At 51.7% G+C, this 128,608-nt stretch overlaps 2 protein-coding genes and 2 long non-coding RNA genes across 7 annotated transcripts; 3 read left to right on the top strand and 1 right to left on the bottom strand.

The window, feature by feature from the left end:
- Positions 1-8,398: 8,398 nt before the first annotated feature.
- LOC129196114 (uncharacterized) lies at positions 8,399-11,891 on the bottom strand. 2 transcript variants are annotated; one of them, XR_008574070.1, is made up of 3 exons: positions 11,546-11,891; positions 11,213-11,386; positions 8,399-8,535 (listed from the first exon to the last, which is right to left on the bottom strand). It is a non-coding gene; the product is annotated as an uncharacterized LOC129196114 (long non-coding RNA). The 2 variants fall into 2 exon arrangements; XR_008574069.1 differs by having other exon boundaries at positions 11,684-11,886.
- TBCEL (tubulin folding cofactor E like) lies at positions 11,870-35,802 on the top strand. Of its 3 annotated transcripts, XM_054803052.1 has the most exons (9): positions 11,870-11,934; positions 15,608-15,757; positions 17,994-18,133; positions 21,304-21,485; positions 22,539-22,795; positions 25,572-25,698; positions 26,138-26,254; positions 31,358-31,689; positions 34,119-35,802. In XM_054803052.1, the coding sequence occupies exons 2-8, from the start codon at positions 15,625-15,627 to the stop codon at positions 31,674-31,676; spliced, it is 1,275 nt and encodes a 424-aa protein (XP_054659027.1). In that variant the 5' UTR covers positions 11,870-11,934; positions 15,608-15,624; the 3' UTR covers positions 31,677-31,689; positions 34,119-35,802. The 3 variants fall into 3 exon arrangements, with proteins under 3 accessions (XP_054659027.1, XP_054659025.1, XP_054659026.1); XM_054803050.1 differs by lacking the exon at positions 34,119-35,802 and having other exon boundaries at positions 11,871-11,934; positions 31,358-34,039; XM_054803051.1 differs by lacking the exons at positions 11,870-11,934; positions 34,119-35,802 and adding an exon at positions 14,138-14,874 and having other exon boundaries at positions 31,358-34,039.
- Positions 35,803-38,797: 2,995 nt separating this feature from the next.
- TECTA (tectorin alpha) lies at positions 38,798-68,958 on the top strand. The gene is made up of 24 exons (XM_054803049.1): positions 38,798-38,876; positions 40,417-40,481; positions 43,424-43,557; positions 44,834-45,121; positions 49,534-49,671; positions 50,240-50,405; positions 52,647-53,059; positions 53,338-53,908; positions 54,474-55,066; positions 55,547-56,120; positions 57,277-57,887; positions 58,170-58,731; positions 60,112-60,311; positions 61,828-62,211; positions 62,852-63,138; positions 63,230-63,510; positions 63,677-63,787; positions 64,146-64,348; positions 64,971-65,134; positions 65,282-65,530; positions 66,056-66,218; positions 66,523-66,610; positions 67,244-67,360; positions 67,865-68,958. Exons 2-24 carry the CDS (start codon positions 40,418-40,420, stop codon positions 67,963-67,965), a joined length of 6,462 nt encoding a protein of 2,153 aa, XP_054659024.1. The 5' UTR covers positions 38,798-38,876; position 40,417; the 3' UTR covers positions 67,966-68,958.
- Positions 68,959-79,576: 10,618 nt separating this feature from the next.
- Positions 79,577-80,173, top strand: LOC129196138 (uncharacterized). The gene is made up of 5 exons (XR_008574078.1): positions 79,577-79,596; positions 79,703-79,758; positions 79,834-79,873; positions 79,960-80,006; positions 80,134-80,173. It is a non-coding gene; the product is annotated as an uncharacterized LOC129196138 (long non-coding RNA).
- Positions 80,174-128,608: the final 48,435 nt, after the last annotated feature.

The raw sequence follows: 128,608 nt of genomic DNA, 5'->3' as shown, positions 1-128,608 counted from the left end.
TGGTGGGTAATGGGTGTAGCAGATACTGCCCGCCCCGGGGGCAAGAGCGGTTCTTGGAACTTCTCCACCACAGGCTAGGAGAAAGGATGCAGGCACCGTCTCCTCATCACATAGACTTACCGGGGGATGTTCTCAAAGGGCGGGAGGGGGGGAGGGTCTTTTTATTTGACGCGGATAAGGGATGGGAAGGGAGGAGTCATTATTTTGTTTTGGGTTATTTTGGGTACGTCAGGACCTAGTCTCCAAGGCACCGGGTTTTCAGGTGCTGAACTTTTCTTCCGTGTGGCAGGTGGACTGAGGGAGGAAGGGATGGGACACGCTCCCCATGAGAAGCAGCGTTTGCTCGAAGTCCGTTTGAGGAGTTGTTAAAATGCATATATATATATAAATATATATATATACATACATATATATATATTACAATGCCAAAAACCAACCAACGAACACAGTGAACTCAAAGAGGCCTTGAAACGCCTGGAATTTCAGGGGTTCTGTGTCTTTTGTTTAGTTCTGGGGTTATCTTTTGCCTTTTTTTTTTTTTTTCTTTTCCCCTTTCTGTTTTTGGGTTGCGGGTGGGGGGAGCCTTTTGAGGAAGGTGAGGTGGGAGCAGGGGCTGCTGGGGAAGGCTGCCCTTCCCCGCCAGCGGAGGGAGGTGTATCTGCTGCCGACTGTGGCTCCCCAAAGCGTCCATGGCCCGTGCTCTGCAAGCTCCCGAACAAGTGACTCTGAGCTCTGCCCCAGGCTCGCGAGCTCCCCTTGTCTGTGACCCACGGAGCACCCTCAGCTTCGAGGGTGACTTACAGCCCACGTCTAGCAGTGACGATGCTGCACAGCATTTGAGAAAACCATTAGCCCAGGATCTGATGTAAGGAAAATATTTACTTCCCTAGCAACAGCAGCAGCTCACCCTCTGCTTGGTACAGACGTGGGTTTTACATTGACGAGTTTAATTTTCTGATTGAAAAACAAATTCTATGCAATTTCTGATTGTAAAAGGAAAGAGACGACAATGGAGAGGGGCAGGGGAGATAAAGCCTTGAGTGAAGGTACATCCTGTTCTTGAATTGTTTTCTTTTCTTTTTGTCTTGAATGTACTGAAATAAAAGATGTCCTTGTATAATCATGCTTTTTTCCCCCTCTTTCCTTCCCTGTCCGCACTCACAAAAGTCATGAGACAGTTCGAGGCCCATCTGCTCGGGGAGAAACCCAGCAGCTCCCCAGCTGAAAGGGAAGAGGTACTTTGGCCGTTGCAGGTCTCCGCTGCCTGAGCGTGTCCGCACCCGTGGTGTTGCCGTTATCTGTAGCTGAATGGAAACGGGAGAGAAAAAAAAAAAAAGAAACCCAAGAGACGTGGTGGTAAGGGGGCAAAGAACCCATAACCAACTGCAGTGCGGTCTGTCCAGGGGGCTCAGGTTTCCGTGTGATGAAGACCCACGGCAGCTACAGCCTTCCCAGACCTGCTGGGCTGAGGGTTAGGTACGGCGGGTCGAATCCGTCGCATTGGCACAGGCAGGAGCCTATCTCTAGCAGGTGTTTGTGAGGAGAACGTGCAGGGAATGGGATCCAGTGCTGCAGTGATGGGCACGTTAGGGTTGTTCTGTCGTTTCAGGCAGCGTGTGAAAAGAAGTGTCTGCTGCACAGCCGCGGTAAAACGTGCGTACTCGGAGAGTGCTCGTGCAACAAGGAGAGGATTTAGAGCTTGTTATGTAGGATGTCATAGGAGGTGTTCGTTAAGGTACTTTTTAGTCTTCATATCGGTAAATCTGGCGTTGATACCCTCTCACTGACTAAGCAGAATGGTGAAGTCGCAAGCATGAGATGAGGTAAGGCTTCACCGGAGCCTGGGAATCCGGTGCTGTGGGACCAGAGGGGCAGATCCTCAGCTGAGGTAAGTCAGGAAAACCTCCATCCCTGCACTCTGCAAGGAGCCAGGCTTGGGCTTTCAAAGTACTGACAGCAATGCCAGAGACATCTGAGCATGCCCGTGTTGTGTTTAAAGGCCGACATGTTTTTACGAGCAGCAGAATATATTCATCAAAAAGAAGCTGCTTTTTAAAATTTATTTACAGATTAGCAGAAGAAAAGGCTCCATGAATCATTTATCAGACCCGATGTTTTTTCACCCCTTCACTGCAGTGAATAAAGAGGGATCTTGACAGAGCCAGACATTATTCCTCTGCTGCTCCAAAGATCTTGCAGTCATCTGCTCAGACAGGGGATGTCAGGAAAAAAATGATGAGAAACCACCTGGTTTTCTCTCTGTCTTTGCTTTTTATCTCTCCTCCTAGCTTGCTCCACCTGTATGGTTATTTTATATCTGGGTCTGTATTTTAAGGGGATTTTTTTTTTCATGTCCCTCTTGCCCTCTTCTCTCTTTTTAATTACTTTTTTTTTTTCCTTAATGTTCCGAGTGTTTGCACTCAGAGCAGAAATGGACCTCAGAAGAGGAGTGGTTGGATAAAAGCTGCTGTCGTTTGGATGCCTTTTCTAGCGTCGCTGTAGGTTCTGTATTTTCTGCTCACCGGTAAATACCTACAGGTTTTACACCGGTGGGACCCCACAGCAGGCAGCGTTACGCGTATGCCTGGGCGTGTACTCGTATGCGTTTGTGTGCCCTGGTAGGTTTACACCCCACGCGTTCTCTCTCTCTGCCCAGTTTTTGCTCTCATCTTTGAAACTATTGTGGGGGCTCTTTTGCACAGCCGGTCCCCATGCTAATGCAGTTCAAGATACGGAGCGGTTTGCTGTCCAAGAGGCCCTTTCCCAGTATTGCTGTCTCCTGATAAAACTTGAGTAATTCTAGTAAGATATCTCTGCGAATTCCACTGGGAGCCAAAGATTAGATCAATTAAAATGTAATACTTTGCTTTATCCCCTCTAACTGTTTCGTTTGATCCTCCTGCTGCCCCCTCTGTGCGGGGAGCCCAGCAGCGGGGCCGAGGGCTCGCATCTGTCCCTGCGATGACAGCCAATTCTCCAACCCCGGCTGGGTCAACAGCAGTCTGGCAGGTTCCTAACTAAAACGCCTGGGATCTCTCCTCATGTGCTGAAACCCATGTTTGTGTTGTTATTCCAGGCAGTTCCATTTTCACCTAATGATAAAAAGCTATTTTCTCTCCAGAGGCTGTATGGGTGAAGGTATTAACAAGGCTCGGACTAGCCTGGGGGCGTTTACTGAACTGAGTGGCATAAGTAAAATAGAAAAGGGTTGTTCTGCGAACCATGAGAGCCCGCAGGACTTCGGGAAGAAAGACGGTGAGCTATAAATTATAAAATAGAGACTGAACCCTTTGGACCTCAGTGGTTCTGAGGCAGGAATCATTTTAACCATTTCAGATCCACAGAAATCTTCCTTGCTTCTGCCCTGCCAAGTCTGTTTCTCTCCTTGAACCCTAAGTGCTTCACCAGGTAAGTGACCCCAAAGGTGGAGGAAGAGGCAAAGGGAGTAGCTGTTGTTTTGCTTTGCCTTTTTTTGCAGAGATCCTGAGTTACAGAAAGGGTCTGGAAGAGGCGTGGGTCCCAGCAGTCATACGTAAGCTGGTGGAGATACCTACAGCGCAGGTAACTGCAGCTGTGGGCACAGGGTAGCTGGGCTAGACACAGGAATGTGGGTAACCTAGTTCTGATGGTTCTTGGGTGATGACTGAATGGTAAAGACATGCCTTGGGAAAAGAAAAGGGACCTGTGGGCAAGATCCCCTGGGTGGAGGCTGTTTGGTGACTGGTTTCTAAGCTTATGAAAGAGCAAAGAAGCAAAGATGGGCTGCTTTGGGGCACCCCAAAACCTCTTGGGATGAAGCTGTCAAGATTTGACTATGAAAAGGCTGGCATGAGTGATCAAAGTCCTCTCCATTGGCTTTTGTTTCGTTTAGCTCTGAGGTTAGTTACCTGCAAGATATGTGTTTCTCTCTTCTACTTCACTCGCATATCCAACGAAGGTGATGAAATTTCTCGTGGTGGCTTTGACTATATAGCTTTGACTGGCGGGGGAAAAAGTAGCGCTGCCCATCAGGTGGAGAGCCAGCCGGTGAGGCAAAGCAAGGGACATAGCCCCGATGACCTAGAGGTCCAAGCGGAGGCAGAACCAGGCCAGTGATCTGCAAAAGGAATTGCAAACCGCTATCAGAAGCGGTAAAAAGTCTGGGCTCGCACTTGACACTTGCAAACCTGCCGAGTTTTGTCCCTCCTCGCTGAACCATGAGGGCGCAGCACGTTTGCCTGAAGCGAGGAGCTGCAACTTGAACAGAGCTAGCAGAGCAACGGCTCAGCCTGCCGAAATGCCTGCTGAACAGAGGATAAAGCATCCACAGTTCCAGAAACCCCATTAGAGTTTGATGGCCGCTAACTGATTGAAAATAGAGAGCTGAACTCTTCTGGGTACAAAGTAGCACTGATGAATTCAGTATAAACAGGCTCCTCTGGAACTTGATACCACACTGGGAAAGTCAGCTCTGTATCAGCGGGATCGGACAACGGGCAGGTTTATGCATCCTTCAGGGAGATTTTTTTTCCTTCCAAGGGGGAATCTGCTGTGCTCCAGTTGAGTTAATAGTCTGTTTTGTGGCAGGACTACAACATTTCATCCCAGAAAGCATTCCAGCTGGCAGATGAGGATCGCCTGCCTCACCACCAATATGCAGCTGTCTGGGGTGGGGGGGGCGTGCAGCAGTCCATCACCAGCACAAAGGGCCATGCAACAGCGGCTCTCCGAAAGCTCTGCTGGGGCCAGAGCAGTAAGAAAATGAAGAAAGCTGGCTTAATTAACAAAGGCTTTCTCCTCTGCGTGTTTAGGTCTGCAGTTGTCAGTGTAGCTGGCAGTTCTCAAAGACTGAAATGACAGTAGTTGGCTGTAGAAGAGATAACTGTCAGATTAGCCGGTACATATCTTCTGCCTCGGTTTTCTATATCATACCTATCTTGAAGCATCTCCATGTATCAAAGGGACTAGCTGGCCATTTGCCTTTAAAAAGTACCCTTTCCAGTGTGATAAATAAGGGTCTATTACAATGGAAAGACCTAACATTTCTTGTTTCTTGACTTTGGCTGTTTTGGAATAGTATTTTTTTTGCACTTTGATCAATTTGTACAGTCGAATCCTTTCTGTTGTTTTTATTGTGGTGTTTGTGTTTTCGGTGTCTCGTGTATTGAGCTTAGGGTGCAAGGGAGAGAAAATGCCTGTTGGAGCGCAAAGGCAGTGAGTAGGGCCGTTCCTGGACAGAGCCTCTTCTCACAGCGGAGTCGCATCCTCAGCTCCTCTAAGTCAACTGGGAGCTGTGCTATGCCTGCTGGGGAGCTGGTCCAAAGTGGCTGCTAAAAATCCAAATCGGTGTGCAGCATGGAGAGCAGAGAGGACTTGCTGCTTTGTTTGGGACAAAATGTTAACTGAGGTAAGGGGGAATTTCACTGACATTGGTGAGGAGAAGGCAATTTAGACCAGTATGGGTGAGACCCGTGCTTTTTCAAACCTGTTATCTTCTGTCTTTTCTCTTCCTCTATCTCTGCCTTCCAAGCACCTTTCTCTTTCCTATTCATCCCCCAAATACTCCTCATGTTGCTCAGTCTCAGAAAAAAGGTCTCAGATTGGCTTTTGCCTGAACTCCCAGGAAATGTTCATGAATGTAGTCTTCTGGCTTTTCAGGCTTAGCTCTTGCTGAGCTGAGATTTAAAGCAATTTATTTCGAAGCCAAAAGCGAATGCAAATGAGGGGAAAGAACTAGGGGAGGAAAAGAAAAAAGACCTCTTATTCCCAGGTGAGCACTAAGATGTCTGATCTGCCTGCCTAAAACGGATTGCTCTTCCAGAGTCTACAGTAAATACCCTTGCACATTAGTGAGCACAGCTGTAGAGGATGCTCTGATTATTGCTTGCTGAACTAAACTGGGACAAGGAGGTGAACACACACAGCCTCTGGTTTTATTCCTGAGCCACTGATCAGCCACAACGTCTTTAACCCTCAGACAGCTGAAATGGAGGTCATGACGTGGTAGGGAGCCAGACATTCGCAGGAGACTACCAAGTGTCGGCGCTCCGAGGTCCTGTGAGCCAGATTGCTCTCTTTCGCAAGGAAGGTTTGTTCGTTGACCGTTTCAAATAGCCCCAGCACGCTGCTGGCCATCTGACTGGGTCAGATGGATGAGTTTGAAGCTAGACTTTGAATGTAAAAGTGGAGTTTTGTAAGGGAGCGTCTTTGTGGGGGAAGTCTGCTGATTTAGCAGACGCAATAGTCACTCCAACCAAGCTGTTTCATTATAATTCCCCCACGTGGACACTGTATTTCAAGAGGGCATCATTATTCTGGAATGAAGCCCTCTTTTTTTGGTTTATTTTTGAACAAAATCGTGTTCAGAAGGAGCTGTTAGAAAGAAGCAGGAAGGATGGCAAAAATGCCACCAAGCAGGCACAACGGGACATGTTCTCATAGAGGACGCTGTGCTCTGTCTGGCCCACGCTTTGCTCACGGTTATTTCTGTCCGTGGTGTCCCAGCAGCGAAAACAGCCTCAGAGCTATCGCTCTACCAGCCTGCTGATCTGTGTCGGACTTTGGGCTAAGCCTGCATCCCTTTCCTGCTTGGGCTTTCTTGACAGTGAGATAGTGACCAAGGAGCTGCCAAGTAGAGGAAGGCTGGTGCAGGGTTGGAGACCACAACCACACTCGCTGGGGCTTTGGGAATGTCACTTTGCCACCCTGGGCCTCCACTCTGCATTGTAAAATGGGGATGACCCATGTGCTTTCCAACCTCGCTGTGTTTACTAAATACCCTGTCAGAGAATGGAAGTGGAGGAAATTCTTTGGATTGATGTGTAGGACTGGAGGGGGTCTGGCAAGGTTTAATCTGTTCATGTTTGCAAAGGACTCTGAGAGCTCCGGATGAAAGCGGGTGGAGATTTGCCAAGTGTTTGCTAACATTAATGGTTAATTATTATGAATGCTGGCAGCCTACATAGTCAGCCAGCATCGTTCTCCGAGTGAGATCCAGACCTGTAATGGAGTTGTTACACACACAAGACGGGAAGAGACGGCTCCTCACTCTGTTTTGTCCTGTTCTCCCAGCCAAAGTCCAATTCCAAAATCAGACAGCAGCGGCACTTCTCTCGCATCGTAACAACTAGTTACGACTCCAGAGCATTTGGCAGAGGAAGACCTAGCCATTTTCATGCCTGGACTCATTTCTGTCTGCTGGTGCCCTTTTTGTCTGACTGAACAGAATGGCAATCGTGGTCCAAAATGAGATGTCATGAACGGGGCAGCGTGTGGGTGCCGTGCTGTGTGGCAGGGACAGATCCCGAGTTGACTGGAGAAGGGCTCTGGGCATAACTCATGCCCACGTTTGCCCATTGCTGCTCGGGCTGGGTCACCAAGCACCTCCCAATGTGCGAGATGCCACGCTGGGGGATCAGGGGAGAAGACAGGGGCTGGCACAGCAGATCACACCTGGGTTTGGGGGGGTCTCCGGCCTGCAGCAGGTCAGCTGAAGAAGAGCGAGCTTGGTCAGCTGCATCCTGTGCCCCGTGCCCGAGTTTGGGAGAGAAGCTGTGTCGTGATGGAGAGGGTGAGACAGCAGCCAGCTGAGTGAGCGTAGCCCCGAGCGTGTGAGATTTGATTTGCCAGACGTAATTTGATGGTCAGTACCATTGCAGCAGTACCTGAGAAAGCTGCCTTTATCTAATAGTAGCCATCTAGAAAATGAAATCGAATGAATAAAAGGCTCAAGATCCATTTGTCCCTGTGAACATGACTAGCGATTGCCAAATTATGAAAATCCAATAGATCTTCAGACTGCACCAGTACTGATTTATTTTTTATTTCTACGTTTGAATGTGCAGTCTGAATTTCTGAAGTTGAAAGCTGCATCGTTCCTATCTTTTGGCTACTGATAATATTTTAGAATTATGACTGTGGAGTAATGTTTGCCCTAAAAGGTAACTTCAAGGTGCATTAGTCTCAGATAATTGACAGAGACTGAAGAAGTGATTTGGAAAGCGCTTATGCGGAACCAAAGATCTTAGCAAATTGTTACCTTAAATTAATGGTGTAGTGAGAAGCTGCTTGGAGTTGATCAGCTGGCGGTAGTGCTAAATGAAGTTGGTCTTTAAAGTTATTAGCAAAATATCTATGAGACAGCGCTGCTATGGATTTATACACTAGCATTGTGTCTTAAGGGGCCCAAATCTGCAATGTGCTCTGTGTCTACAGGGCTTCCCCGGCTTCGATGGGAGCCGAGAGTGCTCAGTATCTCTCAGGATTGGGCTCTTTAGCACGCTGGAGCTCCGGTTAGGCCAGTGTGGCTAACAGGATTCACACCTTTCACTGCCTCCTTAATCCCTAGATGAAATGAAAGGTCTTCTCTCAACACTTAGTAAATCTCCAATTTTATTTCTCATTATTAAATCATTAAATTGGCCAAAAAATGTTTAAATTAAGTGAAAGGAAGAGAGATTTGTGAGAAAATTGAAGTCTCTTTGAGGAATTGAAGAATAATCTTCAAGGATGAAGAAAGTTGCGGTTGCCAAACCCATAAGCGAAAGGATCAAAAAGCTACAGAAAAGAAGTAGAAAACTGCGTGTGTTTCAAATCCTCTCCCCAACCTCCCCCAAAACCTCTGGTGATTTAAATATAGAGAAAATTATTCTGGTAAGTAGCAGAGTCTACTAGATGGTCCTTCCCCTCCTGCTGCCATTATCTCTGTGTGCAACCCAGGGAAATTCCATGATCTCGGTGGGTCCGTGTCCCCATGTGTGACAGTGATGCTGCTTCCCTGGGCACAGCAAGATCTGTTGAATGTTATTAGTGTGGGTTGGGAATTAAATGGCTTTAGGTACCCCACTCCAACTAGAATGAGGTCTGCTTTATTATCATTATTATTATTATCATCATCATTATTATTATTATTAACATAGTGAGTAATTAACTGATTTTTCACAGACTGTGTTTGATTCTCCATCTCAGGTAATTTCTCAAGAGGGTAGATTTAGAAAGAAGGGAGATTTAGATTAGATATGAGGAAGAAATTCTTCCCTGTGAGGGTGGAGAGGCCCTAGCACAGGTTGCCCAGAGAAGCTGTGGCTGCCCCTGGCTCCCTGGCAGTGTTCAAGGCCAGGTTGGATGGGGCTTTGGGCAACCTGGGCTAGTGGAGGGTGTCCCTGCCCATGGCAGGGAGTTGGGACTAGATGGGCTTTGAGGTCCCTTCCAGCCCAAAACAGTCTATGATTCTATGATATATGCATTTTTTTTTTTCTGTTTTGCCTGAAAGATCTGCTCCAGATCAGATGGGAGTGAAATTAGGGGAGTCTGTGGCTTGCATTCTGGACATTCAGTGGTTTCCTTCTGGCCTCTGTATGTTCAAACCCATGAACCTGCTCCGACCCTGGTAAGTGCCCCCCCTTGACAGTGGGTGACATTTATTTGTGGTGCATTAGAAGTGTGAGTAATGAGTTAAGGATTATGACTTGAATTTTTTCAGATATTGAGGATGTTTTTCTCGCGGAGGTTGATCAGATCCAGCTCTAAAAGTAAGTCAATAATGAACTTGGATTTGGGTTGCTCTGCCACCTAAGATGGACGTGCCTCTTACACAGCACTTGTTCTGTGTGCGTGAACTAACTCCAGAATGGATGACTACTGCCGGTGTCCCCTGCGCAACCAGACAGGGAGGCAGCAAATCAAGAGGTGACTCAGGTTCCCATGGCCTGTTTAATCCTGGGGGAGGTGGCGGTGGGAAAGAGGGGAGCCTGCCAGGGAGGGGTCACCCAGGAGGGCCAAGGCTAGTAAAAGCTTTGGCAAGTGGGTACTTGTCTGCCAGGGAGGAGTAGATCGAGACCCATCAAACTTATTTCACTTGAACAATGACAGGCACAGATGATAAGCGCATTCAATCAGTGCTAGCTTGGGCTGAATTCAAACCAGCCCCTAGAGGTGAAAGACTATAGTGTGTTAACAATTCCCTGACTTGTCCCGTCTCCGTTGAAATGGTCTTTTAATGTAGGCCAGGGGATACACCGGTCACTTTCTCACACTTGCAGCACTGACCCAGTGGAGGTTGTTAACACGGATATCTGGTATATCCAGTTAATCTGTAACTATAGAAAGCAGCAACTGAAATGTATTTCAACTCAAAATGTGGCCTGCTGGTGCCGGTTACCAGCTAAAGTATGCTCTGTCTGCCTTCTAGCAACTAAATAGCACAGGTAAGCTCTGCAAAAAACATGAGGATTGTTAGTAAAAGAGTGTAGCCTCTGAATGCAATGGAGTTCTTTATCTCGCTGAAACAGATACGAGAAGTAGAGGGGGAAGGAAAACCAAATGGAGACAAAGCTCTCTCTGGAATGTATTAAAAGAATGAAATAAGCCATTCAGAGCATGCGGGTAGATGTTGGTTTTTTTTTTTTTACGGAGCATTAGCAAGGCAATGTTCATCTGTGTTGGCCCACACAGGAACAAAATAAAACCAATACTGTGTCAATAGGGTAATAAGAAAATACACCAAAGTGTTTTTCTCCCTGTTAAAGGGAAATCGGGCCCATGAAAGCCATGCATACATTTCAGTGCTGACAGCTTGGGCTGCCGGTGCTCTGCTGTGAGGAGTTCAGGGATGACAGGGTGACACACAGCAGAATTACAAGGAGACAGCGTGTGTAATTTGGACCATGCCACCTGAAAACCCTGAACCCTCTCGCATAGCGGCAATGGTAGAATTTGCCCCAGGATGAACAGCAGTGATGTGAGTCTTTCATAATCCTGCATCAGACAAGGTTGAGAAGTCAGTCAGTCTTTCTCTACCAGTGTCTTGAAGATACGTACCCAGTGTTTTATTTAAAAAGCTGCTGTGTCAACCAAGTCCCAACACCGAGCGACAGAGTAGCTGAGTTTTAGGAGCTGTAGCAACAACAGTAGTTGTCCGTCTCCTGACTGTAAATCTGTGGGTGCAAACCTATGCCCTCAGTCCAAAGTGGGGTAGGAAATAGATGGCAGAGCAGGACTTAAACCAGTCTCTCACCCCCCCATGCTGATGCTGAACACTTTTTCTTGTCCTCTACCTGGGTAGCACCCACAATGGTACCATTGTATTTTGCTGCCTCAGTGGAGCGTGCATAAATAGGGGTGTGTAAGTAACAGGATAAAGTTGTCCCGATGATGTTACAGGCTGGGGAGAGCGTTTAGATGCGCTGTGGCTATTCAGCCATGACTAATGCAGCTCTCCTCCAAATTTCCCTACCTGTGGCAGAAAGGGGAGGCTGTGTTTCACGCAGTTTCTGATTCTTATCGTGTAATCCCGGCAAGGACAGAGATGGGGAACCAGGCAGACACGTTGCTAGGCAGATTTGTCCACCACGGCCTTATGCCCTGCATCATTGATCATCCTTTCTTCTGAGGTCGTGACCAGCCACCACTGAGCGAATAAACAAGAGAGAAACAGGCAAACTGGTAAAGAACAGCGGGCACTGCCAGCAAAGGGGCGCAGCTGCCGCACACGTTGAGGCAGGGCGTGCGCCACTGGCAGTACACGTCGAGAACACGCAACATTTGCCGATTTACAATTTTGATGTACCGTTGTGCAGCCAGGGCTTCCCCTTGCGTGGGTACCGGGGAGGGGACGGCAGGTTCCTGGGGTGCTGGGCCGGCCCGGGAGTGACACCTGCCCCATCGGAGCCCCCAGGGCGTGACCCCGGGGCTGGGGGGATCTTACCGTCATCTGTCTCTCTCCTTGTCTGACGTCACTGATGAGGTCAGGTGACATCAGAGGACGTTACCCCGCGGAGTGAGGAGGGCGCGGCACATGCCGGCTCGCGGGAAGACCAGGCCGCCGGGGGCGGCGTCGTCTCCATGGGAACCGAGACACCGGCCAGGGCCCCGTCACGTGATCGGAGCAGATCACGTGATAGTCGGCTGCCGCGGAGCTGCTTCCGGGTCAATGCGGGACGCGGCCGCCGGGCCTGGGTGAGCGGGGCCGGGGGCGGGCGGGGCCGCGGCTGTCACCGGCTGTCACCAGCTGTCACCAGCCTGCTGCGCGGCGGGATTGGTGGTCGCGGCGTGGTGCCGGAGCGGGGGAGGCCGCTGTCACTCGGGGGCGACCCGGGGTCCGTCCGTCCGGGCCGTGTGGGGGGGAGCCAGGGACAGTTTAACGTTTGTGCTCGGGGCGGCCGGGCCGGCGGAGGCTGCACCGTTCCGGGAAGGCCTCTGGGGGCTGGGGGACCCCGACCTGTCGTACAGGCAGCGACCGGCAGACGGGCTCCCCGCCGACTTCTGCGGCGGCGTTGTCTTTCCCAGCAGCCCCTGAGGGCACCGCCGGTTCGGCAGCAGCATGGTGTGGGAGCCCCGGCCCGAAGCGCGTTAAAGTGACACGCCTGGCGCGTCTCCTGCGGGTTCCCATCTCCCTGCCACAGCCCTAGCCATCAGTATTGACCGCTCCCGGGAGCGTGGTGCTGCGATGGGTGACCGCATGGTTACGTTAGCTTTGATGAAGTCCCTGACGGCATTCCGCATGCTCTGGTAGCTTGCCCTGGTGGCTCAGGGGGCCACTCTGTCTACCCTGATAATATTCATTCATCTGTCTCTCCAGATCACTTCAAAAATAATTTCCCTGAGTTGCGTCTTAGAAGGATGTTCCGACTTCTTTTAGATGTTTGTTCTGTTGCATCCATTCTTTACGCTTTCTCATGTATACAAACGCGTCAAAATGTGTTTGGTGTGTGACTGGTTAGGACCTGCTCAGAGGCCGTTTGAGTGGCACTGGAATTCATTAGAATGTCATTAATGTTTTAATTCTCTGGAATGGTCCCTTATTCTCCTTGTAGGCTTATAGCACTGAGATAGAAATATTTTTCATGTCATTTCTAGTGTTCTCCTTTCACTTCACTCATGAGCTGCAGCAGCCTGCTGGGTTTCCCTTGGATCTCAAGTCAGGGTTATGCTCTTCTCTGCAGACGCTTGGCATGTTGTATGTCACTGGGGCCATGGCCTTCCAGCAGGGTGTTTAAATATAGACAGCAAAGACTGCTCGTTGACGTTTGAAATAAATTCTTCCCTGTGAGGATGGTGAGGCACTGGAACAGGTTGCCCAGAGAAGTTGGAGATGTCCCATCCCTGGAAGTGTTCAAGGCCAGGTTGGATGGGGCTTTGGGCAACCTGGGCTAGTGGAGGGTGTCCCTGCCCATGGCAGGGGGATTGGAATTAGATGGGCTTTAAGGTCCCTTCCAACCCAAACCATTCTATGATGTTTCTATGATTCTATGACATCTTTCAAAGACTGAATACATCTTTTGCAATCTATGCTGTCATTTAGAAAACTCAAAGTTATTTTAGGTTATGAATTGTTCCTCATGCCATCAGTAGGAAAACACTCAGAAATGTGCACCTTGCAAATCATCCTGTCCTGCCCTTGTACAGACAACATTCACTTGAAATGTGTCACGCTTTCTTTGCATATTCTGTTAGTCCTGGCTCTCAAGCAATTGTAGTGATTCAGAGAAGCCACGTGCATGACAGATGATTATAGCGAATGTGAAATGTGACGAGAAGGGAAGTGGGAAAGGTGACTGCCCACCCCCTGACGTTTTTGTCATCTGGTAATGGTACTGGCTTGCAAAAGTAAAGCTTGAGAAAGAAAACGTTTGTGCTTTAAAGCTGATGAATGTGAACGTCATTAGGGTTTTGTCTTGGTTCTGGATTGCTGTCGTACTGCAGCTGAAAATTTTGTCTCTAGTGTGATGTTAAGATGATTTTCTCATGTAGAATTTCCAGCTGATGTTTGCTCAGTGGATGAAGAGGAACGGAGTTGATAGAAAAGCAACGTGAAGGACGGAAAGCTTTATTCACGGGGGAGTTCCAAAATTTCCTTTCTGATAGAGATGTTTTAGCTAGTCTGTTTGCAAAGAAGTAAAGTAGAGCTTGTTACAGGTGATTCGTAGAAAAGGCAACCTGAACCTTAGTTAAATCACTTTTGTTCAGGATTTTATATCTATCCTTGCTTATAATAAATCTAAAGGAAAGTTTATGGCAGCAGGCAGAAACTTTAATTTGGCATTGGTTAGCAACATCACTTTCAATACACGTGTGGCGCCAGCATGAACTCAAAAGTATGAATTTCCACCAGGAGTCCTGGAGGTGCAGGTTTATATGCAGAATGTACGTATCTACATTTTGGTGGTATACTAGATTTGCTAGTATACTAGAAAGGTACGTGTGCAGTACTTGGTGAAAATGCTGCTCTGTGACTTATTGTATGCTGTAGGAAATCGACAGTTGATTACTGCAAGTTTGTGCTTTGTGTTGTTAGAACAGGCAGATGTGGATCTCTCCTCTATGTCTGTGACAGGTAGCAGGCCCTGTTTTGGAGTAGAAGACCTCTGTGAAATGTGGGAAGCATAGTTCCCGTTCTTTGTGAGTGCATCAAGCTCAATGCCTTTATTATCCAGGAAACCATGAAATACCAAGTTCAGAGTACGTGCTGAAAAGCAGGACGGATAAGCTTAGTTTCACCTAGGGTACAGCAGAATGCCGACTATCGTGGTTTCATTGTGCCAAGTATACTTACAGCTGACGCTCAATATCTTTCTAGGCAGGTCAGCAGCCCATGATGTGGCGAGTCCTTTTTCCTGTGCTGTTCTGTGACATGCGTAGATATGAAGGGCATGTTTATTTTCCAGACGCATTAAACAGCTGCAAAATTGAATTGGCAAAACTTGCTTTTTGGACTGGCCAAATGATGTGCTCATATATGTTCAAGAGTGTTTCGTGACACAGCAGTTGTGTTCTAATTAGAAGCCCAGGTTTGCAAGCAGAACGTAAGAACTGTAGTTCTTTGCAGATGTCAGACGAGAAATGATGCTGCTCTTGAGGCCAAAGCTTGCTTTGAATGAGCCACTGCTGTCAGTGAAGGTGAGAGCCCTGAGAATATCCTGAGTGAGCTTACTATCAAACTTGAGTATTTCCATGACACCCTGTGGGCCGACTGTATGAAGTTTTGCTAGCAGAGGATGATGAGCTCTGGGCTGTTTACAGCATTGGCCAGATTTAAAAAAACAAACAAACAAACAAACCGTAACTCGTGTTGTATAGTGTTTCTTAGTGTTTCTTTATAAGCAGTTAGGGAGATGTAGGTCCTTTTTCTTTCCCCCCCCCTTTTTTTTTTCCCCCATCTAAAAAGCTAATATTGACTGAAAATCCTGAGCTAGAGAAAAGGGAAGTTCCCGAATGAAAGCATCTGTTTGAGCAATCTCTTAATCTCTCGCTCTTAAACAACTCTTTGTTCTTTCTCCTCCTTGCTGCCCTGGAAATGTGTTTGAATCTATGTATTTGAATCTGAATATATCACAGTCACCTTCTGCAGCCTGGGCTGTATTGGGAAGTGTCCTGGAAGAGCAAGGGGGTTTTGGACTTGGCCTGTAATGATTGAAAGCGTGTTTGTGTAGCTTGGGCCCTCCTTTTGGCTTAGGTTTCTTTTCAGGTAATGTTTTACTGTAATCTTGAATTTGAAATATGACCGGTTAGACTGATCGGCAGTTCAGAAGTACAACCCATGACCTGGCCAGTCACTTTTTGTCCTGTGTTCCCAAGAACTGCTACTGGAGGTGATTGTTCATATGCTCTGGTTTTTTTCTGTGTTAACTAGAAGTCCAAGAAGGGAGCATGGACCAGCCCAGCGGAAGGAGTTTCATGCAAGTTCTTTGTGAAAAATACAGCCCCGAGAACTTCCCATATCGTCGTGGACCTGGTATGGGGGTGCATGTCCCAGCCACTCCGCAGGGTTCACCTATGAAAGGTAGGGTTCTGGTCTTTCTGAGCATCTGTGGGGTTTCTGGGTGAGGTCAATTTCTTGGCTGTTCTTGCTTATGTTGAAAGAAGAATTGCCCTGAATTGACTAGAAAAAGAAACATTACGATGTATTGTAATGTATTTTTTACTGAAGAGCTGAGAGATCGGAATCTTTTGTTAGATTAGTTAGAGCTAGTGACTGAACCAGTTGCAAAAAAAAAACCAAGTAAGTTTCCCTATCCCTATTATTGCCAGCAAAACAGAATCAGAATCCTGTCAATGAAAGATGGAAATAAGGCCTTGTGCAGTGCTGAGTTTTGAGGGTTCAGCAGTCCCTGGAGCTTATTTTCTTCAGACTAGTCATACTAACTATTTTATGAGTGGCTGCAACAACCTGTATGTTGGCAGAGATGGCTTAACAAATACACAACACTTGATTTATATTTGAGGTTGGTCTGCATGCTAGTGGTGTCACACGGTGCCATCAGCTTGCATCGATGCCTGCAGATACAGAATGAGTCCAGTGTACACAGGAGGTGACCATATTTCAAGCCAAGGAATGAGTCGTTGGATCTCCAGCTAGGCTTCTTTTGTGACAAGTGACTCGAATTTGTAGTTTACTTTGGCTCTCTTCTCAAGGCATCAAATGCTCTCTGACCGTGCTTATGCTGACCTAGTCAGAAATCCCCTCTCTCCTTTGCTTCTGACGTTACTGCCTTGAGGGAGTTTCAGACAGATGTGTGTCTGAAGCGCTGTGCTGCTTGTGTATGTCCTTGAGCCTCCTAGGCTGTGAAATCTGTGTCGCTATTTCCTGCTCTTTGAACTGGATCCGTTTGACACGCTTTAGTCTTCTCTCATGCTCTGATGTTAGCCTTTGGTTCTTGGTTTGTACAGATGAGTGTGAGATTCACATTTATCTCACCAGAACTGCCCCTTCTTTGTGTAACCTCTTGCCCATCTTGATCTGTAAGAGCAGTTTAAATTTCCGCCAGCTCCAGAGGGGAAAATAAGCATGGAAGTCAGCTGGATGAAGTTTGCAGTAACTGAGTTTGACAGAGGAGAAAAAAGGACCCAAGTTCAGCTGAGGATAAAACAGATGGCGTGTCACTCAAAATTAACATGAACAGAAAATTTGCTTGATGGAATATTCAGTCAATGCCCTCTCTCCTGTGTGCGAGCACCCACTTACCTGAGCTGTTTGGATGCTGAAAAGAGGTCGGCGAGACTTCAAATGTGACTGAGATATGACTTACAAGTACATCATGACTAATTCCCAAAGTATGATGTTGTCCTTTAAAGAAGCTGAACGCTAATGAGCCAGGAAACTTGAAAACTCAGATCACTCCAGATAATTTTCTGCTGCTAGAATCCCTTTCTAGTCATGTAGCTGTCAAGTAAAAAGGAGAGAGAAAAAGGGCCACCTTTTTAGGAAAAACTTGTTGTTAAGTTTTAACAGATTTTGATACTCTACAGAGGTGGGAGAGCTGTATTGTACGTGAAAGCGTAAGACTGATGGCTTGCCTTGCCTAAATGTGGATTTCTTGTGTTGAAATGGTTTCCTGTTACAAATCCACAGCTTTTAACTTTGTCATGTTTTGGCCTTAGTAAATCAGGCTGTGATTGAGATCCAAGTCCTTGTCTGTAAACTAGCTGCGAGAACATTTACCTGCATGAGAAGGAACTAGAGCAAAACTGAAGCAGAAACATAAAAGGCAGAGTAGAGACCCAAGTTTTTCCAGGATGGGAGACTGTTAAACTTTCTGCATTGTTGAAACGTTTAAGTACATCCTTGGTGTTAGTAACCCCGAGTGGGTTAAGTACAGTAGGATAAGGCAGTGAGACTCTGTGCAACTAACAGTCCACCTAGTCCCGTATCCTATCTGCGGTAGCAGATGCTTGGGGAAGAGCGTAAGTTCTGGCAAGAACTGATATGAGACCTACTATAAACTACAAAGGACTGGCCCGTCCCCACTGCGGTGTGGACAGAAATGCGTGTAGTAACTGAAGATCACCAATACTGAGTGGTACTTCATGTTTAGACACGAGAAGAATTCTTGATTGATGTCAGTCACTTGTCATAAAATCCATGCTATCCTGAGATCCTTAAATACGTGTAAATTGTAGAATTACTGGTAGATCTTTTCTTTTGCTGAATGTCATGTTTGTTTGTGCTTGTTTTTACCTTCTGTAACTAAGCAAGGCAATGCTGACCAGAGGGCACCTTTTCTTTTTCCCTGCTTCAGATCGCCTCAACCTTCCGAGCGTGCTAGTACTGAACAGCTGTGGCATAACCTGTGCAGGGGATGAGAATGAAATCGCCGCCTTCTGTGCTCATGTGTCTGAGCTAGATCTTTCTGACAATAAACTGGAAGACTGGCATGAGGTAAAATGGTTACATGTGCATCTTTCTGAATAACTTTGATGGCTATTACTATGACTGCAAATGCATCGCAGGTTCTAAGAGTACTTCGCTCATTTAAAGGAGAGAGATTTCCATTTTTTGTGGCTTCTTTCTCATCTTTGAAGCTGATGCTTATTTTCTTTGACAACAACTGAGCAATAAACGTGATGAATTTAATCCATTTGGGCACTTCACACCATTTACCTCATGACTTACGATCTTGGCCTGTGGGTGACAAATACATACTTTCTTTTTCTGGTGCAAAGCACCGAAACTGGCATTTCTAATGTCAAGAGGTTAACGAGCAATGCAGGTTTTAATAAAGTAAGAATCGAGGAGGTCCAAGTAATGGGAGTTGATTCCCAGCATTGCCACCGATTCTGTGGTGCTGGGCAAGGTATTCATTCTCTCTCCGCTTTTGTTTCCCTATCTGCAAAACAGGCTTAATAATATTTACCTCAAAGGATATTTCTGAGGCCTCATTAATTAATGCAAAATGCTATTATAAAATCCTCTAAAGTGCTTGGATGAAATATGCTAGGTAAATGCAATGTAATACGAGTAAAACAATTGCAATCTGTTCGAGTGTTGTTAACAGTTTCTCACTGGCTTACGTTCTGCTTTTATGTTAGTGTTTATTGTTGGAAATACATGGACAACAACAGGATGTGCAACATAAAAATTATCGTGTGTTTCTGTTGCATTGAACTCCTATGTCTTTAAACAGGTAGTAAACGCAGTGTTTGCAGAAATATCCCAGCTCTGGCACAGAGGTCGCAAAGGCAGAAGTGGGATAGGTTTCTCTGTTCTTGTTGTTTCCTTGTTAGCCTAGAAGGTATTAGCTCAGCAGGTGGGAGAGAGGTCTTAGGCTTGTCTGTTGAGATTAGAGCTAGGGAAGATGTTTTTGTATTAAGGGCGTATCTGCTAAGAACTGGGATGGTGTCTCCTGACTTGTTTTATTCTGGCCCCAAAAGGCCCCCTCCCACAGTAATGAGGTGCTGCCTCTCCGTTCCCTAATATCACACTGCCTGTTCTGCTCTCAGTGGAGCTGACCTCGGGTCTGGTAAGCAGCTAGGCGAGCCGCACGCACGCTTGTCACTCGCAAGCTGCGTGCCTTGCACCCTGCTATTTGTTCAGTCTGTTTAGGTTACCCTGGACGGCACAATTTGCCGGCTTCTGCACGAGCTGCAGTAAAGCAGGAAATGGAAGGTTTTTTTGTGCACTTTGGCCTCTTCCTCCAAGACAGGATTAAGTTTTCATAGCCCATCCACAACAGATACGTGTTTACCCGATGTTTGAAAACTGCCCATGATGGGGATTCCAGATCCCTGGGTAGGCTGTTCCCGTGCTTAGCTAATAGCCTCATAGGCCAAACTATGTAACTTACGTCTCCCGTACTACAATTTGAGCCAGTTGCTCCCTGCCCTGTTCTCAGCAGGCATGAAGGAACATTCATTGCTGTGCCTTATAGGGCAGCCTTTTATACCTATGAAGAAGCTTTTGTGTCTCCTTTTCCTATTTTAGTATAATACTGAAAAAATCCAGTTCTTCCAGTTGTTCATTGTAGGCCATTTTTTCTAAATCCTGTGTTGTTTTTGTTGCTCTGATGTCATTCCGGTTTGTCTACTTCATCCCTAAGGCATAGTGCCCAAAACGTGACATCACCTAAGACAAGGTGCGAAGCGAGGCAGACTAATTACCTCCAGCGTCACGTATGCAACACTTGAATTCAACCTCCACATGAGACAATTGCCCTTTGCTGGGAACTGGGTCCTGTTATTGACCTGTGTGTGTCATGGTCTGCCCCATCTCCTCCCATCCAATCAGTTTGTGGAGTGGAGCTCTCTAGCCATGTGTTCTCTGACTTGTAATTATTTTCCAGATTTTTCCCTGAACATTAGTACATAGAATATCCTTGAACTGAACTTCTATTTTATGGGTTTCAGATGGCTGTGCTTTAGCCTCTAGTCTTGTACCGCAATGTGATGGCAGCCTTTCCCACCTTAGTATCACCCGCAGTTTAAGAAAATGCACATCGTTCAATTACTCTGGTCATTGAAAACATAACGAGTAGTATTCTGCTAGAACACTCCTTCGGTATGTCTGCTAGCTTTGTATTGAACTCTTAACTTTCAGTGCTGTCCCGGGCACTGTAAATCCCCGGTTTGCCTATGTGACTGGTGTGCAGATGGCGTCAGAAGCTGTTGGTCCCTTATACTACTTCCCACTGCATCAGTTAATCAGCTGAAGAGGAAAATTAGATTGATGTGATGTGTTCTTTACGAATTGATGCTGCATGGCTGTTCTGTTCACTTAATCATTAATAGATGACTACAAATTTGATCAACTAAATAAGCTGTTCCCGTATCTTTCTGTGTATTAGCAGTATCTAGGTCAGCACCTACCCCCATCACACGATCTGTTATGTATCCTGCTCTCCAGAGCTGTACAGTCACTGTCTCTGGCTTTTCTTTCTCTTTCTTGATCTTTCTCCCTTACCTCTCTGCTACTTTTCCCTCAGGTGCACATCTATATGCACAAAAAGAGAAAGTTATCCCAATCAGTGTTACCTGAACATTTGGATTGATTGTAAGAGAGCTGGTGTTTTCAGAGTAATGGCATTGAATAAGAAATTCATTGTTTATGTACAATGAGCTTCTATCTGTCTTTTACGTTGGGCAAAATGGTGAGGTCTGTGGCTAGTGGGGAGCAGTGGAAAGCTGAGCAAGTGGTCAGAGCGTTGGCCATAAACTCGAGAGATGCGCCCATTGCCTCCCTGCTAAAAGAAGAGTATGGCGTCCTAGCTCCTGTAACGTGCTGCTGCTTAAGTTTGGTGTTGAGGTGGATTTTAGGACCTCTCCTAAGAGACTGACTTTGTCTTATCAAGCTGCTCAGAGAATGTAATTAAATGAACTGTTGAGGTGAATGAGCAATTAACTAATCAATCTAGATCAGTGAATAGCTGGAGTATGAATTACAGATAGTTATCCAGAAGCCTTATTTTTTTCCCCCCATGTCATTTCTTTGGCTTGTGGTGATTCCGAAGGGTCCCCTTTTAGGAGATGGGATATTATTGCATGAGGTCCAATTACTGCCTGATATGCATTTCTTTCTTTCTCTTTTTTTTTTTTTTTTTTTCCCTTCCCACTTAGGTCAGTAAAATTGTGTCCAACGTTCCTCACTTGGAGTTTCTAAACTTGAGTTCCAACCCTCTCAGTTTGTCCGTTTTAGAGAGAAGGTGTGCTGGGTCTTTCGCTGGTGTTCGCAAACTTGTGCTCAACAACAGCAAAGCTTCCTGGGAAACAGTCCACACAATCCTGCAGGAATTACCAGAGTAAGCATGGGGAGTTGGGTCTAGAAAGGGGTGCTTGCTGCACACAGACTGAGGCTGGCTTATCAAATCACATGGCAAGGGATGAGAGGGGTGTGAGGATGCAAACATGATCAGTAGAGAAAAAGGGAATTTTTTTTATTTGAGAGCTCGAGAACTGGCCAGGTGAATGCTTTACATTGTCTTAAAAGCTGAACTCTTGTGGCGCGGCAAAGCCCGGGGCTGCCTGTCCAAATCTAAATACCAGAGATGGATAATCACCCTGACACTGTAGGAGGTGACACGCTTTCCTCTGAGTCACTGCAGAATGAATGGTGCAGTGCATACCTGTACTAATAGCTTTTGAATGGGATGTAAGTCTGAGGGTCTGGCCACTTGTCAAGTAATATTTCATCGTGCTTTTCTGTGCAAAAGTGTTGATTTCTGTGGCTTGGCCATGGTCCACCTTGGCAGTGGCGTTCTGCTTCCACAAATGTCCTCAACTGGCTTCATTTTGATAACAGATTCCTCTTTGTATGTCTTTGTAAGTGGAGATGACGACAGCAGTATATCCTGCGTGGCCAATGTACGCTTCCCTGGGATTAGGAGAGCTAGTTTAGTTGTCTGAAAACTTGGTTCTTTCTTTAATGGGAATCTTTGGCAGAGCCAGTGATGTGGGGGAAAAAAGCGTCATCTGTGTTGTATAAAAACACCTTTCTAAATAAGTGGTGTGCACTGAGAGCAGGTACCAATCACCGCTGGGTTGGTGGCTTGTTGGGCACAAATGTGGAACACCACCCCGAGCAATCTGTTACGCAATTAATACTGGAAGGCTAGAGGGAACACTTAGAGGCAGTTTTCAACTGTGGAGGAAGTTTACGGATGGGAGCAGAGACGTAGTCAAAACACTCCATTTGGATTGCTCGGAAGGTCTTCTCTACACCAAGGTTTCAAATCACATAAGAGCTGTTACAGAAAGTCACGTTAAAATTGCATATGCATGTCCCTGTGCCCGGGAGGGTAGTTATTTCTCAAGGTATGTTGAGATGTTGATATGATCTTTCTTCCCCTGTGCAGCTTGGAGGAGCTTTTCCTGTGCCTTAACGACTATGAAACAGTGTCTTGTTCTCCAGTTTGCTGTCAGTCTCTCAAATTACTCCATATAACTGACAATAATCTTCAAGACTGGACTGAAATTCGAAAATTAGGAATTATGTTTCCATCACTGGACACACTTATTCTGGCTAACAACAACCTCACGACCATCGAAGAGTCAGAAGATTCCCTAGCAAGGCTGTTCCCCAACCTGCGGTCCATCAATTTGCACAAGTCAGGTGAGAGCTTGGAAGCAGTATGCTTTTTGTGCTCAGCATAAGTGACAGCGGTTGATCAAGTCTCTCCTCCTGAGCAGGTGAAAAACACACTTGCTTTGTGCTCTTTGAGACCTTGCCCTTGGGATGGTTGCTTCTTAGGTCTGTGTTAACAGTAAGTAGCCGGCAGTCAGCATTGCTTCCTGCAAAGTATGAGAGGGGACAGGTGAAGGCGGAAGCGCTGAGCAAGCACCTAAACCTTTGGGATAGTTCTGTGGCTGTAGCAGAGATGAAAATGCCCAGTGACCTTTGTCCCAGTCTATCCTGCCTTCTCGGCAGAATCAAAAAGCTGTTGATAAATGTAGTCCCGACAGACCTATCATGTTGAAGTCTGGTTTCCTAATGGTGCTAATGCAGGGCGACGCAGGCAGATGTACTGAAGTGCACTGACTGGAAGAACGTAGCATTAGGAGAGGAAAACAGGCAAGAAATCAACTTACCCATCTCTGTGGGCTTTACCTGCTGCTTTTGGTAGTTAGTCGTTATCTAAAAGATGAGTCAGAGTAGCGTGGACCGTCAGTTATTCAAAATGAGTTGGCAAAGGTTTTTTACATTAGTAGTTTCCCTCTGTTTCCTGTCCCTGCCTCAGGGGCTTCTCGATGGAGAAGGATAAATAAATGTCTGGCAGTGGAGGGGATGAAAGAATCCCACTTGCCTTTTATTCCCTGTTTTATCTTGAGTAAAATGAGTGTATGTGTAGGTATGTGACATGTAAGGGCTGAGCTTTCACCAGCAAAAGCTGTCTGTCATCTGTGCTCGGTTATTAGAAGCTCACCATAAGTTATGCTCGAGGCTGCTTTTATACTTCAGCCCCAGAGAATTTCCAGCCAACGCTCCAGAAAGAGAATAAGCATTTGGCATATCGGGAAGGGCACCCCACGCTCGGAGAGAGGGAGCTGCAGGGCAGCTTGTGAGGTCTGTGACGTGTTTGTGAGATGACAGGTACTCCAGAAGTTCTTCTGCAGGAGTACTTAATGCATCACCATCTTTTGTTCTTTACAGCTTTATATGCTGTGCAAGCGATAGTGAAGTGTTAGCCAAGGTACAAGGTACTTTATTAACATGCTCTGCAATGTAAGCATCAAGGAATCCCTATAATAAAAGCTTAAAGCTAACTAGAGGAAGGAAAGCCTGTTAAGCTGGATTTGAAAGCACTGTCTCACTGAGGAGTAAGTGCTCCTGTGGTAAGCAGTTTTGCAATTTTGATGGCAGGTATTTAAGAACTCTGGATTCTGTATTGCATTTTGATGTTTTGGGACCTGAAAGTCAAATAGAAATCCCAAGGAGCCTGTTGAACTTTTTTTTTCCCTTTTAGAGAAGGGAAGCTGTTGCACTCCAAAATTCTGTCACGTGAAGACGCCAAACTGGTGCCTCTTTTTGCAGGCTCTTTTAGCTTAGTGGAGATCAAGGATGAGCTAAAGATAATGTCTTTTAGTGAAGTTGTAGCGCAGCGGGGTCACGAGGGGATGAACAGATTTTCCTGCCGAGGTGGACGCCATGGCTAACGGCGGTTTCTCCTTCAGAGGTGGTTGTCTCTGCACTACCTTTCTCCCAGCTACGAGAGCTTTTTGGCCCATTCAGAGCAGCATGATTCAGAGAGATACTGGGCACCCTGTGGTGACGTTGCGCCTCAGAGATCGGGTGGAAGATTTCTCCTCCTGTCACAAACTTCTCAATTTGTCTGTAAACGTGGCTGACAGCGATAGCCAGAGGATGGCTTAAGGCATAGGTGACCTTGGCAGAGGTGCTTTGAGCACTATGGGGAAAGGAAACTCTCTCTGCCTGCCTCGCACACGGTGCCGCGATACTTATAGGAGTTTTGTTTCTGCTCTGAAAAGAGCCCCTTCTTCTGAGTTGTGGTTGTGACACAGGGTTTGGGCTTGAACTTGGCATTTCCTGACAGGCTTAGCTCAAATGAGACCCCTGGTTTTGTTTGAAATGATAATTTTTCTGGCTTTTCACATTTTCTGTACTGTGTGGATGAAGCTATTGATGTTGTTTGGAGAAACCAGTTTTCTAACTCATGTTGCCAGTGTAAGATTCTGGAACAGTCATTGGAAAAGCACTTGCAGTAAGTGTTTCTGCAGTGGCAACAAAGGGAAGCAAAGATGAGTAGTGTTGATCTCACAACATAATCAGGGTTGTACTGTTGCTCGATCCCCAGCTTTTTTATTTTACCCTCTCTGCTTGCCTTGTTATCCCAAATGTCAGGTCTTGAGGGGACTGAAATTGAGTTAAAGTCTTTTTCATTAAATGGCTGGATGGCTTCTGGGACTGTTTTACCGTTGGGTCGTGAGTGGAAATGGGACTGAAGGTGGTCGTGTATGCGAGGTAAAGCCATTTGATGGCTATTTAGGGACACCGAGAATGACAGAAGTCGTGACGACTGTAATACTACTTAAGGCAGCATCCCTTTATAGATACAGCCATCATAACTGATGCTAGTCAGTCCTTGGCAGTGAGGCCAAAGACTGAATGGTCCATAAAAAACTAAGCTCCCTAATCAGCCATGGAGATCATCCTTCTAGACTTACAAAACAGCATGAGAGAATTTAAACTACTCTGTCTTGTAAGCAAATGAAGGAGATTTTTTGCAGTGCATCATGAACAAAAAGCCAACTTCTCAAAGAAACAACAGCTGACGCGCGCCTGTCATGTATGTTCTTTGGTTGTGTCTGATTATCTTGGATACACGATGTATTATCTGTGTTTGTTTAAGCAAGTCTTTTCTTCTGAGCAGGTCTGCATTGCTGGGAAGACATTGACAAGTTAAATTCTTTTCCTAAGCTCGAGGAAGTGAAATTGCTAGGAATCCCTTTGCTGCAGTCCTACACCACTGAGGAACGCAGGAAGCTGCTAATAGCCAGGTCTGTTGCTTGTTTATGCAGAAGCATTACATAGCAATGAATGGCTGGGAGCGGGTAATTGGAGGAAGAGGCTGTTAGGAGATGGAGTTTTGTATGAATTCACTGCTCAGAAAGATTTGAGCTTTTTTTTGTTGTGTGGGAAAGTGGGAGTAGTGGAAATGTTAAGTCTAACTTCTGTACTTTTCAGATAATTTTTTGAGTCTCATACGTGCCTGTGCGTGCGATACATATATGTGGCACAATGAAAACGCTTAGTTTTGAATGTGCTTGGAGAAACTGCGTGGAACTTGCCCCCTCTTTTGAGATGACTGAGGCGTAAGCTACCTGGCAGGATTCTCCTGGTGCTAACGTCGTGGCACGTAGCTTTTGATGGTGACTGTCTTCTTGGTCACCCTCTCTGGGTTTCTCGCTGACTGTATTTCTTGGTGTCTGCATGCAGGTTGCCATCTATCGTCAAGCTCAACGGAAGCATCGTTGCCGATGGGGAGCGAGAGGACTCGGAGCGATTTTTCATCCGATATTACATGGAGTTCCCAGAGGAAGAAGTCCCATTCAGGTATGAATTCTCTGTCGTGGAATGGAGAGCAGGGCAGAAGGGCAGCGAGGCAAAAGGAAAGGTGACTGAACAGATGATGTTACATGGCATGGGAAATCCAGGCTAGCCGTTCCATGAAAAAAACATCCCTCGCCTTCCTCAATCTGTTTTAGTTAATGTCGTTATACGAGAGTGTTGTCTGATGACTTGTAGAATCGCTTCTGAGTCAAATTTGGTCTTAAAGTGTCCGCGTCAAGTGCCATTAAACAACATGACTGTTCAGTTTATGATCTTCATTGCTTCCTGACCTCCCTGATGGCTAGCTTCATAATCCACCTGTGTTTGGGAGTCCCCAAAAGCCAGTACAGATCGTGCTCTGTGGTGCCAGGCTGGGGCATCTAATTCTCTTGACCATCTGGTGTGTGGAATGTGACTGGCGAAGGGAAGCTGTCCCCTCACTTCCAGGCCAGCAAATCACCAGTCTGATGGTTTTCCTTTGCCAAAAAAGTATGCCCAATGATCTGTTAATCTTGGTAAACTAATGAACTTTGACAGATGCTGTTCAGTCGGTATCTTCTCTGTGCCAGCATCTACTCACTGCTTCTTAATGGGCTGAGGAAGGATCATGGAGCATCAAGCCACTGCATTTACATGCCTTTTGCCCTAAAACCCTCGTGCGCTTTTCAGACAACGAAGCTTCATAGCCCTTTCTTTACAGAAAGGGGGTAGGACAAGAGTATGTGTGTGTGTGTCCCCGTGTCCAGGGGGGACAGGCAGAGGCAGGGACAAACTGAGGTAGAGAAGGTTAAAGGTATGACCTGCTATAGATGACAAAGGTGTGAATAGAATCTGGTCGGTATTTACATCGGCTGGTCAGTGTTTCCCCCAGCTTAACTCTTAGGTAAAATGTCTCTTGTTTTTTCGAAAGCACTGTGTATGTGACCTGCCAATACAGTAAGGGCATGGGAAGGCTGGAATGGAGAATGAGGGCATGGCGTTTTGTATGAATACTAATAGGTCCAGCGATTATAGTATTTGTTAAAGGTGTACTGGGGTCAGTTCAGAGGCGAAGGGTACTAATGCAGTCAGGGAGACAAGACAGCTGGTGATCCCTCTTGTGCCTTTTTCTGAGGACAAGTCCTGGCTTGTAATTTTAGAAGCCCTTGAAGCGGAAAAATTGAAAGAAATATTGGAAGGGAGAGCAGCAGAGGCGGAGAATGCAGAGGAGGGGAAGGGGAGATGGGGACTATGAGCTCGTGATGCTGCTCCCCAAATGGATTATTTTCCATAACATTTTATTTCTAAGAAAACTGTTTCATGTGTCTCTGTTTGTGGCTCCAGAGGGGGAGAATAGCAGGGCAGCTGAGCCCAACAGCTGCAACGGCATCCTGCCCTTTGGCGAACAGGGCTTGGGCTGACCAGGAAGACCAGCTGGGAGAAGGCAAGGCAGGCCCTCGTGCTGAAAGTGGTGTATTTGGTTGCAGACTAGGAGGGGTGGGAACTAAGGTGCGAGTAGCCCTTTGATCCTGGTGGAACAGGTGTGCTGCCCTGAGCTCAGGAGGAAGGGTTTACGCACGAGAGGGAAGGTAAATAAATAGCTGGCAGTAGGTCTTTTCCTGCTGGACTTGTGCCTCTGGGTATTGTGGTGACAGGTGCCTTGCATGTCCAGGACTCCTATATTGTCGAGGAGGACACAGTGGGGTACAGCTGTAGACATGCATGATGCTGCTGTCAGGACGTGGACTTTGGGAACACGCTGTGGGCACCCATGTAGTTACACAGTACCACACACAACTGGGGTTGGTTTCCAGGTGGGATATCATTTAAGAAATCACTAATAACTCAGCCATCCAAAAAAGCTGGGCTGATCTTGACTAACATGCTAGCTTTAGGCTATTTTGGTAAGATACAGGAGAATTACCTCCCCTTCGGATTTCTCACTGTTTAAACAGCGTCACTGCCCTTTTCGTGGTCAATGGGCTCTTTGTCTGAATCCCTTCATCTGTGCAAGTGTTTCTAAGAGACTTGTGCAGCCACTGAAGAGGGCTGTTCTGTTCTGGAGGAGTTGTGTGCTGCTCCAGACTATTTTCTAACGAGGCTGCAGATGGCTGAGAGCATCCGTAGTGCCGAGGGCTGGGTTTCAGTTCCTGGACCTGTACACAACAGCCCTTGTAGGAGGGGAAACCTGGCATTCTTTGCAGAGGGATTTTGTGTGTGTGTTGCTTAAGCTTCCTCCTCTTTGTTCCCAAATCTGGTGCGGTCTCTCTGAAGGTTGTTTGTAATTAGAATCTAATCAGAACACACACATGTTGTTGCTGGGGGTATGGCATCTGCATTGCAGTGCTGCCACAAGCAGAGGAAGAAGACACACCTGGGCACGGAAAACTTAACAATGTAAGCAGCCCCCCTCAAGACTGTCGAGGTGCGAGATGCAATAAGCAAACAGCACGCTCTCTCACGGCAATCCCCCCTGCTTGCATTGCATGTCTTCACGGGCTGCAGCTCAAAGGGATGGGAAAGGGAGGGAAACGGACAGAATGATTTCTCTCTCTGGATGTCATGGGTTAGAAAGGAGCGCCGAGCATACAATCCAATATTGGCTGTCTTCTTGAGTGACGTCTTTGTGTCTGTGGGTTTTTAATGAGTCTTCTGCTTGTCTGGTCCACTGTTTATCTGCAGAGTATCACAGGCGCTTTTAGCCAGGCCCGGTTCTTCAGCATCCTCTGCTCTGGCAGCCAGTGTCTGCCAGGGCTGCAAGGGGTGATTATAAAAGTCTCCAGGGTGCCTATTATCGGGGTACAAAAGAACCATATGAGCAGCGTGCCTTTGTCCTTACTGATTTGAGGGAAGCCAGTCATTCAGGCTCCTAACTTTCTTTGCAGGCTGCAGCTAGCGTACAAGGAGCGGGCTGCGCAGCTTGTTCTGCCTTTCCTCTACATGAGAAAATTTAAGACAACATTGCCTGACCCTCCGCATATTCACAGCATGGGTTTGGGTAATCTTAGCCCACTCGTGGTACTTCTCTCTCTCAGCTTGCTTGAAATTTGTCCCCCTCTTTATGCTCTTCCCACCATCAGCCCTGTTCATTGCAGTTCCCCTTAGCGCATGAATTGTGGCAGTACTTCTGGTCAGCACGGGAGAAATTGTTGCTGGTCTGCAGCAGAAACTGTGCCACAAAAGAAATCCTCCCCATTGGCGACATGCTGGCTAGCGCTCGCTCTTACTGTGGGCGGTAGCCCGGTGGGTAAAATATGGGGAGCGCGTTGTCTCCTCTCAGTACTAATGGCTTTTCCGAATAAATAGGCCTGATCCTATCATCCAGGTGCCTGCGAGACCAGGGCACCGGCCTGCCTTTGGACACTCTGCCCTGGTGAAGGCTCATTTTGTCCATGAGACTGGGGAAATCCTAGTGCATTGTGGCCCTTACCTCATTTCCCGGCAGACAGAGGGTCTGCTGTTCTCCAGGAACATTCCTGCCTTCAGCAGGACTCCCTGGGGTCACCCAGCCTGCCAGGTCCCATCATCTCTCGACAGGGGCCGTGACACAGCACCGATCGCATTCAGCTCAGGCTCGGATCGGGAACAAAAAGAGCTTTCTGTACAGCGCATAGCGGAGGGCCTCTGAAATGTTACCTTTTCTCGGCAGCTCTCAGCCTTTGTCATTTCAATCACATTGTGTTTTGTCTTGCCATTTCACCTCTTTCCCAGCCAGGCAGGGGAGATGCAGCCTTGCCCGATCGGAGCGATACCCGCTGAAGGCGGCGGGAGGGTGAGACGGGCTTTCCATTGCAGGGGACGACTCCCCGGGATGGGCCTTGTGGAGGACAGTCAGAGAACTTGGCTCCAAGGAGAAAGTAGCGTGGTGGTGGAGTGTGTGGCTCTGCTAGTAAAATTCCCATGTCATTTTAGAGTAGGTGTGAGGGATCAGTTGGAAGAAGTCCCCCATTTGTTGTCAACTTCCAAACCGTGCGGCAGCTCACCTTGATCCAGTAATCGTGATGATCCCGTGCTCGGTGGAGTGTAACATCTGGGACCTAGATGGCCTCTTGGAAAACAGCAGGAATGTCTGAAAATCAGTCAGGCTGTGAAGCCACAGATACTGGGAATCTAGCCTGAGGGCTGTGTCCTTTGTGTGAGCAGTAGCTTGGTTCTGGCACTTTTTAGTGAAGTGTTTTCTCTGGAGCAGGAGGCGTAGAGTCTTGTGAGTGTAGTGTCCTCTTTTTCTTCCAAATCCCACTGCAGCCACAGCTGGGGCTTCTGAAATTGTGGGAGCCCAGTAGAGAGCTTCGTTCAGGAAGCTGTTTTGAGACCAGTCAACTCGTACATCTCAGGTCGGGGATAATTTCACCTTCCTCATCTAGATATCTCCTCCCTAAGTGGATGCTCACTCGGGTTCATGTCGGTGCCACGGTGCAGCTTGGGGACTGTGAGACAAGGTGACCGGAGTAGATGGGCTTTCTGGGTTTTATTTTCTCCTTTTCAGCATCTTGCCTGAGAAACACTGTGTGCTCTGTGAAGTGTCACGCTGGCAGGAGAGAAAACAGGACTCACACCATCCAGATTTATTCCTAATGGTCATCAGACTTGAATCAGGGTGAATGTTGTCTCAGGAACATTCAGCTCCCCAAAGTGTGAGAGATTTGGTGGCAAATGGAGAAGAAAGCTGGGGTTTTCCTTTAGTCGGTGTGGAGAGAGGCATGTGCTTATAGGCTTTGAACGCTAGCTCGGCAATATTCTTTACTCGCGAGAGCCTCATCCATCCTTCCCACCTTGAGGGAAGTGCCGGTTAAACTGTGAGATGTTTCGGAAGAGCCATATGCCAGCTAGTCACTGACATGGAGGAGGAGGACAGCTCATTGCTGTCTGCATTCTGGTTTTAGATCTCGTCAAAGAGTTCTGGGCTTCAGATGAATCGCCCCTTGGAATCTGTGCTTACCCTCTTGTCATCCGGTCACTGTACTTTCTGTGCAGATGTTCGTTTGTACTTTGCAACCTAGTAGCATCCTTGGATGTTTGCAGCTAAAGTGGGGTAGTATCATAATGTAAGACAGAAATGGATTTGTGAAACATGCGTTGGCCGTACGAGCAACTGTACTGTAACTCTGGAGTTGTTTAATTTTTCAGGTATCACGAACTGGTCACAAAGTACGGGAAGCTGGAGCCCTTGGCAGTCGTGGATCTTCGGCCACAGAGCAGCGTGAAGGTGGAGGTTCACTTCCAGGATAAGGTGGAAGAGATGTCGATCCGTCTCGATCAGACTGTGGCAGAATTGAAGAAGCACTTAAAAACTGTAGTGCAGTTGTCAACAAGCAACATGCTGCTCTTCTACTTGGACCAGGAAGCTCCTTTTGGTCCCGAGGAGATGAAATACAGCTCGCGAGCACTGCATTCTTACGGCATTCGGGATGGAGATAAAATTTATGTGGAACCCAGAATGAAATAGCCTTTTTGACCTTGTGAGTGCACGCACGTGCACACACCTGCCCCACACACCCACACACATGCATTAAGGAGTTTTTGCAAGGTTTTTATTTCAGTCGGTTGGTTGAGGTTTGGTTGCGTTTCTGTAGCAGGTAATTTCTTAGCCCGGAGGAAGTGCCCTGATCTGAGAACCATGCCCGCCATCCACTGCAGGTGACCTCGAGGTGACAGTTGACTTCGGTGCATGTGTTTCAGTGTGTGCAATACCTTGATGTTTTCTTCGACGCTCCGGTATACTCGTGATTTGGCATGAATGGTCAGTTGTTCAAGCTAAAGAATGCTAGGGTCCGTAAGGGAGAGGATAGTTCGGTGCAGAACTTGAACTTTTTTTTCTTTTTCTAAATTTTTGGGGATTTGGCTCCACCAGAGCGCCCTTTGGCCTAGCTATCTGACTGTGGCTCGAGCCTGCTGAAGTATTTTTTTGCAGCTGGGTGTTGTCTCAACCTCTTGTTGCACTCGAGTTCACTGGAAAGATCTAAAACAGTATTCTGCTTGATTCAGAGCTCAGGTACTTAGTGCATCCACTTAACTCCACTGGTTTAGTTTGTATGAGTGCACGAAATGGGGGAAAGAAAGAGACCTTAGTAGAAGGAAACAGTTTATTTTCAAAACGCACGCTCTATATCCATGCTGTCCTATGCTGATTTTTGGCGGGGGGGGAGGTAAAAAAGATTTGCTTTCTGTAGCCATTGCACACCATGTCTGCAGCCTGTAGTGCTGGCAGCCTGGAGGCAAAGGGACCCTTGCCATGTGCGTTGCAAAGGGAATTTTGGAAGGCGGTGGATGGGCGTTGCGTTGGAAGGGCTTTTAGAGCAACAGGTTGAAAAGGGGTTGAAGAGCAGATTCCCCACATTGGCCGTGATTCATCCCCACGGTGCTGAAGAGATCCTCCAGTATGCGCTTAGCCAGGTACCAGTTTGTACTGAAAGTGGAATGGCTAAAATTGCTCTCCTGAGAGAGAGTAAGAGTAAAGTTGAGGTTTGTGTTTGTTGCTGTTGCACCAGAAATGAAACCTAGCACTTTCCTTGGGGGCCCCTGGCTGCGGGGTCCCTGCTTAGGGTCCTAACTAGGAGAATGTGTTGGCTCGGATCGGTTTCTAGAAGATGAGTAACAAAGCAACTAGACTCGCGTTTATTGTAAAGCAGGTTTTCACTATCTATATTGGCTTCCCCACACACGCACCTCATAGGCATTGCGTGCTGCTGCTTAAATTAGCCCCCGTTTTCTACTGCAGAGCAGATTCCCTTTCTTGTGCGATGAAACCCTCCTTCCTTTATATCTCCTGTTTTGCTTTCCTGTGTCCTTCCTTGTTCCTCTGTCCCCCTGACAAGTTGAAGACTTTTCAGATTACCTAGTTATAAGCAGCTGCATAAAAGTTTTTGAAGCTGTGCAGTGAGGGCTCTAGTTACACATGAACTTCTGACCTTAATTTTGAAATGCTCCCTTATCCCCACGTGCACTTTCTTTCCCATGATGCTTTTGTCCACATCACCGAGCTCCTTTTATATTCTTGGAGTTGTGTATTTCTCTTCATATTTTACCTAGATTGTGGGGTGGGGTAGGATGGGGAGGGGATAAAGTATTATCTCGTAGTCTTCAGGTTCAGGATGTGGGGACTGTTCGGAGGGGAGTAGTTCTGCATCCAGAGTAATGATTAAAAATGGGAGGATTTAAGACAAGATAATAATTTGTGCCTCATCCCCCTGCCAAAAACATCAATCTCCTGGCCCCGTTGAGATGAGCAATAGGAAACGGAGCAAGACTCACTGTAGGGAGCATAGAGGCCGCAGCACGTAGCTGCGGAGCCGTGGTACCCGTAAAACAAAAGAGCGGGGAGATGGCAGCAGTGTAACATAAGATGACGCTTTTATAAGCTAGAGCTTTACTGAAGATGTATTTTCCATTTGGGCAGAGAAAGGCATTTGCTGCCTTATAGCAGAACTCTTAAGCCAACATTTCTGTATGATATATACATACATACGCATAGGAAAAGTTGTGTTTAATAAGATATTTTGTTATAAAACAAAGTTTTATGAAGATATGGTTGTTTAATATTAGAAGCCTATTTCTCCCCTTGACGTCCTGTTTCAGTAGGTTATCCCTCAGTCGCTGCGATGTCAGAGGTAAGCGACTGACGGGGATGCAAAAATATCTCTGACCTAATTCTATAGAGCAGTAATTGCCTATGTAGGTATATTTATGGCATTGTAACTGGTATTAATGAGATGCTGTAACTATTGACCAACTTCCTCAGCACAATTAAATGTCTCTGTTTCAGAGAAGGAAATAAACAAAGACCATTAAAGAATTGAATGGGATGTTAAAGAAGACCCAAGTATGTGCTTTTAAGTTTGTTCGCCCACAAAAGGTTAGCCTGTCCGCTAAATCACGCTTTTATTTACAGCAGACCTGGTGGGAATGGGAAGATGGAAAAAGAGAACATCTGCTGGCATACGAGGTCGACAAGCGCCATGATGTAGCTGCCGGAGATTTGGTGCTAACACCCAAACCGGCTCCCGTGGTCTTTTTGGGTCAGCAAAAGTCTCGGTATGAATATCACCGCCTTGCCACTTCGTCGGGGGAAGGTTGTTTCTGGACTGTGCTCTCAAGCCATTCATCTGCGCAGCTAGCAGCGCACTCGTGGGGTGGAAACCAAAAATCCTGGTTGGCTTCCCAAGGAGAAAGAGTCACGTCCAAAACTCAGGGACAGTTTATGCGTCTAGATGATTGACTTTGAAAAGTAGGGCCAAATGGCGCGCAACCGATGTGGCAAAATATCCCAAGTTGGCTCGCTTTCCTTTTGTAATTCCTTTTCAAAAAAGGTCTTGTACCTGTGCCACGTTACTGCTTAACAGGGGACTGTGTCTTGGGGAGAGAGAGGAGGGCTCTGAGCGAGAGAGTGGGTTTGGGGCTGACGGTGAGTGCCGAGAATTTGGGAGGGTCCTGAGACGGCGGGAGGTTTGATTTAAATCGATGCGGTGTCACGAGGGGCTGTGTCCCGCTGTTGTCAGCATATACCCGCCCACTGTAGCAAAAGGTCCCTGGTTCTGTTGCATTCCTTTGAGAAAACAAAATAGATTTGCAAGCTTCTCTAGCTTTTGCGTCCTTCTATCCGAGGGCTACTTTTGTCTAGAACTATTCTGTTGTTCATGCTAGTTCATGCATAAAAGTCTGCTGCAGGCAGTGGGAAAAGCACCTGGTTCGGAAGGAATTAGGTGACAGCTATATACCAAAGTGTCGCACGGCTCCGTGTGTTGAGATTAGATGCTGTGCCGTTGTGTTTTTGGATACGTTCCTATTGAATATCCATGTTTTGACCAGACGTTTCAGGCGGATCGCCTAACCGGCGATGTTATGAATATGCATGGCGTGGCGACTGTCCTCTGCTCCCTCGACGGGATTTGTCACCCCCTCTATCGGGAGCTGCATACTTCCTGGTGGCAGATGATCCGGCGCGGCCCGCGGTGGCTTGGAGGAGCTGTGCCTAATGGTGATCGTTGCTTCTGGGCAGAGGCTCTCGGTTTGCCCTCACCTACTCGGGCCTGTAATCGAAAGGCGGCGACGTGGCGGCTCTGTCTCTGTCGGTTGCCGGTTTTGCTTGTAAATGAGATTCTGTAGGTTCTGTTCGTGTGCGGATTTGAAAATGCAAACGAGGTGCTGAAAGCAGCCCGGAGCCTAAAATATGTATTCCTGGCAGCTGTGCCTCCCTCATTTGAATGTGGCGCTTCGGTAGGTGTTAGAGAGACGCCTTCCCCAGAGCAACGTTAGAGGGGCTTTAGCCATCTCAGGCCTTTGCCTCTGTGATTGCTTTTCTGCAGTTACTGGAAACTTCAAATATAATTTAAACATGAAGGTCTATTCTTGCTCCCTATTAATGATGCATCCATATGTAATTTTAAAGAAAAAGGAAGAACAGTAAGTCCATCTTGGGTTTTTTTTTTTATTCTGGTTTCTCTCACGGGGAATATACTTCCCGCTCCCACAACTTGCCTTTGGTTTGCTCGCAGACTTAGCAGTGGAATTCAGGCCAAATAGGTAATTGGTTTGAATGAGTTTAATAAATTTATGTAAGTTTTTACACAAGAAAAGTGTCCTGAGTTTTGCACTTTTGTGTTCCCTGAAGTAAAATGCTTCCCTCCATCTCATCTGCACGTTTACCACACACCTTCAGGAGGGTGAAAGCTGCCGAGATCTTTTGTTGTGCCGTTTGTGCTGGCTGTCTGCCCGGTGAGCTCGGGCACAGCCACCTCACTTGTGTGTGATGCCGCTTGTCAAAAGGAGAAGTCGCAGTGCTGGAAGACCTAGTCCTCTTCTGGACTGTATTTCTCCGTGGCGGTGGCTCATCTCCACTTCCAGGTGAGGAACAAGGCTCGAACTTGCTCTGTCACCTGCTCTGTGTCCTCGGTGGGACTGGCCTCCGGGTTAAAATGAGTTTCACCCCCCGGTAAAGGCTCGCAGTTGCTGATGGGGAGGGCAGTACAGCTCACTAAAGCGGTAGTCATGGGTTTAGCCCGTGCTGGCCTGCACTGAACGACCCTGGGGAGAGGCAGGAGAAGGGAGGTGCCCCTCCAGGTGGGAAGCAGCTCCTGGGCAAACCCCTCGGCAGGGCGTCTTCCCTGGGCTGGGCCAGGTCCCTTGAAATGGGAATGTGACAAGGCTCTGCCGAGGTCAAGCAGGCGGAGACACCCCTTGTCTCATCTTTTAATGCTTGGTTTTTCTTGAGGGCGGGCATGGGGAAGAAGTTTTCTGCTAGAAGGAAAAAAAAAAAAAAAAAAAGAAAAAGTGGTTGGTTGGTCAGCTCCGATGTGCTCAGCACTGCATGATGGGAGCATCCCCTGCCAAAAGAAAATAGCCTAGAAGACAAAGTCTTTCCCCAAAGAGACAGTGAAACCTAATCAAACTTCATCAGTGTAGGCTTGCCCAGGACAAACAGGACCAGAATATTAAACTGCCAAAGGAGCAGAGGGAAACCTATTTTCACCAGTTTTCTCTGTCTTACAAAACAGAATGAGAAGAGTTAATTGATTTTCCTGTGGCTGGTAACATTTAAAATTTGTATGGGAGGGAAAGGAAGAGCTAGGGTGTGTGGAGTGGCAGGCTGGAAGTAATCTGCCCCTGGAATATCAGTCAGTGCTTTATAATCCCCCCCGCTCTCCTAAAGTAGTTGTTGAAAAGGGAAAAAATAAATTAAGAAAAAGGAGGAGGAAAAAAAGGAAAAAGAAAGCTTCCTGCTAGCAAGGACATGCTTGGAGGATAAAGAGAAAGGGAGCTCCGAGATTTGCTGCGGCAGTGGTGTACTGCCCAGTGCCTGATGCACTAAAAGAAACTGCCGAGGTAAGATGACAGCACTTTGGTGAACTTACTAAACACACCTCTAGGAGCACCAGGGTCCTGGAAAAAAAGTGTGGGCTTTCATGTGGTTCTTGTTTGGTCGCTGGCATTCCTGTCCCCTCTCCGTTTTTGAGGAAGGGCGGGGAGCAGGTGTACGGGGCGTGCGGGAGGGATACCTACCTCCTAGCAGGGAAAATAGGTAGTAAAAAGGTCCCCTCCCAAAAAGTCAGAAAGGAAAATCCTTCTTCTGCCGAGCTTGGGCTGTGCGGTTATGTCTGTGAGAACATGGCCCAACGTTTTCCCACCACGGACTGCTGGGGTTGGAGCACCGCCTGTCTTCACCGAGCCTTAATGCAGGCTGTAAAAGTCAGGTCTGTAACGGGGTCCTGCCCATGGCACCCTTCACCCCTCGGCCGCTATTCTGCTTCTCTCATCTGACATTGATGGGAATGAAATTAAAGCAGAGGTCCCTCTTCGGATTCAGATCGGGCTCAGATGAAGAGCTTTGGTCTATGGTAACACAATTTGAGGCTTAGAGCCTGCAAAGCTTTGGCACCATCAGCGAGGGCGTGCGGGAGCCGGCCCGTCGGCACTGGGGAAACGCTCACCAAGCGGCAGCCGCCACCGAGCACCGAGGAACAATAAGCAGCCTCAGTAGTTGCTCAGCTCGGGTGGCCACGGGGCACGGGCACAGAGGGCCAGGGCATCCTCGCTCAGCTCGTTATGTCCCCGGCCTGCACGCATGTGATTGCACGCTCGTGGAGAACACGTCCTCACCTCGGCTACGCCTGCAGCCCAGGGGTTTGGCCCTCCAAGGCAGCGGTGTACCTAGCAAAGCCTCTGGGCTTGCAGAGACACGTTGTTGTTGGAGGTGGAGGGCAGGGGAGAAGATGGAGTTAGAGAAAAGGCTGGGCTCTGGGCGCCTGCAAGAGGAGGGGGGTAGTGCCGAAAGAGGACTTCAGCAACCAACTTCCCTGGCTGCTGCAGGCGCTTGCGGGTGTGCCGTGCAGCCCGGGCACCAGAGGCAGGGAAAACCCCTGTGGAAATTGCGGATTGTAGGAGTGAAAACAGTAATAATGCTCACAGCAGTCCCCCGCCGGCTCGTGTAAAGACGCCAGTCAGTCCTTGCAGAGAGGGTGGAAATGGGAACAGCAACAAAACTCTCCGGCAGATTTGGAGAGAGCGTGCGGCGCTGGGTAAGTTTTTTCCTCTTCCACCTGTAAAAGCAGAAGTAAATTACAGAAAGTAAAACAAGACCTGGATGGAAAAGTAACTCCATTGAAACTTTGGGGCACTGCCTTTGAACAATGCTTTAAGCCTAGCACTGTTTGATGCTAATCCTGTAACATTATATAGATGGGCTTTTTTTTTTTTTTCCACTTACACAAAGGAGGAAGGGGCTCAATTCTTCTGAGGGTTGGGGGTTTTTTTTTCCTTCAGCGAAAAGCGATGCTGAGCAGCACAGCCGTGAGCCCAGCTCCGGCTTGCTGACATTTCCATCTGAATCCACCTGAAGGGGGTGAGCTTGTGGGGAAGAAAGAGGCTTCTCTCCCTCTCCAGGCCAGAATCTGATCTCCAGATTAGCTTGCTGGTTATCAATAGAGGCAACAGTTGTGATTGCAACTCAACACTCCTCCAGCCCTGGAACAGCATTGAAGAAATCGGACTTTTCAATTGCGAGAGCAAGGGGACTGAGACATCATTTCAGTCATCGGCAATAATTGGCAAAGGAGGACCGGCATGCATTCTCCATTGACATAGGATTTCTCCCTGGTCTACCAAGATCGGTCTAAAATTTCAGACCCAATTGCTCCTCTAGTCTACAAAACAGGTTGGTAATTTTTTTTCCAATACCTAAAAAATTGTAATTTTGAATGTGATATGTTAAGTAAGGTATTCTTTCTTGTCTGTCGCGTTTCCCAAGCGGTGCCGGTCTCGCTCTTGGTCTTGGACTGACATAGTCTCCACTGGTCATTGTCTGCCCAGTCTCTGCTAATGATTCAGATTTACGATCTATATAAAATTCTGTCATCCTCCTTTCATCTTTCCAAGATAGGGAATATGGTAAAACTTTTTCTTGGTGGAATGACTTTTTCTCAAGGCAGAACACGGTTGCTGGAAGCAGGCTGTGGCCAGCGTCGGTGCGAGTGGCACGCTGAGGAGCAGTGAAGCAGGGGAGATGCTTTCCTTCCACCGTGTTTTGCGCTTTCCAAGCTCCTGGTAATGGGAGTCAAGTGGATGTGATGTGGGACAGACAATGGCAGGTTCCCTGCTGTAGTCCCGCATTGTATGCGTTGTGTATGTATGTGGATACATTTAGAAGGCGTCGGATCTGTTGGTCCCTGTACCTTACAGAAATGGATCTATAGGGAGAGCATAAAGAGATGCTAGGGTTTGTAGGCGATGTGTCCATGCAACTGAAGTGGATGGGACATATAAAGCTGAGAAGGTAGAGAGGCTGGTATCGAAACTAAGGCTATATCAAATGCATAGCCATAGTTTGTGCCTGAAGCTGACCGCGTACTTTTCCAGCAGGCGCACGCATGCCGGGAGCACAGGATGCCTTCCTGGGAGCTCTAGGTGAGCATGCCTGTGTGTAATGAATGGAAGCGACAGGCGAAGAAATCAAAACAGGTGGTTTAGCGATATTTTCTATTGGATTAATAATGAGTAACAAATTGCATTAGGCACAGAAGGAATTAGAATTAAAGCTGGCACAGGATTTCGCTTTCATTTTCCCAGCCCCGTATCTGCTTCTCTCTCTATCATTGATTCCTGTACAGCAAGGAGTTGCCCAGCTGTGTAAATGTTTGTGCTTCTTCCACACTCGTCAAAACCAGTAAGCGATCGTTGTGTTAGCAGCCAGCGCGAAGGATTAGTCGAAGCGGTGCCTGAAGCCCCTTAACTATGAGAGCACGCCGCAGCTCTGCGTTGGCTCTCGCCATTTGGAGCAATGCGAAGCTGTGCCCCTTAAAGTCAGGCAGAAGCGTCCATCCTCGCGCTAAGTGGATCAGAGAGGAATTGCTCTCGAACCATCGGGAGAATAGAGGGCCCACGGAGAGCCGGGGCTACTTACAGCTTCCAGACCCTGCGTGAAATTAGCAGCAGCTCTTCTGTGTGGTTATGGGCTTACACTGACAATGCCTGCAGGGCGATTTGCTGTTATCACCAGAGAAGCCTCGTTACACCTAACAGACTAGGCATTTCGGGTCTGCCTGGCGAGTGAGGCACCTCCATCTCCGAAATGTCCGCATGTCGGCAGCGGCCGGGCAGCTTCGGGAAGCGACGTCGCTCAGCGTCACCCGGGGTTTGCTCGAGGATGCGGTTTCCTACCGAAGTGATGCATGTCTGGGTTTCTTTCCTTCCTGTAGGATGAACAAGCAATTGTTTCTCGGAACCTGGGTGGCCCTTTTGGTGATAACAGCGTGGCAGCGAGGTGAGTATCTCGCGCTCGGGTGCTGGGAGGCTGATGCTCGTCAGCTGCGCTGGGAAAGCGGTCGCTGTGCTGTGCCCAGAAACTCCAGAGTTACGGAGAGCTTGGAAAATACACCCGGCCCCTTGGCTGGAGCAAGGACAAGAACCATGGTGAACATTGTGTTTCCCATGGGGAGGGAGACACCACCGGTTTTGAAGGGTGAACGCTAAGCGGGGAGATTGGTGTGCCTTCGTGGGTAAGCACAGGTGCCAGTTTTGCACGAGTGACAGCTTGCGTTGCGGGAGATGGATCAGCAGCCTGCATAAATTGCCCTCGCTTCATTGAGAGAAATGAAGCGACAGTAGTTTACGTGGAACAAGTTGCTAGCACACCGTGCTGAATACAAAGCTGGCAGAGCTGGCAGGATATACAGGCCACAGAAGTTCTCGAGGTCGGTGAGCGTTTTATGTATGCGTGCATATATATCATCTGTATGTCTGTGTGCGCACGCATGGGGCATTCCAGAGGTTGCGATGGTCTGCTCAGTCACTATGAAACAGGAGTTTGGAAAATTTCTGGTGTTAGGACTGCCGAGCAGGCAACCATCCTACATCCGGTAATGGGCAAATTGGGTGAGCAGTCGCAAAACGTCATGGTTTGCGGGCAGTGAGGTTCCTCTGGGGTGCTCGCAGAAGACATCTGACAGCAGACGTGGAGCTGCCTCTGGTGCGGTCGCAGGGCAGCAGCCTGCAGCAGGAAGCCTCTCCCTGTGCTCGCACCCTGTTTCTCCTGGTGGATGTTGAAAAGCACCAGAGCAGCTCCCTAGGCTCGTGGGGTAATTAATCTTTATCATGTTTCAATTCGAAGAAGGGCAAGCGGAACTGGTAAGGGCAGGGAAAGCCCCTGTTGTTGGGTAATGTGGCAGATGTGCGCTGCCTGGCTGGTACGAGCTGTGTGGCCGGCTCGAGGGCCTCTAGCAAGGGAACCTAGAGATGGGGAGTCGGGAAATCTGGAAGCCGTTTCCCTGGTCTGCTGCCGAGTTGCTGTCAGGGTGAGGACAGCTCGGGCAAAAGGTGTGACTCTCTTTTCTCATGCGGGAAATGAGGCCACCGGTTCACCCGTGGGAAATGCCACCGGGGCAAAAATCACAATCAGCGGGGCCCACTGGGCTGCTTGGCGGGATGACGTGATGCATGCAGAGGTATGGTAGTGTCACGCTAGTAGTGCTAAAGAAGCCGGCATCGAGAAGTTCTTGCTGAGTTTCCTGTTCAAAAAAAGAAGTAAAATCTGCGTCTCGTAGCTATGCCTCAGCTGTAATAACTCGTCAGGTGTGTAAGAGCTGTGAAACGACTTGTTTTACTACCTGGCAGCCAGGAGTTTTGCTGCAGTCCTTCAGATATCTCTGTGAAACCAGGCTTGTGGCTCGGACACCGTCACACGCCACCTCCCTTTATGTCCGGCGGGGCACTCGCGCCACACGTGCGTGTCTTAGGGGTTAGGCCAGGCTTCCCCTTGTCTCCTTTCTCCCGAGGGAAGTTGGACCAGTTGAGCCTGTGAAGAAGGGTCAGCTGGCAACTCCCCGGTCCCAGGAAGTTTTGAGCAGGGAGCATCCTCAGGGTGAGCATCCCCCAGCTTGGGCAATACCGAGAGACCCTCCAGCACCCGTAATGGCACGGCACAGAGCAAGCTGTCCTCAGCTGGAGGCTCCCGAACAGCGCAGGGTAGGGATTAGGAAATAAAAGCACGCCCCGAATCCAGGCAAACAGAGCCAGGATTGTTCCGAGCCCGGTGGCTCATGTCGGCCGAGATGATTGAATGTCGCGAGGACAGGGCGCTGCTTTTCTACATCAAAGAGGGGAGGAGGGGGAGGAAAACCCAGCAAAATCCCCATTTGCTCTGTGAGGAGTCACACCAGTAGCTAACTGCAAGAGACAGGGGATGAGATGACAGCAGAGATCTGGCAGGGGCTGGAACGGGAAAGGACATGTGTCCTAGGGTCAGAAGTGCCCACTTATGACTCAAAGTGACGGAAAATAGATTTTAGTCTGGTAGAAAGCAGCAGGACTGTATTGAAACATGTCAAAACCATCTTCTGAAATATTTTTAGGAGAGGCAATTATGTTCATCAGCAGTGCCTTTTGGCAGGAAACCTACTTTTACTAGGAAATGTTGGAGTGGTCGTGATGCCTCGGGCTGTAACCCAGCACCAGGAGCGTTCAAGGGTCTGGTGGGGTGGTCCGGCCCTGGTGCCCGGGAGGGTTCTGCTGTACAGGCAGGAGGAGGGTGGCCGCTGCCAGGAGTGCGGTCGGTCTTGGTGCTCTTTGGTCCCCAGGCACGAGTATCTCGTTGTCTAAAACAGCAAATCCTGCCCATCCTGGAGCGGGGGGCATGGAGCCAGCGTCCTTGTTGTCATGATGCAAAGCCGAGACGTGGGTGTTATGACTTGATCACAGTCACATGGAAAGTAAAAATGGGCAGCTGCGAGCTGTACGCACATTTTGTGGTCACTTCATTGCCCTAAATAGCCTTTGAATGATGGTCTCCCTGATGACCCTGTCCCAGAGCCAGTCCCAGAGCTAGCATCTCTGCTCTGGCTTGAGAAAACCTTTGGCTGGTGGGATTTGGTGCTTTTTTCCTCAGCAGCAGCGATGCAGAATATGGCATCGTGGCCAAGTACTGGTTTGGCTAGTTACTGTTAGTCTGCCGCCTCAAGCGCGCAGCGTAGCGTTTCACCCCCTCCCCAAAGCGCTGCATGGTTTAGGTGCAGGCTGGTGGCCAGCAGACCTTCGGCATCCCCAGCACATCTGCACCGGCGAAGGAGGTGAGGGCAAGGCACTGATTTCCCTCTTCACAGGACTCCAATGTTTGGGCATAGGCAGCTCTGGGGGCCCTGCCGTGGCCTCTCTGAAGTCAGGAACGGTCCTGACATTGCCATAAGGACTCTCTTCTCCCTCTCCTTCCAGCTTACGCCACGGCGAGCCTGTATCCGTTCTGGCAGAACGACACGAAAACGCCCAAAGTTGATGATGGAAGCTCTCCCGAGATCAAGATCTCCGTGCCATTCATCTTTTTTGGCGCCCCATACAGAAGCGTTTATGTAAGTGGAGAAGCAGACCTTCCCCGTATCCTGTTCCTTGCCATTAGCGGCTGCATTTTAAACGCACTCTCCTCGTCGTCAGGAATCGGAAGATTTATTAGCATCTACCTGACAAGTTCTTAGATTTCATGAACTGATAGCTTTTATGATTAAGAAAGTCAAAGGTATATTTAATGGGCTAATGTTCATGGGGAAGGAATATAAAAGGCAATAAATTTTCTTTGTAGGTGATTAAATGGTACAGCAAAGCTAAGGCCTTGACACAAGGAACATTACTTCTGTTACATGACAAGAAACAAGAACATGCAGAGACCCGCGGGGGGGCGGGGGGAGGGCAATAGTGTGGACCCGTATGTAGGTGCCCGAGACAAGGACAGGCTGCTGCTGTTCTCGGATGATAGCACAGCGAAAGCCTGGCAAAGGGGACACCGGCTCCTCTGGGCTGGGTTGGGATGGTTTACCTGAGCACACCAAAACAGTGCCTTAGACTAGGGCCTGAGTCAGCGGGACCATATGCCAGGTCCCGAGCACGTCCATGTTTTGTGGCGAGCGGGTCTCTGTGGGTTTGCCCTGTCCAAAGCAGGATATAAACCTGCCAGCCCCCCCAGGGTTATTGCACAGCAGTCCTGGGAAAGCAGTAATCCCGGGGAGGCTGCGAACCCTTGTGTTGTGGGAGATTTCAGCATCCGGACAGCAGGGCCACTCGTTCTCCATGGTCTACAGAGATAGTTGTTGTTTTGGGAAGCATCTTCAGCAGGCTCAGGAGAGGCTGCCCATGGCACCACATGTCACACTGCTCTTGGGGAGCCCCAAGATCTGTCGCAGACGACGAAGCCAAAGGCAGCGGGTTTGATGCTTTAGCTCTTTTGCCAGAGAGCCCTCGTGCCGTGCAGCCACCCGTGTCATACAACGGGTCCCTCGGTGCTGCAGAGCTGCTCCCCAAAGGCGGGGTAAACCCAGGGCCCCAAGGCAGGGTCCCAGCCAAGCCGGGTGCCACCCCGCTCTGATGAGTGCCTCTCCTGTGTTGGCCCATAGGACCCCGGTTTTGCAGACTTTTCAGGGTTTTGTTCCGCTTGGGGCTTCCTGCGCTCAGCCTTTGGCCGCCACTGGTAGGATGAAATTGAATCTCTGCCTAGATGGTCGGGCTGTCTCACCGGCTGTCACTATTATAAGCCACCCTCAGCCAAAAGTCACTCACCCCACATTTTCTGATAAACCAGCAGCTTTCCTCTACCTGCAAAGGCTTGCTCAAACGAAAGCGGGTCTCTCTGTGCAGGTCAACAACAACGGCGTGATTTCCTTCAACGCGCTTGTCAGCCAGTTCACTCCGGAAGCCTTTCCCCTGACGGATGGCCGAGCCTTCGTCGCGCCCTTCTGGGCAGATGTGCACAATGGCATCCGGGGAGAAATCTACTACAGGGAGAGCGTGGACCCTGAGCTGCTGAGGAGAGCCTCCAAGGACATCCGCAAGCACTTCAAAGACATGTCCTCTTTCTCCGCCGTCTGGATCTTCATCGTCACCTGGGAGGAAGTCACTTTCTACGGAGGAAGCAGCACGACTCCGGTAAGAGCGATCAGCTCTGCTTCTTGTGTTTGATGGTTGAGCGTATGTATATATCTACCTGTCCTGGCCTTTGTGTGTGAAATTGAGTGAGTCACTTTGTGTTCCCGCTCCTCAGGTCCCTTTTGGGCAGAGGAGCACCACGGTCCTTTTGCTCTCTCCTGCAAGAGCCCGTATGAGCCTCGCTCCCTGCTCTCAGATCTCCAGGGAAAGCATCGTCTCTTCGGTGTTTGGAGGCAGCGTGCCTAAACAAGGCTCCGACACCAGTTAGGAGTTTTCAGCTTGATCGCAGTGTGGTTATTTTTTGTTAGATAGAAATGTAGAGTTCATTTTTCCCTTGTGCTGTGATATGCGACCTTCACTTCACCAGTGCTTCCATGGATAAAACAGAGCTGTTTGTGCAGGGGCTACAGGCACTTCAGAAGAAAGGCCTTTAATAGAGGAGCCAAAGTTTTGGCAGCGAACAGTAGCTCTGTCGTGATATAAACCACTCGAGGCTCCCACTTGAGCCATCAGTTTATGTAGAGTGATTCATTTTGAAGGCATGTTATGGCAGTAATGGGGCCAGGGTGTTGGGCAAGACCCAGAAGCAGCCGGCCAGGTACCGAAAGCAGCTTCGCTGTGTGCGCGGCGTCTGAGCGTGCCGAGGTGTGCGTGCTCGGGGCGGGCTCCTCCTGAGACTGCGACCTGGCGAGCGGTGCCCAGGGATGGAGCAGAGAATAAGCATGGATGCGCTTGCATCCCGTCCTGAAGCGGGGCTGGAGGGCAGCCCCGTGCGGGATCGGGTCTGCCCACGACAGGGGTCCGGGATAAACCGGTCTTGCGCTCAGAGGGGTGGTGGAAAGAACGGGCTGTGGAGGTGGATGGAAAGCCCTTCTTCGGCTGGCTGGCCGGCAATAGTCTTCTGCTCCGTGCTCCCTTCTTCTCCTCAGTCACCCTACTGAGGCTGGATTTTGTAACTTGCCCTTCCCTCCCCACCGCTCATGTCTACCCGGGATTCAATGCGAGTCTGCTCAGTTTTGCACCCTGAGCTCGCCTTGCAAGGCCACGGCAGCTTTGAAACGAAGCTAAGGTTATCTGCTCCTTGCCTCTGCGAGGAGGGAGGGCTGCTCCAGCAGAAAAGGCTCTAGTTCAGGAATCTGTGGTAAATTAAGTTTTGGAAGTAATTCGCGCTCCAAGGAGTTGGAGACAGGAAAGAGAAAATAGGATCTTTAATTTGTCTCTCTTTGGCAAAACCCCCTTTTTCTTTCAAATCGTGATAGCTTTTTCTGTGGCAAAGGCTGAAACGCTCTCTCCGCAGTGCCAATCCAAGAGGGTGGCGAGGGCATCTCATAGAAGAGGGTTGAACGGCTGTTCTGAAATCCTGTGTGGACGTTGAAATAGGAAGGGGAAAAAACCAAAGGCAATACTGACAGCATTTTTGCCCTGTCTGCATGGGGACACCGATCCAGGCTGACCAGAGCGTCACACTAGCGACTCAGCTGTGGTAGCTCTGTTATATTTCTGTAAATGTGCCAGCGGTATCTCAGAGGACAGGGATGGTGATGTGATGTTTTTCAGGGCATGAACAGCTTTTAAATAACTGGTTAATATGTGAGCTGTGACAGCAGCTGACTTCCGGAAGTCCGTGCTGGGCTGCTGACACGTCGCCAGTAGGGCCCGTGCAGAAGCTTGGGGGTGCAGATAGTGAGAGAGGGATCCCTGCTGTTGTCTGGGGAGAGGGTTGTTTAGGGTTAGCCTGTGTACTGAGTGCCAAAAGCTGGCTGCTTCTGTCTCAAGGAGTTGTCTCTGATAAACAGTTCAGCTCTTTTTCCATTTGTTAGAGAGGCTCGAGATTTAATGTATATTTTTTGCTAGTCCTGGCAGCGCTTGCAGGAAAAAAAAAAAAAGTATGTATATATTTGCAGACAGCGAGCAATATAGAGATTCATGTATTGCCTGAAGAATTACATTTGCAACACAATGCAATTTATTTTGTTATGGAGCAGCCTTCCCGTTCAGTAGCGGCCAGGGCTCCGGGTTGGCACGTGGAATACCATGATGCAACTTAAGCAGGAAATTCATCGCAATGCAGAAAAGCTGCAGAAAACAATTTTGCGAATGTGGCCTCGGGGATGCTGCGGCTACTGTCTCTCAATGACACCCGAGCAAATAGGTTCAGTTTCCCAGAGCCTTGCTAGATGGCTAGGGTGCTCGATGCATGTTTGGCCATGAGCGTCAAACAGGGAAATATTTGCGGTTCATGTAAGCGCTCCTAACGAGGAGGGCCAGATATCTTGAACCTCCTGGTACCAGGTCAGCTACCACCACCCTCCAAGAGGCACCTGACCGGAGCAGGGTTTGTGGCTCCGTTGAAGAGCCGTTGTTGTACTATCAAAGTGATATTGCCTTTACATGTTGGTGCCTTCTGATCCCACAGTTGTGGGAAAAGACTTGGCAAAGGTGAGCAAGCGTGCCGAGGTGGTGGAGACGAAACCAGACGTAGGAGGTGGAACCCCAGGGAAAGGATGTGCGAGTGGAATCGGCGGCTTCCCGTTAGCTTGCTCTTTCGCTTGCCCCGGTGAGAACTGTGCTATTTGCAGCTGCCATGAGGCAGCTCTGCCCACACCTCTCGCTCTCCCCGGCAGCTCATACAGCTTCGCCTCCTTTCCCAAGAAGAAGGACATGGAGCTGTTGGAGCGAGTCCAGCGGAGGGCCACGAAGACGATCAGTGGGCCGGAGCACCTCTGCTATGGAGACAGGCTGAGAGAGTTGGGGTGGTTCAGCCTGGAGAAGAGAAGCCTCCGGGGAGACCTTAGAGCCCCTTCCAGTCCCTACAGGGGCTCCAGGAAAGCTGGAGAGGGACCGGTGACAAGGGCAGGGAGTGGCAGAACAAGGGGGAATGGCCTCAAGCTGCAGGAGGGGAGATGGCGATGGGATGTGAGGCAGAAATCCTTCCCTGTGAGGGTGCTGAGGCCCTGGCACAGGTTGCCCAGAGAAGCTGTGGCTGCCCCTGATCCCTGGCAGGGTTCAAGGCCAGGCTGGATGGGGCTTTGGGCAACCTGGGCTAGTGGAGGGTGTCCCTGCCCATGGCAGGGGGTTCGGACTAGGTGGGCTTTGAGGCCCCTTCCAACCCAAACCAGTCTATGATTTCTCTTGGCTGGAGTCTAATGTGCCTTGGAAGTGACTTCCCCTTGTGACGTGCAAGTAGTGAGTGCGGCCGTGCGGTGCCCTCCTCAATCTTCAGGCGTTTGTGCTCACCTCAGCACCAGTAATCCAGACTAGTGGGTTTGCTCTAAGGGAATGGAAAGTGGTGCAAAGTGACCCCCCAGCCCCTCGGTTCTGGCATCTTCCCTTTGTCCAGCAGTACGTGACCTGTTGTTAATGCGGAACGGCTCAGCTCTCTCCGCTTGCAGTGCTCGGGGGTCGCTGGCAGGGTAAGCCCTAACGCTTCTTAGCGTGAGATGGTTTGGTCAATGTGCTTTCCCGTATCACCTGATAATTGTTTCCGTGGCTGTTGCTTCCTTCACAGTTTGCAGCATCGGGTAGCTGGGCTCCTAGTATTGCTCTTGAATAATTAAAAGGGGGGTAACCCATGCTTTGTTCCCTGCTAAAATCCTGCTCGCTCTGAGGCAGGAGGAGCAGTCATTTATCACGGCACGGTCCCAGTGCAGAGCGGTCTAGGACAGGCAGGGATGGGAAGGACAGGAAAATGCAGAAAGCTGAGAGAAGTGACTGTTGGTTCCCAGTGATGATTGCTGCTGGATCTGCACGGGTACAGGGGATATCTCAAGGGGAGAGGCCTTTTTGGGCTTTCTGCACAACTGTAAAAGCGAAGAGCTTGGGGCTAAGCCACGCTTGGCAGCTGGCAAAGCTCGCCCTTCTCTCGTGGGGCCCAGGCTGGCGGTTGCGTGAATGTGTCTGGAGTTTGGGGGGCTGGAAATGCAGAGTCATTTCAAGTGAAAGGAAGAATGAAAGCAGCGGATTTAGCAGGTAGCGAGGGGATTTGGCAGCCGAGCAAAGCGCATAATATATGTGGTTGACTTGGATGTAATCCACCGTTAACAGTATTGTAGGATATGAATGTGGAAGGGAAGCGGGTAAGATAATGCGGCGAGGAATAAAGCTAAGATAGGGTAATGGAAGATAGCAGGTCATAACAACCGGAATCCTGCCGATTGCTTTTTCCCAGCGAGCTTATTCTCGTGCTGCCATCTATTGGCATTAAATTGGATCGGAGGCAGTCTTGTCGTCCTCCCAGGTGGGTGCTGGCAGAGTCACAGCAGTGAGGACGAGCATATTTCAGGTCTCATTTGACCTCTTCACCGCGAGGCTTCCGCATCTCGCCTGGGCCAGAACAGAACATGGCAGAAGGGCAGGCAAGCAGTGTGAGAAAAGCAGTCTCACCTTGTGAATGTGCTCATGGTTTTCAACAGGTAAACACTTTCCAAGCCGTCCTGATCACAGATGGAGTGTCGTCTTTTGCCATATTTAACTACCATGAAATCAGCTGGACCACGGGGACAGCCAGCGGAGGGGACCCCCTGACCGGTCTCGGCGGGGTGATGGCCCAGGTGAGGCTCGCGATCCCATATCCCCATCTCTGTTGAGCTCTCGAATGGCTGCCTGTAGCTTTCCTACTGTATCCGTGCTCACTCATGCCACTGGGTCCCTCAACATCCCCAGCAACGGCCTTGCAAGCCCACTGCCGGGCACAGTGGGACGAGCGCTCCAAAATTTGGTGTCAGCAACGGTGCCGCAGCCAGTCCAGCTGCCCGAGGGGTGCGAGGTTCCCTGCCTAAGGGCAGCCTCCCTCTGTCACTTTCTCGTTTTACCTCGGCCACTCAATACGTGTACCCATAGATCTATACATACATAAATACATACGTATAGATATGTACATAGATGCGTATGTATTTACATGTACATAAATGTGTAAATATACGTCCATGCTGCTTGTAGCGACTGTTGAGCTTCTCACTCACATCCAAACTCTCTGAAAACTAGAATCCCTGAAAAGAGACGTTCAAACCAAGGAAGCCATGCTCAGGAGTTGTTGTGGAGGCCAGAGAAGTGCAGAAATACAGCGTCACTTTCCCGTAGCAAAGACACGTGATGAAATCTGCACTCTCTCTGTTTTAGGCTGGCTTCAATGGTGGAAATATCACCAACTTCTTTAGCATCCCGGGCTCCAGAACCCCAGATGTAGTCAATATCGAAGAAACAACCAACGTTAACATCCCTGGGCGCTGGGCTTTCAAAATAGATGGCAGAGAAATTGATCCGGCCAATGGCTGCAGCCTGAGAGGTAAGGGGGATACGGCGCTGCTTTTTTCCAAGTTTTGGGGTGCAGCGTAGGAAAAAGTAAGACTGTCGGGAAGCTGGTGGAGAGGTGCCTGACTGCTCTGGGCTGCCGCGCGATTTGTGCTTTTTGCCGAGGCATCCCTTCGAGCTGCAGCTGCGGGGACGGAAACACACAAGCTGGGTGCAGGCCCCGTGCACAGTTCTGAGTTGCTGCACGCAGCGCAAAGTCATCACCCGACTCCCAGCGATAATGGACAGTCTGCCCACCGCAAAAGGCTAATGCCTTGAAGAGTGAACAGAGAAGTTTGTCGTTGTTTGGCACATCTCGTTCAGTGGGAGAGCATCCTCGGCAGCGTACGTGAAGGAGCCGTGGTCAGCTGTTGTTTGTCCTTTGTCCCGGCTGGCGTTGCCTCTCCCAGGGGGATGTCGGCATTCTTACGGATGGACGGACCCGGCTCACAAGGAGTATTTGCAGCAACTTCTCAGTGTGGGCGAGGCCTTGGCAGCTCCGAGAAAACTGAGAGGGGTCCATAAACACTTAGGAGTCTTCTCTGCTCTCAGTATTGCTTTCCACCACCAGCAAACGAAACTGTCATCTGTGCTAGGTTTGTTTCCTTCCTGGGATTTTAGTAGCATGGTGTTGCTGTAAGCCTCCATTTCTGCGGCCCAGAAACAGAACCCTAACCTGAAGTCAAGGGCGGATGGAGCTTGACTGTGTCACAGGAATAGAATGCCACCGAGCCGTCATCTCGATTCTTTTCTGTGATGCTGATTGTGGCAATGGGAAGGACCTGGGAACAGCAATTTCCTGTTGCCTCTAGACTAGGAAAGCTGATGGAGTGGTCCCATTTTCCTTGCTTCTGCAGGAGGAATAGCCAGTTTTCCAGGCAGGACAAAAGGAACGTCCCTGCACCAGTTACAGTGTCTGTGCACGCGTCACCGACAGCGTGGGATTAATAAATGCACGCAGTGACTGTACAGGGACTCTGCTGCAGAGAGATTATTGCATTACTATTTGACAAATAAAACTGTCAGGAGCGCCTGCTGTGCTCCAGGAGTCTTCTAGCAAGAGAGAATTGTCACTTGCTGACCGACAGTGGAGATGTCACCGCTCTGAGACATGCGACGTCTTTATATCCTGGTTTAGGACTGTACCGAAGAGGGCCTGCCAGACCCCCGAGGCTCTTGCAACCCCAGCAGAGGTTTTGGGTCCAACCGCTCCAGCCACTTCCAGCTGCTGAACCCAGGAAGAAAAGCTGGACTTTGCAAAGGGGCTGAAAGCCAGTCTCAGCTTTGCAGGTGACGAGGGCAGCGTGGGTAGATCCCGCCACTGGATTTGCATTTCATGGTGGACAGCCGGTCACCCTCCACGAGAGAAGGTGCAGCGTGAGGTGTCGGAGGCGAGGGGGCCCGCCGTGCCTAACGGTGCTCCTTTGCCCACATCCCCTGCACCAAGATGGTTGGCGCGGGAGCCCTCGCAAGTGGGTCTTGCTAAGAGGAGATGATGTTTGTTGCAGGGAAGTGGAAAATAGCTGCTTTTTGTAGGAGGCAGGGAAGAGAACAAAAAGTTTAGGAGAGGTAAATTCAGGCAGTGCGCACGGCGGAAGCCGCACACATGAGAAGTGTGAAAGATGGCCATATGGAGGAGAGGGAAACTCTTACGGGTATTTGCCACCCTTGTTCTCTCGTCTTCTCTCTGCCTCTCATGTCTCTCACCACACAAACCTGCCTCCCTTTACAGTACTGCCGTGTAACAAGTCTGCTCAGTCTATTGCTGTGTGATCACTCATCGTTTCCTGTCCTCCTGGTGTATGGTGTGGTAGTTACTTATCAACAGCTCTTTGGTTTCGCAAGTACTCCGCGCGCTTTCCGAATGGGTGTGAATTGCCGCTGGGCCACTGATGGCAGAGTTGCTCTTTGACTGGCAAAGTTATGTCGGCTGAGGAATTATGGAGATGGCGACAAAGCTGAAGGACGGCACAAGTACAGCGACAGCACCAGAAACGGCATCCGAAAGGCGCGAGCTTTCCCAGCGGACTTTACCTTTGAGAAAATCGCACGAAGAGCTCTCGTGTCCCACGATACTGAAGCGGAACGAGGGCGGTGCCGGTAGCAGGATGCTTTGGCAGAGATCTCGATCGTAGGGCCAGCAGACCCCTCCAAGGACTGACGCGCTGCGGTTAGAGCATGCTCCTCTGTTTAGAGAAGTGATGTAGCGTGGGTTTTTCCCTTTCTGTCTTTCTAGGGCAGTTTCTCCGTCAAGGGGAGATCTTCTGGGACAACGCCAACTGCACCATTAAGTGCCGCTGCCTGGACTTCAACAATGAGATCTTCTGCCAGGAGATGGCTTGCGGCCCCTTTGAAGCGTGTGCGCCGAAGACCAAGTTCTTCCAGTGCGTGCCGGTGGAGAGCAGCACCTGCGTGGTGTTCGGAGATCCACATTACCACACCTTCGACGGCTTCCTCTTTCACTTCCAGGGTTCCTGCTCCTACCTCCTCGCCAGGCAGTGCTGGCCAGGCTCCCAGCTGCCCTACTTCAACGTGGAGGCCAAGAATGAGAACCGAGGCGGCTCCTCCGTCTCCTGGCTGAGGGATATTTTTGTGGAGGTCTACTCGCACAAGATCGTCCTCCCCAAGGGCAGCTTTGGGAAAGCGAAGGTAAGAGCCTTGCCAGAAGGGGAGAACTTGCCCGGTCGGTTCCTCCGAGGTGGCAGTGAGCCCTTGACAGCAGCTCTGGGAGCACGGGACAGCCCTGGGGAACGGGCACGGGTGATAGCTGTGGCAGCAAATGCCTGTGGCTTACCAATGGCTGTCCTTCTGCACGCACCCCTAACCCCAAGACCCTGTAGTGGGGCTGTACGGCTCCCGTCCGTGTCCTGGTATAAGAGCTCTGCTATTTTGTGTGCCGGCTTAGATGTCTGGTGTTGTTCCTGCAGGTGGATGACTTGGTGGTGTCCCTACCTGTCTCCCTGGAACTGGGTGCGATCAAAGTCTACCAAAGTGGCTTGTCCACAGCCCTGGAGACTGACTTTGGTCTGCTAGTGACCTACGATGGACAACACTATGCCTCCGTCTCCGTTCCAGGCACGTACATTAACGCCACGTGCGGTCTGTGTGGGAATTACAATAAAGACCCTGAGGACGATACCCTCCGCTCGGACGGGAGGTTGGCCTTGTCCGTGCCTGACCTGGGTGAGAGCTGGCAAGTGCCGCACCCCGAGCGGAAATGCTCACGTGGCTGCTTGGACAACTGCAGCTTCTGTGACGATGCCACCGAGTCTCTCTATTTCACCTCCGAATACTGTGGCTTCATCAACAAGAGCGGCGGGCCGCTGTGGGAGTGCAGCGCCATCGTGGACCCCACCGCCTTCATCCACAGCTGCGTCTACGATCTCTGCAGTGCGCGGGATAACGGCACCGGCCTGTGCCAAGCCATCCAGGCGTACGCCGCGGTCTGCCAGGCCCTGGGCATCTCGGTGGGAGAGTGGCGCACCCAGACGGGATGCGGTAAGTGTTTGCGTGCTCGTGCCGGGAGCCTTCCCCTCTGGAGGAGGGGAGCTATTTCAGGTGCCCAGCAGTGCGTGAGATGTTGGGGGAGAAATCCAGGGGAGGGAGTTGCCCAAGGCAGAGGGAGTTGGATGAGAGCCGATCGGTCCCTCCTCTCCACAGCATCAGACTCTCGCGCCAGCAAAAGGGCAGCACGAGCCAGGCATGAGGCAGGAGCTCCACGTTGCTCTGCAGATGGTCGGCTGCTGTTATGACAGATGGAGGCTGGACCGGAACAGGGACTGGCTGATGGCACGCTTCTCGGCCCACCTTCCTCACTTATGGCATTAAATACCTGTGGGCGGCTCGATGGCTGTGGGGGTGTTTAAGAGAAGCTATTGCTTGCATGAGAGGAATGGGTGGGGAGGCGTGGGAAAGGAATGCAGGGACCAATTCTACCATCACGCCAGGGCTTTCAGGTCACCCTGCGTCATCTCTGCTGTGGGTCAATGGGAAAGAGGTAACTGGCCCCGACCCGCACCATAACGTGGTCTTCCTGTTGTTTGTCTCCCCTCTGCACCCACAGCGATGGCCGTGCAGTGCCCGGAGCTCAGCCACTACTCGGTATGTGCCAGCAGCTGCCCTGCCACGTGTTCGGACCTCACGGCCCCGCTGGCCTGCGAATCCCCGTGCGCCGAGGGCTGCGAGTGCAACGAGGGCCACGTCCTCAGCACAGACCGCTGCGTCCCCGTCCAGAAGTGCGGCTGTGATGTGGACGGCCGGTACTACGCCATCGGGGAGTCTTTCTGGGCGGCAGAGGACTGCACGGTGGAGTGCCAGTGCGAGGATGGCGGGGAGGCCAGGTGCTTTAACACCACCTGTCCCGAAGGAGAGGTCTGTGCCATTGAGAACGGCTACCGGGGCTGCTACCCCAAGCGGGAGAGCCTGTGTTTGGTGGGACAGAACCAGGTGTTGCAGACGTTTGATGGTGTCACTTTCCCCTACCCACTGGAGCACTCCTACACGCTGCTCAAAACCTGCCCGGAGAGACCAGACTTCATTGAGGTAGACATCAGCCAAAAGAAGCCTGGATCCGCTCCCAACGGGCCACGCGTCGTGCGGATCCAGGCAGCTGGCCAAGAGGTGAAGATTGGAGGCACCAGCCTGTCGGAGATCAAGGTAAAGGTGCTGCTGTCAGGGCGGCGCACCCCAGGGCCAGGACGGGTGGCAATGGCTTGTGCTGTGATCCGATGTCCCTTTGGAGAAGGGCTTGTGGGTCTGTGGTCCCAGACCGTTCCCCTGGGTAGCACTTGGAGGAAGCCTATGTGGGCCATCGCTGTGTGGAGGCCTTTTAGGTGTCTATGAATTTGTTGCAGTGCCATTATTCCTGTTTGCTTGCTGAGTCAGCTCTGGAGACTTTCCCGACGTTGCGGTTGTCTCCTGCAACTTGTTTTTTTCCCTGGAAAAACATTCTTTGTGGGGCAAAATACAAGGAAACAACCGTATCCTCCCCCACTCGAAGGAGGCTCCGGGCTTTGGAGGGTAGGTCTGGGTCAGGAAGCATGTAGTGTTACCCAGTGTGGTGAGGCCAGCAGATGGGAAGCTGTGCAAAGTCACATCACCCTCCCTGAAGTGTCTCGATCTGCTTGTTACTTGTAGGTGAACGGTTACGATGTGGAGCTGCCTTATTTCCATCCTTCTGGCCGCTTGGAAATCTATCGTAGCGACAACAGCACTGTGACGGAGTCGGAGGGGCTCCTGGCTATCAGCTACTACGATTCAGGCCTCTTGGAGATCCACCTCTCCACTGCCTACTTCAACTGCGCCGGGGGCTTGTGCGGCTTCTTCAATGGCAATGCCAGCGATGAGTTCTGCCTGCCCAAGGGCAAGTGCACGGACAACCTGGAGCTCTTCCTGGAGAGCTGGACCACGTTTGACGAGATCTGCAATGGGGAGTGCGGGGACCTCCTCAAGGCTTGCCACAATGACTCGGAGCTGCTCAAGTCCTACAGGAGCCGCTCCAACTGTGGCATCATCAACGACCCCACCAACAGCTCCTTCCTGGAGTGCCACAGCGTGGTCAACGTCTCGGCCTACTACAGGACATGCCTTTTCCGCCTGTGCCAGAGCGGGGGCAACCGGTTGGAGCTGTGCGACTCGGTGGCACGCTATGCCAGCGCCTGCAAGAACGCTGAGGTGGACGTCGGCCAGTGGAGAAGCCACGGTTTTTGCCGTGAGTCTGCGAAAGCTTTTAAGTACCAGGGGTGGGGAGAAGGGGGTGTAGACCCCCCCGACCTCAGGCAGAATCTTTTGTCAGGAGCTTGCGAGTGCACAGAGGTAAAGCAGCTTTTCTTACAGGATGCCAAAAAGTATGGGCTCTGTTCCCCCCCCCAGCTCTTCTCTTGTCTTCGGTGGGTACCTCTTAGCCACCGGGTGCTCCTCCGTGGCTGAGCCGGAAGACACTCAATGGTAGAAGGGCTGTTTGGGAGGGAGACCCTGACCCAACAGGATTAAGGGCAGCATTAGATGTCCAAAGTCATACAAAGGGGTAGGGAGGAGTTGCCCAAATGCTGGCAATCTGGGGCAATTTTCCTACTCTCTTCCCTATTGGTCAACCAAAGATCGGCTTTGCCATCCAAAGATCTATGCCTGGTAGAGCTTTCTGCCATGAAGAGGTCCGGCTCATACGAAGCGCTCTCCTGCATAGCATACGGAAGGGAAAGGGGAATTGAAGTAGGAATGTCACACGAGCCCGAAGGCAAGGCAGCACCGCTCCATGTAACAACGTTAGTTTCTAAGCGGCGCTCGTGCTGGCAGAGACAGATTTCCCAGTGAAGTGATTTCAGGGTGGCATTTCAGGAAGTATCAGAAGTTTTATGATCCGGTATAGGAGCATTCCAGAGCTGCAAATGGTGTCTGACAGTGTTGTACGCCACCACCCCAGGATAATTTGAATAACGCTTTTTTTTTAAGCTGTCGCTATAAACTTGCTGTTGATGGGAAAACATTCATAATTCAGAAGCGAATGTGAAAAATCCCCAGCGTGGAAGTACATGGTGGGGAGACAGCCCCCATCTCTGCCACAGAGGTTTGAGGGAGGTGTCCGTTCATGACCCCTGGCCTTGTATCCTCCAAAATAGCAGGAGGAGGTGTCGCTTGGCACATGGTGGGACAGGGCTGTGATGTGAGGAGGGAGATAGCCAAGAGGAGGAGAGGTTGCAAAGGGGATGGTGGCTGGCAGGGTGCTGAGACTGTTTCCCCTCTTGCTTGCTTTACCCTGAATCGGTCGCCACTCACCCTGTTCCCACCTTTCGCCTGTTCCCCCACTCTGCGCTGCCCTGGGGCTGCTGCATCTGGGCACTCACACTCCATGTTTGCTGGCCCCACAGCTCTCACCTGCCCAGAGAACAGCCATTTCGAGGAGTGCATGAGCTGCGTGGAGACTTGCGAGACCCTGGCCATGGGCCCCGTCTGTGCAGACACGTGCACGGAGGGCTGCCAGTGCGACGAGGGCTTCGCCCTCCGCGGCACTCATTGCATTCCCCGTGGCGAGTGCGGCTGCAACTTTGAGGGACGCCAGCTGGCCACCAACCATACCTTTTGGATGGACATCGCCTGCCACTTCCTCTGCTACTGCAATGGCTCCGACAACAGCGTGTACTGCGAGAACGTCTCCTGCAAGGACGATGAGTACTGCCTGGAGGAGAACGGCCTCTACTACTGCCATGTCCGCACCGACGCCTCCTGCATCGTCTCTGGCTACGGACACTACCTGACTTTTGATGGCTACTCCTTTGACTTCCAGAGCAGCTGCGCATTGGTCCTGTGCACCACGATCGCCCGGCCGAGGGCAGAGCGCTCGGACACTTTCCCGGCGTTCACCGTCACGGCCAAGAACGAGGATCGGGACACCTCTCTGGCCCTGTGGGTGAAACAAGTTGAAGTGGAGGTCTTCAATTACAACATCGTCATCCACCGTGCTTACAAATACACCGTGCTGGTGAGTGCAGGGCCACGAGGGCCGGGGTTATTTCTCCCTGCCGTGGCTCCCAAACTGCAGAGCAATTCCCTAGGCACGAGGCCTTAGAGCTCGCAAGGTTTTCCAGGGGTCGGGAAGGCTGTATGCTCGGGCTTGTCCCTAGGGGCCCGCCAGGTGCAGCTTTCAGAGGGGGATTCCATTCTGGCTGCTTTGTTTTGGATGTAGAGGTGGGGTCAGCGGGGACTGGCCAGCAGCTCTGATCATCATCCCCACTCACAGCGCGTCTCATTTCCTTCCCCGCAGATCAATGATGAGCGTCTCTACCTGCCCCTGAAGCTGGGCCAGGGCAAAGTGAACATCTTTGCCTTTGGCTTTCATATCGTGGTCGAGACTGACTTTGGGCTAAAGGTGGTATATGACTGGAAGACCTTCCTCTCCGTCACCGTCCCACGCAGCTTCCAGAACCTGACCTACGGCCTCTGCGGCCGCTACAATGGCAACCCCGAGGATGACCTGGCGGCCGCAGGAGGCACGCCGGCCGCCAGCGTCTCTGACTTTGTCCTCAGCTGGGCAAAGCGGGATGCGTTCTGTCGCGTGGGCTGCGGTGACCGCTGCCCTGCCTGTGGGAAGGTGGAAGGCTTCTGGAAACCCCAGCAGCTCTGCAGCCTCATCCCAAGCCAAAGCGGCGTCTTCGCTAAGTGCCACAGCAAGATCAGCCCTGCCTTCTTCTACAAGAACTGCCTCTTTGACACCTGCGTCGACGGGGGGGCCATGCAAACGGCCTGCAGCTGGCTGCAAAATTATGCTAGCACATGCCAAACGCAGGGCATTGCCATTACCAGCTGGAGGAACTTCACCTCATGCTGTAAGTGCCACCCTGTCTCCGAGCCCTTCTTCCCTAGAGGTGCTTCCTGGGGCAGTCCGCTCTAGCGCTTGCCAGAGCTCACACTATAAAGAGGTATCAGAGCACCGCGTCAAGTGCCAGCAGATGCCTGCTATCTCCAGGCATTTGACCCCAGCGTGTCCCGGGTCCCCACAGTCAGCGCCTGGGGATGGCCCCGGGGATCCCCTCCTTCCCTGCCGGAGAAGGGGGGCAGTCAATGGAGCGGTGAGCTAAAGCGGTGCGGTAGGTGTGCACGTAGTCATTGCCAAGTGCAACAGACCAACCTGTCTGCGGACTGGGGATGGGGGAGGCTGACAGCCCAGCAGCTGGTCCCTCCCACGCTTGCCGGGTGTGGTGGTGGTGCGGGATCGGGTCTGGGGTGCTATGTTCTCTTGGACTTGTTACAAACTGCGTGTGGTATAGCGGGCGTCAGGATGGAAAGGGGGAAGCCTCGAGTTCAGAAGGTATCAGCCGTCCCTCCGTTGTTAAGCGGGAATTGTATTAGTCAGCTTCAAAGCCAGGAATACGTGTCTGCTCTAATGAAGCTGCACGCTCTTGTCAATAAGATTACGATGCGATGTTCAACTAGGCTTCCGAGGACGGGGGCCGTGAGCCTCTCTGGCAGCTGATCTATTTGGCAAATCAAATGGAAAGTAATTGTCTTTTCTAACAAGACTGAAAATTAAATTTATGTCATTCTTCCTTCTAACGAGCAAACTCATGGCTCAGAAGGCACCGCTCTCGTGGGGCAGGTTCAGCAAGGCCACCAACCGGCTCCCCGCGTGCCGGCTCCAAAATGGTCCCTGGCGAGCCGGCGGGGCGTGGGGAGCGGCGGCCTGCCCAGGCACGGGCAGCAGCTCTCGCAGGCTTCATGCTCCGAGGGAGCAGCAAAAACACGTACCCTGAAACGTGTCCCCACGTGAAGAGCGCAGGGTCTCCATACACTGCCTGAAAAGGCCCAGGGCCAGCACGGGCATCGCTCCCGGAGGGAGACGTTAGTCTGGTGTCAGTGAGGAGGCTTGTTTGCGGGAGAGCAGCCCGCACGGGCCAATGAGCTCTCGGGAAACTGGCGTGCAAGAGCTCAAAGCACGAGTAACAGAGAAATGCTGCTCAGTGCAGACCAGGCGGCTGGCAAGCGGTGTAGGACAGAGGGACGAAGGCTGCCTTTGCCCTTCAGTTGCGCGCCTGGGAGCTCCGGATCCCTTTCCGGGCAGCGTGGTCCATGTTAACCGCCTCATCAGGGGAATTAGCTGCCCGTGGACACCAGCGGCAGAGATTACAGCCCTACGCGTGGCTGGCCGCCAGGTTGGTTTTGTTCGGGGAGCTAATTTGTATTTGTTTTGTTCTCTGGTAATGTCGCAGCCGTCAGCTGTCCCCCCAACAGCCACTACGAGAGCTGCGTGTCCCTGTGCCAGCCCCGATGCGCTGCCATCCGGCTGAAGAGCGACTGCAGCCACTACTGTGTGGAGGGATGCCAGTGCGACCCCGGGTACGTCCTCAACGGCAAGAGCTGCATCCTTCCCCACAACTGTGGCTGCTATTCCGACGGCAAATACTACGAGGTACGCTGCTCGTGTCCTTCTCTTGGCCTTTCTCCCACTCTCTCTGATATTCCTGAGCAGCGTCTCATGACCTGAGCGGGGATGGCGGTCAGGTCGGGCCGGTACCGGGCGTTTGCTAGGGTCATAGCCTCAGTCATCAAGAGTGCTGTGCAGGGCCTAGAAGGACGGGTCCTCTCCTTCATCCGCATCATATGTGCCTGCCGGTCCGTGGCCATGCTTAGGGATTGCTCTGAAGTCCGATGTTTTTGCAGCAAGCAAGAGTGGGTAGGGAACCAGGGGCAGAGCACGCAGAGCTGCGTCGAGTGGAGGCAGAGGTGCAAAGTGGGGTCCATAGTGAAGCCCCAGCAGCGGCCTGTGGGATATTTGCTGGTGTTTGCTGGGGCCAAGCTGTCCTGAGGTCTGCCAAGTCCTCCTCGGAGCTGCAGAGCATATTACCGTTACTCCTGCTGGAGGAGTCCCTGTGTTGGGGTGGGCTCCAGCTCTGATCTGACTACCGGCGTGCACTCGGGTCCGGTGGCTTACACGTCAGGATGCCTCTCTCGTGCCAGCCTTGTTGCCAGGCAGAGAGTCTTGCACAACCGCTCTTTCTGAGCTCTGGTGAGAGGAACACCAGCACAGAGCAAAGAAGTCTCGGTCTGAGGGCCTGTGGGAATTATATCTCCTAGAGGAGTGTAAAAGTGGAACCGGTAAGACCATGCTGGTGATGGAGACAGTGGTTGTCGGGGAGGGCAGCGATGGCACAGTGGCAGCACGGGGCTCTCGGGGTTCTAGGGCGGTACCGTGGGTAGAGAGGAGAGGGACGTCCTCCCGTGGCGTGATGCGTAGTGAATCTTTCTGTCTGGCAAAATTGTCACGTGGCTGTCGGGCAAGGGTAACTCGGGTGTCAGGCAGGGACGGGAGGGAACTGGCAAAGAGGGGGAAGAAAAGGAAGGCTGTCTTTGAGGACCATCAAAGTCCAGTACTGTATGACCACGTTGTTCTAGGTATTCTGAGTTTACCGTTTCACTTGAAATTTACTTATTTGTAGCTATTGGATGTTACCTGGGAGTTTGGTTCAGCAGGGTGTCGTGCTGGTGGCATTGCTCCTATTATAGCGGGTTGTATTTTGCGTCTGTGAAACTGTTCTGCGTAAGGTGTCTTTGCCAAGCCTCACAGCCAGAACAAGCCAGTATCGTGGTACTGTTGTATGGGGACCCTAGCAGGCAGGTTGGCAGCCGGTGGGGCACAAGAAAGGGATCAAGGAGGTACTTAGCGTGCGGTGTTTTTTATCTCTGTATGAGGGGCGAGGGAGGTTGCGGTGGCAATGGAAACATGCGGTTTCCTCGTGCCTGCGGGTGGCAGAGATGTTGCAAGGTAGGTGCACGCTGCAAGCGTCGTCTTTGCGCCTTTTCCTCTGTCCTCATTGCCCGCTCTCGCTTGCTGTGCAGCAGAGGGGCGTAAACCTCGGCCCAAGCATCCGCAGAGGGTAGGTTGGGGGTCCCCGGCCCTCCCGGCCAGTGACAGGTGGTTCTTTTAGCCCAAGCAGCTCTTCTGGAACGGGGACTGTACCCGCCGGTGCCGCTGCTTCCGACGTAACCTCATCCAGTGCGACCCACGGCACTGCAAGTCGGACGAGGAGTGCGCCCTGCGCAATGGCGTCCGTGGCTGCTTCAGCACCAGGAGCTCCTTCTGCCTGGCGGCAGGCGGCGGCGTCTTCCGCACCTTCGACGGGGCCTTCCTCCGCTTCCCTGCCAACTGCGCCTTCGTCCTCTCCACCATCTGCCAGAAGCTGCCCGACTTCTCCTTCCAGCTCATCATCAACTTTGACAAGTGGTCCTCACCCAACCTCACCATCATCTCTCCTGTGTACTTCTACATCAACGAGGAGCAGATCCTCATCAGCGACAGGAATACTGTCAAGGTAAGGTCTCGTCAGGGGGGGTCCGCCCCCTCCAAAGCAGGGCCGCAGACCAGGCGGCGGGGGACCAGCTTCTGAGTGGAGGAGGATGGCGCATGGGGCCACACAACAGTCTCTGCGAGGGCCCCAGGAGGCTCTGTCGGCGGCTTTGTGTGCCGGTCGAGGCAGCTCTATGGGTGAGGGATGCGGCTGTCATCTCTCGGGCTTTGTGGAGGGATGCCGGCTGAGATAAAAGGCTGGCAGGAGGCAAGGCCATCCACAGCCCAGGAGTTTGTAGTCATGTACCCATCCACTTCTCGGTGGTGCAGGTGAAGCTGTCCTTTTGAGCGGAGGGGTATGGAGGGCTGGCTACTGCTGTGGTGTCGCTCGGTCTCTGTGGCCTTTTCCGGTGAGCGATGAGTCCCAAGCTAGAGCCTCGGCATGTGAATAGGCTCCCTTTGCGGTGCAGCCTCGTGCAGGCATTTCAGGGAAGGGCCTTGCTGGTAGTGATCTGTCGGGCAGGAAAGAGGAGGATGCCGGCCCCCGCAAAGATGAGGCGGGGTATCGGGAGGCAGTTGCGGAGTGGTTTACGGGCAGCTCGCACTCGTATCCGTAGGTAGAGGGGATGGGAGGGACTTCAGCCTTGTGTCCTCTCCTATGCCAGGTGAACGGCAGCCACGTGAGCATCCCCTTTGTCACGGGCCTTTCCACAAAGATCTTCAGCCAGGAGGGCTTCCTGGTCATCGACTCCAGCCCCGACATCCAGATCCGCTACAACGGCTTCAACGTCATCAAAATCACCATCGGGGAGCGGCTGCAGAACAAGGTATGCGGCCTCTGTGGCAACTTTAACGGCGACCGGACAGATGACTACGCGACGCTGCGGGGGAAGCCGGCGGTCAGCAGTGTGGTGCTGGCGCAGAGCTGGAAGACCAACGGCATGCAGAAGAGGTGAGCGGTTGGACAGCCCTTCCCCACCGGGCGGGAGCGGGAGCGGGGCCGGCCGCAACGGGAGCCCCCGCGACGTGTTCGGTGCCCACAGCTGCAACGAGCTGCAGTACTCGCAGTACGCCGCCTCCTGTGACAACGTCCAGATCCAGGAGCTGCAGAGCGACAGCTATTGCCTGAAGCTGACGGACATGAAAGGCTTCTTCCAGCCCTGCTACGGCCTCCTGGACCCCCTGCCCTTTTATGAGTCCTGCTTTCTGGACGGCTGCTACAACCACAAGAAGGTCCAGCTGTGCGGCTCACTGGCCGCCTACGGCGAGGCCTGCCGAACCTTCGGCATCCTGGGCACCGAGTGGATCGAGAAGGAGAATTGCTGTAAGAGAGCCGGGGGCCGTCCGGGTCGAGGGGAGCTGTGTCCCGCTGGGACCGCAACCGGGGGGAGAGGGGCCGGCGGGGCGGGGACGGCCCATGGTGGTCGGAGGTGCCCGCTCCACCGTCTGAGGATAAAGATCGCGTTTGCGCTTTGTCTTGTGCTGTTTAGCAGGAGTGGTGGAAGATCCGTGTGTGGGCGCCGACTGCCCCAACCGCAGCTGCGAGCTGGACAACGGCGGGGAGCTGTGTGGCTGCATCGAGCCCCCGCCCTATGGGAACAGTGAGTCCTCCGGTCCGGGCTGCAGGGTTGGCACCAAGCGGCGTGGGCGCGCATTAGGCCGTGGTACAGCCGAGGCTTCGGGAAGGGAGGTGCGGAGGTGCGGGACCTCTGCCGAGACGGGCTTCACGACTGTGCATGGTTCAGGATGGGAGCAGGGAGAAGGTTTTCTGGAGCACGTGTTATGGGCATCTCTGGCTCGGGAGCACTTTGAGCAGCAGGGACGTCGGATGGGCAGGACACGCTGCAGGAGACGATCCCAGCCTATTTCTGGCAGCGGGGAGGACGGCCAGGCAGGCTGGTGGCCTGGGCCTGCGGTGCCATTTGTGGTATTCTGAAGCTGTCTCATTTTCTCCTCTAGCCACCCATGACATCATTGACGCAGAGGTGACCTGCAAAGCCGCCCAAATGGAGGTGTCCATCTCGAAGTGCAAGCTGTTCCAGCTGGGCTTCGAGCGGGAGGGGGTGCGGGTCAACGACCGCCACTGTCCCGGCATCGAAGGGGAGGACTTCATCTCCTTCCAGATCAACAACACCAAGGGCAACTGTGGCAACGTGGTGCAGGTGAGCCAGGGCACGTGGCACGCGGGGCTGGGAGCAAAGGCTGGGCCGTTCACCTTGGGTGTCTTCTCATTCAAGTAAACTCGAGGGCGAAGGAGGTGGGGGGGGGGGGGGGAACGTGCCTTCGGGAGGCGGCCTGATGGAGTGAAAGGGACCTGAAAGTCAGCTGGTGCCTGGTGTCCTGGTCCAGAGGATGCACGAGGCAGCAGAGGAGTAGTTAGGAGGCTAAGGAAAGCGGCCTGCGTATTCTGAGCCATTACATATGCGAGGAACTTGCTGGCATGGGGGCATCGAGGCAGCGCAGCTTTGTGCCGGCCGGGTAGTCCTCCTCCACAGCGGCAGCAGCCTGGCTCGACGCTGGGGTCACGGTGGGGGAACGCGTCAGCGCGAGTGATACTGGGAAGGTGCTTTCATGGAATGGGGTCAGGGAAAACAGAGGCAGGTCTTGTAAAGTAAGAATGCTGCCCGGCAGTTCGTAGCCCTGCTCTACCGTACCCTTTCTGGCCAGAGGCGGCAGAGGGGCGGCAGGGCCCTCGGCATCGCACGGCTTGTTTATGGTCCGAGGCGTTCGTTAGGAGCAGGGGAGCGGAGATGGCCGGTCTTGAGCCCTGTGTTCCTTCTGCAGTCGAACAGTACACATATCGTGTACAAGAACACGGTGTGGATCGAGAGCGCGAACAACACAGGCAACATCATCACCCGAGACCGGACCATCAACATGGAGTTTTCCTGCGCCTACGAGCTGGACATCAAGATCTCCCTGGATTCGGTCGTGCGGCCGATGCTCAGGTAGGAGCCGGGGTGAGCCGTGTGGCCTCTCCTGTTGCAAGGAGGGCGAGATGGTGAGGGTCTGAAGTGAGACACCGAGTCAGCGGTTTGTAGCCTTTCCTCTGTCCGAGCTGGTATTTTATTTAATTTTTTTGGGGTCATCGGTAGCGTGATTAACCTGACGGTGCCGACGCAGGAAGGGAGCTTCACGACCAAGATGGCCCTGTACAAGAACTCCTCCTACAAGCACCCCTACCGGCAGGGCGAGGTGGTGCTCACCACCCGGGATGTTCTCTACGTGGGGGTCTTTGTCGTCGGGGCCGATTCCAACCACTTGATCCTCATGCTGAACAAGTGCTACGCGACCCCCTCACGGGACAGCAATGACAAGCTGCGCTACTTCATCATCGAGGGAGGGTGAGTGACCATGAGCCAGGTGGCCCAGCACACCCTGTTGGTTTTTGTTGTGTCTGTCAGGGAGGGTGCTCGAAGGGGCAGCAGTATCGGTTGGAGCAGGGGACCTTTCAGTCAGCGAGACGGCTGACCGAGATCTGGAAAGGGTGGGGAACAGGGCAGCTCACGTTGTTAGCGCAGGAGTTACTTCGCTTAGCGTACAGCTAGCTGGAGGCCCCGCGTGCAACGGAGTCCCGGCTGCAGAGCAACGGCCTTCCTCGCGTCACCGATGCTGTGGGCGTCAAGGTGTCCGTAGGAGTCGGGGGGATGTGGAACTCGGCGGAAGCATCATGGGAAGCAGGAGCACAATGAAGTCGGGCGTGCCAGAGAGAGGTCATGCTACAGAGGCAGGGCGCAATGCCCTCGTCAAGAAGAGGCTGGCATGGTGGGATCTAAGCGTGCTGCCGCGGGACCCACGGGCAAGTGGCGTCCTTTGAGGGAGGGTCCTGATCACGGGAGGTCCAAGGCAAGTATCGGTGCTTTGCGCAGGTGCCAAAACATGAAGGACAACACCATTGGCATAGAGGAGAATGGGGTGTCGTTGACGTGCCGCTTCCACGTCACTGTCTTCAAGTTCATTGGGGATTATGACGAAGTTCACCTCCACTGCGCTGTCTCACTCTGTGATTCGGAGAAATACTCCTGCAAAATAGTAAGCGGGGCGAGTGCCAAGGGATCAGTCGTGTGCTTTGCAGGGCTCCAGCAGAGCGTGGCGAGCCCCGTTGACCCGGTGGCAGAGGAGCGGCTGGAGGCGTAGCCCCGAGGGCAGGGCCGGGAGGGTCGCACGTCCCTCTAGGTGCCGGGAGGAGACCCCCGCCTCAGGACCCAAGCTCTCTGAGCCTGGTCGCACGGGGGTGAAATCGGGGGTCCCTTTAGGAGGCGGGCCGGCCAGAGGGGCACGGATGGGGCCCGGGCTGGGGCCGAGAGCAATGGAGGCGGCATTTATCCCTGTGTAGAACTGCCCTCAGCACAAAAGGATGGCCAGCGTGTTCGCCGAGGAGCCCAAGGAGCAGATCATCTCGGTGGGACCTATTAGGAGGAAGCGTAAGTGTGCGTGACCCCAAGGAAGGCTGCAGGGGTTTGTCCGCCATCCGGGTTGAGCCCGGTGGCGTGCCTTGGGGCAGCGCCTGGATACAGCAGGATCCTGGGGCGCTGGGGTGAGGGAGTGTGCACGTCCTTTGGGGAGAGGCTGTCCCTTTGAGGAGGAATCAGGGCGAGTGCAAGAGAGCGCTCCGGGGGTTTTTGTTGCCAGTGGGTGAAGGTGGAGGTCGTGTGGGCTGTACTGGGGGTCCTCCTCGCTCAGGGACATGTGTTCCTAGGGGCCTATGGGTGGGCGGCAGGAGCCCGGGGTGTTGCGGGGCACTCCGTTTCTGGTCACGTGGCCCTGTGCTGTGGGTGCTCTCTTTGTCTTCCCAAAAGGCCCTCGGAGGGTTGTGAGCAGCAGACTCAGTAGTGCTTTGGGGTCTGGGGGATGGCGGGAGCCTATCCGGGTCCTAGCGTCGTCCCCACGCCGCGTGTGATGTGAGGGCGTGCCCAGACAGCAATGAGGGGTGTGCTCTTGTAGGCCCTGCTGTCATAGCAGAGAGTAGGGGAGCGTGGGTCTTAGGCAGCCAAGGGTCAGGGGCTTGGGGGGGCGGGAGCATCGCTCAGTTGTCCTCCTTTGCTCTTTGTGCCCAGGATCGGACTGGTGCGAGGACAACGGAGGATGCGAGCAGATCTGCACGAGCCGGGCGGATGGGCCCCTGTGCAGCTGTGTGACGGGAATGCTGCAAGGGGACGGCAAGAGCTGCAGGGGCAAGTACTGGCAGCGGTGCGGGAGCAGTTGGGGCGAGCGTAGCAGGAGGCCCCCGTGCCCGAGCCGAGGGGCTGTAGGGGTGAGCAGCGCAGGGAAGGAGGCCGGAACGTGCGGCGTGTCACAGATAGGAGGGAGGCAGAGGGCAGCGAACTGGGCATGTGCCATTCCCAGGGGATGGAGGTGCCTGAGGGCTGCGAAGCCGATGATGGCAGACTTTGAAGAATTGGCAGACAGACAGTTGAAAGGGCAGTGACGGCATACAGCGTGGTGTGGGGCAGCGGCAGGGTAAAGAGGAGGCTACGGGTAGAGTATGGAGGCCAGCTAAGGGGCTGGGGGGGGGGGGGGGGCGGGGCGTGGGGCCAGCAACGAGATGGGGAGGCTGGGAGGGTGCAGGACTGGTGCTGCTCGTGGGGGACCTGGGTTGTCCGGAGGGAGGGAGGGAGGCACCCATTGCACATGTGCCGGGGCCCCAGCTCACGTAGGTCTTGTTGTTGTGTTGGCAGCCTCCAGCTCTTCAGGGGAGCACCGTGCCCGAGCGACCCTTCTGGCAGCAGCCCAGCTGTGGCTGTGGCTACGTGCAGCTCCACGGGACCTGACCTCATAGGCGCGGCTCCGCCGCCCAACCAAGTACTGTTCTCACGTCAGCCTGAGTCTTTGTAGGGTAGGAGACAGCGCCCCCATAGTGACCAAGCTGCTGCTGACCTGTCCTGCTGCGTGGAGGCAAAAGAGGGACTTGACCTGGAGAGAGATTGGACGCGGACCCAGACGCGAAGGTGGCATGTGGCAGGCACAGCGACAATGAGGAAGAGCTGGATGTTTGCTGGCATTGATGTGGAACTTGGCGGGGTTTTTTTGCAGGTTTCTGGCATCAATCTGGGACTTAAGGTTCTTTTCGCAGGTTTCTGACATTGATGTGGGATTTTGAGGGGTTATTTTTTGGAGGTTTCCATCGTTGATGTGGGACTTGAGGGGGTTTTTTTGGTAGCTTTTTCGAGACTTTCCCTTGTAGCGCGCACCGTAGGTGGCCCGCACCCCTGTCGGTAGCGTGGGATGGGCCAGAGCGCGGGCTGTCCCCTCGCGCGGACAGCCGCGGGTCTCCACGGTCCTCGGGAGCTGCCATCGTTGTCTCGCGAGCGCATGGACTCGGCCAGAGGTAGGCGTTGCGGCACGGGTCACGGGCCGGAGCAGTGCGTCGGTGGTGTCGGATGCGGTGACGCCTTGGGAGCGTGTCGCCCTCTGGCTATCCGGAGTGGAGGTGTCATCGAGGCGTGCGGTCGAGGGCAGAACTTGTCCCCGGGGGTCTGGGAAGTCTGTAAGTGCGCTGCGGTGGTGAGAAGCTGGTCCCAATGATTGGAAAGAGGTGCTTTCTGGTGGGCAGGAGCGAGAGCCAGAGAAACGAGGGACAGAATTCCCTCCTGTGTTCGTGTGGCATGCCACGGCAGAGTTTTTTGAGGGAGAGAGCAGGGTCAGGTCTGTGGGCGCGCAGCGGCGTCAGGGTGCCCGGCAGGAGCGTCGAGAGCGGCTTTGGGGTTCTGGTGGGTGTGGGGGGACTGTCTGTGTTGGTGTCTTGTCTTGTGTCTGTACTCTGTGAAATGGCTGCGTGGGAATAAAAAGTGTTGTAATCCTTCGTAAGTGGTGTGGTCCTGTGCGATGGTGCTGAGGATGGGGCGAGGCAGATGGGGTCGGGGGGACGCTGGGGCTGGAGCGGGTGCCTGGGAAGAGCAGGGAGCAAGGGTTTCAGGGTGTTGAGTGGGGGTCACTTACGGGGCATGCTAGAGCTGTGGGCTGCCAGGGCTGGAGGAAGGAGGTGCGCCTGTACTTCGTTAGGTGGGTCAGATGAGCTGGGATTGGTGGGGAGGATGGGGGCGGGGGGGGGGCGAGTAGCAAGCTGTTATGGGGAGGGAAGAGGGCACCCGAGTTCTCTGCTGGGGTCCTAGGGAGAGCTGAGGAGCGTGGTGGCTGGAGGAGGGCAGCAATTGAGCAAGTTACCTGTGAGGCTGGTGGGTGACTATCCCCCAGGCTGCTCCCCTGACTGGCTGGTGGCTGTTGTGGAGTGTGGGACAGTTTCGCAAAGTTGAAAAGACAGATGATTTATTAAGGCGACAGATATAACAAATTCAGAATTGCTGTTCATAAATACACTTACTGCAAGAATCGAGCTCAAGTTAATAGTTCAGCGCTTTTGTTAACAATACTTTCCCAGGGTAACGTGCGCCATAGTCAGAGGCACGAGTCTTACCAAAGAGGCGTCCCTGTTTGGGGAGGAGAGAGGTCCGGGCCTGTTGACTTGTCCTGTAGCTGGAGTTCTTGTCCTCAAAATGGAGGATTCTAAATGCCAGATTTATACTCTTGGTGGGGTGGGACTAAGAAGCCAACTATCGTGTCCCGATCGGCTCCTAACAAGGCTCGTTGCGGTGTCGATCGAAAGCAGGGGGGTAGCGGAGAACAAAGGCGCGGCGGTCTTTTCTGGCTTTACTGAAGCAACATCGGACTGTGTGGCCTCCGTCTCGCCCCAGGCGCCACTCAGTTGATTCGCACGAGCGTTAGACCGCACACAGTCACGCCTGTCCGGTTCTTTGCAAGAGAAGCGACTTGCTCGACTCTTGCCCTCGCTCTGGCTCTGCTCGGCCCTGGTCTCGTGGTCTCTCTCCGTCGGCCCTGTCCCTGGCTCTCCCTCTCCTCTCTGTGTCCTCCCCCCCTTCTCTGTGTCTGCTGCGTCTCCGTGCCTGGCTCTCCCCTCTGTTGCGTTCTCTCCCCCTGTCCCTCAGTCATTCCTCTCTGTCTCTGCTCTCTCCTCTTCTCCTCGTGTTGTGTGTCTCCCTGGCTACTTCTCCCCCCTGCCCCAGCGTGTCTCGTCTTGCTCTTTTCTCTCTTGTTGTTTTCCAGTGCTCTCTTTTCTGGTGTGTTGTCTCTCTCTCCTGACTCTGGGCTATGTAGCTCTCTGTCTCCACTCTCGGAATGTCTGCTGCCTCTCTCTGTGTGGGCCTGCCCTTACCTCTGCGGATGCCCGCTCTTCTCTGTGTTCTCTCTCTCTCCCTCTGCCTCTCCCTCTCTCTGTTGTCTCTCTGTGTCCTCTTGGACAGACCGGGGCAACGGAGAGGACCTCTTAGTCCTCTCTCGCCTGTCTGCCTCTTGGTTCTCTGTGTCGGTCTCCTCCTCTCTCTCTGTCTCTCTGTCTCATCTTTCCTCTCCTCCTGTCTGTTCTCTGTCTCCTCCTGTGTCACCTCTCTCCCCTTCTTCTCTCTGTCCTCTTCTCTCTCTCTCCTTCTCTCTTCTTTTTGGTGTCCTTTCCCCCTCAGTCTTTATCTGTGCTCTCTTTCTCTCCCCTCTCCCCTCTTCCTCCCCTCTTTTCTCTTTCTCTCAGCTCTCCTTCTTCCCTCTCTTGTTTTCTCTCCTCTCCCTTTGCCTCCTCTGTTTCTCTCCCCTCTCTCTTTCTTGTGTCCCTGTTTGTCATCATTTTTTTGCTCTCCTCTCTTGTCTAGTCCTGTCCCCCCTCTGCCCTGCCTACCCCCTCCTTGCTCTGTGCCTGTTCTCCCTCTCTGTCCTCTGCGCCCTCATTGTTAGCTCTTTCTTGGTGTGCCTTGTTGTTGTCTCTCTCTCTCTGCCTGTCTGTCTTTCTCTTTCCTTTCTGGGTGCGTCTGGCCCCCGTCTCTGCTCTCTCTCCTCTTGGTGCCCTTTGTCTGTCTTTGCTGGTTGTTCACTCTGCCCCTCTCTTTGCACCTTGGCAGCCGGTTGGTTTGTTTTCGGTGCTTCCTGGCTTCCCCTTCAGTCTTGGCCGGCTTCTCTTCCCTGGCCCACCCCACGGGTCTCTCCCTCTTGGTTTTTACGATGATGCCCTCTGTAATGGGGAGTGGGCCTTGACTGGAGATGGCTGACTTTGTTGCTGGCAATGATGCTGAGGTGGGCCTGGCCGTGTGGTGCCAGCAGAGATGGCCACCTCTGGTGATGGTGCTGACTGGTGGTCTGGATGCTAAGTAAGTGGGTAGGTGAGTAAAAGTAGCTAGTGAACCCTGTGCCTGGCTTGCCTGAGACCTGTCTGCTGGTGGTGGGGAGAGTCTTTGGAGGGCTTTAGCGGAGGTGGTGCGCTCAGCTTGTTGGCGATGGTCTTTGTGACTGGCCGCCTGCCTGTAGTGGTGGAGGCCTCCCTCCCTCGTTGTTGATGTGGCTGGTGCTAGTGATATCCATAAAGTAGAATTTTCCACTTTACAGGGACAGAAATGTGTTTGGGTTAGTGCTTAGACACTGTTTAATTTAGGGTTAAGTGCACTACTTGCTTTGCCGATGGCTTGAAGAAGAGCCGAAAGACTGATAAAAAGCATGCTTTGCTAAAGAGTATCCCTGAAGGAGAGCTGAAAAACTGATAAAGAGGAAACACCCTGCCCCAGAAGGCGCTGAGAGCTGGGCAAGTGCCAGAGAGGCCTGAAGTCACCAAGAATTGCCAGTAACCAGGGGAAGGGAAAGGTGGCTGGGCGGGGGCAGGGCAGGTTTACCACCATCTACCCAATTAAACAACGATGCAAGTTACACCCCCACACCCTCGAGGAGCATGCCTGCTAATTTCAAGATGCTTGACCAACAGTAGATGATGTGGTAATTAATAACCAATTAGCATAAATTTAGGCAGGTTTTTCTAATCCTGTAACAAGATAAATACGTGGCAGATTCTGTGTGTGGTGTGCTAGCCTTGTGGAATTACCACCTAGCGCCCACCTCTGCGCAGACATGAACTAAATAAAACACCTCTGCTCTGTGTGTATATTGGCGTACTGCACACCGGGTAAATGATCCCACTTTTGGGACAACACTGGCGGCCTGGCTGTTTCTTGGAGTTGGCGGGTGGCTAGCTGTGTCTGTCTGTAGGTGTTGCTCTGCCAGGCTCTGATGGTGATGGAGGGGGCAAAGTCGTGAAGGAAGTGAGGTGGAGAGGCTCTTGCCCGTGCCTGGGGCGGGTGGGGTGCCTGTGTGACTTTGACTTTATTATTCTCAGAAGGGCTTGGGGCGGTGGGGGGTGGGTGGGCCGGCCACGAAGTGGCGCGGCAGGAGCGGGTGCTTGCGCGGGGGGCGCGGGATCTGTCCGCGTGCTGGAGCCGGCGCGAAGCCGCGGCCAAGAAGTCCGGCGGCGGGGGAGCTCCCGGCAGCGCTGCCCTTGGAACCCGAGGGAAGGGCGGGCTCCGGCGCCGTGCTCCCCGCGGCCATGCCTCGCGCTGCCCGGGGCCGCCGCTCTCCTTCCCGGGAGTTCCCCGGCTTACCGGCGGGGCAGCGTGGTGGGCGCCCTGCTCGCTGCCCTGCAAAGAAGTGCCCTGCATAGTGCCGGCCCCAGACGCTACGCTCCCGCGGTCGCTTGGGGTCCCCAGCCCCTCCCCCCCCCCCACTTCCCACACCCACCAGTAGGCCAGCGAGCACCCTGGCCCCCAGGTGCAGATCATCCACCTCCTCATCACCTCCACCATCTTCACCCTTGTTGGCCTTGGCCACAGACCTGCAAGGAGCAAGGCCCTGCCTCCCCCAGACCATTCACTCACCCCCACCATGGCTAGACACACACCCCTCCAGAAACGGCACCCCCGTCATGATGATAACACCGCCACCACCAAGCACCACGAGTCTCTGTCCCTCCAAGAAGGCCAGGCCCAACACCAACACCTCAGACAAACAAATACCCTACCTACCTATCTGCCAGCCTCCTCCTTATCCCCTTCCCCAAACGCTGGCACCCGCCCTCCAGGCCAACACCACATGGCCCTCCACATCCCTGGCTCCTTCTGCCTCCCCTTTCTCTCCTTCTCTCTCTTTCTTTCTCCCTCTCTTACTGCCTCCTCTGGCATGCCAACTGTGGCTAGGCCCAATTCCTGCCTTTCCTTTTTCTTGGCTTCAGCTGAGACACCGCCAGTCTACAGCAACCTCTCGGATTGTGTCGAACACAGCTCGCCCTGCATTCCTTTCTTGGCTCGCACGCATGCCTACTGCTTTATGACTACCTCGCTGTCTCCATCCTGACCCACGAGGTCTCTTCTCTTCTCCCCGCCCCTTAATTACATTCTTACTTTCTCACTTGACCCTTCCAGTTATCCCCCCCATCGTGCTGGGACAGAGTGAGTAGCTCTGTGCTGTGCCACCACCTGTCACCACCCCCCCACACCCCCAAACCCCTGGACCCACCTGCTCAGCAACTTGCCTACCAACATTGCCCATCACCTCTCAGGCACGCCGAGCAGCACGGCACCGGTCCCCACCTGGCCCAAAGTCCCAGACAGGCCACTCTGACCAATACCTCTCAGCACCCTGGACTGCCATCCTGACTCACTGGCCCCAAGGACGATGCACCCCTCACAGGAGCCAACCACGGCGCTCCCGACTGCTACCACAAACGCCCCTACCTCCCACCACCCTTCCTGCCCTACCCTGTCCTGCGCTGCAGCACCACGGACACGCGCCACGGTCCAGCACCCAGCTTCTGTGCACACAGACCCTCCAGGGCCACACCAGAGCGCTCGCCTGTCCAAACACGGCCTCCCTCGACCGTACAGCATGCCACGAGACCGCCAGACTGAGGCCTACCGCCCAGCACACGCTCCCGGCGAGCCACCGAGGAGGAGCCTGCAGGCCTCCCTGCCCGCACGGCATCGCAGATGGACCCACGATCACGCCGGATGCTGCCCTCCACCCTCCAGAACTCCGCTCAGATATTCGGCAAGTACGCCTGGCCTCCATGACTCCTGTCATGCTAGGCGATCGCTGAGAACCTCGCACCTACGCCGGCCGAGCAGCTAGACCAGACACGGTGCCCATGACGATGAGCAGCCACAACTGCCCAAATGTGGCAGAAAACCCGAGAACGCCCGTAAGGCTCGGATTGCTCAGTAAGAACGAGCGAATGTTGCAAACATCCATCTTTTGACCCAAGCAGGGATAAACAGCTAACAAGGGAATGTCACAGACATCTGTCTCGACCGCAGACAGAACCTGTGGAGGCAGGAGACCATCTGTCTCATTAGCCCATTCCCCTATTCCTGACATGTGAAGCCAAAACACCACCTGTCCCCCATGCAGGTGTGCCCGTGAAAGGCCATCGCTCAGTCGACCTCAAAGTGGTGCAACTGCAAGACCCCCCCTGCGCCCCACTGACTCGTCATTTCTGGAACATTCCTGAGCACACACTGTGCCTGCTCAGTGCCAACAGACCCCCCCCCACACACACACCTAGGGGTGGGGGGGCATTCGTTTATAAAGGGGAGACGCAAGTTTTTGGTGCGCACCAGCCATCCGAGGACTACAACTACAAGCAGAGAATGTCGCTGGATCCGAGGGTGGTGATATCTATCTTTTCACTTTTCCTCCCTCTCTTTCTCTCTCTCTCTTTCCCTCTCCGCTGCTCTCTGGGTCTCCAACTTCCCTTTTGGCACACGAGGCTAATGCCGTTACCGGTTTGGCTGAGCCGTTCCCTTCTTTTGTAGTTCCACAAAGACTTTGGTATTGCTATGACTTTGGCCAAGCCTCTATCTCTTGTAGATAGATAATCTCTTGTAACCACCGTTACTCCTGATGACCACACCTACAATTAGAAAGCTAACCTTGCCCTCACCCGCCGCGTGGGACGGGGCGACGCCTCGATGCGAGTGATGTCTGCGGCCCTTAGGGACCGTCGCCCTCTCCCTCCACGGTGGCGATCTCCCCTCGAGTCCGGACGCCTCTCCAGGTTACCCTGCGAGGCTATCTACCTCGCCCGACGCGGATTTTGGTCAAGAGTGACGTAAGGCGCTATGTTGAGCCCTTGCGCAGCCAGGCAAGCCCGCAGCTTGCATGTGAGTGGGGCTGTGCGAGGGCCGCTGAGGGAGGTTTCAGGCCAGGCACCCCTTTTGGGGCTGGCACCTTTGGCCTGGGAGCAGGGGCTCGACGTTTACTGTTGTGAGGATGGATGCTGGCCGAGGGTGTGAAGGACTGTCACCTTTTGGGGTTTTTGTACCTTTCAGAGCAGTCTTGCCTTACTCTTTGCAATTTAGGATTTCATCATTCAGCACTTTGCCCCCCACGCATTTCCATTTGGTCTCCAAGGACATCTGTGCTTTGTTCAATTCCCTTTTGAGCTCATCACGGCCCCAAGACTTTTGCAGTCTCTCCAGCCCCTTCCAGGACCTCTCTAATCCCTGTAACGATGCTTCTTGTTCTGTCAAAACCTTTTCCAAAGCCATCTTTGTGCTCCAGAGCAGTCTTTTTTTTTTTTTTTCTGTTTTATAGCATGTTTCTACTTGTTTCCTGATCCTCCAAAGATATCTATCTCTGGTTCAGATTACCTCTTGAGTTTTTCAGAGAAGGTGACAGCATTCATTCATTGTTATCAACACATCTGCTATACTAAGTTTTTTTTATGTGTGTTACGCTTTATTTTTGTTCTAGCAACTTAGGTGGTCATTAGGTTTCTTCACAGACTTTCTGATAAATTTCTTGTATTACCAGGTTCTTTTGGTGTTTTCTGTCTTTTGGGACTCATCTAGTTCTGTTAAGGGAGTCAGTCAGAGAGACCATCAAGGTTACTTGAGTCATCAATGATTTACTGTAAATAATTTACTTTGCAACCAGAAATATTTTTGAGAAGGGATTCTTACAGGATCTATTTCTGTTCATTCAGTGTTATCTAGAACATAGATCTAGTAGAAGTTAGATTATATGCATTATCTCCCTAGAAATGATGTGTAACCCCATAGCATCTTTGGGTTTTTTTACAGGAAATTAAAGCACATAATTTTCAATATTGCTATTGCATTTAACAAATTGCTTTCCTACATAGCTTACTATGACATTTATCTTTTTCTCTATATACCCTAAGAAGATTAAGTTTAATTACCTACCTGTTGCTGATGCAATAGATGTAGCTGCAGTAAAAGAGCAGGTATTATCACTTCCAGGAAGGATCACTTTCTCCATTCAGTACTTTGCACAGCCCAAGCTCAAGGCAGATCAGAAAATTGCCATTTCTCCGCCGCCCGCCTTTAAGCCTCGTGGCAGTCGGCCCCTCCCCTTTCCCAGGGGATGGTGGGAAGGGCAGTGGGTGGGGCCCAGGGTATATGAGCCACAGGTCTGTGCCAGGGAGCTCATTCAGCTCCTGGGCTTCTCTGATACCAGTGCTCTGTTGTGCCTTCAGTCAGAGGCAGCTTTTGAGTTGGTTCAGCTGTTGGTTTTGATGTTTAGGGAAGCAGAGGAGCCTGAGGTAAGAGCTTCAGGAATAGGTGGGGTTAAGCAGGATATAGAGAAGAAAACACACCTGTATGCAGGTTTGGGGTTTTTTTCTAAGTTCATAATTTTGTATTGAATGTTCAGCAGTTTGCAAGATGATTGAATAGTCTGCATTTTTTTTATTTTAGGTTTGTTGTATTTTACTGGAATTCCTGATTTTTATTAGAGGTGGAACCTTGTTTTTTTTTCACCAGTTTTGCTGTTTACTATGTAAATTACTGATGTTATCTCTTTTAATAGGACTGATGGTGATATTATCAAGCAGGGTTCAGGGAGAGCATCTTCTATGCATCTGTTGATGGAGTTCTAGCCTTTCTTAGGAAAGCAGCAAGGATATCAGGTACTGCATCTTTCAGGGTACAGGACAGCTCATTATCTTTCCCAGTTGCCCATGGGCTACCATGTTGTTCCTAGAAACTTTGCAGTTTGCAGCAGGCCCCTCATAGATTATAAGCATCAGGGCTTCACTTATTTTGTGGGCCTGTAGCAGAGCCCAGACTTAGCAGGAAAACAGAGGAGAGGAGCTGCCTGCAGAATGCAGAGCACAACTCAGAAGAGTAGCTCTTGAGGAGTGGCTGACACAGGGGGTTGAGGGGTACAAATACAGGGAAGGAGCCATCAGAAGGAGTGGAGCTGCTTCCCTGAGTTCAGGAGAAAAGAAGGGGTTTCTGAAGTTTTGGGAAAGGGAGGAGGGTTCATCAGGCTTTCTAAGGTCAGCTTTGCAGTTGGATTTGGATGTTGATGAGGTCTCTTCTATTTTAGTCTCTCTGCAGCTGATGGGAGGTATGACAGTCCCAAGAGATGCACTGCAAACAATCCCTTCCTCTGCGTCAGAATATGCAGGGCTGCATGTCAGAAGGGTCTCATCTCGATTTGCTCTAGTATCGGTCACAGCAATTATGTTCTGTTGTTCATATTTATCTATTGTGTTTTTAGCACCAGTTTCTGTAGTTGTAAGGTGCCTGTTTTGGATCTTTGAGACACCATGTCACATTCATCATGCTTTTTCCATTGGCCGACCGCCTCTGTAATTCCCTAAGGGGTTTTGTAGGTAAGGAGGTAGTTGGTGTCATGCGTCAACTGAGCCTGAACACAGCAACCTGTAAATGGCAGAGGAAATGAGGAGGAGCGGCTGAGGTAGAGCAATGGAAGATAGGAAATGGCGCAGGCAGGCCACAGTTTTGGGCAGCACCTCAGCATGTGGCTTTCGCTTTGGTGGTTTTCTGGTGCTGTAAGCAGCCTTGGAGGGACAAAGCCGTATCCCAGTGAGCAGTCTGAGAAGGTGAGCCGGTTGACAGCTGGGCTGGCATCCCAGAGAAGGAAATCAGCTTGGTTAAGTGTTTCTCTTTGGTTTTACAGGTGCCACATCGGCTGGTTTTGGAATTGGATAAGGATTTGTGGTGAGCTGCAGCGGTAGCAAGGAGGGGAATGAGACTGGTGACTTCTCAAAGAGTAACAGTAACTTTGTCTCTCTTAGCATCTTAAGTACCACAAGCGATGATGGCTACAGTGTCCATCTCCAGAAGGCATAGGCAAGTAGAACACCACAGCCCTTCTGAGGAGGCTTGGTATTGTGGGAGAGGTTGGGGTTGATGGGGGTGATGGCTTACTGCTGGCACTGCTCATTCATGGGGTTATTTTATTAAGCTGATGAAGCAGAACCAGGTGACTGCAGGACTGTCCCAGTTAGCCAATGCGTGGTAGGTGTCTATTTGTCAGGGATGGTTCCAGATTCCCGGCCCTCTGAAAGCTAAGTTGAGGGACCAGGGCTAGGGAGGGAGTGGGGTGTAGGAAGGGGGCAAGTTTGGGGGTTGCAGGGGAGGGGTTTTATGGTTAGTGCAGGGGAGAGGGCTGTCTGGGAGCAGCCTTCCTTGGGCGGGCAAAGGGAGCGGGTTACTTGTCAGCACGATGCTAGCCTGTGCTGGGCAGGGCAGCTCCAGCCTGTGTCTGTGGTATGTTTGTTGTGTATGTTGTCTTCTGTGTGTTAGCCCTTCCTCGGGTGTCAGCGCCCTCTTTTTGCGCTCAAGGGGCATGACATGCTTCTCGGGCACCATCCCTAGGGTCTTGAATGCCTGTACTCATTGGCACCGTGCCAATCAGGCGCTTCTCTTCTTGCATAGCAAGCTTACAGCGTGCATCGTTCCTGCATCTTGGAAGTTTCTGCTGGGTGCTCTTCTTGCAGCCTCGTCCTAGGCTGTGTCGGGAGCTCTGCTCTAAAGCCATCCCTTTTCAGGGACTGAAGGTTCTTCTCTGCATCCTTGCGTTCTTAGGTCTTGAAGACTGGCTTCTTGCCGCATCCGTCATCTCGGTTTTGACAGTAACTTCTTATAACGGGCCATCACAATCAGTTCTCTTCCGGGGTTGCCGTAGAGCTTCCTCGCCTGGGCGTTGCGCCCTGTAGGTCATCTTGCTCGGCATCGTCTCTGGTCCGGGAGTCATTCCTCTCGCTGAGAGTTTTCTCTCATCTTTGAGTTGCGTGGTTTGTAGCATTCTCTGTAGCCTTGGTCTGTGTGTGTGTGTTGGGTGTGGAGCTGCTCTGCCTGGGGCTGTCGAGTCAGGGTCAGGTGGAATAGCAATAAGAGTGTACGGTTAGTATGTTTGCATGCCCAGTCTGGAATGGTTTGGCTCTCACGCAGCATCTGGGTGACTTGCTCAGGAATTTGGTGTGGTTTTTGTCAGATGCAGACAGACAAGATGCGCACCAAAGAGCGGCAGAGGAGGCGAGCAGAGCGCCGTATGAAGGTGGGTCGGCCGGTGGTGTCGGAGGGAAGATCTGGCTGGTGGCTCTATGGCTCCATTAAGACTTGTCTGGGCCGCCTTGATTTTTGAAGGCGTGAAGCTGGATATCAACACGGGAGGTGACTCGGGCCAGGTGAGCAGTGACTAGCAGGCTGAAGTAGTGGTTATTTTTCAGGTGTCACATTGCTGGTTAAGATGCAGGTATCCTTTGTTTGTGTTTTCTAGGTGGGGTGCAAGCAGGGCAGCCCAAAATGATGGAGGCCAGGTGAGCAAGCGGCTGAGGTAAAGGAGCAGGGGAGAGGAATCTGTGTGGGCAGGCTGCGATTTTGGGCGCTGTCTCAGCATGTGCCTTTTGCTTTGTTTTTTGGCAGGTGCTGCAGGGAGCCTCGGAGGGGCGAAGCGGCGTGTCAATGAGCGGTCCCAGAAGGTTAGACGCTCGTCAGTGTCTCATACGAGAGCATTATACGGCAACTCATTTGAGCATTTTCCTCTGGTTTTGCAGGAGCGGCGTGGCCACTGTTGGAACTGGATACGCATTTGAGGTGAGCTGGAAAAATAGCGAGGGCGATCCAGGGAATGGTGACTTTCCGCAGACGCAGGAGTAACTCTGTGTCTTTTGGCATCCTAGGCGCCACAGGCGATGACAGCCACAGTGTCTGTCTCTGGAATGAGCAGGTGAGTGGAAAGCCACGGTGGTTACGAGGAGGGGGGTGTTGTGGGAGAGGCTGGTGTTGAGCCGTGCGATGCTGACTGACGGCACTGTTTTATTGTTTGTGTTGTGGGGTTTTTTTTTTAATGGTAGCTGATGAAGAGGAACCAAGTGACTGCCGGGCCGTCCTGGTTTGCCAATGCGCGGCACGTGGGTTTTCTGTTGCGGATGGTTCCAGATCCCCGGCCCTCTGAAAGCTAAGTTGAGGGACCAGGGCTAGGGAGGGAGTGGGGTGTAGGAAGGGGGCAAGTTTGGGGGTTGCAGGGGAGGGGTTTTATGGTTAGTGCAGGGGAGAGGGCTGTCTGGGAGCAGCCTTCCTTGGGCGGGCAAAGGGAGCGGGTTACTTGTCAGCACGATGCTAGCCTGTGCTGGGCAGGGCAGCTCCAGCCTGTGTCTGTGGTATGTTTGTTGTGTATGTTGTCTTCTGTGTGTTAGCATCTTCCTCGGGTGTCAGCGCCCTCTTTTTGCGCTCAAGGGGCATGACATGCTTCTCGGGCACCATCCCTAGGGTCTTGAATGCCTGTACTCATTGGCACCGTGCCAATCAGGCGCTTCTCTTCTTGCATAGCAAGCTTACAGCGTGCATCGTTCCTGCATCTTGGAAGTTTCTGCTGGGTGCTCTTCTTGCAGCCTCGTCCTAGGCTGTGTCGGGAGCTCTGCTCTAAAGCCATCCCTTTTCAGGGACTGAAGGTTCTTCTCTGCATCCTTGCGTTCTTAGGTCTTGAAGACTGGCTTCTTGCCGCATCCGTCATCTCGGTTTTGACAGTAACTTCTTATAACGGGCCATCACAATCAGTTCTCTTCCGGGGTTGCCGTAGAGCTTCCTCGCCTGGGCGTTGCGCCCTGTAGGTCATCTTGCTCGGCATCGTCTCTGGTCCGGGAGTCATTCCTCTCGCTGAGAGTTTTCTCTCATCTTTGAGTTGCGTGGTTTGTAGCATTCTCTGTAGCCTTGGTCTGTGTGTGTGTGTTGGGTGTGGAGCTGCTCTGCCTGGGGCTGTCGAGTCAGGGTCAGGTGGAATAGCAATAAGAGTGTACGGTTAGTATGTTTGCATGCCCAGTCTGGAATGGTTTGGCTCTCACGCAGCATCTGGGTGACTTGCTCAGGAATTTGGTGTGGTTTTTGTCAGATGCAGACAGACAAGATGCGCACCAAAGAGCGGCAGAGGAGGCGAGCAGAGCGCCGTATGAAGGTGGGTCGGCCGGTGGTGTCGGAGGGAAGATCTGGCTGGTGGCTCTATGGCTCCATTAAGACTTGTCTGGGCCGCCTTGATTTTTGAAGGCGTGAAGCTGGATATCAACACGGGAGGTGACTCGGGCCAGGTGAGCAGTGACTAGCAGGCTGAAGTAGTGGTTATTTTTCAGGTGTCACATTGCTGGTTAAGATGCAGGTATCCTTTGTTTGTGTTTTCTAGGTGGGGTGCAAGCAGGGCAGCCCAAAATGATGGAGGCCAGGTGAGCAAGCGGCTGAGGTAAAGGAGCAGGGGAGAGGAATCTGTGTGGGCAGGCTGCGATTTTGGGCGCTGTCTCAGCATGTGCCTTTTGCTTTGTTTTTTGGCAGGTGCTGCAGGGAGCCTCGGAGGGGCGAAGCGGCGTGTCAATGAGCGGTCCCAGAAGGTTAGACGCTCGTCAGTGTCTCATACGAGAGCATTATACGGCAACTCATTTGAGCATTTTCCTCTGGTTTTGCAGGAGCGGCGTGGCCACTGTTGGAACTGGATACGCATTTGAGGTGAGCTGGAAAAATAGCGAGGGCGATCCAGGGAATGGTGACTTTCCGCAGACGCAGGAGTAACTCTGTGTCTTTTGGCATCCTAGGCGCCACAGGCGATGACAGCCACAGTGTCTGTCTCTGGAATGAGCAGGTGAGTGGAAAGCCACGGTGGTTACGAGGAGGGGGGTGTTGTGGGAGAGGCTGGTGTTGAGCCGTGCGATGCTGACTGACGGCACTGTTTTATTGTTTGTGTTGTGGGGTTTTTTTTTAATGGTAGCTGATGAAGAGGAACCAAGTGACTGCCGGGCCGTCCTGGTTTGCCAATGCGCGGCACGCGGGTTTTCTGTTGCGGATGGTTCCAGATCCCCGGCCCTCTGAAAGCTAAGTTGAGGGACCAGGGCTAGGGAGGGAGTGGGGTGTAGGAAGGGGGCAAGTTTGGGGGTTGCAGGGGAGGGGTTTTATGGTTAGTGCAGGGGAGAGGGCTGTCTGGGAGCAGCCTTCCTTGGGCGGGCAAAGGGAGCGGGTTACTTGTCAGCACGATGCTAGCCTGTGCTGGGCAGGGCAGCTCCAGCCTGTGTCTGTGGTATGTTTGTTGTGTATGTTGTCTTCTGTGTGTTAGCCCTTCCTCGGGTGTCAGCGCCCTCTTTTTGCGCTCAAGGGGCATGACATGCTTCTCGGGCACCATCCCTAGGGTCTTGAATGCCTGTACTCATTGGCACCGTGCCAATCAGGCGCTTCTCTTCTTGCATAGCAAGCTTACAGCGTGCATCGTTCCTGCATCTTGGAAGTTTCTGCTGGGTGCTCTTCTTGCAGCCTCGTCCTAGGCTGTGTCGGGAGCTCTGCTCTAAAGCCATCCCTTTTCAGGGACTGAAGGTTCTTCTCTGCATCCTTGCGTTCTTAGGTCTTGAAGACTGGCTTCTTGCCGCATCCGTCATCTCGGTTTTGACAGTAACTTCTTATAACGGGCCATCACAATCAGTTCTCTTCCGGGGTTGCCGTAGAGCTTCCTCGCCTGGGCGTTGCGCCCTGTAGGTCATCTTGCTCGGCATCGTCTCTGGTCCGGGAGTCATTCCTCTCGCTGAGAGTTTTCTCTCATCTTTGAGTTGCGTGGTTTGTAGCATTCTCTGTAGCCTTGGTCTGTGTGTGTGTGTTGGGTGTGGAGCTGCTCTGCCTGGGGCTGTCGAGTCAGGGTCAGGTGGAATAGCAATAAGAGTGTACGGTTAGTATGTTTGCATGCCCAGTCTGGAATGGTTTGGCTCTCACGCAGCATCTGGGTGACTTGCTCAGGAATTTGGTGTGGTTTTTGTCAGATGCAGACAGACAAGATGCGCACCAAAGAGCGGCAGAGGAGGCGAGCAGAGTGCTGTAAGGAGGTGGAGCATATTGGTGCTGGAGCTGACTTGGGCCAGGTGAGCAGTGACTAGCGGGCTGAAGTAGCAGTTATTTTTTAGGTGTTGCATTGCTGGCTAAGTTAAAGGTATCCTTTGTGTTTTCCAGGTAGGGCACAAGCTTTAGCGTGGCAATATGTAAATGGCAGAGGGGGTGAGGATGAGTGGCTGAGGTAAAGGAATGGAAGAAGGGAATCGCTGTGGGAAGGCTGTGGTTTTGGGCAGTAACATAGCATGTGTCTTTTTTTTGCTTTGTTTTTTGGCAGGTGCCGCAGGGAGCCTTGGAGGGGCAAAGCCACATGCCAATGAGCGGTCTGAGAAGGTGAGGCGGTTGTCGGTGTATAATCGCATAGCACTATATGGCACCTAGTTTAAGCATTGCCATTTGGATTTGCAGGAGCCGCGTGGCCACTGTTGGAACTGCATGCCCATTGGAGGTGAGCTGAAAGAATAGCAAGGGTGATCCTGGGAGCGGTGACTTCTCCCCAGTGTAGGAGTCATTTTGTGTGTCTGGCGCCACAAGTGATGACAGCTGCAGTGTCTGTCTCTGGAACGAGCAGGTGCATGGAAAGCCGTGGTGCTTCTGAGGGGGGGGTGGTTGTGGGAGAGGTTGGCATTGGTGGGTGCGATGTTGACTGCCAGCACTGTTTTCTTCTGTGTTTAGTATTTTAATTGTCGGTGATGAAGAGGGACCAGGCAGCATCTTCTGTTGCAGATGGTTCTAGATCCTCGGCCCTCCTAAAGCTAAGTTGAGGGACTGCAGCCGGGGAGGGGGTGGGATGAGGTTGGGAGTTGCAGGGGAGGGGTTTTAAAGTTTAGTGTAGGGGAGAGGGCTGACCAGGACCTGTCCCCTTTGGGCAGGCAAAGGGAGCAGGTTACTTGTCAGCACTGTGCTAGACTGTGCTGGGCAGGGCAGTTTCAGCCTGTGTCTGTGGTATGTTTGTTGTATATCTTGTCTTCTGTGTTTTAGCCCTTCCTCTGGTCTCAATGCCCTATTTGTGCTCAAGGGGCATGGCATGCTTCTCGGGTGCCATCGCTAGGATCTCGAATGCCCATACTTGTCGGCATAGTGCCAATCGGGTGCTGCTTTGATTGCATAGCAAGCCTTACAGCCTGGATGGATCTTGTGTCTCAGAAGTTTTTGGTGGGTCTTCTTTTTGCAGCCTCTTTGCATGCTGCGTCAGGAGAGCTGACATTTACAGCCATCCATTTTAACAGAATGGGGCTTCCTCCCTGCGTCCTCACATTCTTAGGTCTTGAACACAGGCTTCTCGCCACCTCTGTCCTGTTGTTTTTGACAGTAACTTCTTATAATGGGCCATTACAGTCCATCCTTTTCTGGCATTGCCATAGGGCTTGCTGGCCTGGGTGTTGTACTCTGTAGGTAGTCTTGCTCGGCAGTGTCTCTGGTCAGGCAGTCCTTCTTGCTGAGAGTTTTCTCTCCTCATCCTTGAGTCACGTTCTTTATAGCGTTGGTCTTTGCATGCGTGCATTTTGTTGTGGAGCTGCTCTGCCCTGGGTTGTTGAGTCAGGGTTAGGTGGAATAGCCATAAGAGTGTAGGGTTAGTATGTCGATATGCCCAGTATGCTTGGGCAAAGGTTGTGTAGTTGCCTCAGATAGAGTAGCTGTTGCCAGGCTGTGTTGGAGTGTCATTTCCATAGTGGTCTGTGGACATGATGGGAGCTGCCTGGGAGGGGCTATTCAGGGGTGATAAAAGCAGATTGACTCTCAAAGGGGTCAAAGGCTTGTCTGTGTGGGGCTGAAAGTTTGGGTTTTTTTTCTTCTAATTGCAGTGTGTAGTTGGACTGTAGATGCCATTTGAAATTGTTCAGCTATTGCTCTGCATCCTGGTGCCTTCTTGTTATGGTTTAGCCCCAGCTGGTAGCTGAGCACCATGTGATTTTTTTTTTTTTAGGTGCACAGCAGGGAAAAGTACCCATGTACCTCTTTGTGGCACCCCAGCCAGATAATTGGGGTGCAAAGTAAGGAAATGTGCCTGCGTGCCCCTTTCCAGGGTGCCCCAGCCAGAAATTGGGGCACACCAGCTCAAAATCAAGGTGCTGCCACAAATATAGATTTTGTTATGTGGTTTTAATTTAGTAGCAATCAGGACTTATTAATATTTTGGGGACAGATAACAGTACTAGCTTACATAATTATTAATGGCACTTAATCATCAGCCAGTCTAACTATGCTTTTCAATGGAATTTTTTACAATCAAAACAGTGAGTTAGTTAAAAATTTGAGCAGGGCTAGGGTGACCCAAAACTTACACCAGGGTTGCATGCACAGATGGGGGTTAAATCAAATCACATGTCTAGACAAGCTGACAAACAATCCTGGATGGTTACAGGCACACAGACAGGCAAATAGTTTTTAACCAAACTGTACAGGCACGCACACATGGAGCTTGATGTACAAATAAAATTTCCAATTTCATGACACACTCACTTCTATGTGCTGGCATTTGTCAAAGGGTAATTAGCGAATCCTGCAAAATCAGGCCTTTGAGTCCTTACAAAACCATGGATGCATGATCTTTGAAACCTCTTGAAATCTCCCCTGTGAGGTCTTCCAGCTCAGGGGAGATCCTGGCTCACACAGTCCACCCCTGTCACAGAGAACCCAAAGGTCTTACTTTTGGATCATAAGATGATTGTGAGAGCATGGCATTGAGCAGGTCTGTCACATCCCCTATCATGCACCAGCCTCTGGGAACATCCGATGATAAAATGGACTGCTAAAGACTACTCTGAGAGCAATGGGTGGTGGGACCCTCAAACACTAGGATACACATTTAGCAAAGGGCACCCGGTTAGACAATGCTGGGGATCTGCCAATCGAGCTGGCCCTGCCCAATATAAACTTCCATGTACTATACAAGGAGATAAAAGTCCCCCACAGTGTGTATGAAGAATAGATTTGGGAAGATAGTCTAGGTTAGCCCTGCTTCAGAGATTGCTTTTGCTCAGGGACCTGGGTGCACTTGGTGGGTGATGCAAAAGGATGGGGCGGTCGAATGTGTATCTCAAGGGGATCTGATTTTGGGTGCGAATAGCCAATAAATTAAATTGCATGATGTGAATTGCTAAATAACTCTACTATCATATGTCATAGCTACTACAATTGCTATATGCTCTATCCACAGTATTACCACAAGAATCACCCAAATGAATGAAGGATGAACTTTGATGAAACTGAGCAAAGCATAGCAATGATGGAACTAGAACTGACTTCAGTGACTGGCGCCCAGCACGTTCCTTGAAATCAACAACTTTGAGGTCCGACCCTGAGCATGGACCACACCAGCTATGCCAGATGTGAGCTTCAGAAGCAGCCACAACAATCCAACAGTGTACAGCATTGCTCCTGACCCGAGAGAGTGTTAGAGCAGATGGAGCCCCAAGTCATGGACTAAATGAACTCAATGGACATGTTAGAGGCATGGCCCATAGCCTAAGGGAATGATATCTGTGTGTCTAATTTTTTTTATATATATGTAAAAGAGAGGGAAAGTGGTGGTGATTAATTGGAAGTGTTGGATGAGGGCAGGATGTAGATGGTTTAGAATAAAGGGTGGATAATATCTGGTTTTGGCTAGGATAGAGTTGCATTTCACCAGAAGGGAAGGGGCAGGGCAGCTATTTGTGTAGCCACTGAGGATGGGGCTGGCCCTCCTGCACCAAGGGCTGTGGCTGGGGAGGGGGTCGCCTGTGCTTGCCTAGCCTCAGGAGCACATGTAAGAGAGAAACAAAGGGGCTGTCACAGACAGCTGCCTCTGACAAGGAACAGCCGGTCCCTGCAGTGAGGAAGGATCCCTCCCAGCGTTCCCCAACAAGGGTCCACCATAAGCACACACCACAAGGAGTTTGGTGCCTCAGGCAGCCACGTGTGTGAGCTGCTGTGCGTCCAGGAAGCCTGGTGGGAGAGGAGCGGTGAGGTACCCGCCACCTGCTCCTGGGTAGGAGAGCATCAGGTAGCCAGCAGTGCAGAGGAGGCAACGCCACCAGTTGCCGGCAGTCGCTGTGGAGAGGAAATGTGCAGTAGATGTATGTGACACAGCAGCTGAACGATGCGGTAGGGTGATGCTCTGGTAGCACCTGGCCAGTGCTGTTGGACCGACCCCTGGACAACTGTATCCTGCAGCAGGGTGGAAAGGGGGAGAAAATGGGAGAAAACAGAAACAGTTAGAGAGGGGAGTGGGCAGAAACAGGGGAAACAGGAACATGGGAAGGAAAATAGGGAAAAAAGGAGAGGGAAAAAAATGAGGGTGGAAGAGAACAATGAGGATTCGGGGTAAGGTAAGGCACAATTTGGGGCAAAAAAGGCAAAATGGTAAAACAGTCTCTGAAAATGGGGGAGGAAAACCCCCAGGTAAACTAAAGGAAAAACCAGGAAGGACACAGGACAAAACCAGGCAGAATGGGGAAAATGGGTCAGTGGGGGGGAATTGGGGGCAGTTATGGGGCACTTGGGTGGTAGGTGTGGGGTGACTGGGAGATAGGGTAAGTTATGGGGCAGTGGGGACACTTGTGGGTCTGGCCCTTGACAAGGGTCAGACCTGGAGTTCCTGGAGGTGGTGACAGAGCAGCTGAGGCTGGTGTTTTTGGTGAGGGGGGGATGATGGGGACACCCCAGCCCCTGAACACACCAGTATGGTCCCACACTGCCCCCCCTGTCCCAGTACTCCCAGTATGATGCCCAGCCTGATCCCAGTATGGGATGTAGTATTAAAGAGCAGGCATTCTTTATTACAGCACCAGATGCACGGGGGATAGCTCCACCTATCGCACCTACCTTAAAACAAAAGTTCATCCTTTATATATCTTAAAGGCGTGAACATTCATCCATTTTCTGAGAAGTCTCCGCCTCTCCACCTATCTACTACTTTTACACGATGCTGGCGTCGCAAAACTACGCTACGCACGCGCAGGGGTCTCGGGTGGTTGTCGGTGGTCATCTGGGCAGTTAGCCCCCCCCCACTCCTTTTCCCTTTTATGGTCACGAGTCTCAAGGACAATTTCTTCTCCTTGGATGTTTCCCAACTCTGTCATCAGGCCAAGCTGTTCTTCCTTATCGACCCTGTTTGGGCAATCCCAGCAGGACAGTTCTCTTCTCAAGGTTAGGATGTCTTCTCTGTACACGTTAATCGCTCATAGGCCTTGTTAAATTCAAAGCTAGTTGTTGCTCTGTAAAAGAATTTCTCAGTATTTCCTCCCTCTGAGACTTCCAAAGTAAGATCTCCTTGGGACTTTCACCTGGATGGCATAATTTTGATATTATCATTTTTGACCGTCAGGTACACGCAATTGGGTACAAGACCATGTGATCAAGGTTAAATATTGAATCACAATACAACACCATATACACAAACAACTGCAGCTATGATTACTACAAATAATTCCTTCAGTCAGGTTAGGTAGCCGTGAGGTTAACCAATTCCACCACAAGTGGGAAGATTCCTTTTCCTTTTGCCACTCTTCCACTGCCCTCTCAATCAAATTGACTTCTTTCTGTTGGGTCTCAATACCATGTTCTTGTCCTATAAAAGCACAAATTCCTCCTTGACTAGCTAACAGATAATCTAGGGCCGTGCAATTTTGTAGACTCACCATTCTATTTTGGGCCATTTCATAAGATGTAAAAGGGAACCCTGTTCCTCCCAACATTATCTGTGAGCATATCCAATGATTTGTCACATTAAGCTCTTTAGCCAATCACATTTTCATCTCCTCATAAAGGTTGTTGTGATTTGTCCCCCTGGTTAGCTGAACAGTTAGTAACATTGTGGCTATTCCAACCAAAACACACACAGCTTACTGGCTCATTTTCATGTTGATTTTTGAATTTTCTTATTTGGAGAGGTTCTTTATCCAATGAGCAGACCTTCCATTGAGCTTCTTTTGGCTCTGATGCTGGTTTTACTCTAGTATAATCGATCCAGGACTCCTTCCCTGCAACCTTAACAGCAGTAAAAGTAGTTAATATCACTTGATACGGTCCTTTCCATCTTTGCTGAAGTAGTTCCTCGTTCCAGACCTTGATATAGACCCAATGTCCAGGCTGGTAAGGATGAACCCGTGTATCCAAACCCTGAGGTGAAGAAAGAGGTGTTACATGTATCTGAAACAAGGAAACAATCCTTCCCATTTTCAACGTGTATTCTTTTAAATCCCAATTTCCAAATACATGAGCCACATTTTGAAGGATTTCAGCCACAAGGCGGGGATCCCTATCAGAGGACATTCCTATTGGTACTCCAAATCTGGGAATTATTTCTTTCATTAATACCTTTACTACTTCTCTCGCCTTGTCGGTGCTACAGGGAAAAGCCTGCGGCCATCCAGAAAAGGTGTCCGCTACTACCAATAAATATCGGTAACCATTTTGACGGGGCAATTCAGAAAAAAAAAACCTATTTGCCAGTAATCTCCTGGACTATTACCTTTTCTAACGACTCCCATAGGCAGCCATCTAAAATTTTGCCTGATATCACAGCCTATCCTTGGGAAGGTTAATGTGTTTATTAGGGACAATCAAAAGATGCCCCCCCCCTTAGCTGCTTCCTTAGCTGCCTGATCCACCAACCTGTTTCCCACGTAGATTTCGGTATTTCCAAAGTGATAAGCCTTACAGTGCATCACTGCAAACTCTGCCGGTAACCAGACGCTCTTTAAGAGCTTTACCATAGTTTCTCCATATGTAATGGGGGACCCTCGAGCTGACAATAGACCTCTCTTTCCAAATAGCTCCATGAGCATGCTCCACTCCAAAGGCATACTTGGAGTCTGTCCAAATATTTACTTGCTTTCCTTGAGAGCACGTTAATGCCCTTTCAAGTGCCACTAATTCCACCTTCTGTGCTGAGGTGTTAGGTAGAAGAGCCTTTGCTTTAATCGCCTTTTCCTGAAAAACCACCACATAACCTGCCAACCATCTTCCTTTTTCCACGTAGCTGCTTCCATCCGTGTATACTTCACAATCAGGGCGTTCAAGCGCGGTATCCTTCAGGTCCTCTTGGCTAAAGTAGACCCGTTCGATTGTTCGAGAACAGTCCCATTCTATTTCCCCGCTATTTTCCAAAGAGGTGGATAGAAATAATACAGGATTAAGCATAGATGTTACCTTTAAGTTCACCTCATCTGTGTCCAAAAAGATGGCTTGATATTTAATCATTCTGCTCGGCGATAACCAGCGATTTCCTTTTTGCTCCAGTACCGCCGTCACCATACGGGGCACCTACGCGGTCATCCGTTGCCCCGTAGCAAACTTCCGTGCCTCTTGAATCGGCAATATCGTCGCCGCTATGGCCCGGAGGCAGGACGACCAGCCTTTACTCACATTGTCCAGCTGTTTTGAAAAGTATCCCGCCGGTCTTTTCCAGGATCCCAAATGTTGGGCGAGGACTCCCAGAGCCAGGTGAAACCTTTCACAAACGAACAATTCAAAAGGTTTAGTCAGATTTGGTAGTCCTAGAGCTGGGGCCATCATTAAGGTTCTTTTAAGCGAGTCAAAGGCTCAATGACACCGCAGGGTCCAGACCAAGCTGTCTCCCAATTCTTTCAATGCCTCGTTAAGAGGTTGTAACCCACACCACCCTGCCGTTCCCAAAAAAGCCTGCAGTTCCCTTTTCAAAGTCAGTTCCAGTATTTGACATATAGCTTCTTCCCTCTCTGTCCCCAGGCTCCGCAAACCTGGGGAAATAGCAAACCCTAAATATAATACCTGTTATTTTAGTAGTCGAGCCTTCTTTTTAGATGCTCGATACCCCACGCATCCCAAGAAATTTAAAGGGCTTATAGCAATTTCCATATACTTATCAGGTGACTCGGCCGCAATTCACACATCATGCACATATTGCGGCAAAGTAGAGTCTTCGTGATGTTGCTTCCATTCTTTTAACTCTTTGGCTAATTGATTCCCAAACAGAGCGGGCTATTTTTAAACCCCTGGGGAAGAACCATCCAAATCCATTGATTTTTTCGCCCTGTCGTGCAGCTTTCCCATTTGAAGGCAAACAGTTCCCGACTCCCCTTGTTCAAGGGTATGCAAAAGAAAGCATCCTTTGAGTCCAGAACTTTAAACCTGTAAGTCCAGAACTGTAAACCATGTGTCTGTTTCTTTAATTGTCTACAATTTGATTGACAGCTCTCAGGCCTCGTACCAGACGGTACTCATTTGAATGAGGTTTCTTTACCGGCAGGATCGGAGCGTTAAACGCTGACTGGCATTCAACCAATAGCCCGAATGTTTTAAAATTATTTATTAACATCTCTAATCCTACTCTATCCTCTAACCGTAAAGGGTATCGTTTCTGCCTTACCGGTTTAGCTCCCGGCTTTAACCGAATCTTCACCAGTTCCACGGCTCATGACCTTCCCGGAATTCCACTGGCCCATACCAATGGGATTACCGCATCCTCTATTTCCCGCAGGATTTCCGTTTCCACCAGATCCTGTAACGTATAAACTTCAGCATCTAAAGATTTAGATTCAGGTATCTTTACACAGATCATTCCTCTTTCGAAATTTATTTGTGCTCCGACTTTGGTGAGGAGGTCTCTTCCCAGCAAGGGAACGGGGTGCTCTGGCATGTATAAAAACTGATGGGTTACTCGCTGTCTCCCAGTATTAAAATGTAGCGGTTGAAAGAACGGTCTCTTTTCTTTTTTTTCCCTGTAGCACCACCACCAACTACATTCTCTTGGCTTAGTTTCCCTTTATAAGTATTACTCATTGAGTAGGCCGCTCTGGTATCTACCAGAAAATCTGTTTCCTCATTCCCCAATGTTATCGTGACCGAGGGTTCTGTTGGGGCTTCTTTCGAGACTTCCCCCAGTCCTCATCATCGATCAGTATCTCCACCTAGGGTAAGCAGCCTGGCGGCTATTTGCGCCTGTTCTGGCCTTAGTCCCGACTCTCCCCCTCTCCCTCGGGGGGCATTCTCTTTTCCAGCATCCCTCCCGTCTGCAAATTGCACGCCGATTCAGACCCAACCGAGCGGATGCTCCTCTTCCCATTCCTCAGTAACCCCTTACTGTGCCTCACCTTCCTCTATAGGCTCCTCCAGGAGCCCCTGCTAAAGCAGCAATCAGTCTCCCATCTCTTAGATTTTTTTCCCTTCGAGCCTGTCGTGTCTCCTTTTCTTTCTCCCTATTATTAAAAACTATCCATGCTTCCTCTAACATCTTTCCCAAATCCCTTGAGTCTGCCCTTTCTAATTTTTGAGGTTTCTTTTTTATATCTGGTGCCAATTGTCCCATCAACCTAGAAGCCAGTTGGACAGCCTCTTCTGGTTTTGCAGGGTTCAGATTAGTATATTTCCTGGCAGTGACTTTAAACCGCTCCACGAAGGCGGACGGGGATTCATTTGGTTGTTGCTTAACCTCATATGATTTGGACCAGCTGATCGTTCTTGGCATAGCACGCCTTACGCCAAATAGTATCTGTCTCCGACACCTTGCTAAAAGCCCCCCGGGATCCCACCCTGGGTCTACGGTAGGAAAATTCCGATCTACCGTTCCCTGCAAATCCCCATTAGCACGTGCCCCTCCTACCTGTTTCTGGGCAGTGTTTAATACCATCTTTTTCTCAGTTTCATCTAACAATGTGTCCGTTATAACCTGCATGTCATTCCAATCAGCGTCTTGAGCTCTAATTATGATTTCAAACACCTTTGCCACCCTTTCTGGGTCTTCCCTGTAAGTACCTGCCATTTCTTTCCAGGATCTTAGCTCTGTTATTGAAAACAGCACTTTAACTGTTACTGGCCCATTATTTCCGACTGCTTGCCCGAGAGGAGCTTGAATAACTCCCCTCGTCTCTTCCCGTCTCCCCCATGTTCTTCCTGCAATCGGGCTAAATCCTTCCGCCCCGCCAAGTCATCCTTCTCTTTCACGACTCCCGCCTCCCGTTCCTCTTGCGCTTCTAACTTCACCATCCTGTCTACGACCGCTCCCTCTCTCTCCTCTTACGCTGCTGTCATCATCATTTCTTATCCACAGGGTTCTCCTATCTCCATCGAGGAGCAATCATTAACTCCAAATCACCCTCTCTCTCACATTTCAAGCACCTTTTTCCAATGCTACAGGCTGAGCAACATCTTTTCAAATTCCTGCTCCACCCCCCCATCCGCTTTCCTTTACCAGGGCTATAACCATAGGGTCCTGCGGAGCAAGCCCGCAAACCTTTTGCCACTCCGGATGATTTCTTAACGTAAAGAACAAATCTACATACGGTACTTCATCCCGCTTATTTTCTCTTCTACAAAACAACATTAATTGTAACAGGGTGTTATATTTTAACATTCCATTATTTGGCCGTACAATGGCCAACAATTGTTACAATATTCCACAGGCTGCCTCAGAGCGAGAAGATCTCCCTGCACCTTTCTCCAATATTTCAATATACATCCGAGAGGAGATTTTTTTAGAATCCCCCGTTCCGCCGAGGGTTTATTACCCGTTACAAAATAGTACGAAACGTAACGCAACAACACTAAACCAATAATTTAACACAAAATAACAAGATGAAAACACAAAAGCAATGATTTAACACAAAATAACTGGAAGTTGGGGACTCGAACCCCTCATACCAGTGGGACTCTAACCCACCTCTTCCAAACCCGGGTGTTCTTCAGACTTTCGTCCGATAGGATCGAATCCTTCCCTTAGGCACCTTTGTAGGCCAACCCCGCGAGGCTTTCGCCACGCCTTACGGGCAGGCAACCTTTAACATCCCTTACTTTAGTGTCCCTTAAAGAAAAGAATGCCTTTACCTTCCCAGGGGTCTTGCTCAGAGCTCTTCAGTTCAGGGATCAAAGGTTCTCCCCGAGAATCCCTCGGTGCCGGCTGGAGGTCCTACTATCCCGCGGATCCATCTGGGTTCAGAAGCAGAGTCCCATCCGGGTCGCCAGAAACTGTTACCGAAACACCGGAAAAGAACTCCTTAATGCTAATGTAGTATTAAAGAGCAGACATTCTCTATTACAGTGCCGGATGCACGGGGGATAGCTCCGCCTATCGCACCTACCTTAAAACAAAAGTTCATCCTTTATATACCCTAAAGGTGTGAACATTCATCCATTTTCTGAGAAGTCTCCGCCTCTCCGCCTATCTATTACTTTTACACGATGCTGGCGTCGCAAAACTACGCTACGCACGCGCGGGGGTCTCGGGTGGTCGTCGGTGGTCATCTGGGCAGTTAGCCCCCCCCACTCCTTTTCCCTTTTATGGTCACGAGTCTCAAGGACAATTTCTTCTCCTTGGATGTTTCCCAACTCTGTCATCAGGCCAAGCTGTTCTTCCTTATCGACCCTGTTTGGGCAATCCCAGCAGGACAGTTCTCTTCTCAAGGTTAGGATGTCTTCTCCGTACACGTTAATCGCTCATAGGCCTTGTTAAATTCAAAGCTAGTCGTTGCTCGGTACAAGAATTTCTCAATGCTACGGGTGCGTACGGGCTCCCTCGGGCACCCAAGGGTGGATAGAGGATCCCACGGGCTCCCTTAGGCACGTAAGGGTGCATAGAGGTTTCCACAGGCCTCCACAGGGGCACGTGGGCTGCCACGGGCTTACACAGGTTCCCACGTGCACACATGGTCTCCCACAAGTTCTCGAGGCTGCATAAAGTCTCCCACAGGTTCACACCTGATCCCGCAGCAGCACACGGGCTTCCGCAGGGTCCTACAGGCTCCCACGAGCCTCCACGGGCTACACAGGATCCTATGGGCTTTCACGGGCTTAAACGGCCTCCCATGTGGGCACGTGGGCTCCCACAGGCTTCCACAAGTTCCCACAGACTCTCACAGTCTGCCACGGCCTCTCACAGTCTGCCACGGCCTCTCACAGTCTGCCACGGCCTCTCACAGTCTGCCACGGCCTCTCACAGGTTCACGCGTGATCCCACGGGCTCTCGCAAGCTCCCACGGGTGCACACAGGCTCCCTCGGGCACCCAAGGGTGCTCAGAGGCTCCCACAGGCCTCTACAGGGACATACGGGCTTTCACAGGCTCCCACAGGCCTAAATGGGTTCCTGCAGATGCACGTAGCCTCCCACGGGTTCTCGAGGGTGCATACGGGCTCTCACAAGTTCCCACGGGAGCACCAAGGTTCCCAGAAGCGCACATGGGCTCCTACGTACTCCCGCAGGCTCCCACGGGTTCAGATGTGCCCCCACGGCCTCCCACAGAGGCGCACGGGCTCTCGCGGTCTCTTTCCTGCATCCTGTGTTGTAAAATTTTTGTTCTATGTCTACTGTTATCAATATGTCTCTCCCTGTTTTTAAATTGTTTCCTGTCTGTCCTTAACCCATCGCTTCTAAATTTTCTTTCCTTCTCTATTTTTATCTAGTTTACCATCTTCCCGCTTTTTATTCTTTTCCTTTATTTCCTTAATCTTGTTGCTTTTAAGACTTTTTTCTACATCTACTTTTAGCTAGTTCCTGTCTCTATTTTTTAATGCTTTCTTGTCTGTTGGGTACTCCCTCAATTTTACAATTTTCTTTATATGTCTCCATTTATTTAGTTTCTTGTCCTTATTTTTTTTATTTTTCCTCCTTTAATGCATTCATTTTTCATTTTTTTCCACATCTACTTTTATCTAGTTTTCTCTCCCTATTTTTAAATCTTCTTCTCCTCTCCCTTGTACCCTTTTGCCTTTTAAATTTTCTTTCCACATCTACTTTTAGCAAGCTGTCTACCCCTATTTTTACTACTTTCTTGCTTGTCGCATCCCCTGTTTGTTTTCAAGTTTTCTTTATGTCTTTTGGGTTTTTCCCTTCTCTGTTCATCCCGAGGCTTTAGAGAGTCTCCTCAGCACACTCTTACCTCTGGAACGTAATTTGTAGCCCTCTTGGTCTGTCAGGATGTGTCCTTGGGTCATCACTCTTCCTTAGAGCGGTCTTTTTGTCCTCTGCTCCCTCTCTCTTGCCTCCAATGGGTCACGTCTTCCTCAGGACATCTGCACCCTGTTCAAATCCCCTCCCGTGTCCTTTTGCGCCCTCGAGCCTCCTTCGGTCTCTCTGGCCACCTTTTGGGGTTTTTTGTGCCCTGCAGAGCGCTCCCGCGTTACTCTTTGCAGTTTAGGATGTCTTCGTTCGGCTCCCGGCCCCCTGACGGCATCCATACCTTGTCGAAGTCCCCTTCTGAGTTCCACATCGTTATCTCTGAGGCTTCTTTGATCTCTCGGGCTCCTTCGGGACTCTTCCGCTCCCTTTGCCGAGCCCTCGCGAGACATCCCCTACGCCCCGGAGCCCTGTCGGGAGGGCGCTTTGCACCCCTCTTTTCCCCTCAGAGCTCTTCCCGAGACCGCACCTGTTACCCCGGTCCTCTCCTCCGTGCCGCGCACTTCCGTTCGGTCCCCCGAGGGCATCCGTGCTTTGTTCAATTCCCTTTAGAGCTCATCACGGCCCCGAGACTTCTTCGGTCTCTCCGGCCCCTTCGGGACCTCTCTAATCTCTGCGACGATGCTTTTCGTTCCTTTGGAACCTTTTTGGAAGCCATCTTTTTCCTCCAGAGCAGTCTTTTTGTTTTCTGTCTTATAGTATGTTTCTGCTTGTTTCCTGGTACCCCAAAGATGTCTATCCTTGGTTCAGCTTGCCTCTTGAATTTTCCAGAGCAGGCAACAGCCTTTGTCCATTTCTAGCGACACATCTGCCATAGTGTTATTTGATGTGTCTTATAATTTATTTTAGTTCTAGCTACATATGTGTTCATCAGGCTGCATCATAGAGTTTCTGATACTTTTTTTTTTTGTATTTTCATGGTTTTTTGGTGTTTTCTGTCCTTTAGGACACATCTAATTTTGTTAAGGGAGTCAGTCAGAGAGACCGACGAGGTTACTCGAGTCATCAACAATTTAAAGTAAATAATTTACTTTGCAACCAGAAATATTTTTAAGAAGGTATTCTTACAGGATTTATTTCTGCTTTGTCATTCAGTCTCGTCTAGAACATAGATCCAGTAGAGGTTAGATCGCACGTGTCACCTACGCTAGAGGCGATGCGTAACCCCATAGCATCGTGAGTTTTTTACAGGAAACTAAAGCACACAATTTTCAGTATTGCTATTGCATTTAACAAACTGCTTTCCTATGTAGTTTGATACGACACTTATCTTTTTCTCTCTACGCCCTGGAAAAATTAAGTTTAATTACCTTCCCGTTGCTGATACAAAAGTTGAAGCTGGCATAAAAGAGCAGGCATCATCATTTCCAATAAGGATCGCTTTCTCCATTCAGGTGCTTTGCAGGTCACAAACTCAAGGCAGATCAGAAAACCCACGGTGCCTCCTCTGGCCACCTTTAAGCCTTCTGGTGGTCGGCCCCTCCCCTTTCCCAGGGGATGGTGGGAAGGGCAGTGGGCGGGGCCCAGGGTATATGAGCCACAGGCCTCTGCTAGGGAGCTCATTCAGCTCCTGGGTTTCTCTGGTGTCAGTGCTCTGCTATTCCTTCAGTTGATGGCAGTTTTTGAGCTGGCTGAGCTGTTTGTTTTGCTGTTTAGGAAAGTGGATGTATCTGAGGTAAGAGCATCACGAATAGTTGAGGTTAAGCAGGATGGAGAGAGGAAAACACACCTGTATGTAGGTATGGGGTTTTTTTTCCAAGTTAATAATTTTGTATTGAGCTTTCAGGGGTTTGCACATCTGGGATTTAATGGTAAGTAACTTTTTTTGTTCCTGGTTCATTGTATTTTACTGGAATTCCTGATTTTATTGGAGATGAAACCTTGTTTTTTTCATTAGCTTTGGTGTTTACTGTGTAAGTTGATGATGTCATCTCTTCTAATAAGACTGATGGTGAGATTATGTAGCAGGGTTTAGGGCAAGCATCTTGTATGCATCTGTCAATGGAGTTCTAGTATTTCTTAGCAAAACAGCACAAACATAAGGTGTGGTGTATTTCAGGGTACAGGACAGCTCATCGTCTTTCCCGGTCACCCACAGACTACCACGCCATTTCTAGAACCTCCGCAGCTTGCGGCAGCCCCCTCATAGATTATAAGCATTAGGAATTCACTTATTTTCTGGGCCTATAGCAGAGCCTAGACTTTGCAGGAAAACAGAGGAGAGGACTTGCCTGCAGAACACAGGAAATTGCTCAGAAGAGCAGCTCTTGAGGAGCTGTTAGAAGGAATGGGGTTCCTTCCCTGGGATTTTGGGAGAAGAAAAGGGGTTTCTACAGTGTTGGGACTGGAGGATGGTTCATCAGCCCTTCTCAGGTCAGCTTTGCAGTTGGATTTGGATGTCGATGAGGTCTGTTCTGTTTTAGTCTCTCTGCAGCTGACAGGAGGTACGATGGTACAGAGATGTGCCGTAAACCATCTGTTCCTCTGTGTCAGAATATGCAGGGCTGAACATAAGAACAGTCTTGTCGAGTGACGAGTATATCAAAATATGCTCTCCTGAACTCTCTGCTTTTCTGTGCCTCTTACTTTCTTCATTCCCTGACTTCATTTTTGCATCTATCCATTCACCGTCCACGTGGATTTCACAGTTACTTAGAGACCCGGACTAGGCGTTTGTCTCTAGCACAGGCTCGAGTGACTGTATTTGCTGGAATTTCTTGGAGAGGAGGATGTGTTACCTGTGCTCATTTAAAAAACAAACAATCAAAAAACCAAAACCCCCAAAAACCTGCAGCCACGGTCTTTTTCTTATTGTGGTCCTGCCGTGCAAGCTTTTCCTACTTTCTAGTTTTGCCTTAAGCACACGGCGAGGCTTGCTCTGGTATCGGTCACGGCAGTTATGTTTTCTTGTTCATATTTTTCTGTTGTGTTTTTAGCACCGGTTTCTGTAGTTGCAAGGTGCCCGTTTTGGATCCTTGAGATGCCGTGTCGTGATCGTCACGCTTTTGCCGTTGGCCGACTGCCTCTGTAATTCCCTGAAGGGCTTTGTAGGTAAGGAGGTAGTTTGCATCACTCGCCACCCGAGCTTCAACACGGCAACCTGTAAGCGGCAGAGGCGGTGAGGGGGAGCGGCCGAGGTAAAGGAATGAAAGATGGGAATCGATGCGGGCAGGCTGTGGTTTCGGGCAGCACCTTGACATGTGCATTTTGCTTTGGTGGTTTTCAGGTGCCGTAAGCAGCCTCGGAGGGGCAAAGCCATATCCCAGTAAGTGGTCCGAGAAGGCAAGCCGGTCGTTGGCAGGGCTGCCGTCCCAAAGCGGGAAATGATGGGTGCTCAGATCAGCATTTCTCTTTGGTTTTTCAGGTGCCACGCTGGCTGTTTTTGGAATTGGATGAGGATTTGAGGTGAGCTGCAGTGGTAGCAAGGAGGAGAATAGGACCGGTGACTTCTGCAAGAGTTACAGTAATTTTGCATCTCTTGGCATCTTAGGACCACAAGCGATGATGGCTACAGGGTCCATTTCCAGAAGGTAAAGGGGAGCGGAACGCCACGGCCCTTCTGAGGAGGGGTGGTATCATGGGAGAGGTTGGCGTTGACTGGTGCGATGGCTTACTGATGGCACTGCTTGTTTATGGGGTAACTTTATCCAGATGATGAAGCAGAACCAGGTGACTGAAGGACATCCTAGTAAGTTGATGTACGGTAGGTGTGTACTTGTTGTGGACGGTTTCGCATCCCTGATTCTCTGACAGCTAACTTGAGGGGCTGGGAGGAAGGGACAAGGTACGAAGTTGTGGGGGTGGGAGGGGTGAGCGAGCAGAGGCATTTAAAGTTAGCGTAGAGGAGAGGCCTGTCTGGGATGAGGAGGGGGCAAGTCTGGGGGTTGCCCGGGAGGGGTTTCATGGTTAGTGTAGGGGAGAGGGCTGTCTGGGAGCAGTTCCTTTTGGGTGGGCAAAGGGAGCAGGTTACTCATCAGCACCGTGCTAGACTCTGCTGGGCAGGGCAGCTCCAGTCTGCGTCTGAGTTGTTGTATATCTTGTTTTGTGTGTCTTAGCCCTTCCTCGGGTCTCAATGCTCTCTTTGCGCTCGAGGGGCACGGCGTGCCTCTCAGGCGCCATCGCAAGGGTCTCTAATGCATCTACTCATTGGCATATTGCCATTTGGGCACTTCTTTTCTTGTGTAGCAAGCTTACGGCGTGGATCGATTTTGCACTTTGGAAGTTTCTGCTGGGACCCCTTCTTGCAGCCTCTTCCCAGGCTGTATCAGGAAATCTGACCCACTTTGAGCCATCCCTTTTCAGGGACTGGGGCTTCCTCCCTGCATCCTGATGTTCATAGGTCTTGAAGACAGGCTTCTTGTGCATCCATCATTTTGGGTTTGACCGTAACTTCTTATAACGGGCCATCACAGTCAGTTCTTTTCTGGGGTTGCCATAGAGCTTCTTTGACTAGGTGTTGCGCCCTGTAGGTCATCTTGCTCGGCAGCATCTCTGGTCAGGGAGTCTTCCTTCTTGCTGAGAGTTTTCTCTCATCTTTGAGTCACGTTGTTTGTTGCGTTCCGTGTAGCCTTGGTCTGTGTGTGTGTGTCTTGGGCGTGGAGCTGCTCTGCCCGGGGGTGTCAAATCAGGGTTCAGTGGAATAGCTGTAAGAACGTGTGGTTAGTACATTGATATGCCCGGACCGCTTGGGCAATGGTCGTGTAGTCGCCTCTGATCGAGTAGCTGTCAGCAGGCTGTGTGGAGCAGCATTTCCATAGTGTTCTGTGGAGATGACGGGAGCCCCCTGGGAGTGCATGTTCAGGGGTAGTGAAAGCAGATTGACTTTCAAAGGTGTCAAAGGCTTGTTTGGGTGGGGCTTAATGTTTGGGGGTGTCTTTTAATGGCGGTTTCTAGTCGGGCTCTGGATGGCATTCCTAAATGGGAACAAGATCTCTGGAATTGTTCAGCTATAGCTCGGCATCCGGATGACTTGTTTAGTAATTTGGTGGGGTTTTTTGTCAGATGCAGAGAGAGAAAATGCGCAGCAAAGAGCGGCAGAGGAGGCGAGCAGAATGCCATAAGGAGGTTGGTCAGCCGGGCATGTCGGAGGGAAGATGGGGCCGGTGGCTATATGACTACATTAAGATTTATGTGTATGGCTCGTTTTATTTGGAAGGTGTGAAGCAATGAGCAATGCAGCCTATCAGTGCTGGAGCTGACGTGGGCCAGGTGAGCAGTGCCTAGTGGGCAGAAGTAGCAGTTATTTTTCAGGTGTTGTATTGCTGGCTAAAAGTATCCTTTTGTTTGTGTTTTGCAGGTGGGGCGCAAGTGTTAGCATGGCAACATGTAAATGGCAGAGTGGGTGAGGATGAGCAGCAGAGGTAAAAGAGGGGGAGGAAGGAATTGGTGTGGGCAGGCTGCAGTTTTGGGCACTGTCTCAGCATGTGCCTTTTGCTTTGTTTTTTTGCAGGCGCCACAGGGAACCTCGGAGGGGCGAAGCCACGTGCCGATGAGCAGTCCAAGAAGGTGAGGTGGTTGTCCATGTCTAATAGCAAAGCATTATACGGCACCTAGTTTGAGTGTTTCTCTCTGGTTTTGCAGGTGCTGTGTGGCCACATTTGGGACTGGATGCCCATTTGAGGTGAGCTGGAGGAATAGCGAGGGCCATCATGGGAGCAGTGACTCCTCACCAACACAGGAGTAAATTTGTGAATCTTGGCGTCCTAGGTGCCACGAGGGATGACAGCTGAAGGGTCAGTCTCTGGACCGAGCAGGTGAGCGGAAAGACACGGTGCTTCTGAGGAGGGGGGTGTTGTGGGCAAGGTTGGTGTTGACTGGTGCGATGCTGACTGACAGCACTGATTTGGTGTGGTTTTTTGTTTGTTTTTCCTGCAGATGAAGAAGAGGCACTGGGCAACTGCAGGAAGATCCCAGTTAGCTGATGTGCTATGTGCATATTGTTTGTTGCAGATGGTTTGAGATCCCCAGCCGTCTGCAAGCTAAGTTGAGGGACTGTGGCCGGGGAGGGAGCGGGCTGAGGAGGGGGTAAGTTTGGGGGTTGCAGGGGAGGGGTTTTATGGTTAGCATAGGCAAGAGGGCTGTCTGGGAGGAGTTCCATTTAGGCAGGCAAAGGGAGCGGGTTGCTCATCAGCATGATGCTAGACTGGGCAGGGCAGTTCCAGCCTGTGTTTGCGGTGTTGTGTGTCTTGTCCTGTGTGTCTTAGCCCTTCGTCAGGTTTCAATGTCCTCTTTGCACTCAAGGGGCACGGTGTGCTTCTCGGTTGCCATCCCTAGGCTCTCGGATGCCTCCGCTCATTGGCGTAGCGCCAATGGGGTGCTTCTTTGCTTGCCTTGCAAGCTTACGGTGTGGATCGTTCTCGCGTCTCGGAAGCTTCCGGCGGGTCCTTTTCTTGCAGCCTCATCCCTGGCTGCATCGGGAGCTCTGCTCTCCAGCCGTTCCTTTTCAGGGACCGAGGCTTCTTCTCTGCATGGTTACATTCTTAGGTCTTGAAGAGAGGCTTCTTGCCGCATCCCTCCCCCTGGTTTTGACAGTAGCTTCTTACAACTGGCTATCACGTTCACTTCTCTTTTGGGGTTGCCATAGAGCTGCTGCGCCCGGGCGTCACGCCCTGTAGGTCATCTTGTTGGGCAGCCTCTCCGGTCCGGGAGTCGTTCCTCTCGCTGAGAGTTTTCTCTCATTTGTGATTTGTGTTGTTTGTAGCATTCTGTGTAGCGTTGATCCCTGTGCGTGTGTGTCTTGGGCGTGGAGCTGCTCTGCCCGGGGTTGTCGAGTCCAGGGTTAGGCGGAATAGCAATAGAAGTGTACGGTTAGTGTGTCAGTATGGCCAGTCTGGAATTGTTTGGCTCTCGCTCGGCATCTGGCTGACTTGTTTAATTAGTTTGGGGGTTTTTTTTCAGATGCAGAGAGAGAGGAAGCGCACCAAAGAGCAGCACAGGAGGGGAGCAGAGCGCCGTAAGGAGGTGGGTCGGCCAGTGGTGTCGGAGGGAAGATGTGGCCGGTGCCTATATGACTCCATTCAGATTTGTGTGTGGCTTTTATTTTGAAGGTGCAAAGCTGGATATGGACCCCGTAGGACACAGACACGGGAGGTGACTCGGGCCAGGTGAGCGGCGACTAGCGGGCTGAAGTACAGCAGTTATTTTTCCGGTGTTGCACTGCTGGTTAAGATACAGGGATCCTTTGTTTGTGTTTTCTAGGTGGGGCGCAAGGATGGCAGCCCAAAACGACGGAGGCCAGGTGAGCAAGCGGCTGAGGTCAAGGAGGGGGAGGTAGAAATCGGTGCGGGCAAGCCGCAGTTTTGGGCAGTGTCTGAGCACGTGCCTCTCGCTTGATTTTTGGCAGGTGCCGCAGGGAGCCTCGGAGGGGCGAAGCCGCGTGCCGACGAGCGTTCCGAGAAGGTGAGGCCCTTGTCAGTGTCTAATAGCAAAGCACTCTATAGCACCTAGTTTGAGCTTTTCCTTCTGGTCTTGTAGGGGCTGTGCGGCCGCCTTTTGGACCGGATGTCCGTTTGAGGTGAGCTGGAGGAACGGCGAGGGCGGTTGTGGGAGCGGTGACTTCTGACAAACGTAGGAGTAATTTTGTGGCTCTTGGCGTCCTAGGTGCCACGAGGGATGACGGCTGCAGGGTCAGTCTCTGGACCGAGCAGGTGAGCGGAAAGACACGGTGCTTCTGAGGAGGGGGGTGTCGTGGGCGAGGTTGGTGTTGACCGGTGCGATGCTGACTGACAACAATGTTTTGTTTGTTTTGGTGACGTTTTTACTGTAGGTGAAGAGGGTCCAGACGACTGCCGGAAGATCCCAGTTAGCCGATGCACGATGCGCGTGTTGTTCGCTGTGGATGGATTCAGATCCTCGGCCCTCTGAAAGCTAAGTCGAGGGACCGGGGCCAGGGAGGGAGCGGGCCGAGGAGGGGGCAAGTTCGGGGGTCACAGGGGAGAAGTGTTGCGGTTAGCGTAGGGGCAAGAGCTGTCTGGCAGCGGTCCCCTTGGGCGGGCACAGGGAGCGGGTTACTTGTCAACATAATACTAGGCTGTGTTGGGCAGGGCAGTTCCAGCCTGTGTCTGTGGTATATTTGTTGTGTGTCTTGTCTTCTGTGTCTTAGCCCTTCCTCGGGTCTCAACGCCCTCTTTGCGCTCAAGGGGCACGGGAGTCGTCGCATGCGTATGGATCATTCAGGGGAATTATTGACTGACGTACATGAAATCTGGGAAATTAGTTCTCGAATGCGACAAGTACCAAAAGACGACACATCTCAGGGTTTTACCGATACCGTGTCGGGGTTGACTTCCCGGGTTCCTGATCTATCTGTGCGGCTCAAAAAGGCCCTTGCTGTAGCAGCCTTAGCGATCGTAGGGATTGTACGCGTAATAGCGATTTTTCAATCTTGTATAACCTGTTTTTCTAGTATAGTAGCAAAATGGCAAGGAGCTTGGAGATATAAATAATTGCAGGGATACAATAAAAACAAACGGAGGGAACTGTAAAAAATATAGAAGCCTAGCTATAAGAAAACTTATGCTAACTAGAAAGCTGCTTAAGGCCTAGAACTGTTTTAAAGCCTATAATCATGGGAAAGGGGTTTCTAATCAAGGTAATAGATAACGAAGCTAACCGACCCCGGCAGCGTACAATGCCGCTATGTTCCTTGTACGGTCCCCACCCAACCGGACAATAGGCCCGGGAATATTAATCTTACAAAGTAAGTTGTTACAGACAGGCGCATCCGCAGCAAGGATACCGCGCACGCCTGCAAGAAGAGGGCCATCCGGCAGACACGGGTGCGTGACCACCGGCGACCGCCAGAGACCCCCGAGGACCGCCGACTCAAATCACTGAGCGTGCGTGACAGGGAGGAGAATATGGAAATGAATTCTAAGAAATGATTATCATAGGACTGCCTTTTCTTGGAAAATAATGGATACGTATATTTTGATTCTATAGAACCTGCGTCTCGGTAATCACCCGGACGCACGTTTGGCGGAGCCGTTTCCCCCGTGCATCCGGTGCTGCAGTAAAGCAAACCTAGGGTAACTCACCTCTGGTAGATTTAACAAATCTGTTTCCCTCTCCCTATTTTTTATTCCTCCCTCTGTACCCACTCACTGTTTAAATTTTTATGGTTCCTTCTCTTCATCTCCCTGTCCCTTTTTTAATATTTCTGTGTTTCTTGTAGCCCATCAGTTTTTAAATTTTCTTTCCACATTGTCCTCTACCCATCTTCCCATCCCTACGTTTTATTTCTTGTACTCAGTTGCTTTTTAAAATTCCTTCTACATCTCTCTGTCTCCCTTTCTTGATTTTTTTTAAATTGTTTTCTATGTTCTTTATAGGCCATTGCTATTTAATTTCTCTTTCAACAACTCCATATATCCATCTCCCTTTCCCTAAATTTTAATTCATCCTTTTCTTCCGTGTACCCCGCCGCTTTTTAAATTTTCTTTCAATGTTTCCTTCTATTCTCATCCCCATTCCTACTTTTTTCTTCTTTCTGACATTTCTTGTAGCCTATCGCTTTTAAAAATTTCTACGTCTCCCTCTATCCGACTCCCTGTCTCTATTTTTTAATTCCTCCTTCTGTGCCCTGCACAGGGTCGCTGTAAAAAATTTCAATGTCTCCATTTATTTAGTTTCCCATACTCGGTCCATTTTTTTTTTTTGTCACGTACCTCATTGATTTTTAGTTTTGCGCATGTGCTATTTTCCCCCGTTCTTATTTTATTCTCATCTTTCCTTAAAGCTGTCGCATTTAAAATTTTCTTTCTACGTCTAAGTTTATTTGCTTTGATGTCCCTTATTTTTTTGTTTTCCCATGTGCCCTATACCTCATCGCTTTTAAAATTTTTTCAATGTCCACTTTAACCAATTATGCCTTATTTGTTTCTCGTCCATCCTGTACCCCGTCGCTTTTGAAATTTTCTTCCTACGTCTCTCTGTATTTTTCTCCCTATTCTTGTTTTGTAATTTTTCCTTTTCTTTCCTTAATGCCCCTGCTTTTATCATTTGCTTCCTCTGTGTGTCTCTGTCACCCTACCCTTATTTTTATTTTGTCATGTCTTTCCTTAATGCCTTTGCTTTTAAAATTTTCTATGTCTACTTTAACCCATTAGCTGTCTTTATTTTTAAATTTTTTCCCATCTCTTCTGAACACTGTCGCTTTTTCCATTTTCATTCCACATCTACTTTTATCAAGCTCCCTATCCATATTTTTAAATTTATTGACGTCCGTCACGTACCCCGTCGCCTCTTAAATCGTATTTCCTTGTCGGCATCTATTTTTTACCATATCCTCATTTTAAATTTTTTTCTCGCCTGGCTTAATGCCATCCCTTATTACGTTTTCTTTCTGTGACAACCTTTACGTTGATGTCTCTTTTTTATTGTTTTCTTGTCTTTCCCATACTCTGTCGCTCTCCAAATTTTCTGTTTAAGTCTCTATATCTCGTTTTTCGTCCCATTTTTATTTGTTCTCCTGCATTTCCTGTACCGCAACTTTTAAAACATCGTTTCTGCGCATGCCGGTTTTGGACGGGATAGGGTTAGTTTCCTTCACGGTAGCCGGTACGGGGCTACGTTTCGGATTCACGCCAAAAACAGCGTCCATACTACGGCGGCGCTTTAATTATAGCCGATATTTTGTTCTAGCTACTTGCCTGTTCGTAAGGGTGTTCTGTAGCGTTTCTGATGCATATTTTTAATTTTCTATGGTTTTCTGGCACTTTCTCTCCTTTGGGACTCATCTAGTTCTGTTAAGGGAGTCAGTCGGCGAGACTGTCGAGGTTAGCTGACAATTTACAGTAAGTAGTTTACTGTTCAGCCAGAGATATTTTTGAGAAGGGCTTCTCACAGGGTCTATTCCGGCTTTGTCATTCGGTCTTATCCAGAACGTAGTTCCGGTAGAAGTCAGGCGGTACGTGCGGTCTCGCTCAAAACGACGCGTGAGCCCGGAGCATTTTGGGGTTTTTATAGTAAGCTAACAGACGTAATTTTCAACAACAAGATTGTCATTGCATTTAATTAACTACTTTGCTACAAGATTTAGCGTACCATTTATCTTTTGCTGTATGCAGCCCAGAAAAATCAAAACTAATTACATACCCAGTCACATCATCGATACGATAGATGGAGTCGCAGTAAAAGAGCGGGTATCGCTGTTTCCAGCAAGAGCCGCTTTCTCTATTCAGCACTTAGCACACCATAAACTCAAGACAGGTAAGAAAATCCACTGCTGTCTTCCGGCTGCTTTTAAGCCTTGTGGTGGTCAGCCCCTCCCCTTTCCCAGGGGCTGGTGGGAAGGATGGTGGGCGGGGCCCGGGGTATATGAACCGCAGGCCTCTGCCAGGGAGCTCAATCTGCTTCCAGGCTTTTCTGGTATCAGAGCTATGCTGGTCCTTCAGTTGAGGGCAGCTTTAGCATCAGTTTGGCTTTTTGGGTAGATGCATCTGAGATAAGAGCCTTGGGACTGGTCAAGGTTAAGTAGTATATTTAATAGAAAGTATGCTTTATGCAGATTTGGTAGGGTTTTTCATTTATTTTTTAGGTCAGTATTTTTATATTGAGCATTCAGAGGTTTGTAAGATCATTTAATAGCATGTATTTCTTTTTTTTTTTTTTCTAGGTCCATTGCATTTTACTGGAATTCCTGATTTTACAGAAGAGGGAACCTTGGTTTTTTTCTCCAGTTTTCCTGTAAGCTATGTAAGTTGCCAGTAGTATTTCTCTTAATAGGACCAACAATGAGATTATCTAGCAGGGGTTAGGGTCAGCATCTTGTACGTATTCGTTCACAGAGTTTTAACATTTCTCAAGAAAGCAGCAGGGATGTAAGGTATAGCATCTTTCAGGCTACGGGACAGCTTGCCGCTTTTCCCGATCGCCCACGGAGTACCACGTTGTTCCTAGAACCTTTGCGGCTCGCTGCAGGCTTCTCGTAGATTATAAGCATCGGGACTTTGTTTTGTTTTTGCAGGCTCATAGCTCGCAGGAAGAAAAAAGGTAAGAGTCGTCTGCAGAACGCAGGGTAAGGCTTAGAGGAGCGGCTGACACGGGGGGTTTGGGGGGGGTGCAAATACAAGGAGAGAGCTGTCAGGAAGGAGCGGGGTTCCTTCTCAGAGTTCAGGAGAAGAGAAGGAGTTTCTAAAGTTTTGGGACTGAGGGACAGTTGTGAAATAGGAGGGCTTATCACCCATTCTCAGATAAGTTTTACAGGTGGATTTGGGTGCCACCGAGGACTATTCTAGCTCAGTCTCATCGCAGCCGACCGGAGGCACGATGATCCCGAGACGTGTGGTGTAAGTTATCTGGCCCTCGGCATGGCCATAAGCAGAGCTGAATGTCAGAAGAGTCTCATCTTGTGCAGCATGGGGTAGGTTAAAATATACCTTCCTGAACTCTGAAGTCTCTGCTTCCCTGTACCTTCTGCTTTCTTTATTCCCTGACTTAATTTTTGCATCCATCCCTTCACCGTCCATCTGGATGTCACAGTTACTTAGAGACACAGACTAGGCAATTATTTCCAGCGCAGGCTCGAGCGACCGTATTCCCTGGAATTTCACGGTGAAGAGGACGCGTATCGCCCGCGCTCGTAACGGTCTCCAGCCGGGGGTCTGTCTTATATTGTGGTCCTGACACAAAGCTTTTTCTATTTTCTAGTTTTACCTTTTTCCGTAAGCGAACGATGAGGCTTGCTCTAGTACCGGTCACGGCAGTTATGTTCTCTTGTTCTTGGAAGCATTTAAGGTTAGAGTAGAGGAGAGGGCTTTCTGGGAGCAGTTCCATTTGGGCAGGCAAAGGGAGCGGGTTGCTCATCAGCTTGATGCTAGACCGGGCAGGGCAGTTCCAGCCTGTGTTATGTCTGTGTGTCTTGTCCTGTGTGTCTCAGCCCTTCCTCGGGTCTCAACACCCTCTTTGCGCTCAAGGGGCAAAGTGTGCTTCTTGGTTGCCATCCCTAGGCTCTCAGATGCCTCCGCTCATCGGCGTAGCGCCAGTCGGGCGCTTCTTTGCTTGCCTTGCAAGCTTACGGCGTGGATCATTGTTGCATCTCAGAAGCTTCCGGCGGGTCCTCTTTTTGCAGCCTAGTCCTAGGCCGCATCGGGAGCTCTGCTCTCCAGCCGTCCGTTCCTTTTCAGGGACCGAGGCTTCTTCTCTGCGTCGTTACATTCTTAGGTCTTGAAGAGAGGCTTCTTGCCGCATCCCTCGCCCCGGTTTTGACCGTAACTTCTTATAACTGGCTATCACGGTCCATTCTTTTCTGGGGTTGCCATAGAGCTTCCTCACCTGGGCGTCGTGCCCTGTAGGTCGGGCCCTGTAGGTCGGGCCAGGTGAGCGGTGACTAGCGGGCTGAAGTACAGCAGTTATTTTTCCGGTGTTGCATTGCTATTTAAGATACAGGGATCCTTTGTTTGTGTTTTCTAGGTGGGGCGCAAGGACGGCAGCCCAAAACGACGGAGGCCAGGTGAGCAAGCGGCTGAGGTCAAGGAGGGGGAGGTAGGAATCGGTGCGGGCAAGCCGCAGTTTTGGGCAGTGTCTGAGCACGTGCCTCTCGCTTGATTTTTGGCAGGTGCCGCAGGGAGCCTCGGAGGGGCGAAGCCGCGTGCCGACGAGCGTTCCGAGAAGGTGAGGCCCTTGTCAGTGTCTAATAGCAAAGCAGTATAAGGCAACTTGTTTGAGCATTTCCCTCGGGTTTTGCAGGCGCTGCGTGGCCACCTTTTGGACCGGATGTCCGTTTGAGGTGAGCTGGAGGAACGGCGAGGGCGGTTGTGGGAGCGGTGACTTCTGACAAACGTAGGAGTAATTTTGTGTCTCTTGGCCTCTTAGGTGCCACGAGGGATGACGGCTGCAGGGGTCAGTCTCGGGACCGAGCAGGTGAGCGGAAAGACACGGTGCTTCTGAGGAGAGGGGGGCGTTGTGGGCAAGGTTGGTGTTGACCGGTGCGATGCTGACTGACGGCACTGCTTTGGTGTGGTTTTTTTGTTTGTTTTTCCTGTAGATGAAGAAGAGGCTCCGGGCAACTGCCGGAAGATCCCAGTTAGCTGATGCGCTATGCGCGTATTGTTTGTTGCGGATGGTTTGAGATCCCCGGCCATCTGCGAGCTAAGTTGAGGGACCGTGGCCGGGGAGGGAGGGGGCAAGTTTGGGGGTTGCAGGGGAGGGGTTTTATGGTTAGCATAGGGGAGAGGGCTGTCTGGGAGGAGTCCCATTTAGGCAGGCAAAGGGAGCGGGTTGCTCATCAGCTTGATGCTAGACCGGGCAGGGCAGTTCCAGCCTGTGTTTGCGGTGTTGTGTGTCTTGTCCTGTGTGTCTCAGCCCTTCCTCGGGTCTCAACGCCCTCTTTGCACTCAAGGGGCAAAGTGTGCTTCTCAGTTGCCATCCCTAGGCTCTCAGATGCCTCAGCTCATTGGCATAGCGCCAGTCGGGCGCTTCTTTGCTTGCCTTGCAAGCTTACGGCGTGGATCGTTCTCGCGTGTCGGAAGCTTCCGGCGGGTCCTTTTCTTGCAGCCTAGTCCTAGGCCGCATCGGGAGCTCTGCTCTCCAGCCGTCCGTTCCTTTTCAGGGACTGAGGCTTCTTCTCTGCGTCGTTACATTCTTAGGTCTTGAAGAGAGGCTTCTTGCCGCATCCCTCGCCCCGGTTTTGACCGTAACTTCTTACAACTGGCTATCACGGTCCATTCTTTTCTGGGGTTGCCATAGAGCTTCCTCACCTGGGCATCACGCCCTGTAGGTCATCTTGTTGGGCAGCCTCTCCGGTCCGGGAGTCGTTCCTCTCGCTGAGAGTTTTCTCTCACTTGTGATTTGTGTTGTTTGTAGCATTCTGTGTAGCGTTGATCCCCGTGCGTGTGTGTCTTGGGCGTGGAGCTGCTCTGCCCAGGGCTGTTGAGTCCAGGGTTAGGCGGAATAGCAATAGAAGTGTACGGTTTGTGTGTCAGTATGGCCAGTCTGGAATTGTTTGGCTCTCGCTCGGCATCTGGCTGACTTGTGTAATTATTTTGGGGTTGTTTTTTTTTTTTTCAGATGCAGAGAGAGAGGAAGCGCACCAAAGAGCAGCACAGGAGGGGAGCAGAGCGCCGTAAGGAGGTGGGTCGGCCAGTGGAGTCGGAGGGAAGATGTGGCTGGTGCCTATATGACTCCATTAAGATTTTTTTTTATTTTGAAGGTGCAAAGCTGGATATGGACCCCGTAGGACACAGACACGGGAGGTGACTCGGGCCAGGTGAGCGGCGACTAGCGGGCTGTAGTACAGCAGTTATTTTTCCAGTGTTGCATTGCTGTTTAAGATGCAGGGATCCTTTGTTTGTGTTTTCTAGGTGGGGCGCAAGGACGGCAGCCCAAAACGACGGAGGCCAGGTGAGCAAGCGGCTGAGGTCAAGGAGGGGGAGATGAGAATCAGTGTGGGAGGCTGTTTTGGGCAGTGTCTGAGCACGTGCCTCTCGCTTGATTTTTGGCAGGTGCCGCAGGGAGCCTCGGAGGGGCGAAGCCGCGTGCCGACGAGCGTTCCGAGAAGGTGAGGCCCTTGTCAGTGTCTAATAGCAAAGCAGTATAAGGCAACTTGTTTGAGCATTTCCCTCGGGTTTTGCAGGCGCTGCGTGGCCACCTTTTGGACCGGATGTCCGTTTGAGGTGAGCTGGAGGAACGGCGAGGGCGGTTGTGGGAGCGGTGACTTCTGACAAACGTAGGAGTAATTTTGTGTCTCTTGGCCTCTTAGGTGCCACGAGGGATGGCGGCTGCAGGGGTCAGTCTCTGGACCGAGCAGGTGAGCGGAAAGACACGGTGCTTCTGAGGAGAGGGGGGCGTTGTGGGCAAGGTTGGTGTTGACCGGTGCGATGCTGACTGACGGCACTGCTTTGTTTGTTTTTGGTGATGTGTTTACTCCAGGTGAAGAGGGTCCAGACGACTGCCGGAAGATCCCAGTTAGCCGATGCACAATGTGCATGTTGTTTGTTGTGGATGGATTCAGATCCTCGGCCCTCTGAAAGCTAAGTTGAGGGTCTGTGGCTGGGGAGGGAGCGGGCCGAGGAGGGGACAAGTTCGGGGGTCGCAGGGGAGATGTGTTGCGGTTAGCGTAGGGGCAAGAGCTGTCTGGCAGCGGTCCCCTAGGGCGGGCAAAGGGAGCGGGTTACTTGTCAACACAATACTAGGCTGTGTTGGGCAGGGCAGTTCCAGCCTGTGTCTGTGGTATGTTTGTCGTGTGTCTTGTCCTGTGTGTCTCAGCCCTTTCACGGGTCTCAACGCCCTCTTTGCACTCAAAGGGCACGGCATGCTTCTCGGGCGCCATCCCTCGGCTCTCAAACGCCCGTATTCATCGGCGTAGCGCCGATGGGGCGCTTCTTTTGCTTGCCCTGCAAGCTTCCGGCGTGGATCGTTCTCGCGTGTCGGAAGCTTCCGGCGGGTCCTTTTCTTGCAGCCTCATCCCCGGCCGCATCGGGAGCTCTGCTCTCCAGCCGTTCCTTTTCAGGGACCGGGGCTGCTTCTCTGCGTCGTTACGTCCTTAGGTCTTGAAGAGAGGCTTCTTGCCGCATCCCTCGCCCTGGTTTTGACCGTAGCTTCTTACAACTGGCTATCACGGTCCATTCTTTTCTGGGGTTGCCATAGAGCTGCTGCGCCCGGGCGTCACGCCCTGTAGGTCATCTTGTTGGGCAGCCTCTCCGGTCCGGGAGTCGTTCCTCTCGCTGAGAGTTTTCTCTCACTTGTGATTTGTGTTGTTTGTAGCATTCTGTGTAGCGTTGATCCCTGTGCGTGTGTGTCTTGGGCGTGGAGCTGCTCTGCCCGGGGTTGTCGAGTCCAGGGTTGGGTGGAATAGCAATACAAGTGTACGGTTAGTGTGTCAGTATGGCCAGTCTGGAATTGTTTGGCTCTCGCTCGGCATCTGGCTGACTTGTGTAATTATTTTGGGGTGGTTTTTTTTTTTTCAGATGCAGAGAGAGAGGAAGCGCACCAAAGAGCAGCACAGGAGGGGAGCAGAGCGCCGTAAGGAGGTGCGTCCACCGGTGGTGTCGGAGGGAAGATGTGGCTGGTGGCGATATGACTCCATTCAGATTTGTGTGTGGCTTTTATTTTGAAGGTGCAAAGCTGGATATGGACCCCGTAGGACACAGACACGGGAGGTGACTCGGGCCAGGTGAGCGGCGACTAGCGGGCTGAAGTACAGCAGTTATTTTTCCGGTGTTGCATTGCTGTTTAAGATACAGGGATCCTTTGTTTGTGTTTTCTAGGTGGGGCGCAAGGACGGCAGCCCAAAACGACGGAGGCCAGGTGAGCAAGCGGCTGAGGTCAAGGAGGGGGAGATGAGAATCGGTGCGGGCAAGCCGCAGTTTTGGGCAGTGTCTGAGCACGTGCCTCTCGCTTGATTTTTGGCAGGTGCCGCAGGGAGCCTCGGAGGGGCGAAGCCGCGTGCCGACGAGCGTTCCGAGAAGGTGAGGCCCTTGTCAGTGTCTAATAGCAAAGCAGTATAAGGCAACTTGTTTGAGCATTTCCCTCGGGTTTTGCAGGCGCTGCGTGGCCACCTTTGGAACCAGATGTCCGTTTGAGGTGAGCTGGAGGAACGGCGAGGGCGGTTGTGGGAGCGGTGACTTCTGACAAACGTAGGAGTAATTTTGTGTCTCTTGGCCTCTTAGGTGCCACGAGGGATGACGGCTGCAGGGGTCAGTCTCTGGACCGAGCAGGTGAGCGGAAAGACACGGTGCTTCTGAGGAGAGGGGGCGTTGTGGGCAAGGTTGGTGTTGACCGGTGCGATGCTGACTGACAACAATGTTTGTTTGTTTTGGTGATGTGTTTACTCTAGGTGAAGAGGGTCCAGACGACTGCCGGAAGATCCCAGTTAGCCGATGCACAATGTGCATGTTGTTTGTTGTGGATGGATTCAGATCCTCGGCCCTCTGAAAGCTAAGTTGAGGGTCTATGGCTGGGGAGGGAGCGAGTTTGGGGGTCGCAGGGGAGATGTGTTGCGGTTAGCGTAGGGGCAAGAGCTGTCTGGCAGCGGTCCCCTAGGGCGGGCAAAGGGAGCGGGTTACTTGTCAACACAATACTAGGCTGTGTTGGGCAGGGCAGTTCCAGCCTGTGTCTGTGGTATGTTTGTCGTGTGTCTTGTCCTGTGTGTCTCAGCCCTTCCTCGGGTCTCAACGCCCTCTTTGCACTCAAAGGGCACGGCATGCTTCTCGGGCGCCATCCCTCGGCTCTCAAACGCCCGTATTCATCGGCGTAGCGCCGATGGGGCGCTTCTTTTGCTTGCCCTGCAAGCTTCCGGCGTGGATCGTTCTCGCGTGTCGGAAGCTTCCGGCGGGTCCTTTTCTTGCAGCCTCATCCCCGGCCGCGTCGGGAGCTCTGCTCTCCAGCCGTTCCTTTTCAGGGACCGGGGCTGCTTCTCTGCGTCGTTACGTCCTTAGGTCTTGAAGAGAGGCTTCTTGCCGCATCCCTCGCCCTGGTTTTGACAGTAGCTTCTTACAACTGGCTATCACGGTCCATTCTTTTCTGGGGTTGCCATAGAGCTGCTGCGCCCGGGCGTCACGCCCTGTAGGTCATCTTGTTGGGCAGCCTCTCCGGTCCGGGAGTCGTTCCTCTCGCTGAGAGTTTTCTCTCACTTGTGATTTGTGTTGTTTGTAGCATTCTGTGTAGCGTTGATCCCTGTGCGTGTGTGTCTTGGGCGTGGAGCTGCTCTGCCCGGGGTTGTCGAGTCCAGGGTTAGGCGGAATAGCAATAGAAGTGTACGGTTAGTGTGTCAGTATGGCCAGTCTGGAATTGTTTGGCTCTCGCTCGGCATCTGGCTGACTTGTGTAATTATTTTGGGGTTGGTTTTTTTTTTTTCAGATGCAGAGAGAGAGGAAGCGCACCAAAGAGCAGCACAGGAGGGGAGCAGAGCGCCGTAAGGAGGTGGGTCGGCCAGTGGAGTCGGAGGGAAGATGTGGCTGGTGCCTATATGACTCCATTAAGATTTTTTTTTATTTTGAAGGTGCAAAGCTGGATATGGACCCCGTAGGACACAGACACGGGAGGTGACTCGGGCCAGGTGAGCGGCGACTAGCGGGCTGTAGTACAGCAGTTATTTTTCGGTGTTGCATTGCTGTTTAAGATACAGGGATCCTTTGTTTGTGTTTTCTAGGTGGGGCGCAAGGACGGCAGCCCAAAACGACGGAGGCCAGGTGAGCAAGCGGCTGAGGTCAAGGAGGGGGAGGTAGGAATCGGTGCGGGCAAGCCGCAGTTTTGGGCAGTGTCTGAGCACGTGCCTCTCGCTTGATTTTTGGCAGGTGCCGCAGGGAGCCTCGGAGGGGCGAAGCCGCGTGCCGACGAGCGTTCCGAGAAGGTGAGGCCCTTGTCAGTGTCTAATAGCAAAGCAGTATAAGGCAACTTGTTTGAGCATTTCCCTCGGGTTTTGCAGGCGCTGCGTGGCCACCTTTTGGACCGGATGTCCGTTTGAGGTGAGCTGGAGGAACGGCGAGGGCGGTTGTGGGAGCGGTGACTTCTGACAAACGTAGGAGTAATTTTGTGTCTCTTGGCCTCTTAGGTGCCACGAGGGATGGCGGCTGCAGGGGTCAGTCTCTGGACCGAGCAGGTGAGCGGAAAGACACGGTGCTTCTGAGGAGAGGGGGGCGTTGTGGGCAAGGTTGGTGTTGACCGGTGCGATGCTGACTGACGGCACTGCTTTGTTTGTTTTTGGTGATGTGTTTACTCAGGTGAAGAGGGTCCAGACGACTGCCGGAAGATCCCAGTTAGCCGATGCACAATGTGCATGTTGTTTGTTGTGGATGGATTCAGATCCTCGGCCCTCTGAAAGCTAAGTTGAGGGTCTGTGGCGGGGAGGGAGCGAGGAGTTCGGGGGTCGCAGGGGAGATGTGTTGCGGTTAGCGTAGGGGCAAGAGCTGTCTGGCAGCGGTCCCCTAGGGCGGGCAAAGGGAGCGGGTTACTTGTCAACACAATACTAGGCTGTGTTGGGCAGGGCAGTTCCAGCCTGTGTCTGTGGTATGTTTGTCGTGTGTCTTGTCCTGTGTGTCTCAGCCCTTTCTCGGGTCTCAACGCCCTCTTTGCACTCAAAGGGCACGGCATGCTTCTCGGGCGCCATCCCTCGGCTCTCAAACGCCCGTATTCATCGGCGTAGCGCCGATGGGGCGCTTCTTTTGCTTGCCCTGCAAGCTTCCGGCGTGGATCGTTCTCGCGTGTCGGAAGCTTCCGGCGGGTCCTTTTCTTGCAGCCTCATCCCCGGCCGCATCGGGAGCTCTGCTCTCCAGCCGTTCCTTTTCAGGGACCGGGGCTTCTTCTCTGCGTCGTTACGTTCTTAGGTCTTGAAGAGAGGCTTCTTGCCGCATCCCTCGCCCTGGTTTTGACCGTAGCTTCTTACAACTGGCTATCACGGTCCATTCTTTTCTGGGGTTGCCATAGAGCTGCTGCGCCCGGGCGTCACGCCCTGTAGGTCATCTTGTTGGGCAGCCTCTCCGGTCCGGGAGTCGTTCCTCTCGCTGAGAGTTTTCTCTCACTTGTGATTTGTGTTGTTTGTAGCATTCTGTGTAGCGTTGATCCCTGTGCGTGTGTGTCTTGGGCGTGGAGCTGCTCTGCCCGGGGTTGTCGAGTCCAGGGTTGGGTGGAATAGCAATAGAAGTGTACGGTTAGTGGGTCAGTATGGCCAGTCTGGAATTGTTTGGCTCTCGCTCGGCATCTGGCTGACTTGTGTAATTATTTTGGGGTGGTTTTTTTTTTTTCAGATGCAGAGAGAGAGGAAGCGCACCAAAGAGCAGCACAGGAGGGGAGCAGAGCGCCGTAAGGAGGTGCGTCCACCGTGGAGTCGGAGGGAAGATGTGGCTGGTGGCTATATGACTCCATTCAGATTTGTGTGTGGCTTTTATTTTGAAGGTGCAAAGCTGGATATGGACCCCGTAGGACACAGACACGGGAGGTGACTCGGGCCAGGTGAGCGGCGACTAGCGGGCTGAAGTACAGCAGTTATTTTTCCGGTGTTGCATTGCTGTTTAAGATACAGGGATCCTTTGTTTGTGTTTTCTAGGTGGGGCGCAAGGACGGCAGCCCAAAACGACGGAGGCCAGGTGAGCAAGCGGCTGAGGTCAAGGAGGGGGAGGTAGGAATCGGTGCGGGCAAGCCGCAGTTTTGGGCAGTGTCTGAGCACGTGCCTCTCGCTTGATTTTTGGCAGGTGCCGCAGGGAGCCTCGGAGGGGCGAAGCCGCGTGCCGACGAGCGTTCCGAGAAGGTGAGGCCCTTGTCAGTGTCTAATAGCAAAGCAGTATAAGGCAACTTGTTTGAGCATTTCCCTCGGGTTTTGCAGGCGCTGCGTGGCCACCTTTTGGACCGGATGTCCGTTTGAGGTGAGCTGGAGGAACGGCGAGGGCGGTTGTGGGAGCGGTGACTTCTGACAAACGTAGGAGTAATTTTGTGTCTCTTGGCCTCTTAGGTGCCACGAGGGATGACGGCTGCAGGGGTCAGTCTCTGGACCGAGCAGGTGAGCGGAAAGACACGGTGCTTCTGAGGAGAGGGGGGCGTTGTGGGCAAGGTTGGTGTTGACCGGTGCGATGCTGACTGACGGCACTGCTTTGTTTGTTTTTGGTGATGTGTTTACTCAGGTGAAGAGGGTCCAGACGACTGCCGGAAGATCCCAGTTAGCCGATGCACAATGTGCATGTTGTTTGTTGTGGATGGATTCAGATCCTCGGCCCTCTGAAAGCTAAGTTGAGGGTCTGTGGCTGGGGAGGGAGCGAGTTCGGGGGTCGCAGGGGAGATGTGTTGCGGTTAGCGTAGGGGCAAGAGCTGTCTGGCAGCGGTCCCCTAGGGCGGGCAAAGGGAGCGGGTTACTTGTCAACACAATACTAGGCTGTGTTGGGCAGGGCAGTTCCAGCCTGTGTCTGTGGTATGTTTGTCGTGTGTCTTGTCCTGTGTGTCTCAGCCCTTTCACGGGTCTCAACGCCCTCTTTGCACTCAAAGGGCACGGCATGCTTCTCGGGCGCCATCCCTCGGCTCTCAAACGCCCGTATTCATCGGCGTAGCGCCGATGGGGCGCTTCTTTTGCTTGCCCTGCAAGCTTCCGGCGTGGATCGTTCTCGCGTGTCGGAAGCTTCCGGCGGGTCCTTTTCTTGCAGCCTCATCCCCGGCCGCATCGGGAGCTCTGCTCTCCAGCCGTTCCTTTTCAGGGACCGGGGCTGCTTCTCTGCGTCGTTACGTCCTTAGGTCTTGAAGAGAGGCTTCTTGCCGCATCCCTCGCCCTGGTTTTGACAGTAGCTTCTTACAACTGGCTATCACGGTCCATTCTTTTCTGGGGTTGCCATAGAGCTGCTGCGCCCGGGCGTCACGCCCTGTAGGTCATCTTGTTGGGCAGCCTCTCCGGTCCGGGAGTCGTTCCTCTCGCTGAGAGTTTTCTCTCACTTGTGATTTGTGTTGTTTGTAGCATTCTGTGTAGCGTTGATCCCTGTGCGTGTGTGTCTTGGGCGTGGAGCTGCTCTGCCCGGGGTTGTCGAGTCCAGGGTTAGGCGGAATAGCAATAGAAGTGTACGGTTAGTGTGTCAGTATGGCCAGTCTGGAATTGTTTGGCTCTCGCTCGGCATCTGGCTGACTTGTGTAATTATTTTGGGGTGGTTTTTTTTTTTTCAGATGCAGAGAGAGAGGAAGCGCACCAAAGAGCAGCACAGGAGGGGAGCAGAGCGCCGTAAGGAGGTGGGTCGGCCAGTGGAGTCGGAGGGAAGATGTGGCTGGTGCCTATATGACTCCATTAAGATTTTTTTTTTATTTTGAAGGTGCAAAGCTGGATATGGACCCCGTAGGACACAGACACGGGAGGTGACTCGGGCCAGGTGAGCGGCGACTAGCGGGCTGAAGTACAGCAGTTATTTTTCCGGTGTTGCATTGCTGTTTAAGATACAGGGATCCTTTGTTTGTGTTTTCTAGGTGGGGCGCAAGGACGGCAGCCCAAAACGACGGAGGCCAGGTGAGCAAGCGGCTGAGGTCAAGGAGGGGGAGGTGAGAATCGGTGCGGGCAAGCCGCAGTTTTGGGCAGTGTCTGAGCACGTGCCTCTCGCTTGATTTTTGGCAGGTGCCGCAGGGAGCCTCGGAGGGGCGAAGCCGCGTGCCGACGAGCGTTCCGAGAAGGTGAGGCGCTTGTCAGTGTCTAATAGCAAAGCAGTATAAGGCAACTTGTTTGAGCATTTCCCTCGGGTTTTGCAGGCGCTGCGTGGCCACCTTTGGAACCGGATGTCCGTTTGAGGTGAGCTGGAGGAACGGCGAGGGCGGTTGTTGGAGCGGTGACTTCTGACAAACGTAGGAGTAATTTTGTGTCTCTTGGCCTCTTAGGTGCCACGAGGGATGACGGCTGCAGGGGTCAGTCTCTGGACCGAGCAGGTGAGCGGAAAGACACGGTGCTTCTGAGGAGAGGGGGGCGTTGTGGGCAAGGTTGGTGTTGACCGGTGCGATGCTGACTGACGGCACTGCTTTGTTTGTTTTGGTGATGTGTTTACTCTAGGGGAAGAGGGTCCAGACGACTGCCGGAAGATCCCAGTTAGCCGATGCACAATGTGCATGTTGTTTGTTGTGGATGGATTCAGATCCTCGGCCCTCTGAAAGCTAAGTTGAGGGTCTATGGCTGGGGAGGGAGCGAGTTTGGGGGTCGCAGGGGAGATGTGTTGCGGTTAGCGTAGGGGCAAGAGCTGTCTGGCAGCGGTCCCCTAGGGCGGGCAAAGGGAGCGGGTTACTTGTCAACACAATACTAGGCTGTGTTGGGCAGGGCAGTTCCAGCCTGTGTCTGTGGTATGTTTGTCGTGTGTCTTGTCCTGTGTGTCTCAGCCCTTTCACGGGTCTCAACGCCCTCTTTGCACTCAAAGGGCACGGCATGCTTCTTGGGCGCCATCCCTCGGCTCTCAAACGCCCGTATTCATCGGCGTAGCGCCGATGGGGCGCTTCTTTTGCTTGCCCTGCAAGCTTCCGGCGTGGATCGTTCTCGCGTGTCGGAAGCTTCCGGCGGGTCCTTTTCTTGCAGCCTCATCCCCGGCCGCATCGGGAGCTCTGCTCTCCAGCCGTTCCTTTTCAGGGACCGGGGCTGCTTCTCTGCGTCGTTACATTCTTAGGTCTTGAAGAGAGGCTTCTTGCCGCATCCCTCGCCCCGGTTTTGACCGTAGCTTCTTACAACTGGCTATCACGGTCCATTCTTTTCTGGGGTTGCCATAGAGCTGCTGCGCCCGGGCGTCACGCCCTGTAGGTCATCTTGTTGGGTAGCCTCTCCGGTCCGGGAGTCGTTCCTCTCGCTGAGAGTTTTCTCTCACTTGTGATTTGTGTTGTTTGTAGCATTCTGTGTAGCGTTGATCCCTGTGCGTGTGTGTCTTGGGCGTGGAGCTGCTCTGCCCAGGGTTGTCGAGTCCAGGGTTAGGCGGAATAGCAATAGAAGTGTACGGTTAGTGTGTCAGTATGGCCAGTCTGGAATTGTTTGGCTCTCGCTCGGCATCTGGCTGACTTGTGTAATTATTTTGGGGTGTTTTTTTTTTTTCAGATGCAGAGAGAGAGGAAGCGCACCAAAGAGCAGCACAGGAGGGGAGCAGAGCGCCGTAAGGAGGTGGGTCCCAGTGGAGTCGGAGGGAAGATGTGGCTGGTGCCTATATGACTCCATTAAGATTTTTTTTTATTTTGAAGGTGCAAAGCTGGATATGGACCCCGTAGGACACAGACACGGGAGGTGACTCGGGCCAGGTGAGCGGCGACTAGCGGGCTGAAGTACAGCAGTTATTTTTCCGGTGTTGCATTGCTGTTTAAGATACAGGGATCCTTTGTTTGTGTTTTCTAGGTGGGGCGCAAGGACGGCAGCCCAAAACGACGGAGGCCAGGTGAGCAAGCGGCTGAGGTCAAGGAGGGGGAGGTAGAAATCGGTGCGGGCAAGCCGCAGTTTTGGGCAGTGTCTGAGCACGTGCCTCTCGCTTGATTTTTGGCAGGTGCCGCAGGGAGCCTCGGAGGGGCGAAGCCGCGTGCCGACGAGCGTTCCGAGAAGGTGAGGCCCTTGTCAGTGTCTAATAGCAAAGCAGTATAAGGCAACTTGTTTGAGCATTTCCCTCGGTTTTGCAGGCGCTGCGTGGCCACCTTTTGGACCGGATGTCCGTTTGAGGTGAGCTGGAGGAACGGCGAGGGCGGTTGTGGGAGCGGTGACTTCTGACAAACGTAGGAGTAATTTTGTGTCTCTTGGCCTCTTAGGTGCCACGAGGGATGACTGCTGCAGGGGTCAGTCTCTGGACCGAGCAGGTGAGAGGAAAGACACGGTGCTTCTGAGGAGAGGGGGGCGTTGTGGGCAAGGTTGGTGTTGACCGGTGCGATGCTGACTGACGGCACTGCTTTGTTTGTTTTTGGTGATGTGTTTACTCAGGTGAAGAGGGTCCAGACGACTGCCGGAAGATCCCAGTTAGCCGATGCACAATGTGCATGTTGTTTGTTGTGGATGGATTCAGATCCTCGGCCCTCTGAAAGCTAAGTTGAGGGTCTGTGGCTGGGGAGGGGGCGAGTTCGGGGGTCGCAGGGGAGATGTGTTGCGGTTAGCGTAGGGGCAAGAGCTGTCTGGCAGCGGTCCCCTAGGGCGGGCAAAGGGAGCGGGTTACTTGTCAACACAATACTAGGCTGTGTTGGGCAGGGCAGTTCCAGCCTGTGTCTGTGGTATGTTGTCGTGTGTCTTGTCCTGTGTGTCTCAGCCCTTTCACGGGTCTCAACGCCCTCTTTGCACTCAAAGGGCACGGCATGCTTCTCGGGCGCCATCCCTCGGCTCTCAAACGCCCGTATTCATCGGCGTAGCGCCGATGGGGCGCTTCTTTTGCTTGCCCTGCAAGCTTCCGGCGTGGATCGTTCTCGCGTGTCGGAAGCTTCCGGCGGGTCCTTTTCTTGCAGCCTCATCCCCGGCCGCATCGGGAGCTCTGCTCTCCAGCCGTTCCTTTTCAGGGACCGGGGCTTCTTCTCTGCGTCGTTACGTCCTTAGGTCTTGAAGAGAGGCTTCTTGCCGCATCCCTCGCCCTGGTTTTGACAGTAGCTTCTTACAACTGGCTATCACGGTCCATTCTTTTCTGGGGTTGCCATAGAGCTGCTGCGCCCGGGCGTCACGCCCTGTAGGTCATCTTGTTGGGCAGCCTCTCCGGTCCGGGAGTCGTTCCTCTCGCTGAGAGTTTTCTCTCACTTGTGATTTGTGTTGTTTGTAGCATTCTGTGTAGCGTTGATCCCTGTGCGTGTGTGTCTTGGGCGTGGAGCTGCTCTGCCCGGGTTGTCGAGTCCAGGGTTAGGCGGAATAGCAATAGAAGTGTACGGTTAGTGTGTCAGTATGGCCAGTCTGGAATTGTTTGGCTCTCGCTCGGCATCTGGCTGACTTGTGTAATTATTTTGGGGTTGTTTTTTTTTTTTCAGATGCAGAGAGAGAGGAAGCGCACCAAAGAGCAGCACAGGAGGGGAGCAGAGCGCCGTAAGGAGGTGGGTCGGCCAGTGGAGTCGGAGGGAAGATGTGGCTGGTGCCTATATGACTCCATTAAGATTTTTTTTTATTTTGAAGGTGCAAAGCTGGATATGGACCCCGTAGGACACAGACACGGGAGGTGACTCGGGCCAGGTGAGCGGCGACTAGCGGGCTGAAGTACAGCAGTTATTTTTCCGGTGTTGCATTGCTGTTTAAGATACAGGGATCCTTTGTTTGTGTTTTCTAGGTGGGGCGCAAGGACGGCAGCCCAAAACGACGGAGGCCAGGTGAGCAAGCGGCTGAGGTCAAGGAGGGGGAGGTAGGAATCGGTGCGGGCAAGCCGCAGTTTTGGGCAGTGTCTGAGCACGTGCCTCTCGCTTGATTTTTGGCAGGTGCCGCAGGGAGCCTCGGAGGGGCGAAGCCGCGTGCCGACGAGCGTTCGAGAAGGTGAGGCCCTTGTCAGTGTCTAATAGCAAAGCAGTATAAGGCAACTTGTTTGAGCATTTCCCTCGGGTTTTGCAGGCGCTGCGTGGCCACCTTTGGACCGGATGTCCGTTTGAGGTGAGCTGGAGGAACGGCGAGGGCGGTTGTGGGAGCGGTGACTTCTGACAAACGTAGGAGTAATTTTGTGTCTCTTGGCCTCTTAGGTGCCACGAGGGATGACGGCTGCAGGGGTCAGTCTCTGGACCGAGCAGGTGAGCGGAAAGACACGGTGCTTCTGAGGAGAGGGGGGCGTTGTGGGCAAGGTTGGTGTTGACGGTGCGATGCTGACTGACGGCACTGCTTTGTTTGTTTTTGGTGATGTGTTTACTCTAGGTGAAGAGGGTCCAGACGACTGCCGGAAGATCCCAGTTAGCCGATGCACAATGTGCATGTTGTTTGTTGTGGATGGATTCAGATCCTCGGCCCTCTGCAAGCTAAGTTGAGGGACTGGGCCGGGAGGGAGGGGAGGAGGGGGCGAGTTCGGGGGTCGCAGGGGAGATGTGTTGCGGTTAGCGTAGGGGCAAGAGCTGTCTGGCAGCGGTCCCCTAGGGGGGCAAAGGGAGCGGGTTACTTGTCAACACAATACTAGGCTGTGTTGGGCAGGGCAGTTCCAGCCTGTGTCTGTGGTATGTTTGTCGTGTGTCTTGTCCTGTGTGTCTCAGCCCTTCTCGGGTCTCAACGCCCTCTTTGCACTCAAAGGGCACGGCATGCTTCTCGGGCGCCATCCCTCGGCTCTCAAACGCCCGTATTCATCGGCGTAGCGCCGATGGGGCGCTTCTTTTGCTTGCCCTGCAAGCTTCCGGCGTGGATCGTTCTCGCGTGTCGGAAGCTTCCGGCGGGTCCTTTTCTTGCAGCCTCATCCGGCCGCATCGGGAGCTCTGCTCTCCAGCCGTTCCTTTTCAGGGACCGGGGCTTCTTCTCTGCGTCGTTACGTCCTTAGGTCTTGAAGAGAGGCTTCTTGCCGCATCCCTCGCCCTGGTTTTGACAGTAGCTTCTTACAACTGGCTATCACGGTCCATTCTTTTCTGGGGTTGCCATAGAGCTGCTGCGCCCGGGCGTCACGCCCTGTAGGTCATCTTGTTGGGTAGCCTCTCCGGTCCGGGAGTCGTTCCTCTCGCTGAGAGTTTTCTCTCACTTGTGATTTGTGTTGTTTGTAGCATTCTGTGTAGCGTTGATCCCTGTGCGTGTGTGTCTTGGGCGTGGAGCTGCTCTGCCCGGGGTTGTCGAGTCCAGGGTTAGGCGGAATAGCAATACAAGTGTACGGTTAGTGTGTCAGTATGGCCAGTCTGGAATTGTTTGGCTCTCGCTCGGCATCTGGCTGACTTGTGTAATTATTTTGGGTTGTTTTTTTTTTTTTCAGATGCAGAGAGAGAGGAAGCGCACCAAAGAGCAGCACAGGAGGGGAGCAGAGCGCCGTAAGGAGGTGGGTCGGCCAGTGGAGTCGGAGGGAAGATGTGGCTGGTGCCTATATGACTCCATTAAGATTTTTTTTTTATTTTGAAGGTGCAAAGCTGGATATGGACCCCGTAGGACACAGACACGGGAGGTGACTCGGGCCAGGTGAGCGGCGACTAGCGGGCTGAAGTACAGCAGTTATTTTTCCGGTGTTGCATTGCTGTTTAAGATACAGGGATCCTTTGTTTGTGTTTTCTAGGTGGGGCGCAAGGACGGCAGCCCAAAACGACGGAGGCCAGGTGAGCAAGCGGCTGAGGTCAAGGAGGGGGAGGTAGAAATCGGTGCGGGCAAGCCGCAGTTTTGGGCAGTGTCTGAGCACGTGCCTCTCGCTTGATTTTTGGCAGGTGCCGCAGGGAGCCTCGGAGGGGCGAAGCCGCGTGCCGACGAGCGTTCCGAGAAGGTGAGGCCCTTGTCAGTGTCTAATAGCAAAGCAGTATAAGGCAACTTGTTTGAGCATTTCCCTCGGGTTTTGCAGGCGCTGCGTGGCCACCTTTTGGAACCGGATGTCCGTTTGAGGTGAGCTGGAGGAACGGCGAGGGCGGTTGTGGGAGCGGTGACTTCTGACAAACGTAGGAGTAATTTTGTGTCTCTTGGCCTCTTAGGTGCCACGAGGGATGGCGGCTGCAGGGGTCAGTCTCTGGACCGAGCAGGTGAGCGGAAAGACACGGTGCTTCTGAGGAGAGGGGGGCGTTGTGGGCAAGGTTGGTGTTGACGGTGCGATGCTGACTGACGGCACTGCTTTGTTTGTTTTTGGTGATGTGTTTACTCTAGGTGAAGAGGGTCCAGACGACTGCCGGAAGATCCCAGTTAGCCGATGCACAATGTGCATGTTGTTTGTTGTGGATGGATTCAGATCCTCGGCCCTCTGCAAGCTAAGTTGAGGGAGGGCCGGGAGGGAGGGCGAGGAGGGGGCGAGTTCGGGGGTCGCAGGGGAGATGTGTTGCGGTTAGCGTAGGGGCAAGAGCTGTCTGGCAGCGGTCCCCTAGGGCGGGCAAAGGGAGCGGGTTACTTGTCAACACAATACTAGGCTGTGTTGGGCAGGGCAGTTCCAGCCTGTGTCTGTGGTATGTTTGTCGTGTGTCTTGTCCTGTGTGTCTCAGCCCTTCTCGGGTCTCAACGCCCTCTTTGCACTCAAAGGGCACGGCATGCTTCTCGGGCGCCATCCCTCGGCTCTCAAACGCCCGTATTCATCGGCGTAGCGCCGATGGGGCGCTTCTTTTGCTTGCCCTGCAAGCTTCCGGCGTGGATCGTTCTCGCGTGTCGGAAGCTTCCGGCGGGTCCTTTTCTTGCAGCCTCATCCCGGCCGCATCGGGAGCTCTGCTCTCCAGCCGTTCCTTTTCAGGGACCGGGCTTCTTCTCTGCGTCGTTACGTCCTTAGGTCTTGAAGAGAGGCTTCTTGCCGCATCCCTCGCCCTGGTTTTGACGTAGCTTCTTACAACTGGCTATCACGGTCCATTCTTTTCTGGGGTTGCCATAGAGCTGCTGCGCCCGGGCGTCACGCCCTGTAGGTCATCTTGTTGGGCAGCCTCTCCGGTCCGGGAGTCGTTCCTCTCGCTGAGAGTTTTCTCTCACTTGTGATTTGTGTTGTTTGTAGCATTCTGTGTAGCGTTGATCCCTGTGCGTGTGTGTCTTGGGCGTGGAGCTGCTCTGCCCGGGGTTGTCGAGTCCAGGGTTAGGCGGAATAGCAATAGAGTGTACGGTTAGTGTGTCAGTATGGCCAGTCTGGAATTGTTTGGCTCTCGCTCGGCATCTGGCTGACTTGTGTAATTATTTTGGGGTTGGTTTTTTTTTTTTCAGATGCAGAGAGAGAGGAAGCGCACCAAAGAGCAGCACAGGAGGGGAGCAGAGCGCCGTAAGGAGGTGGGTCCAGTGGAGTCGGAGGGAAGATGTGGCTGGTGCCTATATGACTCCATTCAGATTTGTGTGTGGCTTTTATTTTGAAGGTGCAAAGCTGGATATGGACCCCGTAGGACACAGACACGGGAGGTGACTCGGGCCAGGTGAGCGGCGACTAGCGGGCTGAAGTACAGCAGTTATTTTTCCGGTGTTGCATTGCTGTTTAAGATACAGGGATCCTTTGTTTGTGTTTTCTAGGTGGGGCGCAAGGACGGCAGCCCAAAACGACGGAGGCCAGGTGAGCAAGCGGCTGAGGTCAAGGAGGGGGAGGTAGAAATCGGTGCGGGCAAGCCGCAGTTTTTGGGCAGTGTCTGAGCACGTGCCTCTCGCTTGATTTTTGGCAGGTGCCGCAGGGAGCCTCGGAGGGGCGAAGCCGCGTGCCGACGAGCGTTCCGAGAAGGTGAGGCCCTTGTCAGTGTCTAATAGCAAAGCAGTATAAGGCAACTTGTTTGAGCATTTCCCTCGGGTTTTGCAGGCGCTGCGTGGCCACTTTTGGACCAGATGTCCGTTTGAGGTGAGCTGGAGGAACGGCGAGGGCGGTTGTGGGAGCGGTGACTTCTGACAAACGTAGGAGTAATTTTGTGTCTCTTGGCCTCTTAGGTGCCACGAGGGATGACTGCTGCAGGGGTCAGTCTCTGGACCGAGCAGGTGAGAGGAAAGACACGGTGCTTCTGAGGAGAGGGGGGCGTTGTGGGCAAGGTTGGTGTTGACCGGTGCGATGCTGACTGACGGCACTGCTTTGTTTGTTTTTGGTGATGTGTTTACTCTAGGTGAAGAGGGTCCAGACGACTGCCGGAAGATCCCAGTTAGCCGATGCACAATGTGCATGTTGTTTGTTGTGGATGGATTCAGATCCTCGGCCCTCTGAAAGCTAAGTTGAGGGACCGGGGCCATGGAGGGAGCGGGCCGAGGAGGGGGCAAGTTCGGGGGTCGCAGGGGAGATGTGTTGCGGTTAGCGTAGGGGCAAGAGCTGTCTGGCAGCGGTCCCCTAGGGCGGGCAAAGGGAGCGGGTTACTTGTCAACACAATACTAGGCTGTGTTGGGCAGGGCAGTTCCAGCCTGTGTCTGTGGTATGGTTGTTTGTGTGTGTCTTGTCCTGTGTGTCTCAGCCCTTCCTCGGGTCTCAACGCCCTCTGTGCACTCAAAGGGCACGGCATGCTTCTCGGGCGCCATCCCTCGGCTCTCAAACGCCCGTATTCATCGGCGTAGCGCCGATGGGGCGCTTCTTTTGCTTGCCTAGCAAGCTTAAGGCGTGGATCGTTCTCGCGTGTCGGAAGCTTCCGGCGGGTCCTTTTCTTGCAGCCATCCCGGCCGCATCGGGAGCTCTGCTCTCCAGCCGTTCCTTTTCAGGGACCGGGGCTTCTTCTCTGCGTCGTTATTCTTAGGTCTTGAAGAGAGGCTTCTTGCCGCATCCCTCGCCCTGGTTTTGACCGTAGCTTCTTACAACTGGCTATCACGGTCCATTCTTTTCTGGGGTTGCCATAGAGCTGCTGCGCCGGGCGTCACGCCCTGTAGGTCATCTTGTTGGGCAGCCTCTCCGGTCCGGGAGTCGTTCCTCTCGCTGAGAGTTTTCTCTCACTTGTGATTTGTGTTGTTTGTAGCATTCTGTGTAGCGTTGATCCCTGTGCGTGTGTGTCTTGGGCGTGGAGCTGCTCTGCCCGGGCTGTCGAGTCCAGGGTTAGGCGGAATAGCAATAGAAGTGTACGGTTAGTGTGTCAGTATGGCCAGTCTGGAATTGTTTGGCTCTCGCTCGGCATCTGGCTGACTTGTGTAATTATTTTGGGGTTGGTTTTTTTTTTTTCAGATGCAGAGAGAGAGGAAGCGCACCAAAGAGCAGCACAGGAGGGGAGCAGAGCGCCGTAAGGAGGTGGGTCGGCCAGTGGAGTCGGAGGGAAGATGTGGCTGGTGCCTATATGACTCCATTCAGATTTGTGTGTGGCTTTTATTTTGAAGGTGCAAAGCTGGATATGGACCCCGTAGGACACAGACACGGGAGGTGACTCGGGCCAGGTGAGCGGCGACTAGCGGGCTGAAGTACAGCAGTTATTTTTCGGTGTTGCATTGCTGTTTAAGATACAGGGATCCTTTGTTTGTGTTTTCTAGGTGGGGCGCAAGGACGGCAGCCCAAAACGACGGAGGCCAGGTGAGCAAGCGGCTGAGGTCAAGAGGGGGAGGTAGGAATCGGTGCGGGCAAGCCGCAGTTTTGGGCAGTGTCTGAGCACGTGCCTCTCGCTTGATTTTTGGCAGGTGCCGCAGGGAGCCTCGGAGGGGCGAAGCCGCGTGCCGACGAGCGTTCGAGAAGGTGAGGCGCTTGTCAGTGTCTAATAGCAAAGCAGTATAAGGCAACTTGTTTGAGCATTTCCCTCGGGTTTTGCAGGCGCTGCGTGGCCACCTTTTGGAGGATGTCCGT

This window comes from Grus americana, chromosome 24 (assembly GCF_028858705.1).
Source record: "Grus americana isolate bGruAme1 chromosome 24, bGruAme1.mat, whole genome shotgun sequence".
Lineage (NCBI taxonomy): Eukaryota > Metazoa > Chordata > Aves > Gruiformes > Gruidae > Grus > Grus americana.
This window is presented reverse-complemented; position numbering and strand designations above follow the sequence as displayed.

Coding starts and splice junctions, on each gene's coding strand:
- TBCEL (XM_054803052.1), top strand. CDS start 15,625: ATGGACCAGCCCAGCGGAAGGAGTTTCATGCAAGTTCTTTGTGAAAAA. Junction 18,134..21,303: donor AACTGGAAGACTGGCATGAG/GTAAAATGGTTA, acceptor CTTCCCACTTAG/GTCAGTAAAATTGTGTCCAA. Junction 26,255..31,357: donor GAGGAAGAAGTCCCATTCAG/GTATGAATTCTC, acceptor TTAATTTTTCAG/GTATCACGAACTGGTCACAA.
- TECTA (XM_054803049.1), top strand. CDS start 40,418: ATGAACAAGCAATTGTTTCTCGGAACCTGGGTGGCCCTTTTGGTGATA. Junction 45,122..49,533: donor GAGGAAGCAGCACGACTCCG/GTAAGAGCGATC, acceptor GGTTTTCAACAG/GTAAACACTTTCCAAGCCGT. Junction 62,212..62,851: donor GCGACAGGAATACTGTCAAG/GTAAGGTCTCGT, acceptor CTCCTATGCCAG/GTGAACGGCAGCCACGTGAG.